The 144,179-nt window shown below is 40.2% G+C and overlaps 1 protein-coding gene and 1 long non-coding RNA gene across 3 annotated transcripts; one reads left to right on the forward strand and one right to left on the reverse strand.

Moving 5' to 3' along the window:
• Window positions 1-2,617: 2,617 nt before the first annotated feature.
• LOC103293999 (mitochondrial import receptor subunit TOM40 homolog) lies at window positions 2,618-3,744 on the forward strand. The gene is given in 2 exon segments (XM_054708755.1): window positions 2,618-3,482; window positions 3,485-3,744. Coding segments are annotated over 2 exon segments (1,125 nt in total).
• A 21,383-nt stretch (window positions 3,745-25,127) lies between these two features.
• Window positions 25,128-87,735, reverse strand: LOC114234711 (uncharacterized). Of its 2 annotated transcripts, none has more exons than XR_003620898.2 (3): window positions 87,501-87,735; window positions 32,593-32,660; window positions 25,128-25,193 (listed from the first exon to the last, which is right to left on the reverse strand). It is a non-coding gene; the product is annotated as an uncharacterized LOC114234711 (long non-coding RNA). The 2 variants fall into 2 exon arrangements; XR_008554563.1 differs by lacking the exon at window positions 25,128-25,193 and adding an exon at window positions 28,178-28,470.
• Window positions 87,736-144,179: the final 56,444 nt, after the last annotated feature.

Below are 144,179 nucleotides of genomic sequence, written 5' to 3' on the forward strand. Positions count from 1 at the left end.
AAAATGTACAGAAGCTCTTTTCGCATTTTGTTGAAACGTGGGGATGGGTAAAAGAATTCGTTATACTCTGCTCTCTAACTTTGATTAGAATAGGTTTGAAAACTCCCCCATGAAAATTACAACACTACAAAAATAAAACATATCTTTAAAAAAAACAACCAGTTAACACAAAGATTAACAAGAATTTCTCATCCATTTACCATGTTTATAATTTTACTTCTACTGTTTAGTTTTTCAGAAATATTCCTATTTCTACCAAAAAAAAATTACTAAGAGGTTTATATGGCTCAGCAATAATAAAATCCCTTTGTAAAGGAGAGTAAAACAAATTTTAATAAACATAGAATGAACAAGTTAAAAGTTTCCAGGAGTAGCTAACTAATCATGGACTACAGGAATTGCTGGGAGTAGCGTTTCATTTAGAGCTCCAAAATTGGTCATGGTTTCACAATTTGCACCCATGTGACAGACAATGATACTGGAATGTGCACTGAACCCAACTGCATGGAACAGAAAACTCTACCTTTTAAAGTCTGTCTATTCACTGCAAAATTTACCAGGTTTGTTCAGGCATGTAGACTCCAAAGTTGACAGTACCATAAACATCAGAGGTTTTGAACCTGCTCCAGTTTAATAGGTCAGAATTTCAAGTTTGACTAAATTTTGCTCTCCCCTGTTGCCTAATTCCTGTCCAGCCTAGACTAATTACTTTCAGGACTTTGCTAATTGGGGTGACTAGCGAAGACAATTTATCATGTGGCTCGTTTTTCTTAATATTTTCAATATTTAGTATTCGATGTTTATAAAGTTATAGTAAATTAGATTAGCATTCACAAAAATGTCAGCACGTAGTTCCCACAAGTTAGCATTTCAAGGTCATCATTGACCCTCCAATCTTCAATAAGCCATTTGTGATTATGTTACTAAATTCTGTATGTAATAACTTGGCCATAGAAAAGTTTTCTTCCATAGGGATCCCTGGTAAATTGCTCTTTCTTGGCATTCTCTTTGCCGACAAAATGAGGAAAGCTGAAGTAATTCTTCTTTTAAATTGAAGATGCCCCTTGAGGTGACAAAATCTTAATGTGAACATAGTGATCAGTGGAAAAAAAATTACCAATAAGAAACTTTAGTCTGATAGGTTAGGAAAACCTATTTCTATACAAGCCTACAACTAAACTCTAATCCCAACTTCCCATGTGGTGCTGGCTACATGCCCCTAAAATACAGGGGTTGCTGCCACCATCCGTCACTCTTAACTGAACATCAGTGTCCCAGGGCTCCTAAAACTGTGGGATATTTATGCCACCCTATCTGTGACAGTCCTCCTGGAAAAGCAGGTAACTGATAAGTGAATGAACCAGCCAGGCAATTCATAAATACTCACATCAAACACTTAGTAAGAGCATCTGACTTCTGCAGCTTCAGGACATGTTGGTCATGTACATGCAGGATCCCATTTACTCCTCACAGCACTGGAAAGCAGGTGTCCTCATCCCCATTTCACAAATGAGGACCCGGACACAGCGGTATTAACTAATTTATCCAAAAGCATAAGTGGCAGAGCCAGGATTCGCCCTTAAGTGTGGTAGATGCTGGTGGTGCCTTGCCAATATCCTCTCAACCCGATCCTTGACTTCCAGCTTCCAACCCACCACTGCATTTCTCCCCCTTGATGCTTTCCCTACCTCGGTTCCCTGCTTTTCCAGCTTGAGTGGCAGGAATGCCGGGGTGTGGGGAAGCATGAGGCTTGGTTGGAAAGTTTGTCAGGAGGACATTCTGATAAAGGGGAAGTGTGTGGAAGGCCACCTGCCCTGTTTATCGGAATTCCGACTTAGGGGAGACTTAGGGGAGTGTCGAAGGCGGTGCCCCTAATTATTCCCTGGCCTTTCCAAACTAGCCTGTGCATGTGCAGACCCCCTCACCCCAGGGTGTTTACTGGAATCCATATGCTTAATCCCTGGATGCCCCTGCCTAGAGGACAACGTAAACACATGTGTCCTCCCAAGACTACTCACCCTACTGATTGTATCTAAAGAAAAAAATTCCAATAAAGGCCTAAGGAGGCAGGCAATCAAGGTTGCCTGGCTGCTATCAGGCCGTCCCTTAGCCCTCTCCCCCACAGTGAAACTGTGTGGAGTAATCTGTCCATCCGTCATTCAGGGGCTGCCGGTCAGCCCCAGCACCTGGGCAATAACTTGCCTCTGGAGCAGCTCTCAACCAATGACCCATGGACACTGGTGTCCAACTACCCAGCTCTCTCACTCCTCAGGGGGAAATACTGGCTCCCAGATTCCCCTAATGGGATCAAGTTCCTTTCCCATATTAATAACATACCCTTCACTGTCCGCCTTTACTACCCACACTTACTCCCCCACCAGGGTTTCCTGAAATCCCCTTGCAAATAAACTACTTGTCTCTTGAGTCTGCTTTAGAGGTAATGTAAACTAAGACATAAGGTCTGTCTGATTCTAAATCCTTATGAGGCCTTCACTCTTCCACACTGGGAATAGGACAATTCAGGAGAGAGACAAATACCCAGGATCTGACATTATGTTAACAATGAAGAAACTTGGGTGTTTAATATGCATATTGGTCTTTTTCATTAAAAACCTTAATGGGGCGGCGGTGGCAGCAGTGGGTTCGATTGCGTGTGGCATACGGGGTGGGAGCAGAGCCCAGGCCCAGAACAGGTGCTGCCGCCAGCGACCGTGGGGAACGTGTTGGCCGGGCCGCTAGCTCGCTGCCCGCAGGGCCACCACCACCCGCGCCCGCCCTCGTGGGTCTGCCACCGCCTCCACCCTCTCCTCCGGGTTTCATGCTGCTGCCAATTGCCTGGACTGCAGGCGCCAGCACCTCAGGGACCATGGACGATGGGGCCTGCAGCTGCCTTCCCAACCCCAGCACGTTGGAGGAGTGCCACGGCAAGTGCAAGGAGCTGTTTCCTGTTCAGATGGCAGGTGTCAAGCTCACATTTAACAAAGGGGTGAGTAACCATTTCCAGGTGAACCACACAGTAGCCCTCAGCACAATCGGGGAGTCCAACTACCATTTCAGGGTCACGTACGTGGGGACAAAGCAGCTGAGTCCCACAGAGGCATTCCCCGTGTTGGTGGGCGACATGGACAATAGTGGCAGCCTCAGCGCTCAGGTCATTCACCAGCTGGGCCCCGGCCTCAGGTCCAAGATGGCCATCAGGACCAAGGAGTCAAAGTTGGTGAACTGGCAGGTGGATGGGGAGTACCGGGGTTCTGACTTCACAGCAGCCATCACCCTCTGGAACCCAGACGTCCTGGTGGGTTCAGGAATCCTCGTGGCCCACTTCCTCCAGAGCATCCCGCCGTGGCTGGCACTGGGTGGAGAGCTGGTCTACCACCGGCGGCCTGGGGAGGAGGGAACTGTCATGTCTCTAGCTGGGAAATACACACTGAACAACTGGTTGGCGACAGTAACGTTGGGCCAGGCGGGCATGCACGTGACATACTACACAAAGCCAGTGACCAGCTGCAGGTAGGCATGGCGTTTGAGGCCAGCACAAGAATGCAAGACACGAGTGTCTCCTTCAGGTGCCAGCTGGACTTGCCCAAGGCCAACCTCCTCTTCAAAGGCTCCGTGGACAGCAACAGGATCGTGGGTGCCACGCTGCAGAAGCTCCCGCCCCTGCCCTTGACGCTGGCCCTCGGGGCTTTCCTGAATCACCACAAGAACAAGTTCCAGTGTGGCTTTGGCCTCATCATTGGCTGAGCCCCTCCTGGCTCCTGCCTCCCGCTCTCTCCCTCCTGGAGATTCCCCCTGCTCCTCCCTCGACAGAGGGGAGACCTAAGCGCCCCTCTCTCTCCCTTCCCTCCCTCCTTGGTGGTCAGAGGGGCAGCAGAAAGGAGGTGGCCATCACTCCAGCAGCTGAGGGGGGAATTCTAGAACCATGGGCACTTCAGGATTTGGAGCACCGGGGGCTGTGTGCCCAGTGGACCTGGGGTCCAGAAGGGGTTCTAGAATCAAGGGGCACGCCAGAATCTGACCTCTAGAATAGGAACTCAATAAATCTGGGTCATAGTTTAAGATGAAGTAAAAGCAGAGGTTAATTAGAGATAGATGATCTAGAGGCAAGAGGAAGGGATTGGAGCTGAAGTAGCCTTACAGAGCAGAACTGAGAACCCTGTGCCCACTCTAGGAAGAGTCCAGTAGAGGCCAAATCTTTAGGCAGAGCTTTGTGAATTCAACGGAGCACTTAACTTTGTGCTCTTTATTGTGTTCGGCCTTGAAGACTCAGAGGTAAGCACCACACAGGCTCTGGCTTATGGAGCCCACATTCCATTGATGAGAAGTCCATGAAGAGTGAAGGGTTCAAAATGCTGTGTGATTGGCAGGGGGTGGGCAGCACTCCGTTTGGGGTTTTAGGGGCATTGGCTCACGGGGTAGTCAGTGCCCACTGAAGGCCTTGCAGGCACTACAGGTTCTAAATGAACTAAACCACCAAATAAATGCAACTTCATCCAGACAAAGATGCCAGGAGATTTACTTGCTTACTTTCCCTCGGCTTGACTCTTAACTTTTTTAAGTTGTGCAGGAAGGTGCTAGATGTTTAGGACACCCATTAGTTATGATAAGTGCTTTCATACAATCATTCATTCATTAGATATATATATTGGCAACCTACTATGTGTCCAGCACAGGGCAAGAGATCATGCAAAGAAAACCTCCCTCAGATGTTTTCTGAAGCTCTATTTGTTGCTCCGTGACCTTCAGTATATCATTTGCCCTTTCTATCAGATAAGAAGGTTGGGCTAGATCATATTATCTATATATATAAAAGCCTAAGTGACCAAACCACTGGTCGACTGGTCGCTATGAAGGAGCTGCCCCCTGGTGGTCAGTGTGCTCCCACAGCCAACCTCCTGTGGCTGGCCAACGTCCTGCGGTCCCTCCTCCTGGCCAGCAGGCCTTGATTGGCCCCAATCAGCCCCGATAGATAGCGGGCCAGGCCGAGGAACTCCACCCGTGCACAAATTCATGCACTGGGCCTCTAGTTGGAATTATAAAAGTCCTGTCCAATTCTATATGCTATTGATTCCTTGAGTCAGCCTGCATTTCCTGAGAGACCAAAGCTTGAGGCCCCTCTTCTTCACGGAGTGTTTGCCAACTCTCTTCTAAGTCTTCCTACAGCTCATTCTCAACCCCCCTCCGTGCTCCATAAATCTGCATACGAAAGGACCAGACAGCTGTAGCTCTCAACAGCTTTGGTTTTCATGCGCCTGTGTCATCCTGCCTGCTGAAGCTGCTTTTTAAAGGGGCCAAGCCTCCTTTAAACAATTCTAAATATTTTTGAAGTTACAAATCAGACCATAACAATTGTACAAATAGATAAAACAGTCAAGTTTTTCCATAGGTGGTTAAACTAACAAGAGGACTTCTCTGTAGGAGCCACTGTGTGATGTAGGCTGATCTTGGAGGGGACCAGAGCAACATTGGAGAAGCTAGGATAATATTAGGCAGTAAGAGAAGCTCCAGGGAGAATGACAGCATCATGAAAAGACAGAAAGAGAAAACAAACCCACCTGAAGAGAGGACATCCTGTGTGTCACACTCTCTGCTAGGTGTGCTATTTATGTCAATTTAAATTCCTCCACGCGACCAAAAGCGAAGACATAGCTGTCGTAAGGAATAATGATGGAACTTGAAAGGGCATCATCACTAGAACAGCAAAGACTTCTTCTGGTCTTGCTACACATAAGTCAAAGGCAGAGAATTAGACGTTCACAAACTCTCAGCCTGCCGCTTCCTGTTACAATTCTTTTTCTGCTGGCCTTACTCCCACATCCCATCTTAAGTTATGTAACTGATTTAGAGAAGCTGAATTGTTCTGTGACAGCTGAGGTAAACATACAGCATCAGACACTTAAAAATTACCAAGAGAATAGAAACTGATAGCAAAATATAGTAGTACTAGATGCCCAGTGCATAAATTTGTGCACAAGTGGGGTCTGGCCGGCCTGCCCCAGGGTCAATCAGGCCAGGCAGCCGGAGGGAGGGGCCGTGGGTGGTTGGCCGGCCAGCCCTGTCCCGTGGTTGAACTCCTGGTCGAACACCCGGTCAAGGGGACATAATTTGCATATTAGCCTTTTATTATATAGGATGGTAACGTAATATAAGATTTACATTTCAAAGTGTAAAATAAGCATTGTCTTTGACATGACCTTGAGAAACCACTGCAACTTTTATATCTATGCCCCCTCCAATTGCCCTGAATCAGTGGTATTTCTTTTTGAGATGATGAAATCAAATTTCCTCCAAACACTGGCACTTTACATTTCTCACCCAAATATATGTGATATCGGATATCTGGTTGATAGCTGATTTTCACTTTTAATCCTTTAGGTTTCATCTTATAATTCTCACTGATAATATTTCCTAAAAGAGCAGGGTCACGGCTGAAGAAACAGTGCCCCAGAAAAGAAAAGGGGAAAATATAGAACTTGATCACAAATGCAACTTTAAAATTTATTTATTTATTTATTTTTTTTGTTGTTGTTTTAATCCTCACCCAAGGACATGCTTTGAGAGAGGAAGGGAGAGAGAAACATCAATGTAAGAGAAATATAAATTAGTTGCCTTCCATATGTGCCCTGACCAGAGATCGAACCAGCAACCTTTCAGTGCACAGGATGACACTCAACCACTAAGCCACTCTGGCGGGGCACAAGAGTAACTTTTAAAAGTGATCAAATTCATACTCTGTTCACAGGAAAGTAAAAATGTAATCAATCACATATATGCTTCACTTGTATGATGATGGATACTTAAGTATGTCAATTCATGAATACAGGTTGCAGGTTTCTTGTCATCATTCATTGATGGACATCCTATGGAATAGGATCCATGGGACAGTAGAAAAAGTGTAATCTTTGGAACCTAGAAGGCTGGATGTTAGTCCCAGCTCATCCACTTAAAAGTTGCGTAGCCTCAGGCAAATGAATTGACCTACAGCAAGCATGTCAAACTCAAAGGCTAACACAGGCCAATTAAACAAGGTTTAAGTTTATGCAGGCCACAAAAAAACAAAAGCTTCAATTTTCATAGAAATGTGGATTTCAATAGACACATGCTGAATACAAAGGGCTGAAATAAATGACTAATCGTTAACACAAAATAATAGAACATTTTAATAAAAATTAATATTTTTTCTTGAACATGAGCTTACCAGACACTGAGTAACTGCACAAATTAACAAGCGTAACGCAAATAAACCTATTTTTCTTGCTCTCCGAAAGCAAAATATTTCCTGTTGCATACACCAAACAAGTCAGTCCAAGACTGACTGGGAAATCAGCTGCTAAAATATTCGCTGCTAGTATTAGTGGAGAGAAACGGTGCGCCTGCACGTACGGCGCGTAAGGGAAATGAATGCAACATGATTATAGTAATCCGTCATTAGCGAATGTTGTAGTTCGTTATTAATAATTATGTATAACAGGATATTGTAAAAATTAAGTTACAAAATTTTTATTAAAATGTTTCTCACAAGCCATTACTTTGGCTGGGCCGCAAAAATATTCGTTGTAGGCCGTGAGTTTATCATGCTTGACTTACGGGGACTTCAGCTTTCCTTATCTGTTATTAGCAAGGAGAAGTAAAGGAATAAAAGGGAGAAAGAGAAAAGAACAAGGCATGAAAGGAAAAGAATGAGAAAAATAAATAGGAACTAATAATACTGACCTCATAGAGTTATGTAATAATTTTGACAGCATCATATGCAATGCAAAAAGTTGTATGTGGTATCACTTGAAAAAAAATGATTCTTTAGATACTGTTAAAGTCCTCTGCATATTGAAAAACATAAATCCAAGAAACAAGGGAAGCTTGCTGGAATACTTAAGAGCATTGCCTTGAAATAAACTGCAGAATCTCTCCCCCAGGATGAGTGCAGTCGGCTCTTGTGGAGTGGCAGTGAAGATCCGGCTTTCTGGGACATTAAGCTCAAACATCCCCCCGCCCAAGACTGTGTCTTGTCTCATCGGCACCTTTCACAAATTGCAGACTTCTAGGTTTGACTTTCCACTGATGATGTTTTCCCCTGCAGCCTGAATTCCTCACAGGTTAGAAGCCTACCCATCAGACTGGACAAAAAGGATAGTCCCGTTGACAACAGCCCCTGCACTGCAATAGTGTGGGGTGAGTGAGCGGTGATTGTTTCGCTGCACATTGGAGCTGTTAGTTCTGGTTTGGTGTTCAGTAAAGAGTATACGAATCAGGACATGGAGTCTTGCAATAAAGAGGAACTAATGGAGGTAATTAGGAAAGAACACCTGTCAGTGAGAAATTGCCACCTCAACATTGGCCAAAGCCAGCCATCACTCCCAATTGTCATTCACAACAATGGAGAGCCCTGAACTGTGAATGCAAGCAGTGATGGACGGCAATAAAATTCGCAAATGAGTTTTCACATTGTCTAATAAAATTCTATGACTTTGTCAATCTGTGTTGACACAGACCTACACAGGACTAGAGGAGTAAATGTTGTAATGGGAAAGTAACTGTTTCCTTGGGTTTACACATTTCCTTTTATTTCTATGGTTCTAGGTGCAAATTCTGACTTTCTCATAAATGATCATGAGGATAGTAGTCAATGTTGAAATCAAATATCCTATTTCACGAAACATTTAAAGCCAAACAGGGCTATAAATGAGCAGCAAAATGCAACCCCAACATGTGGACTTGAATATAAGGGTATGTGGAATCAGCATGTTTGCCACAAACATGGCTCAGAACTGTACACTTTAAGTAAACTTATAAACAAAAGGTAGATACAGTCACAGAAGTTCTAGAGTAGTGATTGCTTTATATCTGTTCGAAATATGTCATCTTGAAAGAGAATAAAAAGAGTGTCTTATGGTCCTAAGTTAGCCTCAGAAAATACCATTTTAAAAGTCTACCCTGGCCAGTGTGGCTCAGTTGGTTAGAGCATTGTCCCATGCACCAAAGATTCCTGGTCAGGGCACATACCCAGGTTATGGGTTTGATCCCCTGCAGGGATCTCTCTATGGGAGAGAGCAGATCGATGTTTATCTCTCACATTGATCTTTTTCTCTCCCTCTCAAATCAATTTAAAAAAAAACACATTAAAAGTTTACTTTTATTTTTTATAACTGACAATTTATACTTAATAATCCCTTCACCTTTTTCACCCAGTCCCCAACCCTCAATTGGCAACCATCAATTTGTTTTCTGTATCTATAAGTTTGTTCCTGTTTTGTTTGTTTATTTACTTTGTGTGGTGGGTGTTTTTTTTATATTCCACCTATAAGTTAAATTATATAATATTTGTCTTCCTCTGAATTATTTCACTTATGGCAGTACCCTCTAGGTCTATAGTCATGAGGATGTAAAGTGCAGCATAGGGAATATAGTCAATATTTTTAATAACTATGTATGGTGTCAGATGGATACTAGACTTACCGGGGTAATCATTTTGTAAATTATATAAATATCTAATCATTATGTTGTACACCTGAAACTAATGTAATATTGTATGTCAACTGTAATTTAAAAAATTTTTAATTATAAGATAAATAAATAATAAAAGAATATACCTAAAGGAAGTCTACTTCAATTCACAAATGACTTTGGAAGATGCAACCTGGGAAATGGAAATAGGGAATGAGAATAAGAATTTACAAAAAGACTGAGGTTTGTTGTAGGTATACTTCATGTTTGTTTGATTTTACATGCTCAGCATGTAAAAATACAGAGTAACAAAAAAATTAATTTTGAAGGAAAGGGAGGGAGGGAGAGGAGAAGGAAATTAGTTTTGTATACACCTAAGAGTTATGTGGTCAAAAAAATTGTTTAGTTCACTACTCTACTCCCATTGGGTAGAACAGGGCAAGCATATAACAAATGTTTCTAACTATTTTTTGAATAAACAAAAATTCAACACATCAAATTCTGTCTTGCTGATTAGACAAGATGTTCATCTAAGTTCTTATTTTTAATGCGGTGTCAAAAGATATAGAATTTACAACTCTCTTAAATGCACATTGAAAATTCTACAAGCATGAACTCACAAATACTTATAGAGTATAGCAACCTAGTCATTTTCTATATTAAAGGTGAGAGGGGACATTATTAGAACAATCACATATATAATGTATATCTATGCTTGTTACATATATATATATATATATTATACTTTATATATATATATATATATATTATACTTTACTTGGAAAAGTCCTTTTTTGAGCTTTGCTTCATTTCTCTGAGATAGTAATTAAGGGTTATTTATTCTTGCTTCTTGCCTGTCTCATAAAGGATTATAGAATTAAAGCTAGTAGCATATTTTGAATTGTTGGAAATAGATTAGCATAATAATCACTTTAGAAATAAAAATTGAAAAATTGAGAGAAAAATCACACTCTAGAACGTGATGGCATCTGAGAATCAGATTTCATAGGGATTTAAATCTCATTAGCATTAGTTTTCAAAGCATTTAAGCCAATGGAACCATAGCTCACAAATAAATATAAATCAAGTGTGGAAGCTAAAATTACTTTCAATTTCATATTCTCCTTTGGTGCCAAAATATATTCAAAATCAAAGTATAAATTTATGGGATAGTTAAATCTTTCTTGCCTACACAGACCCCAAGTTCTTGAGTAAATTAAATATGTTGTAGAACAGCAGAATATTTTGTGTAGGATTTTTACAGACAATTTTAAAAAAACATTTGACAATTCAGATAACAAAAAACATATGACAAATGATCTTAAATAAAAATAAATATGATAGTACTATATCAAGACTGAATGCATATGATATATAGTGTATAATTTTCATTATGGTCGGAATTTATAAGTGAAAATTTGGGAAATTTACACACAGACTCTCATTAAGGGAGGTTAAGTGATGACAGATTCTTGGAAAGAAAGAACTGGCAGAGGTTCTCAGCCCAGCCCCCTTGCAGATTATTAAAAAAAATAATGTGTTGTCCCTTGAGTTAAAGAAGAAAAGTAAATCTCTTGACTTCACTCACAGCACTTAGGCAAATCCTTCAGCCTTCCTGAGACCTCTCGTTGTGGGTTTCTTTCCCGTTTCTCTGAACAAGCAAATGAGCACTACATTATGTAGAAAGTGAGAAATATGCATTCACTATTTTGGCCTAGAAGACAACTGCTGCGTGAGTGCTGACAGAAGACAGGTCAGGAATGTGAAAAGAATGTTCAACCTGGGCAGGGTGGGGTCTGAACCACACCAAAATGGCCCAGGGTGCAAATCCAACAGGATTTGCCTGCTCTCTACTCTTTGGCAGTCCTGCCTTTGAAATGCAACACTCAAAGAAGAGGTAACTCTTTGTTCCTATCCAGAGAGAAATTCCAAAATGGTGGCCATAGATATTCACACCAGCTGAAGGAGCACCGCCTTGAGGAGGACAGAGTCCGTCCTCGTCTGATCCAGCTAAGGAGGTACCGCATGCATGTTTCTCCTCTACACCCAGGATGTGATCAGTGCTTTCCGTGAAAGCTCTAAAACTTCCTGGCATCACACACAAGTGTTTGTCTTCACCGGCATCCCAAAAGCTCTTACTCAGGCACAAAGGTTATCTGTCTACAATAGAGCTCTGATCCTGTCACTCTCTATGTAAAAACCACAGGAGTAGTTGGCATTCTTCTAGTATCTATAATACCTCATACATATGGGCTTTTACACAGACTGTGTCTTCCACCTGAAACACCCTTCTCAGCCTTGTGACATTGAGGTGTGGAAGGCTTGACTATAGAGGTTTCAGCCTTGTTAAGACTGAGCTATCACTGGACATCTGGGTGGAAGTGTGCAGTGGGCAGTGGAATAGATGATCTAGAGCTCACGGGAGAGGAGGGTCTAGGAGCTGCCTCTTGAGTCCATAGTTTCCTCTTGAGAATCATCAGAATGTCAACAGAAAAAGCCATGAAATTAAATGAATTTGCCTGGGAAAAGAGTGAATGTAGAGAACCTATAAGAGCCAAAGAGAAATACTAGAACTTGACAAAAGGCAGATCTAAGAGAAAGCACCAGTAAAAGATGCAGAGAAAGTGGAGTTGAGAAGAAATAAAAGAGCAGGCAGCTGCAGTGTCCTAGGTCTGAGTAAGAATGTGCTCCAAGAAGAGAGAGGGAATATCCGCTGTTGGATGAATGAAAAAATATTGAAGACTGTCTTTGGCAAGGGGCAGTGTTGTTTTGTTGTGGTTGGTAAGTATAATGTTTGACAGATCTGAGTGCTTTGTTGATATTTAGGGTCATAAAGTTGAGGTGATTTCAGCTATCCTGGTGGTGTAATTTTTCTCCATCAACTTTCAGCTCTGTGGTCCTAGTGGGAAGGGTTGGACTGATGAGTTTAATCAGGATATGGACTTGCTTGGCAGAAAATTAGAATAGGTTATTTAAAATTTCTTGTGATCTCTAAAGATTCATAAAATGAAACTTTCATTATAAAATTTCAAACTTATTTTTAAACCAACTTCTTTTAATTCTCCAAATTAAGACTATTTCGGTTGCATGCAATAACTTGACAATGAAGCAATGGGGAGAGGGATCTTTAGTAATCTTGCATGGTTTTTAAATCACAAATATTGGACTAGAAGTATGTAGTAATCTAAATCCAATGTCATGGTTTATTCGTGCAATATGTTTAACTTATATTTTATTTCCCTTCCTTTTCTAATTTTGATCCTTGAGATGTTTAAAAGAGTGGACTGTGGTAAGCTTGATGTCCTGACAGATTTGGCCAAGAGATATCCAAGATTAAAGTTAGAGTTACCATAAAAACTATTTTAAAGTAAGATGAAAGCAAGGAATTTATGCATTATTAGATATTATTTACCTCAGTAAATAATTCAAAGATTAACTGTTTCCCAAAACTCTGACAACTTATAGATGGTGGCATGTGTCTCTTTTTGTTTCATTTTAGGAAAATCTAAAATTAAAACCTACTTTAAATTCTAAAAATAAGTGGTTTTAACGCCTGAAAATTTATTCAATCTCATTTTAAACGCCAATATACATATTTCTAGACTTGTAAACATATTTGCATTCTTTTTAAATTTAAGTAGAAATAGATTTGTTAAAATCCAGTTCTCTTCTGAACTGTTCAGGAGAGTATCATCTGGCTTGATTTTTATAAATAATATGTAATTTTTAAAATAAAATACTATGGAATGTATTCTACTTGGGAGCAGAGTTCATTATTTAACTCTACTTCTTATGGAACATTAATCTTTCCACGGTGTCCACTCAGTGGACAAAAATAAATGGTTGTCATTTGCAGTGTGAAGCAATGTTTAACTCTTGCTAAATTCATTTAGTCATAATAAAGAAAACCAACTTGATTCCAAACATTACAAGTGACAAAAGATTTTACAGAGCATTCATTTTGTATGTAGACTGCACCTGAAGTATCTGCTTTAATCTAAATGAAAAAGCCAGAGTGAAGTCAAAAGTTATTTACTGTTGCTTGTTCCTTGACATTTCTTAACAGGACATAACAAGCTGGTAAAAAGGGAAAGCTGGACAGACAGCCCACGTTATCCGAGCATCCAGGGACTCTCACTAGCATTCCTCTCACAGTGGCTGTAACAGCCGCACCTCAACAAGAAAAACAATGCCTTGCATTCATACAGTGATTTCTCGTCCACAAAGTGCTTTTTCATATTGGGTTTGTTTCTTTCTAATGAGAGGGAAAGTTATATGGGGGATTTTATTCCCTTAGAAGGCAGGAGACTTTTGGCAAGATTTTGAATCTTTCCTCTGTGGCCAATTAGTGACAATTCCACTTTTGCAAGACAGCCGTCTCCCTGTCCAATTTGACAAGGCAAAGTCAGAAGACTGGCACTGAATTCGATGCCAACAGTAGTTCAAAATCACACCACCATCAAAATAGGAATTCAGATGCAAAATCCCAGGGCTTGCTTAGTCTGCTCCGGCCGCCATCGAGGCTGAATCAGAGTCGGCTTCTGAAAGAAGCAGGTTGGTGGTGGAGTAATTGGTATAATGTTTCTGCAGAGGAAGTTTCTGATAAAGGCAGATTCACATAATTGTGTAATTATATGCATACTGATACATTTGTTTCAGCCTTGTCTATAGCAGGAAAAAATGAGAAGAGACAATATTAATAAGTAGGCAGTTGGTTAACTAAAATATGGTATAATTATTAACTGGAACACCATGTAAGTGATAATTAAAATACAATGGAATGCCACCTAGGGTAGGGTAGACCAGATAGTGTAGGACCTAGTAGGCTCCAACGATGGAGAATTTAGATTTTTGTTCCAAAAGTGTGAATTGGAAAGCCACTGAAGATTTTTGAACATAGGAGAGTAAGAATTTGACTTACATCTTCAAATCATCACTCTGATGCAGTGTTGAAAAGACACTATGGCCCTGGCTGGTGTGACTCAGTTGGTTGGGCATTGTCCTGTGCACCAAGAGGTCACTGGTTCAATTCCCAGTCAGGGTACATACCTGGGTTGAGAGCTTGATCCCCAGTAGGGAGCATGCAAGAGGCAGCATGTATCTCTCTCATTGGCGTTTCTCTCTCTCTCCCTCTCCTCTCTTCCTAAAAAATCAATTAAAAGAAATTTAAAAAAAGAAAACAAAAACAAAAGACAGTATGGCGGATTGTGAGAGAAAGGGATGAGTGTGCCAGGGGAAGGTTGATGGTGGCTCAGAGTGGATGTTACCAGTAGTAGGAAAAGAGGTGCTGAAAGTCTATGAAGAGTGAAGGTCAAGAAATCAGGAATCTCTTATATGTTGGATACTGGGTGTAAGAGAAAGTGCAGAGTCAAGGAGGACCCCAGGCTTTTACTAAATGGTTGTGAGCGTGCACAAGTAGACCAAAGCAGAAGAGAACGCACCGCTGAAATAACAGGATGGTTGCTGAGTAATTGGTTTACAGAAGATTTTATTTTTATCTTTATACTTTTGTTTGGGATTATGCAAGAAACATGTGTTACTTCGGTAATTTAAAAGCTACTTAAAAAATGAACTGATGCCAATGAGAATGAGAAACAATTTGCACCAGAACATTTTTATTTATTTTATTATTTTTTTTTTTTTGGTCAGCCACCTCCTGTTGCATGACAACCAAACCTCGCAGAACAGCAAGCAACCACTCTGGAATATGAAGCAATATCTGACTCCCCACCTGCCCAGTTTTAGGATTCAAAGCAAGTTGCATCTCTTTACTGGGTCCTTTCTAACTGAAGGGAAGACTTTACTGGGGCCTCCTACACAATGAACCTGAAGATTAACACCACCGAGTCAGCACACCTGCCAACCAAACCACATAAGTAAACCTCCATCTGTGTAGTGAAATGACTCACTCTTATTCTCATTAACCCTCAGAGTTAGCATATTTGAGTCTACCTCCTTTTTCAATTTTTTATTTGCTGTTCATATATTCATGAGCCTTATGTCCTATATACCTTTTTGGGGGGGCTAGGGGGGAGTAAGGCACCTCGAACCCTTTATTAAACATGTGGGGTAAAATAAGTATATACATAAACACTTGAATGTTTTCTCTCCACCTCCCCCCACCTCATTCCAGATATATCTGCTTTACTTATGTCGTACTCAAAAGCATGCTATCTACTCCCCTAACTTGCCTCCCTCCTTACTGCACAGTTGTCAAAGCCATGAGGAGAACCATGCAGCTGAGAAAAATATTCATGTAAAGGTCTGTTTGCGGTGCCTGAGCTGTTTGGAGAAAAGGTACAAACAAACCTAATACCCAAATAATACGCTGAGCCCGGGAGCCCTGTATGAACTTGGGCAGATACTTCCTCAGCAGACACACGCACGTGGGCACGGGTGTACCTCTACATGGGAATCCCTTCATTCAGCAACGGAGATGAGTAAAACGCAACTGTGACCTCAAAATTGTGACACGGTGCACAGCAGGATGAACAAAACTGCTTTCAGGGCCATGGGTCTTCTAGCCTTACATAGAAAGACTTCTGATGTCTTGCATAAAACCATATCCCTCCCCTTTCTTCAAACCTCCCTTCTCCAGTGCAGCTGCCCTGCCCACTCTTTGTTCTTCAACATGTGCATGCCTAGCGCCCAATGGATCAGTGCTGATTCTGAGCTGTGCCTCTTTCGGGCTACTTCTGAAGGGAACCTCTGCATTTCTAGCTCATCTCCTGGCAAATATTCCAACACTTGGGAGTTAGGCACGCAGCCTGTGCATGCGCTAAGCATGTGGCTTTCTGCATATGTCTGCACATCATTTTTCAGGAAACTCTATTTCACACTACACCAGCTTGATGAGTAGCTATTGTTCACACCTACTGAGAAATAACTCCATGTGAGAATAATACCTTTGCAACTTTGAAATGTCCTCAGACAGACTTCTCATCTCCAGGCCATCAACCTGCTGTGAACTCTCATCTTGACTTTTCACACTTACAGGCAACAGTCGTGCAACATACTGTCAAACAATATGAAGGTTTGAGGAAAACGGGAGGAGTGAAAAAATTAAATTGGAGTAAAATATCTTTCTAGTTTGGTGTAATCTTCAATAATTAAAAAATAACCCACCACTTATACAAGTATATTCATAGTTGGTATCAACTTAAAATTTCTGCGCTGTTTTTGAAGCGTGTTTTTATTTCCGACTTCATAAACAGTCTTTTTGTTGAAGATTGGTATATGAATTCAGCCTCTGAAGTTCCTGTCCTCAAGATGTTTTCTACTGACATAAAGTGTTTCTGGTCAAAAATGATCTTTAAGCCACAAATATTATAATACTGGGGCAATTGAAGGCTCAATATGGATGTGGTTTCAAAGAACTACATTTTCTCTTTGAGAATTACATAGAAATAATTTTACCAATCCTGTTTGTTGAAAATTCAGCAAAATGTAGGCATTAAATTAATTATGTGTTATAGAAATAAATAAAATAACCAACTCTTTTTGTTCCACAAATAATTGTTGAGCCCCTGAGATAAGCCCCTCAGACTGTGTTGGGCTCCAGATTCAAAGGTGAGTCTCATGTGGATCTGGACCTAATAGAAACTCTCTAATGCTTAGTAGAAGAGCTGGCCTGTTCATTAGACTTTCTCTAATTCAGCAGGTACATTTCTCAGCAAGGGTGGAAATACATACACCAAACTTCTCGTTAGTTTTTAGTTAACTAGAGAGTTCAATTAGGTGGAAACCAGTGCACTTTGGTGCTTAATTCTTTCCGTTAATATCAAACTAGTGAAACATCTGGAACTCAGTTCAACTGGACAGAAGTATTGATTGATCACCATGGACTCTGCACCATTTTAGGCATGATGCAAAGATGAGAAGACATGGCTGGGAGGAAGAAGGACAGGTTAATGACACTCCACCCAGGACAGAAAAATGGGCTAGTCCCAATTACTTGCAATTCAGAATAATAAGAGAAATAATAGAAGAATATACAAGATATGGGAATTGATCATGAAGTTAGAGAAAGGAATGGGGAAAAGGAGAATGCATACATAGATACAAATTTAGAAATCCTGAATGAGTACTAAGCCAAGACACCTTCTAGAAGTTGCTTTTGAAATTTCCAGGATCATCTTGTTTCCTCTTGATTTGTCCCTCTGCCAAAAGGTAGTAGAAGGAAAATCTGATAAATCAAGTTGAGTAATTTTATTCTGTTTAGTAAGAATTGCCATGACTACACAACTTTACTCCCTGATTTACAAGCTGCTTTTTATGTAAATCATAGTTTGGACCTGAAACTAAAAGAATTGTATATGTGTTTATATTAGGGATATATAAATATACATTATATGCTCTTACACAGATAATATGAATATACTTGACTTTGTTGTCAAATATTTAAATAATTATTAATATCAAATATTAATGTGACTAGTTTCACTTATAACTTAGAATGTGTACAGAAAGTTCAAGACACATGGAAACATATGAGCCCTGGGAAATTTGTGGTAAACCAATGAATGTGATATGTTCATAGCACAAACACCACACAACTTGCTTATAGAAGAGGCTTTTTTTGCTTGGTTGTTTGGGGGTTTTTTGTGTTCTTTTTTTCAAATTTCTGAAAAGGAGTGGCAGGTGTGTTTTTTTTCCAACTTAGCTTGGGAAAATGCTTTAAAGTACTTTACGATACACAAATAGACATCTGTCTTAGGAAAATGAAACTGAAGGTAAAGGGACCAAATTTCCCATGAAAAGCAAAACAAATTTCATAACAGTAAGAACTTTTAGAGATTGCATAAAATAGTCATAATCTGTTTTACAGTGTTTAAAATTCTTTAAAAAGCTCAGCATGTGAACTGTTTTATCTGTGAGAAATTTTCAAATGAATTCTGAACATCAGAATGGAAAGTGAGCAGAAACCATGATGTCATTTGCCTGTTGCTTCTCCGCTAGCATGGCTAGCCTCAAGTGCAGCCAGTCAGCCAAGAAGTGCCAGGCATCTAAGACATGCCTATTGATTGGCTAATAAACTCTTTGACCAAGTTCACCAGCAGTTACATCCTCTAATAAAACAACAAAATGAAAACGTTCCTATTAGAAATAGCAGGAGACATTGAGTATTTCAGAAAACAAATGATTCTAAAACGTCTATTCTGGCCCTTAAATCTATTGACCTCAAAGACATGAAGAAAATAATTATGAAACAAACCTCCTTAAAATTACCAATGCTCCCTATCAGTCCTTCAATTTTTCTCAAAGGAGACACAAAGAAAGATTTTCTTTTTTTTTAATTTTTTTTATTTTTTTTGATTTTTCACAGAGAGAAAGGGAGAGGGATAGAGAGCTAGAAACATCAATGAGAGAGATACATCGACCAGCTGCCTCCTGCACACCCCCCACCGGGGATGTGCCCGCAACCAATGTACATGCCCTTGACCGGAATTGAACCTGGGACCTTTCAGTCCGCAGACCGACGCTCTATCCACTGAGCCAAACCGGTTTCGGTGAAAGAAAGATTTTCAATGAAAAGATTTTGAGAACTCATAGTGGGTCAGGAAGAGTAGAGGGAGGTGTCGTCTGATTTGGGCTTCTGAATTGCTGATTGACAATTGATTGTTGTGATAAAGCTTGTCCATCAGAGCAGGAAGTAAGCATGGCCACATTTTACAATTTAAAACATGTGGCCACATCGTTTTGATTTAACAGATAGTTTCTTGGATTGGTATATGTTTTCTGATCTTTCTATCTCTTTAGAGAAGACACGCTAATCCATCTGTATCACTAAGCACCATACACACTCCAGGTTTCAAAGAAATAAAAGGAATTAACAGCTGGACAGAGGTCAAGAGATTAACCAGACCCCCTTTGACAAGCAAGGAAACCCTTTCTAAACACTCAGATGGCAAAGATCTAGTGGTGGTTATGAATGCCCAGCCGGCCCATGGGATGCTTGCTGAGAGCAGGGTCCTAGGCTGAACTGCTCAGTACCCTACCACCCCACCCACTACCCAGCAAGAACGGTTTCTCAGTAAACACCTATTAACTAAAAGTTTTCTGGATTATTTTATAAATTTGTTTAAAACAAACTTGATCAATTTTATAAAAGCTGAATATTAGAAAAGAGAGAATCAGTTATTTGGAAAACAAGAAATTCCTTTTCTCTCTCCAATCTGTCATTTCATCTCTCCTTGCATTTCTTTTTATTCTGGTTGATTATCAAACCTACTCCTATGTTACAGGGCACAAATTAACAGAATTACTGTGCTACACACTACTCCTGGTAATTTGATTCTTATATCTGTAGGGTTTTTCCCTTTATCCATTCCCATGAATGATAAAGGCAAATATCAATGATTCTGAAATTTTTTCACAATTAATTAATTAACTTGCTCATAAAGGACACACTTCCAGCTAACATTTAGTACCTCCTACAGTCCATCATTACCAGAGTTCAAATCAGTGCCAGGTGGCAATCTGACTTTTAAAGACATCTAGTTTATCTATCAGAACTGAGCTGAAGAAATAAGTTGACACTATCAAACGATGCTTTCAAATGATGGAGGCAAAACTTTGCAACCTCTATCTTTGGCATCCCTGACTCCTTAAAGATGTCAATTACTATAAAACTACATATCCAAAAGATAAACATATAGCATTGGGCAAATAGCAGGTCTCAAGCAGGGACCACCCAGAAACCTTAGGTCCACTCAGATGTATTGTATCTTTACCTCAGAGGAAAGCACTATTTGTTCCTCTGTTTTGCAGCCTCAAAGCCTGTTTTTGGGTATTGGAACAGAATGATTTGCATATTCAGGGAGCAATATACACCCGCCAACATGGATGGCATCTGTCTCATAGTGGTGCATGTGTCTTCCAGGTCTTTACTGAAATGCTGCCTTTTCATTTATCTGAAACAGTGGCTATAGGAAACATGAATTGGAGCACATACTATTCTTTGAATGATTACACTGCAGAACTATTGGAGATTTAAAAAGCTGTCTAAAATGTGGATTAAGTGCTTAACATCAACAGATAATCCTGTAAAGTTCTACAAACAAAACTCTTTCGTGTTCTTGAGAAATACCTTTGCTAGAAAGCAAGATTCCATTCTCCAAGTTCATTGAGCAACGCCTCCGACTAAATGGACTTCCTGAATATACAGAAAAACATGAAAATTCTAAAGAAATATTACTCATCCAAAGAATCAAACTTCTTAAATCCAGAAGGCACATGAAGTATTTTATGCCTTTTGGACTTATAAAGACCACACATTTATGTATCCATGTGGATTGCTTATAAGTATGCCTGCTTTAATATCTGTGAGATCCCATACCAACATTAGCAGATATCAATTTCCAAAGTGTGCCAGCTCTGTTGCTGGCCTATTTCCTCGTAATAACTCATGACTTCCATGTGCCATTACCCATCAGCCATCACCCTTCTTTAGATCATCTTACATTTCTCATCTCTATTGGAAACACAGTGATAATTTCATGTTCAAAAGAGCTAGGAGGGCTAACCATTATGCATGGTTTCAAAACCATTTTTCACAAGATGGAGATATAGCACATATGATATACCCAATGCACCATTTTTCTTGGTAAACACAATGTGTTCATGATTTTTAAAGCCCATGTAACAAACCAACAAACAAATAAGTAATCCCAAAGGAATAAAAAAAAGATTTCTTAAAAAAGTGAACTTACCATCTTATTCTAGTAGGGAACAAAAGATGGACATAAGTTGTCATCTTCCTCGATAAAACCCTGCCTTAGAAAAGTTAATTACAAGACCCCACTGAGTCTGATGTGTGGAGGGGTAATGAAAACATTTGGGTTCTGGAGAATTACAGTACAGTACACAGTGCTCACAAACAGAATGAATAATTGAAATCCAGTGCTTTTGTGCTTCACTGAAAAAAACACACAATATTACATGGCACATAAATTTACTCAGCTTATTTGCATTAAGGTTGAATGATCAAAGCACTGTCCATAAGAAAATGGTGATGGTACCTTGATTTAAATGTGATGAGCATTCATAAATATTCTTAGGCAGCAAGATGTACCTACATTTAATCAGCACTTATTAAAATTTTATTCCCTATAGTTATTCAACAGGATCTGTGGTATAAAAACATAATTACAAAAATCAGATTTGAGCTCATTTGACAACAGAAGGGTTTTATGGTGACCTATCTCCAAATGTTCCTATTTGTAATTAAATGCAGCGATCAGCAGTAAGGATTTTGAAGCTGTTTTAGTAGTTCCGCTATTCTGCTTAACATGTGGCACCCGTAATAATTAAAATGATACTAACACATGCACAATTTTATGGCCCTTATGGTGCAACCCATTATGCCAAATAAGGGCCTCTGTTTTCACAGCATACTGCACATGGTCTCATTACACCCACTTTTCTTTTCCTGTCTTCACACTAACAACTGTTAAAGTGAATCAACACACGAAACGTACTATAACAGCTTAGTGTTTATGATATGTGTGCTGTTAGTCAGTGAACAGGAAAATCTAAACATTTACTGTTTATGTAAAGAATAGCGTTAGTGTTAGCGAATTGCTCGGGTCTGCTTACTTTATTATCTAGATCACAAACGTAATGATGGGTTTCAATGGCATCTATATTTTTGCTTTGTTTTGTTTTTCAATGCAGATGTCTATAAAAACCGGAAGAATTTGGCATTTACATATCTTAGAATACATCTTCTCAACCATGAGATAATTTAGGAAATCACTTAAAAAGAGATAGATCAGTCAGTATATGTCATTCGTTTAAAAAAAAAAAAGGAAAGAAAAAGAAGAAGAGTGAAAGATTTAAAGGATTTGGAGATGATTTCCCCCAAAACGTACCAAGGCTGGATCTGGTTTATCTAAGGTGTGAAAAGCAATAAACCATTTTTATGTGGTACCACACTAAAATTTACAAGAAACTGGGAATTTGAGATTAGTGCCATTTTATCATGAATAATTTTGTAATTAAGAAGCTCCTCAAAGACTTCCTACACTCATTTTACAGTCATCAGTTCCGAATGGCGTTCAGTCTTTTTGTTCTGGGACACAGTCCAAAGCAGTTCCCATCGGTAGAACACCAACGGATCGGGCAAGATCTCACGCCTGCATCTTACATTGCCATTTTTTTTAACATTAGCGGAAACTTCAGATAAAGAATAACCATCTTTCTTCTTCTTCTTTTTCTTCTTCTTTTTTTTTTCCCCTTCTTCTTGAGTCAAATTCAATTCTGTCCATTTAGGAATTTTGCCATGTTGGCGCTAACCAAGAGTAAGCTGAGCTGAGTAGGCCTTGAATGTTAACGGTTTAATAGCTCCATTGATTGCAAAGATACAAAAGAAAAATGCTCACAGATTGCAGCCTTCACATGGTTTGGCTCCAAGATCTCATCAACAGTGTGACGTCGACCGGTAGAGAACCATGTGGATGCTGTACGAGGACCATGCGCTCGTTACAGAACTGTGAAAATTTGTGGGACCGCAAAATAAAAATCATCAGCCAGGGGAAAAAAAAAAAAAAACACAGAGAGATGAGAAGTGGTAGGGAGAAAGCAGCTTGAAAAAGACCTAACACATTCTTCTATACAAGCTCCTTTGTAGAAAGACTAGGAACATTTAATATTATGTAAATATCACCGCAGGTCCAACAAATCTGTCACAACCACAGCTACCCCAAGCTCAGCGTGTCACAGACACCAACCAGGAGAGATTTCACCGTAGTTAGGATGCTTACAAAAACAAAAACAAAACCCACCCTGTTCAACAAATAAAGAAGCCGTAAAGCTTTCCATCTGAACTTAAAGAAAGTTGCATTTGGCGATCCCCATTTTTTGATTAAAGTAAGTGTTTGTCATCAGCAGTAGTATTTACTACACTATGATCAAAAACAAATAACCCACTTTGTTTGTTTCTTACTGCAAATGAATTAAATTAGAAGCCATTAGGAGGACTCGCTGTTTCTATCCTTGTTTCAGCAGTGGTAGTATTTGAAGTTTCCTGCGGTAAGTTCATTACTCGTATTTTGTCCAGAATTAGTGAAGCGTGCTGAAAATTGCTAATGACAGATGTTTCTCCACTCTGTCACACTTCTTGTATCATTTGATTTGGAAAGCAACATACGGTGTTCTGCTCTATCAGTATGTCACAGACTGTCTGTAAACAGCTGGTCATAACTCAGTTCAGTGAAAACCATTACTTTCCAATGAAGGGCTGGACACCCTCCAAATTGCATTTTGGCATGGCCTCGGCTGCATAATGCACAAAGTTCCTCTGTTCTGAGGTTACCTCAGGAAGATTTCTCACTTTCCCCACTTGTTTTTGTGTTTCAGAAAATAAGAGTGTTTTCCCAGCAGTGATAGAAAAATCAAGAGAATATGAAATAAAAAACTATTCTAATGATTTTATCAAGCACCCAAAAAAAAAAAAATCTGTGAATGGTGTAATGCAAAAGAAAACAACACAAAACCCACCCAAAATTTGTATCTTACCATTTCTAGTTATGACTCCATTTGAAAGGAGTATGCATTATTAGGGTCAAGACCTCTAAGTGGGCATATTTAAATGTTTCCTATAAAACAGCTGTGGCGTGTGAGCATGACCATGTGGCTATTCCATGATGTCTGGGCACAGTGAAAAGTACTAACGTCATCCTCGTCATTTATATGATGGTGAAATTCAAAGAAATTTGTCCTGCTTTTTTTTAATCTGAAACTCATCAAGCCAAAAACCAAATATAAAAATAATAAAAGACCATACACACTATTTTTCACATGACATTTTAAAACATACTGATAGTTACATTAACAATGCCAAGTTATTTGAATAGTCATCATATATTGAATACCAAAGACTTGTTAGCATCACCTTTCAGAAGGATTGGAATTTTGTTTCCCCCTAGTAATAAAATCTCACACTGAAAACCTCTGGATAGAGAAGAGATAAGTAGAGACATTAAATATCTATAAAGCCACCAAGCATTTCCAGATCCATAGAGCTTTCTTATACATATGAAGGTTTTAACAAAAGGAAGTGATCCCATTTGGGGGACTGGATGATAAGTGCCCATCTCAGCTTAGCACTCCTTTCAATCAAGTATCAAGTACTTACATGTGCCAGATAATTGCTGGAGCTATTTTTTGTGAGACTCTTTTCTATACATAAGGGCAGAGACTTATAAACACTGAACTCTAAAATATTCTTTCTCCACCTGGCAAGCCACACCTCCTTCCAGATCCGGGTCCCACATCACCTCTCTGAAGCCTTTCCTGACTCCCCCAGGCACAGCTGGCCTATATCCAGGCCTTCCCCACACATTCCTAGAAACTCTACTAGAGTATTACAGATAGCGGGCCCCCTGAGCCCAGGAGTGAGAGTAATTCATTTCGTGAGAGGATCAGGGGAGAATTCAGAGGATGTGACACTTTGTCTTAAAGAGTAACCCACATGTTCAAAGTATACAACATTTTAGAACATCCTGATTAAGAGATGTGTCCTCATCTAGTAAAAAAAAAAAAAAAAAAAAATTGCAACACTCTTTGCAGGTCAAATGTCACAAGAGTAGAAGACAACTGCATAAGAAAATTCCAATAAATAAAAACTATATACATTGTGAAGAGTCTCTTTTAAACAAGATAGTTTACCTGGATCTAATTTTTTTCTCATCTTCTTTTAGGCCGGGGATTTAACAGGTACCCTCCTCACTCGTAAATAAAATCAATAGATCCTGTGTATGAAAGGATGAAGGATTAGACAATTGGCCAAAGATAATTTTTAAATGAAAACACAAATACTTTAAAAGTCATACAACTCATTACACTATTGACTATAACTGGTTTCCGAAAACATTGGTATTTTAAGGCCATACTTCAGTATGAGGTATTTCCATGTGATTCTTAATATGAGATTATTCCTGAAAATTACTTTATATTGGTCTTGCTTATATTAATAAAAAGAAAAAGAAAGCCCTAACCGGTTTGGCTCAGTGGATAGAGCATCGGCCTGCGGACTGAAGGGTCCCAGGTACAATTCCGGTCAAGGGCATGTGCCTTGGTTGCAGGCACATCCCCAGTAGCGAGTGTGCAAGAGGCAGCTGAATCGATGTTTCTCTCTCATCGATGTTTCTAACTCTCTATCCCTCTCCTTTCCTCTCTGTAAAAAATCAATAAAATATTTTTTTTAAAAAAAAAAGAAAAGAAAAAGAAAAGCTGCCTCCCTGTGGGATGTGTCCAGCTTTTTGAATAGGCTCCTTTCAGTTGCTATATTTTAAGTTCCTTGGCGTCCCTTTACCTGCCCAATTGAACTACGCTGAGCCACAGAAGAGTATTATCACCTGTAATGAGTAGCAGACGGGATTCAAAGGGGCATTCCTCTCTGCCAGCTGCAGAGGGTTTTACCTTTTTAAGGTAAGCCAAGAAAACATGTGATTGATTCCCTTAGCTGCTCAAAGCTGATGAAAGAAATTTAGAGAGAGAAATGTCTTCAGTACTGTTACCCTTTCCCCCCAGTCTCTCTCCTCTCCTTCCTTCTTGGATATTTACCTCTGTTTATGATGAATCCCCTTCCATGGCTCACCTCTCACTCCTTTGCCTCTGCTAACACACTTAGTGAAGGTCTATTGCTTTCCATTGCAGAGAAATACTCTCACATATCATTAAAAGGGCCTATTCATTCTTCCAAAAGGTAGTACTGGAATCTATGTAGAATGATTGTGCCAGGTGACGAAAATATAAAATCAGGGGTTTTGCATGAATATTACAAAGAGAATTGTCTTTGTTTTTACTGTTGTATTTGCTGTTATTTCGATGATGGCTTTTTATTCTTCTTTTTTACCTCCCGTTGATGGTCTTTTTTTCCCCCTCACTGTAAGTTGTGCTACTTCTAAATGTGAACTATGGCTCCTAGAGCAGATGGGTGAGAAGAGAAATAATTTCCACCCTATAACTTGCTAGAAGAGCTCAGTGCTTTGCCAGTTGGCTGGGAGTTTCTGTTCTCAAATACAAAATACACAGATTCTCAAAGCTTGGTCCTCTATGTGGTTCTTTGAGTCTCTTGAAATCTCAATAGGGCCAAAAAATCATTCATTGAATTTTTGACTAATGAAAATTGCAAGTTATGGCCAATATACTATTGATAGTCCCCTGTTGTACTTCTGATCAAAACCTTGGCCAGAAAAAAAAAATGATACCATTTCTGTTCAATATATTCCCAAAAAATTAAGGTGGACATTTTTCCTCAACAAACGTAATTCTTTTTAACCATTGCAGGGAAGAAATGCTTTGCAACAATACACAACTAGAGCTTTTAAGGAGACAGCAAAGCAGGGAGGCATAAAAAATTACTTTAGTATACTGAATATGTAAAATTATAGTGGTATACAGGCTCCTCCCAGTTTGTGGATAGGAAGACAAACCAATGCAAATTATCCATGATGAAGCAACTTAACAATGTTATCCCATTTGACTCAATTCCATTGAACAAATGTTTATTGAATGTCTACTAAGTGCAAAACTCTTTGCAAGGCATTAAGAGAAAATAAAGATAAGTATATTTCCAAGTGTGGAAGAGTGTTCTAAGGCCAATGGAAATAACTGTAGAAATAATTAGAATACAAGGCAGTATTATAAAGTGCTTTACATCTGTGTGTACATATATAAAATATCTTTCAAAGTGGTCATGCATTTTATAATTTTCAATTTAGGTAGCTAGATCCCCATTTTCCACCAAAACAAGACAAAAACCTGAACTCCCTGTGATTAGATTACAAATAGCTTTTGATTATCTGGGCCCTGATTAATAGTGTGCCTATATAATTTATCATCCAAACAAGGACACTTTGAGAGTGGAAGTGATGCTATTAATAATCATGCCAAGTCAATAGGAATAAACTGGGATTGTCTCAGGCAAATAGGACATATGGTCACCCTATTGATTACCTAATCTTAGTATTACTAAGACAATATCACTCTCATTTTTCTGCTTCTTCCTGCTACCTGCCTTCAGTAGACGATTTATAGCATTCCATGAGAGACACGCCAGGAACAAAATGAGACTGTGTCAGACCCATCAGTTTTACATGAAAAAAACAACTGAATGAAAATTACTTAAAAAACACCTAATGGATCAGGTGCTGGTGATACAAAGATATGAACAAATAAATTCCTGTCCATATTTTGCTTTAAAAATTGGAAGAGCTTATATATATTCATAACAATTTTAAATATTTAAAATTATTTTTAAATTTTTTATTTTATCATTAAAGTATATTTTAATTATTATAAAGTATTTTTAAAAATAGATGTTTTAAAAACACTGAAGTGCATATGGTAAAATACAAAGAAAAGGGAGCAGTGAAATTATTCTTCTATAAATGACTTTAATTCAATTTTCCCGTTCATGAGTCATGATAAATTCCTCCAGAATGTCCCTTACTCCTTCTTGCCTCCTTTCCACTTCCTCTTTTAATTTTCTTCTCCAAATCCAACATAAAGATTATGGACAGAGAAGTGAAATAAGCTATGCAGTCAAGATTATCAGGACATGGTAAAGGTTTGTGGGAAAGGAGGTCATCCATAAAAGCCACATTAAAATGGCAAAAAATATATGTGTGTGTGTGTGCAATGAGCAAAATCAAATTGAAAAGAAACACCAAATCCAGTTCCTTAGGGAATCCTTAAGGAGATGTTTTTAATTATATGCATAATGGGATGATATGTAAGGAAGGAAACTATTCCATCAAAAACAGAAGAAACAGGAAGGTAATGTTCTATGCAGGCAACAAGCCATGGGAGCAGGAAGGAGCACAGGTGACAAACTCAAATGCCTACAGGAATGGGCAGGCGATGTGAATGGGCAAAGTGTTCCAGGCACACGGTGGGCAGGAACCACTGCGGAATGGTGTGGACTCTGGCGAATTGCAGACTTGTGCTCTAGCTAAAGGTGACGGCAGCTACTCAGCAACAGCCAATTATCATGTGAAACTGTAAAACCAGTTGTGCCAAACACTAAAAAAAACAAAAAGGAAAAAAATGTTTAAGCTCCTTATTGTTTTATGTTGGCAATGAAATCAAATGAAAAGCTATGTGAACTAAACCTGATCCTCAAAGGCTGCCAGTCTGGGGCTTCCGCAAGAATATATTTTACTAGCACATGGCTGCAGAAAAACATAGGGGTTTTCCTCCCATTTCCAGGCATATTTGCTTTTGCCTTACAACTGATCCTTTCAAAAAGAAAACCTCTTAAGAGGACTATTTGTGGGTGATATGAAGGCTTTGAAATAATTTAAGCATATAAAATAAGTATTTATTATGTATTTTAAAATATGAATTCTATCATTTAAGTGTGAAAAATTGCCACATGAACAATTAAAGTCAAGTCAAATGGTACTTAAAAGTCAAGTTTACTTCAAGGATTCTACAATTCTATGATTTTTTTTTCTCTGCTCAGCTTTCCGTTAGCAAAGTCCATTTCCTTCATTCAAAAAACATTTATGAAGCACCCTATGTGCCAGGCTCTATTCTAGGTGTTGGGGGAACAACAAGGCAGATGAAACTCCTTGCCTTCATGGAACTTACATCCTAGTGGTGAAGATAGCCAATAATTAAACTTAAAAAGCAAATTATACCATACACATAGGATAGGAATATAAGAAACATTGGAATGTAGGTGGGATTCAGGTTCAGAAGTTTCAGTTCAAATGTGAAGAATGTCTAAAATATGATATGACTGGTGTCTTGAGACATCTTCAAGTGTCAAATGATAAAAAAGAAATAATATCACAACAAATCGCTAACCTTATTAAGGAAGTGACATAACATGTTTAGGTCACTGGAAGATAAATAAGGAAGTAAATTATGAAGTGTATGATACAGGAGTAAGAGTTCAAAGGCTTACTACAATCATATTATTATTGTTGTGATATTATAATACTCATCTGTTTCATAAAGTTGGTAAAAAATACTGATTTTTAAAAGTGAAACAATAAGGAAAAGTATAAAGAAAAAACTCATCCAGAAATAGCTATTGATTTAGATGAATTTCACCTCTGCACATGTAAAATAGAAAGATGGATAGATAGATAGATAGATAGATAGATAGATAGATAGATAGATAGATAGATGATAGGTGGATGGGTGAGTGGGTGGGTGGGTGGATGGATGGATGGGTGGATGGATGGATGGATGGAAAGATTGGCTTTAAATAATTGGGATCAAACTACATGTGCACAGTGTTATAGAACATGGATGGGGTTAAAATCTTGCCTCTCCTACTTTCTAGTGAGTAGACATAACTTAACCACACTTTGTCTCAGCTTTGCCATTTGATGATTAGATAATAAAAGTAGTACTTACACATAGTATTTTTGTAGGTATTAAAGGAAGTAATTCATATGCAGCACTTCGAACAGTGTACTAAATGCTCAGTAAATGGTAGCTGCTATTATCTGCCTCAATAGCCGTTAATGATATTGATTTAATCATGAAATTATTTTCTTAATTCTGCTTTCTACCTTTCCTTCTCATTCTATTGTTTCATCATCATCTTTGAGCTACTCGTTTTCTTATTATGTTGTTCTAAAGAGGGAAACATTTAGGGGAAATTATTTTTAGTTCCTTGACAGACTGAATTCAGTATTCATTTATTCTCCTCCCCACCCCTATTTCTTCCTTTTCCTTCTTTGAAGTACCCTTGCCTAGGCTGTCCCTTCTCACCTTGCTCATTCTTAGCTGTTAATCTCTGTGTTCTATTTACTCTGATATGACATGAATGACGTCCCTCTAATTGGCCTCCTGTGTTCTGTTCCTTCTCCTCACACAAGTATTTTAATGCTGAGTATTTAGTCTTCTGTGCATCCCTTCATAGTCCAAGTAGGGCCCCCAGGGCTGGACAGGTAAGAGGACAGCTGAACAGAGGCTCAGTGCAGCCCTAGCTGGGCCGCTTGCTCTCTGCTCACGATTCCTAGATTTCAAGAAATAATCTGCAGTGGCTGGTTCACTCTACTTAGTGGGGGGAAGGGAAGGATCTCATTCTTGCAGGAGTGCTCTTTTATTTCAGATTATCTCCTCACACAATGCAGCCTGGGGATCTTTGCCACCATCTGACTCTGTCCCTATTATCCACTCCCTCATTTTCCAGGCCCTCCTCATAGTTATTTCTCCAAACTCCTCCCCAGAGAATATCAACTCAGTTCACACTATTCCTGTAAGATTATAAATTACTAGAGGCCCAATGCACAAAATTCGAACATGGGGGCAGGGGAGGGTCCCTCAACCCGGCCTGCACCCTTTTGCAGTCTGGGACTCCTTGGGGGATGTCCACCTGCCGGCTTAGGCCCGATCCCCTTCTCGCAGTCTGGGGCTCTCACAGTCCGCAACCCATTACTCCTTAGCTCCCGCCACCACCGCTATGCTCGCCAGCCATGAGCCCGGCTTCTAGCTGAGCGGTGCTCCCCCTGTGGGAGCGCACTGACCACCAAGGGGCAGCTCCTGCATTGAGCACCTGCCCCCTGGTGGTCAGTGTGCATCATAGCAACTGGTTGTTCTGGTCGTTCTGCCGTAAAGGTCACTTAGGCTTTTATTATATAGATACTTTAACTGGTCCAGGGAGCATTCACTTGCTTTTAGTCACATAAGAAAAAGGATGATTTGACTTGTCTGTGAGAGGAAAGTAAACTAACAAATAATAGGAAATAGTTAACAATGAACAGAACATGCTCTCAGTAGGATATATGGAACTATTAAGAACTATATTAAGCCCTGGCCAGGTGGCTCAGTTAGTTGGAGCATCATTCCACACACCAAAGGTTGTGGGTTCAATTCCTGGTCAGGGCACATATCTAGGTTGTAGATTTGATCCCTGGTTGGGCCTGTACAGGAGACAACTGATGGATATTTCTCTCTCAAATCAATGTCTCTCTCTACCTCTCTTTGTCTCCCTCTCTAAAATCAATAAAAACGTATCCTTGGGTGAGGATTTAAAAAAAAAAAGAATTATATTAACAACAATATCTTTAATAATATGTCAACTATGTAAAAGTTATTTATACATTTATTTATTTATTCATAACATGAAAAATATATTAAAATATTAGTATCTTTAGATATTGGAATTATGGAAGATTTTTGTTTTCTAATTTTTTTATAATTTTCAGTATTTCTAGATTATATTACAAAGACAAACAGTAAACAGAATCCATAAAACATTATTTAAAGAAAAAGTAATTTTGTCCAGTGTAGCATTTTCAAGTGCAGAAACATAATTAGGAAAAATAACCCTCTCACACCAAAGCTGAATCTTACTTATTTTTCTTGAACAATTAGTCTCAGACATTTATTTTTTACTAGCATAGGCATCATAACCCACCAAATATGAATAAGAAAAGCCTTTAGTGTAACAGTTACTTCTCTGAAATTAGGTGATGATGACTTTGGTGAGAACCTACAGATCTGCCAACATAACCTCCTCTCCATTTGTCATTCAGCTAGCTACTCTTTCAGAGCACTGTTTTTACCCTAAGGGCCAATATCATTTTAATAAAGAAAATATGCAGATGAATTTTATGATTTTCCTGCTTTCTTCTACTTCCTGAAAATCAGGCCAAGCAATGCCAACGTTCTACTGTTTAGGGGTATATGCAGATTGCCCCCATCAAAATCAATATCTTAGACTCTGCCTGGTCATGGAGAAAACTGCTTGTCCAAAGGAAGGCATGAAATCAGGAGTTAACAGAGATTCTCATTCAGGAAAGAATTGTCACCATTTTTTCTGTGCTCCGGCCAGAACAACATATGGCAGCCCAGCTGACAAATATAATCTTTTCCTCTTTTTTCCCATTTCACATGCACATTTCATTTGTGGAATATTAAAACTTCACACAAAGTGCCTGTTAACCCCTTGGCACCACAGCCTCCCTCGTCTGGGATGTGCTATTTCCCAGAATCCTCCCGTCCAGCTGTGAAAAGGTTAAGGCCAATAGAGAACCGGTGGTCAGGGGCCTTCTGCCTCTTTCATGCAAAGTTGTCTTTATGTTAGAAAATGTATAGCTTCCTGGCTTCAATATAAACTGCCCTGTTACCCTACATCCCAGAGCCTGGACCAGAGGTATTTTCAGAAGCAGCTGTACTCACATCCTGCTGTCCGTGGAGGCCCCTGGCAGGCCCACTCTCCACTCCATCAGCACACTGCTGGCCCCATCCTAAAGGAAGGAAGCATGCACACGTGATTTAACTAGAAAAGACCACTTTGTTCAGTTCTCTGCCACCCTCCCCAGACCTAAGCATTGGTTCAAGTTCACATATCTTTGCTGATAGAGGCAGTATAGGAGGCCTGCTCACACTCACCTGCATTATACTGCAGAGCCCCCTGTAATCCCAGGCAGCCCAAACACACTTCCAACAAGGTGTGACAATGTATGATTTCTCTTTCCATTCACTCTTTTACATTTTGGTTTTTTATTTAGAAAAATTGCTTAGCATAAAATAAGGCACACAAAATATATTTGTTTATAAATGTCAAACATACAGAAAAGCAAAATTTTTTTTAAAAATACATAACATATACCCATGGATTCATCACTGAGATTAAGCAGATGGTACCATCTTGCCATTTTCACATCAAATGATTCTCTTTAAAAAATAAAAAATATATATATATATATATAATGTTTCAGGAGCATCTGACCCCACACCACATTCCTTCTCCCCCAGGTTAGCCATTACTCTGAAATGTGTGAGCATTATTCTTTTGCAATATTAGTGTCCTAATACACATTCATGTAACCATAAAATGTACATATACTAGTGGTTTCTCTCTTTCATATTTTCTATGAATAGTATCATGCACATACATTTACATACATTTTGCACTTAACATTATGCTTCTTTGTGCAAGATCTGCAGATCTAGGTTACAGTTTTAGTTACTGTATACTTTCCTATAATTTCAATAAATAAAAGTTGACACATTCCCCTAATAAGGGAGCAGTAAATTATCCCATGGTTTTGCTATTATAAACAATCCTGCTTGGAACATCCTCAGTCATGTCTCCTATATACATAGGCCATATATTCTCCAGGGTGGGCACCAGGAAGTAGAACTGCTCAGGCCTAGACTCCCAACATCATCAGCTTTACAAGTCTGACAAACTGTTTTCCAACGTGATTATATCAGTTCTTGTTTTCACCATCAATAATAAAAGTTCCTGTTTTCCCACTTTCTTGCCAACATTTGGTGCCATTACACATAATAACTGGCAAAAATTGTATGTAGGTGGTAGCTCTTTCTTGATTTAGTGCTCAGCTCCCTAATTATTAGTGAGGTAGAGCAGCTTCTTATGCTTATTAGACATTTGTTTTCTCTTCTTTAGAAATTGCCTTTGCCCATTTTTCTTTTAAATTAATTACTGTTTCTCATTGATTTATAGAATTTTTTTATAAATATAAACATTATCAGGATCTTCTCCAAGGCAGTCAACAGCTTATCTTTGTACTTTGTTTTTCATATCATTTTTGCTATTATGTAAAATTATTATTATTATTATTATTAGAGAATATAATCAAACGTATCCTTGTCTTATGATTTGTACTTCTCATATCTCAGAAAGTTTTTTCCCATATCACAATACCAAAAATATATACAATCCTATATTTTCTTACAGTCAGTTTGGCTACAATGTTTGTTTTGAAAATGCAAATTTAAAAATATATGAACATAGCACAAATTTCCAATTTACTTATGTGCAATTTCATCAGCAAGAAACACTAGATGAATGCAGAAAACAGCACGCGCTTAACCAAGCTGTGTAGGAATACACAAAACACACACATGGATGTACCTGAAACACCCAGCAGCTCTCTAAGGTCACAGGTATGTTATAGGGCACCCCCATTCGCATCTGGTGTTAACAACTTTCCATGAGATTTCAGATAACCTCTTCCACTACTTCAGAATTACTCACCAGTTGAAACTCCTGTGGTGACCACTCCACAAGCAACCTTGTTTTTCAAGATAAAGTGCCAGATTTATTGTTGTACTTATGTATTTTGTAACCATTTTTTCCGATATTTCCTTTTTGTGTGTCAATGATAAAGTTTTTGAGTGTTGTTGTCTTAATCTCATTTCTCTCCTAAGCCCTGTGCTTTTTACTGATTTTGTATGATAGGTGTTTTGGTATAACAGAACTGACTTATGAGGTGTATAGCATTGCACTTTCCATCCAGATCTTTAATCCACCTACAATTTAATTGTATTAATATTATACTATTGAGATAATTTTTATTTCTTTTTTTTTTTAGAGAGAGAGAGAGAGAGAGAGAGAGAGAGAGAAGAAGGGAGAGGGAGAGAGAAACATTAATATGAGAGAGAAACATCAATCAGTTGCCTCCCATATGCACCCCAACCAGGGATCTAACCCAAAACCTGGGTATGGACCCTGACCCAGAATCGAACAGCAGCCTTTCGGTGCATGAGACAATGCTCAACCAACTGAACCACACCAGCCAGTGCGAGATAATTGTTAAATTAAAAAAACCCATTTATCCTCCATTTTAATTATTATATGCTTCTATTTTGTTTAGGGGAGGGGAATTCTCAATTTCACTATCTAGGATCTCCAGGAAAAAGTGTGATGAAGACTGAGACCAATGGTATCTGTGAATGTGAATACTTCTCAAGTTTCATGACTTAGAATATTTGCTGTAGGTTTTTGGAAGACATATTTTCTCAGGAAAAGGAAATTCCCTTCTATTAATAGTTTACTAAACAAGAGTACCATGAATCACTTTTGAATTTTATCTGTATCTATTGAAATTATCCTGTGGTTTTCTTCTTTCATCTCTTAATATGATTATTTATAATAATGGCTTTGTTTAATGTTAAACTATCTTTGTTCGTATTTTGAAATAAATGCAAATTAACCATGAAATAGATATGTGTGGTATATATTTATGTGTGTATGTGTGTATTATATTTTTTCTATAGTTTTATTTCAGTACTAGAGGCCCGGTGCACGAAATTTGTGCACGGGTAGGGTCCCTAGGCCTGGCTAGCGATCAGGGCTGATCTGTGGGGCAACCAGAGGGGCAATCAGGAGCCCTGCTGGCACCCTGCCTTGGCCGGCCTGGCGCCGCCCACTCGCCGGCCCCACCCCACCCTGCCCCCCCCCGCCGGTGGCCTCCCTCTGTGGGGTGACCAGCGGGATGATCGGGGGGTGGGGGGATCGGGGGGGACCCGCTGGCACTTGCCTTGGCTGGCGTGGGGCCTGCAGGCTGGGGGCAGCTCCTGCATTGAGCGTCTGCTCCCTGGTGGTCAGTGCACATCATAGTGACCAATTGTTCCACAGGTCTTTCCACCGTTCGGTCGATTTGCATATTAGGCTTTTATTATATAGGATAGCTACAAAGAATAAATAAAACTGCCCAGCTGGGCATGGCTCAGTGGTTGAGCATCAACCTATGAACCAGGAGGTCAAGGTTCAATTCCCGATCAGGGCACATGCCTAGGTTGTGGGCTTGATCCCCAGTGTAGGGCATGCAGGAGGCAGCCAATCAATGATTCTCTCTCATCACTGATGTTTCTATCTCTCTCTCCCTCTCCATTCCTCTCTGAAATAAATTTTAAAAAAATATTTAAAAAATAAATAATTAAAACTTACTAATTTCAACTGTACAGTATGTAGAGTCTGGGAAGATGTATATAATTATGTGACCACAATCAAAACATTCCATAACCTGCCAAATTTTTGTCTTCCTGCAATCTCTATATATAAAAGCCAAGCAACCAGAACAACGGAACAACTAGTCACCATGATGCACACTGCACTCTCATGCACCGATCGGGGCCCCCATCAGCTCCTCCCAACCTACCTCAGCTCCTCCCCCCGGCTGGCCCAGCCCCTGATCAACCCCCCCCCCCAACCCAGATCAGGGGAGGGGCCAGCCGACCAACCTCCCGCATCCTCTCCCCCTGCCAGCCCTGCCCCGATCAGCCCCCATTGGGGTGGGTAGCTGGACCCCACCCATGCACAAATTCGTGCACCAGACCTCTAGTTTTATACAATTCTTCTTCTGAGATTCCAACAACACGTATGTTGGAACTATTAATATTGTCTCACAGATCTTGAGGCTTCATTTATACTTAAATTTTTTCTCTTTGTTTTTGGAGTAATTTTTATTAAACTATCTTCAGGGTCATTGATTTTTTTCTGTGATATTTTAAATATATTTTTTAATCCATCTGGTGAATTTATTTTCATCATTATAGCTTTCAGCTCTAAAATTTCCATTTGGTTTTTTTCACAGTTTCCATTTTGCTATTTTGATTCTCTGTTGGTTCTCTCATTTTTATCATATTTTCCTTTAATTCTTTGAACATATTTTAATTAATTTCTTTAAATATATTTTTAAGATTTACTTTGAAATTTTCATCTGCTAAATCTAAGCCCACTTAGAGTAAGTTTCTATTAATTGTATTTTTCCCCCTTGAGCAAGGGTCACAATTTCCTATTTCTTTGGATATCTAGGAAGTTTGATCAAAACTCAAAATTATAGATAACATATTGGAGAACTATGGATTCTGTTTTGATCTTTTGACAATTAGTAAATAACTTCCTGGACTCTAACTTAAGAACCTATCCCTTCTATAATAGACAGTCACTGATGTCCATATTTAGGTTTTCTTTTTCTAGTTTCTGATTTTCAGCCTGGCCCCCTAGACATCTCCCCTCCCCCTAAGTAATCTAGTGATCAGCCAAGGATTTGGGAAGATATACACTCAGCCTCACCTTTGTGCTGTGTAAGGAACTCAGTCTGTCAAAGTCTCTCAGAAAACTCACACTCTCGCTGAAAACTGTCTTGCCTTTTAAGGATAGACCTCTATTTTGCCTGCTTTTTCTCTGGGATCTTGGGGAATTTTTCATTTATGGGAATAATTTAGCAATTACGAGATAATAGAATAAATGCATTGGTCTCTGTCCCCAGGCCCTGGCACAGAGCTCCTGATATCCTCATAATTTCCTAAGTTATAAGAGCACTAGCATCTTTTGTTCTAAGATTTGGTTTTTGACCCTGTCCCTGGCACAGGTTCCTGAAACCCTTGTAAATTCCTAAGTGGTAAGAGCACTAGGGGCAGCTATTGTTTTATTGAGGCTCCTGAATGGCTTGTGGATGGCTCCTGGATGGGGGCTAGTCACTGGAAAGCCGTGATTAGAAGCTTGGAATTTTCAGCTCTGCCCTTCATTCTCTTGAGAAGGGAGAAGGGCTAAAAATGTACTTAATCATCAATGATGCCCTATATCAGTGGTCGGCAAACTGCGGCTCTTTGGCCCCTTGAGTGTGGCTCTTCCACAAAATACCACGTGTGGGCGTGCACGTACAGTGCGACTGAAACTTCGTGGCCCATGTGCAGAAGTCAGTTTTCGACTCTCAAAAGAAATTTCAGTCATTGTACTGTTGATATTTGGCTCTGTTGACTAATGAGTTTGCCGACCACTGGCCTATATGATTAAGCCTCAGCCAATCCCAAAGGTATAGGGTTTGAAGAGGTCCCAGGTAGGTGAACACAGGGTAGTGTTGGCGGAATAGTGTGCCTGGAAGCTGCACTCCCCTTTCAGCATACCTTGCCTAATATATCTCTTCCATCTGAGTGTTCATCTGCATCCTTTATCATATCCTTTTACAGTAAACTGGTAAATGTTAAGTGAGCTGTATTCCTGAGACATGTGTGTGAGCTGCTCTAGGAAATTAATTGAACCTAGGAGGGGATCATGGAAACCTCTGATTTACAGCCAATAGGTCAGAAGCACCTGGACTTGTGATTGGCATCCGAAGTGGAGGAGGCGTCAGTCAGGTTGGACTGAACCCTTAACCTTTGGGATCTGACACTATCTCCAAGTAGACAGTGTCAGAATTGAGTTAAATTGTAGGACACCCAGCTGGTATCACAGAGAACTGCTTGTTGTGAAGGGAGAGAAAAAATAACACACATTTGGTAGCCAAAACTGACAGAAGTGAAGTGTTCTGTGTAAAAGTAAAGGAGATACATGGGATAAATGACTCCAGGATTTGGGTTTGTTTTTTTTTTTATTTTATTTTATTTTAAAAGCAGTCAACTAGAGATTTCAGGCAGAGTTTTTTCTTAGGTTTTGGATCTTAGTCTTACTAAAAAAAATCTTTATTTTATCCCCAATCTTTGTTGTTGTTGTGTGTTTTTTTACCCCCAATCTTGATTTACATTTTAGGCATGCTTTAAATTCGAAGTTGACAGTGGTTTGTTGTTGTTTTTTACTGCATTTTGAAGATGATAATCCATTGTCTTCTGCATTATACTGTTCATAATTATAAATTTGCTGTCAGTTTAACTTTTCTATCTTTTTAGAAAATCTGTCTTTTCTCTCTAGCTACTTTCATAATCTTCTCTTTGTCTTTGGGGGTTAGTTCTGCAGATTCACTATGATATATTTATATGGATGTATTTTTATTTATCTTGCTTGAAATACATTGTATTTCTTGAATTGGTACCTTCATGTCTGTATATCAATTCTTGAAAATTCTTAGCCTTTGTCTTTTTTAATATTGCCTTTTCTAGGCTGCTTCTCTGGGACTCCTATTAAATTTCTATTGATCATTCTACTTTTAGCATCCATAGTTTTGAAACTTCCTTTCATATTTGTATCTACTTATATCACAAACCAAATTCTGGGTAACTGGATTATTTCATTTCTGGTTAAGATATATCTTTTAGTTTGCTAGTTCTTCCATTTTGTTTAGCTATTCTAATAATTTATCAATGGATTAACTGATACTTTTGTTTTTCTGGTGATTTGAATTATACTAATCTTCCCCCCACAAAACTAGAGTGAGGATAGGGTCTCACAATTATGTCTTCATTACACAGCCATAGAGCTACCCACCTGAAAATGCAAACCAGCATAGCATTGTTGCAAACCAACAATAAGCCAACAATTGAATCTTTAACAGGTTAATTTTCATATTTAAAAATTCTGTGCGATTTTCTTCATATCTGCTTATTTCTCTTAGTATTTTATTCTTTTCTTAAGTTTTGGATTCCTTCTTTTATATTTTTAATTATAATAAATATACAGTCTCCATCAGATTGCTCTATTCCTGTTTATGCATACGTGTATCTATGCATGCGTGTTGCTGACTCTTATTCTTAGGTGTTTTGTAATTTGGGGATATGAGCTCATCTACACTGAGACTTTATTCATTGAAATCTTGTATGATATGGGTTGAGGAACTATCCTTCCAGAGTTTAATGCTTGCTTCATTCAGGTACCAAATTTCATGTTGATTTCTTGGTGTAAGAGTTCCTAAATAATGTTAATAGTATAATTACAAACCCCAACCCCTCAAAACGTTTATTTTTGGGGGTTTTCATGCTTATGGATATTATTATTATTATTATTATTATTATTATTATTATTATTTCTGTTGTCATTATTATTATTTAACTGACGGTACAGTCTGAACTTTATGCAGATACCCTAATTCCAACTTCCCACTTCATGTAATCTTAAGGTCTCATATTTTGTTCCTGCATGGATATTAAAACCCAAGTTCCTAGATGATTAAGACAGACAACCTCTTCTAGGATCTAAGATAACCACAAAATCAGCTCAAGTCCTTATCGATTTATTTTAATTCTTATATAAATTTCCAGCACTTGGGAATTTCCATTTTGTTTGTTGAAAGTTCAGCCATTTGTGCAAATTAATGTTGCTGTAGTCCATCCAGCATATGTAAATGTTTCAAGAAAGAGAATTTTCTAATGATTTTGGTCTGTTGTCTCACCAGAATTCCCATTTACTCTTCAACTCACTCCAGCTGGCTTCCAACCATATCATGCTTTGAAACTATTCTTGTTGGGGTCACTAATGACATTCATGTTGCCAAATCCAATGGACAGTTTTTGTCCCCTTACTCAGTTTTCAGCATTACTTAACAAATTTGTCTACATCCTCCTTTTGAAAGTTACCTAGTCTTGGGTTGTTCTTTGCCTCCTGTGTCATCCTATTCTCCTCTCCCTGGTTCAGCCCTGGGTACTTTTATCTTTCTATATTTTCTCCCTAGGTGATCTCATCCATTCCCTTGGCTTTCACCAAGCATGCATATGCCAATAGTGCCCAAATATAAACCTCTAGCTCAAACCTTTCCTTTGAATCGTATACTCATATGTCTAAAGACTTCCTTAAGGAGTCAAGGTAAATGTTTCATAAACATCTCAAACATGTCCAAAATTGAACTCTTGACCCTCACACCAACACAATTAATTCCTCCTCTAGTCTTTCGTTTTAGTAAATGGTCCTTCCCTTCACATTAGTATCAAAGACTCACAGGGATTCACCCTTGATTCTGCAAGTCAAATACATCATCAACTCCTGTTAATTCTTAATCCCAAGTACTTCTCCTTTTCTCCAGGTTAATCACTAAGGTCCAAACAACCATATCTTCTCTGAATTCCTGCAAGAGACTTCTATCTTGTCTTCTGCTTCTGCTCTTTCCCCCTCTAATTCTTACTCTACACAACAACTAGAGTACTCATTAAGGAGAAGGGAGTTTAGATTGGGGACCTAGAATCAAAGCCAAGGCCTAATATTCGTAAGTGAGGCAGTAGTTGCCATTCAGTTGCATGCTGTACTTTGGGAATGACAGCAAAGCATGTAAATAATAAATTAATAACTTTAACCATGAAAACCTAGTAAAAGGCAGTGGATGAGGCCAAACTGGGAAGCATCAGCTTTCAGCATCCTAAAATGAAGAGCCATCTAGAACTGGATCTTACTGGTAGACTGATAAGAATTTCCAGTTCTCTCCTTAGAAGCACAAGTCATGTCTTGAGACAGAGTCAAGGCCTAGAATTCTTGGATAATTAAGAGCAAGAAAAACTACAAGAGACAGAAAATGGACTTCCTGCTAACATGAGCAGATTAAGGGGATTTAATGATTAATTGGGAAAATAAAAAGGATAGGATTGTATTTCAGCCCAGGAGGGGAAATAAGGTACCACTCCAAACCATAGCTTGTATATGAGATAGGGCATTTTCAAATGTTTAAAGACTAATCATAGTTGTGAGGAATGGAGGAAGCTTCTTATACATGGCATCTAGAGCAGACAGACCACTGCTCTAAAAAGCCTCCTTAATGCCCAGCTCTCTCTATTGAAGTCCATGGACAGTCAGACTTAGAAACAGCCATATGGAGAGGAAAAGGCAGTTATAGAGACATTTTCAACTGACAAGAAACCTGCTCTTGTAAGAAGATAAGCAAGCAAGGGCTAATTAGTAAGTGTAACACTGGCTCCTTAATTAAACTCTCTCTTTAGAGTCAACCTATTCCGTGGAATGACATTTAATAATATTGAGTTATAGTTATAAATGAGTTTGCCCAAATGTTTTCATCTTTGATTAAGATAAACATTGCCCATAGAGAAACAACCTTCTCAAGTCAAGTCATCTATGAATAGTTTTAGCAAACCTTTTTATTCTCCAGCTCAGATCTCCTGTGAGAACTGGCTACCAAAGTGAGTATTCACTTTTCAAAAGCTACCAAGCAAAATCAGGTGCCAATACTATTGTGACACACTTTAACAGTAAGAATATACATATATACATCCATATATATAAATGAATATATAGCAATGAAAGATATTCCCCCATTTAGAGATCAGTAAGAGGTTGAGAAGAAGTAAGTCTTATGTTGAAACCATTCCCCAGGACATCTTTGGAAAGCATGATGACCAAAATTCCCTTGCTTCCACTAAAGCCACTTTGTTGATGGTGGGTAAAGAGCAAAAGACGGAAAGAAGTAGTACAAAGGTTTAGATTAAAAGGATTTCTTTTTTTCTGGAGTCAGTTGGTGTGTTTTTTAAATTTGTATTTACAGCTCTTTTTAAATTTGTATTTACTTGACTTCCACTGTTGTTTATGGTGGACCGCTTTCTGAAAGAACCAGGATCCTTTAGGACAATAGAAAAAAATTGTATTTGCTATTATCCATATGGGTCTGATTTTCTGAAATGTTTAAGATTGGTCAGGCTTTTGTTCATTTGGGCTAAACTGGGGCATCAAGGATGATTTTTATTTTTTTGCTACCATTATAGTTAGTTGTGAATGTATCTAGTTCATGGGACTTTAGGATCAGGATCTATTTTTTCTTAATCATTGTATCCCAAAATAAACATCTGCAGAACTGCAACTAGACTATTACCATGGTCTTCTAACTAGTCTTCTGTATAAATGACAGAAAATCTAACCCAAATGGCTTGTGCAAAGAGGCAACTTATTGGTTCATAAAACTGCTAGTCTGGTAGTTGGATTAGTTTGAGCATGGCTGAATTCAGGAGCTCAAAGGGTATCATCAGAACTTGCTCTCTTGGTCAGTTCTCTTTTCCTCTGTGTGTTGGGCATGATGCTCAGGCCGTTCTAATGTTTTGAACACAAGATGGCTCCTGCACCTTTAGTTTCCTGCCCACCCAGATTAAAGTACAGAAAAAATAGAGGGAGCATAGTTATTTGATAGATGGACTTTTCACAAATGACTTTCTGTCAGGATGTTTGAAACCCCATTGAAAGAAATAAAAGTGCATTCCTAAAGATCAAGCGAGTCTCCCAACAGCATCACCTATGATGAGTAGGTGAGTCAAAAAACCTTGAAAAGTTCCTAGAAGACACAAACCTACGCAGTGCGCATCAACTACCCACAACTAATACAGTGTGGGGACTTTTAAAAAAATATTAGCCTACATGGTGACTTCAGCATGCTGAAACAATGTCTGCACAATGCCAAAAACATCCAGATGGAAGTGTAGAACTCAGCCGCCACCACATGCTTCATCTGCACCAGTGTCTTATGGAAGCAGCCAGCATGGATCTCTGGGGCCGGGAAGAGTTGCTGGGCAAAAAGCCAGAAAGGAGGAATATTGCCAATATATGTTTAAATTATATTAATTAACATTTCTATAACTCTCTACATGGTATAAAGAACTTCTATCAAATATAGTGTCTCATTTAATCAGAACAACCACCCTATAAATTGGTATTATTTGCTGCATTTTACAGATAAAAATATGTAAGACTCAGAAAAGTTTAGATTACATATAGCTGGTAAACAGTGGAGCCAGGCCTTGAACCCTGGTCTTCTCATGGAGTCTATAATGACTGAGTACTTACCATGTGCCAAGAACTTCTGATGATAATGAAAACATATCCTTGTACTGTAATGAATGTCCTCTATATAGATGTATTATTATAGAGATGGAGGGCAAACGTAAGTGATGCATATTGCATTATATCCCTAGATTTTCATATATTCAGATACTTATGTCTATATATATGCCTTCACTTTTCTATGTTCCTATAAAGTACTAGGAAGCAAAGAAGAAAAGTAATAGGAGTGGAAGAATACATGGGATCTATTTGAAATTCAGTGGATTTTGTTCCACGAGGCCCTAAAACTACAAACATGAGCCCAGACAGGTTTCACATACCTTCTTGGCTTATCCACACCTAACAAGGCATATGCTTCAGTGAAGACAGATAATAATAACCCAATATGTTTCTATGATTCACAAGTTGACAACATGGGGCAAGTTGCCAATTCTGCATTCCTGAAACTTATTCTAAGTAATGATCTTAGTTTAATGATATTATGCTCCAGAAAGAGAGTTCTGGGTTTATTCTTGTTTCTAGAATCATCTAAATCAAAACAATCCTGTTGGCACATTTTTTCACCGATATATTTTTATTCCTTCTAAGTCATAAATAGTTATCCATAAGAGCAGCTTAATTTTAGGGGCAAGAAAAAAAGATATGCACAACACTGAGTTTTGGAATCACCAGTTTCTACAGATTGAAAAGAGAATCAAAGTTTCCTTCAGGAAAAAAAAGAAAAATACTGTCAGATGAGAGACACCACAACCAGGTGCAGCGAGTGTCTGAAGTTTCATGGCAACTAGGAGACAAAAATGAGTGTTGCCTGGTCAGTGTGGCTCAGTTGGTTGAGCGTCAACCCATGAACCAGGAGGTCATGATTCAATTCCCGGTCAGGGCACATGCCCAGGTTTTGGGCTTGATTCCAGTGGGGGCATTCTCTCTCATCATTTATATTTCTCTCTCTCTCCCTTCTTCTCTCTGAAATCAATAAAAACATTTTTTAAATGAGTGTCTGTGTGAAGGATGCAGCCATGCATGTGTGTCCTGAGGCAAATGCAATGTCCTAAAGCATTATTATACCTCAAAGCCAAATCTCATATTCAGGGTGAACAGATTTTTCTAGAACATTGGTCACCTTTCCACAACAATTTATACTTCCACCTACTGCAAAATGATTTTTGATGTCAACAGATATTCACAGATGTCTATACCCAGATCCCTGCCTAGACTTCTAAATTCCTCCTGTTCAACAGTTTCAGGGAGGGCGGGTGGGAAATAAGATTGCAAGTTACATCCAAGCAGTCAAACTTGGGGATGATTACGTATTCCCTAAGCTTATAACCCAAAGATTATAACCCAATAAGAACATATGAGTCAGGCCCTAGATGCAGGAGCATTATATTTTGAGTATCTAATGTAACATGAATTACATGTTAGAATTTCATAATTTTATGTAATCATGCACATAAAATAGATACCCTATGCTCTTCATAGAATTCCTTTCTATCTACCAAAGGTTTCCATCCATGGTAAACACAATCATCATCTTTGCATAGTTTAAAAACATGATGCTTTACTTCAGGTTCAGCAATCTATAGCCAGGGGGCCAAATACAGCCAGCAGCTCGTTTTATATGGCCCATGAGCTAAGAATGGTTTTATAGTTTTAAATAATTGTGTGTGTTTAAAAAAAAAAAAAAAAAGACCGCAACAAAAACCATATGTGGCCTACAAAGCCTAAAATAATTACTATCTGGCTTTCTATAGAAAAAGTTTGGTGATCTATTTTAAATTATGAGTTGCCAACAAATATATCTAGCTCATTTACTTTAGTTTATTTACTTATTTATTTAATTTTCTTTAATAAGGTATATCAATACCACATACCTGAGCTCAGGGCTGGGGCTACCTGAAGTGCTATATACTGAACTCTGAGGCTGCACTCAAGGGTGGCAGAAAGGATGCTATGATCAATTAGTGAAGCCTCCAGAGATGTAGGAAATGCGGGTGCAATCCCGACACATTGCTCTCTTTGCCTTAGCTCCTAGGGAGAGGTTTTTAAAGTGTGGTTATATTTATATATGTAATTAAATATGCAAGGGTAAGAAACAAACTCATGAGCTAAAAGCCAGTCCTGGCCTGGAATATATCACCGCATGTTCACTGGGTGACTGAATTGGCTTCACAAAGTTGCATAAATGAGATACTTGCACCCAGAGGTTCGGATCTTCTTTTTCAACTGAGCATCTCCCCAAGTATGGGTTGCAGCTTAGGTGCTCTAGAACCCCAGAGAATCTCCACTTGAGCTTTACAATCAAGCATTTATAACATTTTAGCAAATATTCATAAATATTGAAGGATTGTGATAGCCAAGCATGGCCTGGCTCGCTGCTTCCTTTATAGCAGATTACATATTTTCATGTGCCAATTTTCTTCTTTCACCTATGAAGAAAGTGAACCCAGTCGCCAAAGGTAAAGGTCACTTCTTGGTCTGCAGTTACCGTTTGAGACCAGGACGTACATTCCTTCTAACTCTGACAAGGACATAAACCAGAAGCACAACCTTGCTGATGTACGCCAGTTCCAAAAGCACAGCATGTGGCATTGCTTCAAAATGTATTACCTCATCAATTCATTTCTGAAAAAAGTCAAAATAGTGGAGGCAGTCTATTTTGCCAACATTTTGAATCAAAGCTGTTTTGAGTTCTTCAGGCACCAGAAAGCATTACTTAATGAACCGCATCCACGCCCAGCACTGGTGCAGCTTTGGGGTCCAGAGCTGCACACAACGCATTCATTCACTTGTTCATTCATTCAGCAATACTCATCGAGGGAGGACTAGAGGCCCAGATACTCTACTCAGCTCTAGAGACGCAAAAGTAATCAAAACACAGTTTCTGGACTTACAATCTAAGAGGAGCTGTAAATGGGTAAGCAAACAATGAAGGGGCAAGTGTGGAATGTGCTGTGAGAAGAAAAGTTTAAGGTTCCATGAGAGCATGTGGGGGGCACTTAGCCCAGACCTGTGGCGACAGGAAGTCAGGAAAGGCTCTCGAGAGGAGCTGAAGATCTGACGAGCTCTGAAAGAGGAGAGACTGGACCATGTGACTGACTTGCACCAGCACCTGCACGCTCAGGGCATAAAAACGGATAGGACTCTTTGGATCCCCCAAGGGTAGCAGGGACTTCCAGGGGAGCATGATACACACAAGAGGGCTTAGGACTGGAGACAGCTGTGGAGCAGCAGGGACTGGGGCACACCCAAGTATAGGGGGCAGACCAACCTAAGGGCACACTTGTGTATGCTGTCATCAAGAGACCGATCTTTAGGGTTGGGAATTAAGACAATTGCATAGCATAAGAACATAGAACACCACTGTGAAGAGTTCTGGGGGAGTGTATGTTACAAGGACTCCCTCTATATTATTTTGCTAGGGTTGCCTAGCAAAGTACCACACACTTAGTGGCTTAAAATACAGAAATGTGGCCTGGTTGGTTAGCTCAGTTGGTGGAGGTATCGTCCCATGCACCAAAAGGTTGTGGGTTCAGTTCCTGGTCTGGGCACATGCCTAGATTGCAGGTTCGATCCCAAGTTGGGGCACATATGGGAGGCTGCAGATAGGTCTCTCTCTCTCTCTCTCTCTCTCTCTCTCTCTCGTAAAAAACAAACAAAAAAAGCATATCCTCAGGTAAGGATTTTAAAAAAATACAGAAATGTGTTGTCTCACAGTTCTGGAGGCTAGAAATAAAAATCAAGATGGTGGCAGGTTTGGTTCCTTGTGAGGGCTGTGAGAAAAAAAATCTGTTCTCTCCCCTGGTTTCTGGTGGTTTGCTAGCAATCTTTGACACTTCTTATAGGCAGTATTCTCCTGTGTCTCCACATCTCCACATCGTTTTCCATCTGCACATGTCTTTTTCTCTTCATATGACCTTCTTTTTGGATTAGGGCCACCAGTCATGTGGGATTAGGGCCTATCCTACTCCAACATGACCTCATCTTAACTAAACACATCTGAATGACCCTATTTTCAAATAAGGTCACAATCTGAGGTCCTGGCAGTGAGAACTCATGGCACGGGCGGGTGGAGGGGATGCACAATTCAATCCATAATACAAAGTAAGGAAACTTCCTTCCTGCTTCTCTCCACAAAGCAGCAACAATGACAATCTAATGACACCTAAAGTGGGGTCCTTGGAGCCAGGACCCCAGGGTGCCAGGGTGGCAGGGATAGAGAACAATGGGGAAAAGCCCAGCGTAAAGATAAAAATCTCCCATTTCAGCTCTAAGTCCTTAAGTCATCGGGTCTTCCACCTTGGCATTGTACCTGCCCTAGTCACTAGATCACAAAAAACAGAATGAGGCCGTCTGGAGGTAAGCAGGTTCCCATGTGCCCCTATCCCCAGCAATGAGGGCAGGCAGCCCCCCCTAACCATGAAAAACAGCCTCTTTGCTGTTGTCAGGCCAGGAAGCACAGAGCTGGATGCAGGAAGCAGAACCTCCAGTCTACTCGAGGAAGGGAAAGGAGGACAGGGGAGGAGGAAGAAAGTCGAAGGGTCACCAGGTTGTGTCCTGGTTAAGAGGCTGGAGCCCATGGCCAAATGTTATTTTAGAATTTGGTATGTCAAACCAGCACAGCATCACCTGCCTGCAGTCACTCTCCTACCAGTGGGGGAATTAGGCTAATTATGTCTCCAGGCAGGTATTCCCCTAGTTTTAGGGGAACATAGACCTAAAGTAGGCAAGTTGCTGTGGAAAGGAAACTGTGGGTACAAATAGGGTGGCGAGTGAGCAATGAATGAATGCCACAAAGTCCTGTCCTCCCCAGAGCCCTTACATTCACATTTCATAGTGAACTTCCAGAAGCAGCAGGACTCAAATGGGGTCCGTGAGGAGGCCTGCATGTCACAGATGTCAGCTCCTATAATCCCAACCTCCTTCTCTTATACTAGTTCATGGGGAAGCTGAGGACTTCAGACATGAGGAGACTTCCCTAAGGTCCCCCAGTGGGAGAATAGCAAAAAACACCCTACTGCTAAACGTTTCCTTCAGAGCTCTTTTCACACCATCATTCTGCCTCTAATTGCTTGCTCCTTGTGTTATTACTTCTCCAGGATTGCTGAAGCAAAGTGCCACAAACTGGGTGGCTTAAACAGCCAGAAATTTATTTTCTCAAATTTCTGGAGGCTAGAAGTCTGAGATTACTAGTAAGCTGTCAGCAGAGCTGGTTTCTTCTGAGGTCTCTCTCCTTGGCTTATAGATGACTGTCTTCTCCCTGTGTCTTCAGATGGTCTTTCCTCTGTGCATGCCTGTGTCCAAGTCTCTTCTTACAGAACCCATCATATTGGATAAGGGCCTAGCCTAATGATCTCAGTTTAACTTAAATGCCTATTTAAAGGTTCCATCTCCAGTTTGGCCAGCCTGGCTCAGTTGGTTGAGCATCACTCTGGGCACCAAAAGGTTACCAGTTCAATTCCTGGCCAGGGCACATACTAAAGGCAATTTATATCTCTCTCTCTCTCTCTCTCTCTCTCTCTCTCTCTCTCTCTCTCTCTCTGTCTGTCTCCCTATCTCTCTCTCTCTCTCCTTCCTTTCCTTCCCTATCTCCCTGCCTCTCTCTAAGTATGCCCTTGAGTAAGGATTTAAAAAGTAAAAATAAAAGAATAAAGTTACCATCCCCAAATACAGTCACGTTGTGAGGTACTGGGAGTTATATTCTCAATATATGAATTGGAGGGACACGATTCAACCCAGAGCCTTTTCCCAGTTCTCGCTTCACAACCAGCTTTGCTGGTGCCACACGACCCTGCCCTTTGATGGAAATTGGACAGGGCCCAGTGAGCTCCTGGAGTACCATCTCCTGGCAGCCCACAGCCAGAGAGCTGTTTGTTGTGACAGCTTTGCCCAGCAGGTACCAAGGGCTGGAGCCATTCAGGCTTTGGGGGCAGTCCACAAGGCACAGATTGAACACTGAGCAGGCTCGTGGTGAAGCAGAAGCAAAAGGAGCAGGCAAGGAGAAGCGGAGGCTGCAGAATGGTGATTCTAGAACAGAACACAGTGCCTGCTGCTTCTGCAGAGAGAAAAACACCTGGACTCTAGAGCCAGGTGGATTCTGAATGAACTTCCAATAACCATATTGCTCAGCTTTGGTAAGGTCCCCACGCTGTGCCTGGGTTTTGAAGCTGCCAGTCTATGATCTTTCTTATTTCCAGGAGTATCTTGATGTTAAAAACCAATCAACATAACCAATGCCTGAAGGAACCATGGTAAACCAGAAGAACCCTACTCTCGATGGCTCTTTTTCTTCCTCTCTGCCTAAGAAAGGCATGTTCCCTCTGGCAAAGAAAAGACTCGAGCATATGCTTGCTTTTTTTCTCTGAGCCTGTGACAGTCGTGAGGGGTTGAAGTGGAGCTGAAATGGCCCTGCTACTCCCTGAGACGGGAGTAAATGGAAAGCAGGAGCCTGGAAAAGCAAAGTCTGCAATGGCCACAGCGTCGCGGACTGTTTTCATTCTATTTGTATCTTGAGTTGAGATAAATCTGACTTCAAATGCAATAAAAAGAAAGAACGGGAGGAATGTGATCCATTCAGCAAACCTTCCATGAAGGTCCTCCCCCAAATTGTACTCCTCACCTCCCTTTAGAGTACATTTCAAAACAGAGAGGTTGCAAGAACCTCATGTCGTCTATCTCACTGCTCCTACTTCTTACCCCTTTACACGGCAGTGAATCACCTATCTGCCTGCTTCATGATATCACCTTTAGGGGTTTTTTTTAACAGTTAGATTCCATCTTTTGCCATTACATTCAAAGGAATATTTTTTAAATATATTTTTATTGATTTCAGAGAGGAAGGGAGAGGAAGAGAGATGATGACAGCAAATCACTGATCAGCTGTCCCCTATACGCCCCACACTGGAGATCAAGCCCACAACCCGGGCACGTGCCCTGACCGGGAATCGAACCCTGACCTCCTGGTTCATAGGTTGACACTCAACCACTGAGCCACATCAGCCGGGCCAAAAGAATATGTTCTAAATTTCTTTCTCTTTTTTCATTTTAGATAATGCCCTCTATTACTTTGCCCATTTCCATTATTCATTTTAGACTTACTTTGTTTTTATCTTTCTGATAGCCATGATCCCCAGATACTCTACAAGATTTCAAAGTCATTAGTTTGTTGCAGGTACCTAGGTTGTGTTCTATTTCCCTGCTGTGTCTGAGCCAGTGCCCCTCACCCAGGAGGCAGAAAACAGATGTTTCCTGACTCATTCCTTTATTCCTGCTATTTGTGGCAGGGGGACCATTCCTCCCTCAGGGCAATGGGAATGTTTACATATCTCACACAGAAATACTAAGACTCTAGCCTTCTCTTGCCTTCCAATTGATCGTTAGTTACATCACTATCTCTTCTAATATCTCCCCTTGTTGACCTGAAGCCACATTGAGGCTACAATTTATTTCTCATCCCTGAGTCTTTCTATCAGCTGTGGAAGAATCCAGATATGTAACATAAATTCTTCTCTGACCCTAAACTTGCCCAATTGCCAATGGAGGGATTGGAAGCTGGTAAAAAATAAATAATAAATTTAACCTTGGCACTACTTCTTGAAGCAACTTCGAGATCCTGAACCAAGCCTTCTTTCTTAGAATTAATAATTTCTTGCCAAGAGATGCCCCAAAAGGCTTTAGAGGCAAAGCCACCCTGACAATAGCTCATGAGGACCCTGCAGGGCTAGCTGAGCAAAAATAAGCAGCACCTCCAAGGGCTGGGGGAGGGAGAGAAGCCTGTGTGCATGAAAAAATAAAAAGGTGACTTATTTCTAATCATGCCTAAGTATCTTTTTTTTTTTGTAAAACAGTTGAGCTGTTAACTTCTATGCTAAGGCACGTATGCACTTTGGAAAGGTAATTTGAAAGCGAGTTGAGCCATGACAAATAGGGACAGCTGGCCTAATTGAATCATTTGATCTAAGACAGCTCAACTTGGTTATCCTCACGGCAGCCCACACTGATATTAGCGAGTGAATCATTAGCCATGAAATCATGTCGTCTTTCTCCACTGCAGCGTCTTGACATGACAGCGATCGCAGCCTGCCTTTCATTATAGCCCCAATACGTTCTTCAGTCTGTCAGGAGCACAACAGAGCAGCTTAGAAAACTTTCAGGCCCAGCCTCAAGAGAGGCTTGTGCTCCAACGTGCCACATAGTGCATTTCAAAGGAAGATGGCGTGAGTTAGCGACAGGAGCGAGCTAGGTGCACCCAGGCTGCATGCGTTCAGGACTCTCCAGCATCCACACCTGCCGTTAGAAGGCAAGAGCAGCCAGTTTGTGATCACCTGGGGGAAAGTGGGCTCTAATGGAGTAATGATAAATACTCTAACACTTGACCTACGGGCACCCCTAATGGGAGTCTTCATGTATGGAGGACATTCTTGTCATCTTTCACTTAGGTTTTGCAAAGGGAACGGAAGGGACGAGTTCCTCTTTTCAGTGGGTTTGTCAAAGGCGCCGAGGCAGAGAGTTCAAGTGAAGGCTGGTCTTTGAAATGTGAAATGAGTGCTGGGCCCACAAGGCACTAAAGCTTTAGGACAACAGGATACCTCACCTCCCTAACTTGTTCCTGCACAAATAGAGCCCTTCGTTAGGCCCCCTCTCAACACTGTGCCTAAGGGGCATGACCTCCATTCCCCAGGGGGCAGGGACTAGGACAAGGCTTGTGAAGACCAGGAGTGAGATGGGGAAGGAGAGAAAGCCAGTACAAGATGCACTGGCCTCTGCTCTCAGCAACTGCTTTGTCCTGCTGGAGCCTCTGAGAATCTATGAAAGGAGCCTGGGAACTGTCCACCACAGGGAGAAAGGAGGAAGCTGTCATTCACTCGCTCCTGGTCAGAGATGGCACCACACTGATTAACTCCTTGCACATTCTGCTTACACATGTGAATGAATAGCACTGTCCTTGGCTGCCCGACCAAGCATGAGAAGGCCCAGGGCCGTACGGCCTCAACAGGACACTATTGGATGCTGCTCCACAGCCTCACCAAAGAAGTGCCTAGAGCAGTCTCTCAGCCTAAGGGGTGGGCTAATCAGATCTGAAACAATCATATTGATCAGAGTTATCAGAAACAGAAGTGTAGCTTGAATGCAGTTCATGGCAGGTAACATGTAGAGGAGGTAATAGATCCAAAGATTTGATGGGGAAACGTCTGAGTCAATAACCACATTCACAGAAAATGTTTATGCTGAAAATGACATCAAATAAAGAATGGAATTTAGTCAAGACCAAAACAAAACCTGATGTGGATCACTTTCACAGCCATCTAAACAGTAGGTGAATCTGAAAAGCAATGACAATTTTCTTAAAATAAATGTTGAGTTGAACCCCCTTATCCCCAAACACTGCAGGTGTATGTGGGGGTGTATGGGAACAACAATCAATCTGAGTCACAAAATGTCAGAGCTGGAGGGCAGCTTGGAAGTCATTTCCTCCAAAGCCCTATAATTACAGAGAGAAAATCAAGCACTCCAGATTCCACTGCTGGTGGTGGCGGAGTGAATTCCTGAACCCAGACCTTGCTTCGCCTGTGAACTTGAACCACAGGACCAGCCTCACCATCTGATGGGAGCATGGCGCACCAATTGAGAGTGATTTGACATCTAGAACCTGACATTTTGTAATGCCCCACTGCTCTATATGACAAAAATATGTCATAGTAACCATGAAACAAATAAAATAAGAGCCAAACAAGAATTGCAGGCATAGAAAAAAATTTTTAATGTACTGCTTGATTTTAACTATGCCAGGAAAAACATTAAAAACTTTAAATTTAAATAAATATTATAGGACAAAAAGGGGAAAGGGCCCCATTAGTTATTCACTAGTTTTTAAATGTATCTAGTAGTTTGAATTTTGATGCATTGGTTACAATTCAATATAATAATATTTTATGTAAATCATTGTCCAGTAACTAATTTATAAATTTTAATAAAACCAAAATGTCTGCAAGAGGTACAACTTAGATATTATTAAACAGGGCAACTTACGTGACTTTGTATTGTCTTGATTTTCAATAGTTCTAAAGAAATTAACTATTTTTACATAATATATTTTCATTTTAAATACCTATTTAAATTCAGTAAAATATTTCATGAAAAGCTAAAATTTGTCTTTACCAGCAAAAATCTTGCATTTGCCTTTTGCACTCGGTTTTAATTTTTAAATACTAATAAAAACTCCAAGTAGTCACATCGAGTAATAGAATTAAAGAAACACAAGTTGTCTTTCTTCCTTCTAACACTAACTCCATTTTCACTGTTTATTTCTAAGGCGTCCATCATTTAAACTCAGGGACTTGTCACACCCCAAGGATCGGCACATGCACTACACCGAAGGCAAACTGGGCCAATTCTGAACCGAAGGAACTTTCTCCTGAAATGAACACGTTGCAGAGTCCATGTGTATTGGGGGTCAAACCATATAACCAGGAATTCTTTAAAATAACTTTGTGTGGAATACTATGTTTACTAAAGAATAAGTAATAACAACAGCCCAATTAAATGATTTAAACTCAACCGTAATCCCAACAATTGTTAGAACTTAGATCACAAAATATCTAAGTTTTTCCCAGAGAGTCCTTTGTCACTGACATTGTTTAGGATTGTTGGGAAATGGTGACGATAAGAAGCAGACCCGCGTTGGGTACGTTTTAGAGTTGTCTGTGGATTCTCTGCAGGTTCACCCCACACTGTTATGGACGTGCTCAACAACGGGGTGGCTCCGGTTTAAGAGGTCTGAAGGGCAGGCCCCACGCCTTGTGCTTGTTTTATAACATTTGCCCCAGTGCCTAGCATGTGGTGGGTATTCAAAAAGTATGACCTCATTAAATTAAACTTGGGAGGCTTATGTTCCATCTTTGCAGGCCTGGGCTCCCCCAAATCACAACATTCTAAAGGCAGCAACGCTCACAAACAGACATGCATTTTATGTCTGGCTTAGTCAGTCGCACAAGTATAGTACAGCATGCTGTTCGTTTCGAAAGCAGAGAGTGTGTTTATGGGGTAGCATAATTCTTCTAGGAGTGGGCCAAAACCGTGCTGGAAATCTGGTAGCCAGAGAGAAACAGCACAGCATTGTCTCTGCCGTGAGGAAATCAGGCTTAAGGAGGAATCCCACTTTAATGCCAATCTTAAGATGCTGCAGTAGGGACCCGGTTGTACGCAAAGTGAGATGCAAAGCTGTTGCTATTGAAATAAAAATGGGGAAAACCCTCCCCTCAGGCTGGTGCCCTGTTTCTTATCTAAAAGAGGACTACTATGCTCCCCTCCATTCTTTCTAGGCTCCCTGGCTGGCTTCCTTTTGCCTTGTAATAGGTCTGCGAGAAAAAAGCAAACTTTGGAATAAAGATGCTCTACGCTGAATATTTGTGTTCCCCCAAAATGCACCAAATCCTAACGCCCAGTGTAATGGTATTAGGAGGTGGAGCCTTTGGGAGGTGCTCAGGTCACCAGTGTGGAGCCCACGTGAATGGAACTAGGGCTTTATATAAAAGAGGCTTTAGAGAGATCCCTTGTCCCTTCCACCATGTAAGGGCACAGCCAGAAGATACTGTCTATGAACCAGAAACCACCAGACACTGAATTTGCCAGCAACTTGACCTTAAAACACCCAGCCTCCCAAACTGTGTAAACAAATTTCTACTGTTTATAAGCCACCCAGCCTGTGTATTTTGTGAGGGAAACCCAAATGAACTGAGACACAAGGAGAGCAGTAAGGCTTCCACACAAGCCTCTCTAAATTCCATATCACTAACCAAAGGTTAAGAATAACACAACCGAGAGGAACCAAGATGGCGGCAAAGGTAAACAACTAAACTGCCGCCTCGCACAACAATTTCAAAACTACAACTAAAAGACAAAACGTCTACCACCCAGAACCACGGGAAAGCTGGCTGAGTGGAAGATTTACAACTAAGAAGAGAAAGGAGCACAAAATCTGAAAAGCTGAGGTACGGAGGCACGTGAATCGGTCTGGTGGTGGGCGACTGGGCACTCGGCTTTTTTTCAACCAGAAGGGAGACAAGCTCCCGATCACTCTGAAATCCAGTTTCTGGGGACACTCGGGGGACCCAGACGCCTACGGGGAGAAGCTGGACTCTCGGCCATCAGGTCGGAAAGTGAGAGTGACTTTTTTGCAGAGGTGCGCCCAGCAATCATTGTTTACTGCGCTGGAGCGCAGGACGCAGGGACTTAGAAACGTGGAAAGGCAGAGACAGCTGATGGCAGCCATCACCGTTTGCCACACCCTAGCCTAGTGATGCCCTGAGACCCCGCCCCGCACATTCTACAAACCTGCCCAGGTTCCACACAGCGGCTTTTGCATATAAATGGCCTGTTCTGTGGCAGCTTAACCAAATAAACTGCAGCTCCAGTCAGATAGCTCCAAATCCTCCAAACTCCAAGCAAAGAGGAGAAAACTGTAGTTCTTGCTGTAGCTCCTGCTGGGTGGCCTCAGACAGTAGCTGACCTGCACCCCATTGGAGATCCAGACACTAGTGTATCTAGTGGTCAGTGTGAGACGACACCAGATTTCAACCACTCTCATAAGGGACACATTCAAGAGGCAGACTCAGTGAGCACCAAAGCCCTACTGGAAAAAGTCCTGCTCCATAAACGTGTCTCCTGCACAGCAATTCTTCCGTTATAGACACAGCGGGTCCTCACAGCCAATTGGCCTGGAGGTCAATTCCTCCCAGTGACACCAACAACAATCAAGACTTAACTACAACAAGGCTGTACACACAGTCCACAAAGGGGTACACCAAGAGTGTCCACCTCAGGTAACTGGGAGGCTGACCTGTTGAACCAATAGGACACCTAATACACAAAGCTACCCTACCAACTCAGGGGAGCAGCGAAAATGAGGAGGCAAGGAAACAGATCACAAACGAAAGAAATGGAGGAGAACAAATGAATAGACATAGAGTTCAAAACCACGGTTATAAGGTTTTTCAAGAATTTCATGGAAAAGGCTGATAAATTTAATGAGACACTCGAGGATATGAAAAAGGACCAACTAGAAATTAAACATACACTGACTGAAATAAAAAATATTATACAGAGACCCAACAGCAGACTAGAGGAACGCAAGAATCAAGTCAAAGATTTGGAATACAGAGGCAAAGGACACTCCTCCAGAGAAGCAAGAAGAGAAGAGAATTCAGAAAGTTGAAGATAGTATAAGAAGCCTCTGGGACAACTTCAAGTGTACCAACATCAGAATTATGGGGGTACCTGAAGAAGAGAGAGAGAGAGATGCTGAAAACCTATTTGAAGAAACAATGACCGAAAACTTCCCCCACCTGGTGGAAGAAATAGACTTACAAGTCTAGGAAGCACACAGAACCCCAAACAAAAGGAATCCAAAGAGGACCACACCAAGACACATCATAATTAAAATGCCAAGAGCAAAAGACAGAGAGAGAATCTTACAAGCAGCAAGAGAAAAACAGTTAGTTACCTACAAGGGAGCACCCATACGATTATCAGCTGATTTCTCAACAGAAACTATGCAGGCCAGATGGAAGTGGCAAGAAATATTCAAAGTGATGAATAGCAAGAACCTACAACCAAGACTACTCTACCCAGCAAAGTTATTCAGAATTGAAGGGCAGCTAAAGAGCTTCACAGATAAGAAAAAGCTAAAGGAGTTCATCACCACCAAACCAGTATTATATGAAATGCTGAAAGGTATTCTTTAAAAAGAGGAAAAAGAAGAAAAAAGTAAAGATAAAAATTATGAACAACAAATACATATCTATCAACAAGTGAATCTAAAAGTCCAGTGAATTAAAAATCTGAGGAACAGAATAAACTGGTGAACATAATAGAATCAGAGGCATAGAATGGGAGTGGATTGATAATTCTCAGGGGGAAAGGGGTGTCTGTGTAGGGGGTACGGGAAGAGACTGGACAAAAATCATACACCTATGGATAAGGACAGCGGGCGGGAAGTAAGGGCAGAGGGGGGGGTGGGAACCGGGTGGAGGGGAGATATGGGGGGGAAGGAGAAACAATTGTAATAATCTGAACAATAAAGATTTATTAAATTAAATTAAGAAAAAAGAATAACACAGCCCAGGTAGCATGGCTCCGTGGTTGAGCTTCAACCTATGAACGAGGAGGTCACAGTTAGATTCCTGGTCAGGGCACATGCCCGGCTTGCGGGCTCCATCCCCAGTGGGGGGCATGAAGGAGGCAGCCGATCAATGATTCTCTCTCAACATTGATATTTCTATCTCTCTCTCCCTCTTCCTTACTCTCTGAAATCAATAAAAATATATTTTTTAATAATAACAGAATCCTTGGCAATGGGCTCAGTTGCTTTCAAATTTGTGATTTCATTTCCATTTTTCACAATGCAAATACTCTGCTGATTGTTCAGGGTTAATTGAACAATTTGGAAGAGAATATGCCCACCTTTTCAAATATATCTAATGTTTTTCCCAAATATTTCTATTCTTCATTTTTCCTGATTTGCACATCATTTTCTCCTGAGCAGATAGCATGCTGTGTGCCAGCTGGACCTGGACTGAAGTAGGTTTGTTTCCAAAGTAGGTTCATGTCTAGAGCACTGATAAAAGACCAAAGAAAAGTGACCAGAAGAAGGTTTTCTAGGAATATGAAATAAAACAACCCATATCTGAATTGTCATTGTTATACATGTTTACAGGGTCAAATGCAGATTTGCTATGTCTACAATTTTTCAACCTAGTATTCCCATACCTCCATGCCCTTACTTACTAATTCCTGGAAGGAAGGAAGGAAGGAAGGAAGGAAGGAAGGAAGGAAGGAAGGAAGGAAGGAAGGAAAGGAGGGGAGGGGAGGGGAGGGGAGGGGAGAGGAGGGGAGGGGAGGGGAGGGGAGGGGAGGGGAGGGGAGGGGAGGGGAGGGGAGAGGAGGGGAGGGGAGGGGAGGGGAGGGGAGGGAGGAAAAGAAGGGGGAAAGCAAGTTAATTTGAAAAAATAAATGTTTTAAATAAGACCAAGTCATCCTAGTTGAATCCTCCAATCTTCACAGCATGTTATAAACATCATTAACTGCTTTGTGATTAATAATGTAAGAACTTTCCTTTAGTCGACAACACAAAATACTCCAAGTATTGTCAACGAGTCACTTTTAAGTTACTGGCTACCCAGCTCCTATAAAAAAATCCTGCTGTTAAAAGTTATATAAACAAGCAAACAACAAAAAAATCATCTGAAGTCCACACAGAGATCTCCTTCTCTTGATCTATCCTTCAACCTCTGAGAACTGTATTATGTAAGAGCTTCACAGACTTGCTCTCCCTGAGCTTCGGCTTCACAATAAGGAAAATCCACGCCCACAGCTGTTAGTAAAATCGTGTTGTGGGAAAGGGCATGGTCCCCTGTCATGGGTGGGCCCTCTGCCTGTACAGTAATCTCCTGAGTGGTTTGCTTTGACTCCAAGGGAAAGAAAAGCTAGTCTTCATCTGGGGGACGAATTCTGAGGAAGTGGGTTGATGAGGACAATGAGAAGTCTGATTCCACCTGATCTTTGATGGCTGACAGCTTGTAAGACAATCCTGTTCCTCTGGCCCTTGTGCCCACATCAGGACAAGCTGATAACAAAGCCCCTTCTCTGGTGCGTGAAGGAGATTCAAACCACACAAGTCCCCCAGGCCCGACGCCTAAGCACAATGAAAAACCCAGGCCAGGTTCCTCTCCTCGCTCTCTCTCAGGCCACTTCTGCCCAGCTCTCCCCCAAGGACCTCATTTATGGGAGTTGCAAACCTTTTCATATCCTCCATCAGTCTTGACATTCCAAACAAGTTTCAGGTCAGGGTCTCTCTGCTTTGGCAGGGTGAACCTAATGGCTGCATTCTTTCTTACGTGAGAACTAGATAATGTCTCCTTTTGATCTTGGCCAATGTAAACACCAAGTGGTTGTTACAGCAGGCCAGCGTGGTCTGTAAATTGTGGACAGCTCCAAGCCAGGTGAAGGGGCACCTCGTGGTTATTGAAATGAACTCCCAGGCCCAGCTGGAGGCCCCTTTCATGCCCTCCTAGCATGAATACTCCTTTGTCCCAAGGGCACTTGTCAGTGTGGCTCACTACTAGACTGTAAGCTCTCCAAGGGCAGATATCTAGCCATCACGTTCACCATAGCATTCCCAGTACCTAGCACTTAGCAAATGTTTGCTCAATGAATAATTGAGAGAATAAAATCTAGGTAGTGCTTCATATGAAAGCAGGGCAAAGATTAATGTGCCACACCCTCACACACACAAAAAAAGAGGTTTCCTCTGTAGCTCAGAAAAAGAGAAATACCCAGCAGAAACCCTACCTGTGGCATTCTAACATAGTTAAGCAGCCAGTGTGGCTTGCAATTGCTCAGGCCCTAAACCACCACAGCCACCTGCATTGACATACTGGCGCAAATCACAATTTACTTCCCAAAAGTTAAACTTCATTAAGTATTAGTTTAATTTAATGTTTTCCAGATTAATTTAAGATTAATTTATATCCAGCTATTTGCACAGCCCAAGCAGTATCTCTCCTTTCTGTCATTTCTATCAGCTCGCAGACAGCAGAAAAAAAGGGGAAATGTATAGTTAAGAAGCTCTGTGATAGAGTAAGTAGGGGGAGATTTAATTAAACTATTACATATCTTTTCCTCAAATGTGAAAAAAGACTCATAAATTTGCCAGTGAGTAGAGTGGTATGCATATCAGAAAGCTTGATAAACAAATCTTTGCAGATATGACAGTGGTGCTTACAAAATGACTAGAGCTGAAAATCTGATACTGTGCTTAACCCTACATTTTCTGCCTGTCTAATAATGTGCATTTATGCCAAAAGACTCTTTTATCTCTTGTTGCTAGAATTTGTTTTCAAAAGGAATGAGAAAAAAGGAAAGATTTGCTCATTAATATTCAGTGAGTCTCTTTTTGTGCATGACTGTCTTTCCCAGAATCAGAGGCTCTTAGAGCTCAAAAGAAACCTGAGGAAAATCTAGTCCCCTGGAATTCACACCTTTTAACAAGGTGCCCTCAGTCAAATGACATCTTATATGGAAATCAATATTTAAAACAGATCAAAGCCAACTGTTGTGAAATTGGGGCTGGGCATCTGAGTCTTACCCCAAACCGCTCCGAATTCTGAGGAGCTTCATCTTCAGTCCCAGAGTTCTGGAAATACAGAACTAATGGAATCCAACTCCCCCATTTTACAGATGCAAAAAACTGAGGCAGGCAGGGCAATGGGATTGGTCAAATTGTGCCGATAAACTATAACAAATCCAAGTTATTCCCCCCTCCTCCTCCCCTCCTGACTCACTGCTCTTCTGACCACCCCGCACAGCACCCAGAGTTCCTTGTCCACATGGACAGTGGCTGTCCAGGTCTGGGAGAGAGTCTAACCAGCGGGAAATGGTCACAAAATAGAAATCTGTGAGCAGAACGGCTGAGCCCCTATGTAATGAGATTGTCTGCTGGCGACTCGGTTTTAATTACTAATACCTGCAAATGGTTTTGTTAAAAAGAAGCAACAGGCCCAAAACAGCTAAGCCCGTGACACCAAAACGTAATACCTGACCTAAATGCAGTTTTGACCTTCCCAGGAAGGTAATCCAATCCGGCCAGTCTGGAATTTTCTGGTCAGCACCAATGAGGTAATCATCCTAATAGAGAGACCTTATTATCCCCCAAAAGAAAGTGAACTTGCCCAAAATAACATTTTTGTTTGTTTGTCTATGACTTCCTTGTCCCTTCCCGTCTCTAGAAGTTTTCCCTTTCTGCACCACTCAGGAGCTCCTTTTTACTTGGTAGAGGGGATGCTGGCAGATTCATGAATCATAAAGCAAATTAAACCTTGAAATTTTACTCGGTTAATTTTGTTTTTTAACAGATTTGGTGGCAGCAGAGAGGCCAAAGGAGACTTCCGATGGCTTTGGGGACAATGGGAAACACGGGCGTGGTACTAGTGAACCTCTTTTTAGTTCACCATCTCTCTCATTTCCTAAGGCCATGGGTCAGTTCCCTCTCGGTTCTGAGCTCTGCTTTCTTTCTATTGAGCTCCCAATCTAGTTGGCCTTCCCGTTCAGGGCTTAGCAGGTCAGCCTGAGCTGGCAGAGGTTCCATCTGGAACGAGTGTCTAGTCCTTGGTTTGTCTGTTATTCCCCAGTTGTTCGGAATCCCCTTCCCCAATTCTGGTCCCAGCCCTCACTTACTAGAGTCTGCTGATTTGCTTACAGCCTTTTCTTGGCCTTCTTGGTCCACAGTAACATCGTTTGGTTACTGCTGGTGTGTTAAAGTGCACGTGTCTGTCTGTCTTGCTCGATGTAAATAAAGACTATTGTTAGCAGAGATCTCAAAGGCTAAAAGCCTCACAATTTGGTAAACACAGGTGAAGCATTTTAAGGCTCAGAGCACTCTCCACCACAAGAAGACTCCTGGGATAGGATAAGTTGGTCACGGAATGAATTACATTGGCAGTAAGTCACCTGCCAAACTCAAAATTTCCAAGCAACAAACTACACTGTAAAACACCCAACAATTTCCAACCCTGCAGCACGTTTGTCTTAAGCATTAGTTTGGCTTTGAGAAACCCAAATGCCTAGTTACAAGAAATGGGATCCTTTAAATCCAAAGAATTGGGCATGCCACCTTCTGGCACACCTGTTTATTTTATGTCTAAATACGCTAGTCCCAGAACCTGCAGCTACCTAACAAAATGGAAAAATATGACTAAAAACAACCTAGAATTACAATGGCCATTAGGGGAATGTTCCAATTAGACAAGATCATTCCTTTAAGAAGTGTACTTGAAGGCAAAGGATTCCAAATTAAACAAATAGAATAGATACCTATTTTAACTGGTATGCAGAAACTTGCAAAAGGCTTCAATCATCAAAAACAGCTTCATTAAAAGACTTGATGCACAGGGCTAATGAAAAATTAAAGGCACAGAGATACCTAAAATGAAAGATGAGAGGACTGACATGACTCCTACTGATCGCCTCCATCCTTCTTTATTTCATACTCACATTTTAGCAATTCTCCGTCTGAACGGCCTTTCCACTCGGAAGAAACTATTAAACAATTACATTTTTTAATATAAAACTACCCATGTTTGCAGATAAACCTCCTCAGGCATCCTTTACCCCTGAATCAAGGACCAAACTAATAGCTATAGTTAAAGTATTTCGTAAACCTAAGGGATGAACCCCAAAGTTTTTTTAAATAGAGTCAGTACAGGGTCTATGACCCCAGGCTGACAGATCTTTGTTGCTAGGACCTGGTGAAGCTCAAAATAGATTCAGGAAGCAAGATGGCAAAACCCTTGATTTTTAACATCTCAGGGGCTAAATAAAAAGCTCACAAAATAGCAACTGAACTTGTACAAGCCATTCCTAGAGACTTCCTTGCCTGCACTGGTCGGTCTGTTATACAAACATAAAAACAAAAAGAAAGATGAACCTGTGGCTGACTTTAAAGGCCATTTGGAAGCCCTCTTTCTACAGCATTCAGGGTTCCATACCAAAAAATGAGGTCACTCAACCTTCTCTCGCTGCCCTATTTGTAAACAGATTATTTCCTGAGATTAGTGGATAGACAGAGACAGAAAATAGGATGAGAGACCACCAGCCTGACTGAACTTGTGACCATAGCTGAATATTTCTAAAGGACCATGGAGCAAGACCACCAACAAAAATCCACCAAGCTTTACAGCTACCACAGCTCCAAGGCCAGAGACATAAAATAACACATGGGCCTCCCATACCACACCCCTTACGAGGCCATCAACTAACAACTGGCCCTGAAGTCAATGTCTCAATTGTAATCAATTGGGCACTGGAGAAAAAGTTGTCTTCAAAGGTCCTATACAAATTCCTCAATATTCAATCAAATGTCCCCAAGGGATGACCCCCATATGGCCCCCTCCAAAACTGATGGGGTTTACAGGGATTCTCTGATAAACTGTTACAGCCAAGGGAAAACCAAAATTAAAACTAATGGGAAACCTTGTCAAATTTTAGTCGATAACAGAACTATCCACTAAACCCAACTCTCATAGGACAATGAATCCCTCACAGTGAAAAAGAGGTTTCCATAGTGAATGTGTCTAATAAAGTTCAGAGAGAATTTCCACCTCAATCAGTAAATATAACCGTGGAACCTTTTACTGAAAAGCATTCCTTCTTGCTTTGGGGTACTGTCCCACTCAATCTATTAAGTAGATATCTCCTTTCTAAATCAAAAGGGCTAATATGTTTTGCTTCTAATGGAGACCTCGCCTTAGAATTGCCTGACAAACCTGGACTTGATTTGTTATGTTCTGGCCTTGATATAGAAGAGGAAGAATTCCAACAAAAGTCTCCTAATTTACTAGTAATGGAGGTGCCCAAAAATCTGTGGGCTACTTCTAATACTGACATTGGGAGAATAAAAAGTGCAGAACCTATAAAAACTCAGATATACAGAAATAAACCTCTCCCTAAATTACCTCAATAGTCATTAAAGCCTGAAGCTATGCAAGGCATCACACCAATAATAGAAGGACCTAATCGCCCAGGAGTTAATCATTCCCTATATGAGCCCCTGTAACAGCCGGATTTGACAGTCTCAAACCTAATGGGAGAGGATGGCAATTTGTCCAGAATTTAAGAGCTATTACATTTCCCAGTTGTTCCAAACCAAAACCCCCTTTTGCCACAAGTCCCACCAGATTCAAAATGATTCACTGTTATGGATCTTTGTTCAGCCTTTTTCAGCATCCTCATAGATCCCAAGGGTCTGTATCTATTCCCTTCAGTTGGATCAATCAACAATATAACTAGACAGTCATGTCTCAGGGCTCACTGAGGCCCCTTCTTCTTTTTTCCAAGTACTCCACCAAGATTTAACTAGCCTCCAGTTCCCCGGGAAATTGACCCTTTTACAATACTGGTATGTAGATCACTTACTATGCTCAGTTATCAAAGAGATGTCCATAAAAGATTTCATTTACTTGCTGCAACAGTTAGCTGAAAAAGGGTATACCATTATCTCTAGATAGTGGTTATTAACTTGGTCATAATCTAAGTGCTGAAGGAATCCAGTTATCTCCAAAAAGAATAAATCTAATCCAAGAATGTCGTAGGCCCACAACTAAGTGACAGCTTCCTGTATTTCTAGGCCCAGCTGGCTATTTCAAATTAAGTCCTAATTTTTCTCTATTGGCCTCCCCACTTTAGAGACTTACTAAAACTTTAGTCCCTGAGCCCCTTCCTTGGGAGAATAAACCTGAGCAGGTCTTCATAAGACAAGTACTAGAAGAGCCACCTGCCCTGGGGCTACCAAACATTCAAAACCACTCACCTCATTTGTACATGAATAGGTAACTAAACTTTGAGATGCTCACACAAGAGCATAGCATAGAACTGGATTCAGTTGGGCATATATATCCAAACCAACTTAAGGCTATAGATGCAGCCCCAAAGTTAGTAGAAACCTCAGTAGATCTGACCCTAGGAAATGACATTTATTTACAAACTCCTCATGTTGTCCAAAGTCTCCTTAACTCTGAATTGACTCAGCATTTCTCTGCAAACCTAGGAACCTCCTATGAGATCCCCTGCTTTCACCACCTAATCTTAAACATTGAAATGTCCTTAATCCTGCTACAGTTACTACTTCTGCTTGAGAAAAGTGAGCCCCATGACTGTGAGGTAATGGCGTCCTATTTTGTGAGACCACATCCTGGTTTACAAGACATCCATTTAACTGATCCTGACTTAATGTTGGTGGGTCATACTGTAGAAAAAGGGAATTCCCAACGTAGTGATGCTATTACTACCCAAAAGAAATTACTTGAAAAAGAAAACCTGCCGAAACCGGTTTGGCTCAGTAGATAGAGTGTCGGCCTGCGGACTGAAAGGTCCCAGGTTCAATTCCGGTCAAGGGCATGTACCTTGGTTGCGGGCACATCCCCAGTAGGGGGTGTGCAGGAGGCAGCTGATCAATGTTTCTAACTCTCTATCCCTCTCCCTTCCTCTCTGTAAAAAAATCAATAAAATACATTTTTAAAAAAAGAAAGAAAGAAAGAAAAAGGAAACCTCTCACAAGACAAATCAGCCCAACACGCAGAGCTCCATTCTCCTCCCAGAGCATTCCCATCATCAGGACAAACTTTTATTATTTATCCTGAGAGCAGAGTGCCTTTCTGGCCGCCCGTAATTTGGAGATCTTATGGAAACAACATGGTTTTCTTAAACCCTCTGAGACCCCAATCAAACATGGGCAACAAATAAATGACCTTCTAACTTCTTACTACTATTCTCTTACCTTCTGAAATTGCTGTCATCAAAATTTAAGCTCACACTGAGTTTCAAGAGAATGCCCTCATAGCTGCTTTCATGCAAAGGCAGCAGTAACAGAATCTAAAGACTGTGGCACCTATGGATGAAGTGCATTCTGCTTCTGCAAAAACTGACCCCTGCCACCAGACCTCTGCCACTCTAATGTCTTTGCAGCATGGCGACAGTGTGCTCCTGAATCAGAGAAATTAAGCTGGGTGAACAATGGTTGGAAATGAAATGAACAATCAGGCTATGGGAAATCCAAGATGGTCACTTGGTTCTTCCAGGCTCCCAAGCAAACCAAATTTTTTGGTTTTTACATGCCTTCATCTGTCATGGTGCATTTAAGATGATTCAAATTATATAGCAACACTGGTGAGGGGACTTCTATAAAATTGTGAAACCAGTTTACCATCAATGTCTAACCTGTCAGACCCATAATCCTTGAAATACTGTTGTTGTTTCCAGAGACCTCAATCTCCTCCCTCTGTACCCTTTGAACACCTTCAGCGGACTTCATTCAATTGCCACCTAGAATGTGTTAGCAATACATTCTTGGTATTGTACATATGTTTTCCAATGGGTTGAAAAAATCCAATTAAAAAATGGACAAATGACCTGAATAGATATTTTTCCAAAGAAGATATACAAATGTTCAATAGGCACATGAAAAGATGCACAATATCGCTAATCATCAGGAAAATGCAAATCAAAAACACAGTGATATGGCACCTCACACCTGTCAGAATGACTATTATAAAGAAGAAGAAGAAGAAGAAGAAGAAGAAGAAGAAGAAGAAGAAGAAGAAGAAGAAGAAGAAGAAGAAGCCCTAGCCAGTTTTGCTCAGTGGATAGAGAGTTGTCCTGCAGACTGAAAGGTCCTGGGTTCAATTCTGGTCAAGGGAACATGCCCGGGTTACGGGCTCGATCCCCAGTAGGGGGTGTGCAGGAGGCAGCCAATCAATGATTCTCTTTCATCATTTATGTTTCTATCTCCCTCTCACTTACTCTCTGAAATCAATAAAAATATTTTTAAAAAGAAGAAAGAGAGGAAACAAAAGATGTTGGTGAGAAGGTGATGAAAAGGGAACCCTTGTATACTGTTGGTGGAAATGTAAATTGGTACAGTATCTATGGAGGGTTCTCAAAAAATTAAAAATAGAACTACCATTTAAAAGCCAGTGATTCCAGTTCTGGGTACTTATCTGAAGAAAATGAAAACACTAATTTAAAAAGATATGTGCACCCCTATGTTCATTGCAATATCATTTAGAATAGTCAAGATATGGAAGTAACCTAAGTGTTCATCAATAGATGAATGCATAAAAAAGATGTAGATGTGGGTGTGTGGGTGTTTGTATAAAGCATATATTACTCAGTCATAAAAATAAAATCTTGCCATTTGTGACAACATGGATAGACCTTGAAGATCTAATGCTAACAGAAATAAATCAGACAAATAGCAAATGATTTCACTTACAAGTAGAATCTAAAAAAAAAAAAAAAAGGAAACAAAGAAATGAACAAACAAAACAAAATTCATAGAGAACTAACTGATGGTTGCCAGAGAAAAGGGATGTTGGGGGTGGGGAGTGAATGAAACAGGTAAAGGGGATCAAGAGAAACCAACTTCCAGTTATAAAACAAACAAGACTTGGGGATAAAATGTACAGCATTTATAGACAATAATATTTTATCAACTTTGTATGACAGATGGTAACTAGCCTTATTATGGTGATTTATTTCATAATGTGTAGAAGTGTCAAATCACTATGTTGTATACATGGCACTAATATAATATTGAATGTCAATTATAGTTCAATAAAAAATAATAATACACAGAACATAATTCCATTTTTCCAAACCCAGGCAAAATTAAGCAATACATTGATTGCTTAAAGTAATATACACTCATATATGGTAGAGTAAACCTATAAAGTAGAGTAAGAGAATGATCCACACAAAATTCATTACAATGACTACTTTGGGAGGGAGGAAAGAGAAGAATATGATTTTAGAGGGACAGGTGGTGGAACTGGTAATTCTTTATTTCTTAAGTTGGGTAGGGGGCAAATGGGTTCTTAGTCCTTAAAATATATATACATTACACATACTCCTTTGTATATGAAATAAATTTCACATAGAAATGATTAAATTTAGTGTACACATAAGTTCTGTGCACTAAATTTAATCATTTTATAGGAAATTTGTTTTACATAGGGTGGTAAAGGTCTGGGGTGGGGTGGGATCTGGGTGGAGGGGGATAAAGGGGGAATAAAGACGGGGAGACATCTGTAATACTCTCAATAAATATTTTTAAAACAAAAATAAATAAATACTGGTAAGAATAAATTTAGTGTACATACGAAGTCCTGTTTAAAACATTTATTCACTGTTTCAAGTCTCAAGGAATTTGTTTTAGTAGATTTGGGGAACAAGAGAACACCTCAGGTTCAACTTTTTAAAATAAACATTCCCGGCACACTTCAGGTAATCCATACAGGGCCATGGACCACATTATGAGAAATAATAGACTACACTTCCTGAGTTATAAAGTTTTATACCAAAAATTGATATAGTAAAATCTTATTCGAGAAACTCCAGTTTGTAAAATGGATCTAAACAGAAGTGTTCTGGGTAGAGTTGGGAATGAGGCCCCAAGACTCGTTTATTGGGCCTTCCTCTCCCTCCCTACAACTGCAGTGTTAAAAGCAATCGATGTGTTACTCTCACTCACATCAATGTTTCTCTCTGTCCTTCCCTCTCTCTTCCACTCTCTCTAAAAGATCAATGGAAAAATATCCTCAGTGAGGATTTTTTTTAAAAGAAAGAAAAAGAAGTAATTATGTAGGTTTGACTATAAATCAAAGGGAAGCTGGAAAATAAACTTGAGGGTAATTTAACTAGAATTTGTAAAATGTACATGATAGTGTGCTTTGATTATGCACACACAATTTGCATAATTGAAAGTACAATGTCTGACACATAGTAGGTCTGCAATTCAGTTTCAGTGAATATGTACCTGATTCATTCAGAACGCTGGATAAAATAGGATTTAAGGAAAGATACTTGTTATCCTGTGATTCCAAATTTTGGGTGCAATTCACAACATAGTAATAGCCACAATATCTTCCACTGGACTACTTCCAGGCAACAAAAGCGATGAATTTGTTAAGTTACCCATGGCAAACCACAGCACCCTGAACACCTGCTGAAAGAAAGAATTTTCTAGTTGCAAGTGTACTTTGAACATGCTGTCTAGAGCAGATCTACTCTGCATGAAACATGAAGCCAAAGTGAGAAAAGAATGGAATGGAATATTCAAATAGGAAAAAATAGGTGGGCGGCTACAAATTGGTGTAAATGGAACATCATGTAGAGAAATATGTGCTTTCTTTTCTGGATTTACATTTTATACACAAATCGTATAATTAATACCCAACCACAAGCAAAACTTCATGAAATGGCTTTGGGAATAATTTGCTAAATTGTTGCTACATACAGAGCCCCTCCCCAACAACTACTGGTCAAGATGTATACTATCTGGAACGGTAAAAAGAACACAGAAGTTAGCATTCTCCATGAAAAGCCTTCTCCTCATAAGCCCATTGGTTTCTGTTGATTCTCCTGGCCTTTATTCAAGAGAAGCTGGCATGGGCTGTTGCTTAGCAACAGCATGCAGTGCACTTTTCTACCAGCCCAGGGAAATGCTGTCTCTGGACCTCATGTCATTCAACACCATGGTTTTGTAAATGATGAGTATCTTTCAGGAGCTTTTCTCCCCTCCCTCCAAATAAGTGCCTGAAGAGGCTATTTTAATACCCATCACTTCATCATAAACATTGCACTTTGCCTAACAAGGGAAATAAGAAGGAACATCAGTGGCAATCCTCAACTTCTCTGACCATTGACAGAGGAGTCAATAAGATCATACAACTTCTTGATAATTGCAATATATTTTCTTTGAATGAACTGTGACTGTTTGATATTTAATTAATGCCTATTTGCCAGACATAGTACTAAGTATAAACCATGGTGTATGTTTTATCTGTAACAACTTTTCATATGATTATAATTCAACTAGAGGCCCAGTGCACAAAATTCATGCAAGGGGCTCAGCCCTCACTGCCCCAGCCACCTCGGCCCTTGCAGCCCCAGCTTCGTCCGGGAAGTTGTCCAAACGGTCGTTCTGCTGTTCGGCCTTCTGGTCTAATTAGCATATTACGCTTTTATTATTATAGACAGTATCAATTCATATCAGTCACTTAAATTCTAGTGGGTAGCTCATGAAGTAAGGAGGAGACTACAAGGCCTGGTATCAATACCCCCACCTTATCATGGCAGCCAATATCTTACAACAGTTATTGGATCTCCACGTGACCATGACCAAAAGAAAAATCAATGTTGCTAGAGTCAACCATGAGGAAGGTGCTGAATGGAATAAGGACTGGAGGGTGACTTTAGCAAAACCAAGTGAAGTGTTTTAATGATGGATACATTTTTCAATGAGACCAGCTTTTCCCAAGCCCTACCGGGTGCTTTTTGAGCTATCTTGGTGAGTCACTGGTTTGACAAAGCCTTCCTCCACAACTCTCTGGCATTAGAAAGTTGTCAGGAAACTCACATTTGTGGTGGAGATCTGTTTTTGAAATTTTAGAGAATTACCAATTAATGAGTTCTCATGTTATTCTTTTATAGCTGGGTGCATCTGAGTGAGACTGAACCACAAAGAGACCCGGATTTATATATAATTAATTCTAATTTCCAGAGACATTTCTAGTCTCTACTCTTTTTGCCTTTGAATTCTGGAATCCCGATAACTCCAATTAGTAGTCTGATTAGCAAAATCTTTGATTCTTCTCAAGCAACTTTTTTATTATTATTACTGCAGATGCATCAAATCCAGTAAGCAGGACTATGAAGTATTTTAGCTCTCTGTCTATAATAAACTCTGCAAGGCAAGTGTCCATGTTCAAGCTGTGGGCAGACATGGAATTATAGAATAGATCACAAGTTCTGAAAGCTAATTTATTGGTGGTAAACATACTCTCAGAAAAGAAAGACAGTTAGGCAATGCAAATACTCAAAGGATCAGCTTGGTATCTGGCAGGTAACAGATGCTCTAAAAATATTTCTCAAAAAAAATGCTGTTAATAAATCCTCTACCATGACATCAATTGCGGTATTCTTCAACTTGCTCTCAAGTTTCCACATGACAAAAATTACAGAGAATATATTTTCTTTTATCCAGAATAATTTTTTAGATTTGCCTAAAAGTACAAAGTATAATATAACAAGTATTCATATTTCCAGTGCTCATCATCCATTAGTGTTAACAGTTTGTCAATTTAAGATTTTCAATAAGAAAAATATTGATAACTAACATTTATTGAGGGTTAACCATGTATAGGCAGTATTCCAAATGCCATACTAATTTGATTAAATCTTACAAAAACCCTGTGAAATAAGGTTTTGATTATCTCAACTTTACAGAAAAAAAAAAACAACCACCTGGTGTATAGAATTTTTTAAGATTATGCCAAGACACACGGATTTAAGAGGCTGTGTTAGTTTTCTAGGGCTGCCATAACTAAGTACCAAAGGCTGGGTGGCTTAAACTACAGAAATTTATTTTCTCATAATTCTGGAGGATAGAAATCTGAAATAAATCAAGGTGTCTACAAAACTGTTTTTAGCCAAGGCCTCTCTTCTTAGCTTGTAGATGGCTATTTTCTCCTTGTGTCTTCACATCGTCTGCCCTCTGTGCATGTGTGTCCTGATCTTTTCTTCTTCTAAGGACACCAATCATATTGATTAGGATTGGATTAGGACCCTAATAACCTTATTTTCACTTAATTGCATTTTAAAGGCCCTGTCTCCAAATACCGTCATGTTCTGAGGTACTGGGGGGTTAAGACTTCAACATATGGATTTCAGGGGGACACAATTCAGCCTGTAACAGAGGCAGAGATGGCATTCAATCCTAGGAAGCTGTGACCCAAAGCCCTGTCCTTGCTGTTTACAACATAGCTCCCCCTGATGACACTGAAGTCCCCACTGCACACTTCTCACCCTCCACATCCCATGCCCTCTACATTGCAAGGCTTATGGGTTTTTTAGAAGTTACCCTACAATAGCATGCATCTTAATCTTGTTTTTCTAACAAGCATTAAGTTAAAATAATACTCCCCAAACAAGACAAGAATCTTTTAAGTATTTTAACTTCTCTCCAAATAGCATCACATGCTCACAAATTTCATGTTGTTGGTGTCTAGTACCTTAACCATCATTTTAACCATCTCCCACCCAAATTAGTTAATAGTGCCATTATTTATCAGCCAATGTGCATTCAGGCTTACCAACAAGCTTGATTGGTGTCTTTGGTCACAACTTTTTCTTGCATTTAGGCTCATTGTCCTTGTTGCTGAAGTGTCTGCATGAGCATTTCTTTCAATGAAGGTCTGAAAGTAGGGATGTACTTCATCTGTGTATATCTGGAAATATCTTTATCACTCTTACTTGATACAATTTAGGTTCAAGTTCTTTTCCCTCAGTGCTTGGGATAGGATTCCATTATTTTCTAGGATCTATTGTTCCTGGTAATTAACTCCTGTAATCCTAATTGTTATTTTTTCCACTTTTGATAGTAACCTGTCTTTTCTCTCTGGTGTCTTTAAATATTTTTGCTCTTTTTCCTTAAAGTTCTGCAGTGTTCAGATGTAGATTTATTTCTATTTACCCTGCTTAGGACACATGTCATTTTTTCCATTCTAGGAAACGCTCAGTCATTACCTCTTCAAATATTCTCTCATCTATTATTTTTATTTTATCACTCTAAATCTCTAATAGAAAAAGTTTTAGGTTTTCATTATATCTTCTACATCTTCCATGTCATTAAACTTCTCTTCATCTCCTTATGTCTCCATAGTGAGTTCCAGGTGAGTTCCTCAACTTTCTTATCTACTTTACTTTACTAGTTTTCTCTCTTCCTGTATCTAAACTATTGTTTAACCTACAAAGCAAACATTTCCTTCCAAGGCACAAGTTCTTTCCAAACTCCTCACTTCCCAGCATCCTGTGATAGGCTAACATTCATTTCAAAGAGCTTTGTTCATAGAGCCCATACAGTGTAGTAAAATGTTTTCCCCAGATACAACAGTAAAAAAGTCTAAAACCTGATTCAAGCAGTCTTTTCTAAAGTAGTTCATGGATTATCTATTGCATGCATTGCATTCATAGATAATCTGTACTAAGAATGGTGGGACAGTAAAGCAAGCATTTCCCAGAAATGGTAATGAAGTGCAGCCAAAATAGAGATAATTATTTTAATTAATGGTAATGATTTTAACGGTTGAACATTTTAACTAATTAATTATGATTGATTGCTTGTTACTAATCAAGGAATATGATTCAAAGTTGTAATTGAAAAACTAGGAGCAATAGGTTCTGCCGAGAGCATTATCACAACCCCACTGAGATCAGGGGCATAACTTCTGCATTCTGGATAATTTAATCCTTTTTCTTTCATATATTCCTTATGATATGCTGCTAGGACACTGATTTTAGTTCCATGTTTAGGATTCTTCATCAGAAATGGGAAAAAATGTAAAATGTGAATACAGTGAAAAATATATACATATTACTTTTACAGCTACAGCTTTTAATACCATATTATTCATCTAAATTTTATTCTCGCTAGCCTTTAAACCTAAGCTTTCTCTTTTTTTAGATAAAGACCTTGGATACAAGAAACTACTCAATTAACCTATTCAGAAACTGTGAAACTTTTTTATTTTAATAAGCATATTGAGTGAAAGTTTGTTTCCCATATAATTTATATACAGTACTTCAGACATTGAATTGTAAGCTTTTTAAAATCTGACACACTAAAAATATCACATAACAAACCTCCAAGACCATTGATATAAGCTTCACTTCACTCTCAGCCTATTCCCCTAATGGTTCTAATTGAGGCAAGTCAGTGTCTCAAAATGACCTGGATTTATCTTGCGATTCACTAGTAATTCAATCTGCTTTGACAAGGGGGCTATTTTTATCCTAAACAATCCTTTCATCAGAAGGAAAAAGGCATGTTGTTCCATTTCTGTTTGGTAGAGAAAAAGAGGTAGGGAGAGGAACAGAAGAATAGTAGAGTGATAACCGAGCACAGCTGGTTTGGAAAAGGACAGAGGTTCAATGTAGATGTGGTGCAGAGTAAAAATAGGAGTGGCAAGAAATAAGGCCAGAAGGGTAGTTGGAGGCCAAATCCTAAAGTCTCTTGTTTGTTACACTAATTAAAGACTCCTGCAGACAAAGAGGAAATACTAGAGGTCACTAAGGAAGGCATGACATAATCAATCTTATTTTAAGGAAGATCAGACCAGTGCACCCGTTGGAAGACTGATGGGAATTAGGACAGAAATCAGGAAGGAGGCTGTTCCTAGAGTTCCGGTAACAATGACAACATGGACTAAGGCACTGACTGGGGCATTCCTAGAATAGGACCGCTGGATTTGGTTAACAATTAACTGTGTGTGTACTAGTATGTTAATTACCAATTAAGTGTACCATGACTACAGAGGAGATTCAAGTTTCAGGGAGAAGACTGAACTCAGTTTGGGACATGTGAAAATCAAGGTGCTCAGCATACTCTGGATACCTCATGTTGGCTCCTCTTCTTTTCCCCGAGCCCATCCAACAACTGCACCTCAACAACCTGTTATGCACAGCCATGGTCCCCGGGTCACAGGTCTACCTTTCAGAGTAGACTTCACCCAAAGACAGAGCCAGGTGCTACCACCAGGGGAAGCAAGTCTGAGAGCAGGGCCTGCGCCACTGATTGGCATTGAAAGTAAATGCACCAAGGTGCCAACAGTAGACTATTTTTTCTAAACCTCATAGTCCAATCACTGATTTTTCAATCACTTAACTTATATTTCCTCCTCTAACATTATTTTCATCATAGTCTTTAAGAACACTGGCTGTGAGTCACTTTTGTAGAATGTGTTCAGAAAGAGTGGCTGATCTTGCTTCTTTTCTCTTAGTAAGTGTCTGTAACTAATACCTACAATTGAATGTCTCCCACTGCCCTGCCCTGCCCAGCCCATCCTTAGAAGAGTCTAGCTCCAAATTACCAGACTCCCCCCCATGTTCTGCACCCTGCCCAGTCACGATAAATGCCATCACACTGAGGCCCAGAACACTAGACTCAAAGTCCCTGTAATTCTTCCTGCCCATAGTTGGGATTGCACCCAGGGCCTCTGAGATCATGGAGCCTGTGGGGTCAAATGACTCATTCAATGTGAAGAGATGGGAGCTGTAGAATGTGGGAACTGGGCAATTCCCCAACATGTATTGATATTAACATTTGCAAACATTCTCCTTTTCATCATATTGTGCTGAAACTCTGGAGACAAGAGAAAATAGCTTCCTTTCTCTCAGGGATTATCAAGGTTAAAGTGCACTGTTTATATTTCAGCCAAGAAATTATTTCGCAAAATCAAGGAGGAAGTTGACACAGAGTTGAAGGAATAATGATATTCAGATCATCAGCTCTTTTTTTTTTTATCTTGCTGCAGATTGTCCACTCAGTAATTTACCCTTGGACATTTTCGGTCTCAGGTCAGACTTCCTTCTGCCATTTGGCATTCTCCCAGGCACCATCCTTTTCCATCAGTCAGTGTAAACATTAGCCAAGCATAATTAGGAAGGTAAATCTGCTGTAGAAATAATCATGATTTCATTTAGATTTAGCCAATGTTAAACAATGGATAGTCAGTTAATTTTCTTTTCCTGGAAATTTAAAAACAAATAACAGACTAATCATCCAGACACGGCTAAAGTGTGTCTAAGTCATCCACTGCAGCTTATTTTTCTAATAATACTTTCAGTTGTGCTCTCATTTCAGTGCTAAGGAATGAGTTCTGGGGTAGGAAGATAGAAGGAGCACAGAGACTTGAAGGGAAACGTAAAAGAGGACAGCAATAGAGACCATTGTGTATCATATAATGTAGGTATTTCAGCTGCAAACAAAACTCACTACTTACATTGGTGTGCGGAACTGACAGTCTGTTTTGCCAGAATGATCAACATTAGCAAGCAGCATCCTACTGTTCAGCTGCGGATTTAGTCTGGAGTCATAGAAGAGGATAATATGCTTACGAATGGCACCTCTCAGAGTGTGAAGTGCACCTCCTGGGCTGGCAGTCTAACCCTGGTTCTGGCAGGGCCCCAAGCAAGGTGAAGGATATGAAGGGAGAAATGAATGAATAATATTTCCTCTTTTACTTAGGACTTGCCAAAACTAGAACCTGGCATCGAGTACTCAGAGCTGAAATACTCCACAGATAGTTCCTTTCACATGCTGGATCAAAATTAAAATGGCTTAGAAACGCACAAAAATGAGCACTGGCTCTTCCATCCACACGGTAAAAGTAGGAGCCTGACAACACCTCCTTTTCTTCCCCATCACCAGCTTTGGCATGTTCCTAATGTTCTGCCTTCAGAAAACATATAGACCTAATATCTTGATCACTAATTTTTTAAAAGCTCTTATATCAGTGTCTTCAAGATGACAGTGTAGGCTGAAGTTCCCCAGACAGAGCAAACAGCAGTATTCTCTTATGTCTGTTTACATAGCTAGCCATACCCACTAACCACAATGAGTTCAGCATCTCACACTAAATAATCCTACTGAAATAAAAGCCATAATTTTCTCAGCCCAAATGAATTATAAAGATAATCCATTTACCAATTATAAGTATGCCCAGTAGAAGCTATTATGATACAGTAAGGATGTATCTTCTATCCAAAGATGCTGTTATTGTTATATTCTGTGATAGGGTTTTCTCTTTCCAGCAGTGGTAATGAGTTCACACACAACTTACTGACATGCTTTTTTTTTGCTTGATACTGGTGACCAAAATCCCCATTTGTTAGTTGGTCAGAATTGGAGGCATCATAGCAAAATAGGTTAAAACTTGGATTATTATTGCTATTTATGTTAATTTTTTTTACTAACAAAATTTGCATAGCCTATAGAGTGAGGTTTTTTTTTTTAAGACTGTATGTTAACCTACAAAGCAATTAAAACACATTAGGTACATTATATCACATATGTACATTAATTTGACTAAGGTAAAATATCATTTTAGTAAATAAATTATTATTAAAAGAAGTATAATTCTAAAAGGGATGACAATTGAGTTATAAAGAGAACCAATAGACTTTTTTTTAAGAAGTTTATGAAATGAGTCCTAATTTTATTGCTTTAGACAAAAACTAGTATAAAACCTAGAAAACAAACCATAGTGATGCTTAATTAAGTTATTAAAACTAAATAAAATAAAGTTAGAGTAAACTCAGCCTTCATTTTTAAAAACAATGATGCAACTATATCACCATCTCTTTTGAATTCAAATAACTTTAGTTCAGGTTTTTTAAGAACTCAGTACAAATAATGTCTCCAAATTCTAAATATTGTGTCACTGTCAGATAGTAATGTCTCATCTTAATATTAATCAAAAGTATTAATTATAATTTTATTCAGTACTGTATCCTACAGTTTTAGACAAATAGATAAATGAAAGATGACAAAGAAGTTTCCCTATCTTACAAGTTCCAGATATAGGGTCTGGCTTAAGAGGTAACATATGACTAAAACAGTATAATATTATGAGGGCATGCACTAGATAATCTTCTGAGGAGGTTTCTTCTAGCTCTGTGACTCTACATTTAGATAATAACCATTAGAAGAAAGTATATTATCTTTTTAACTTGACATCTTTATTCCTCCCTTCCCTCATTGACAGGGCATGTGCTTTGAAGCAGTATGATATAGATGAAATCAAGGAATGCATAGCCTTTACCCTTTACAAATTCAGTTCATGTATAATAATAATGAAAATAACAATACCTTCCCTACATACCTCACATGGTGAGTTTCTAATGGCATAAGAATATGAGAGTAGTTTGTAAAATTTAATGTCCTATATAAAGGTTAAAGTTGTACGTTTATTTAGTTGTTTTTCCTTATTGTCATATTGATAAACACTAAATCAGATTTTATTGAGATTGGTGAAATGCATTTTCTCAATAAATGACCATAAGGTAGGAATGCAATCTGACATTGAACCAGTTTGGACTTATTTAAAACCAAGGGATAAAAATACAATATCTGTAATCAAAAACTCACCTAGTAGATATATCAGAAAACAAGGTTAATGTGCTTAAAGACAGATCAATAGAAACTATTACAATTTAAGCACAAATTTTAAAAAAGAGTAAAGGGGGAAATCATTATAAATAAGTGAGAAACATGTTCAAAAGTTTTAACATGTGTATAATTGGAGTCCTAAAACAAGAGAAGAAAATGGAGCAGAAGCAATATTTGAAGAAATAATTATTGAGAATATTCCAAAGACATCAAGAAGCTTGATGAACCTAAAGCAAGGTAAATACAAAAGAAACCACACATAGTCATATCCTACTCAAAATCTAAAAATAAAGACAAAGAGAAACATTTTTAAAGCAGTCAGAGAAAATGTATTCAAAGGAGCCTGCAAAGGAGCAACGTTAAGACTGATGACTAACTTTATGCCCAAAATTATGAAATGTAGAGGATCACTGAACATCTTTAAAACACAGAGAAAAATCCATCAAGCTAGAATTTTACAAAAAGCAAAAGATCTTTTTCATAAAATATGAAAATATACAATTTATCACCAGCATATATGTGTTACAAAAAAATATACTAAGAAGAGTTCTTTAAGGTAACAGGAAATAATTCCAGACAGAAATACAGAATGACAGGTAGAAATTCTTTACACCATGAGGATTTTGTTGCATGAATATAGGATGTCTGGAACCTCTTCAGCCATCTGGCAAGCATGAAAGATACATTCCTGATACACAGAGGACGGCCAAAAGACAAAAAAGTCTTAAGGCATCACTGAACTACTGAACCAACCTTGGAACTGCAATGCAGAGAGGAGTACAAATGCTTGTTAAGCAGCTACCCCAGGACAGCCTCTATTCTGAGCACAGGGGATGCTGCCATAGCAAATCAGACAGCCTCATCCAGCGTTCTCAGTTTAACCAGGTAGAAAAGCTTAGAGAACCAACAGCGGAGATTCATTACAACCAATGCAAAAATTACACCTATAATTTTTTCAGGACTACTGGTTTTTAAGGCTCACTGTCTGCTATTAAACCTCATCCTTCATAAATATGAATCAAAGTTACCTCCACACCTATACTAGTTTCTTTCACTAGGTCTTGACCCTTATGCATCTGAGAGCACTGTGCTTTTGTTAGGACTGTAATATCTTGTCTTAAATTCTGAAAATGGCTCCTTCCTCTGATAAAAGTTCATTCGGCATCTACTTGCTATACCCTAGCTATACCCAAATTGTAGGATCAGTGTTTGAGAAACACAGAATGCTTAGGGCCCTAGTCAGCATCTTCCAGGCAACCACAACCTTTGAAGGGTCCCCAAATTCATGTTTCTTAATGTAAGACATACCACTGATGAGCTAGATCAGAGGTAGGGAACCTTTTTTCGGCCATTTGGATAGTTACAACATTCGCTTAATATAATTCACTTAATATAAAGTTATGTTGCTAAGAAAAAAGCTCCTAGATTTATTGAATTTTGAGTCCTGCCTGCAGTTGCCTTTGCAGGCCAGACCAAATGAATTCTTGGGTCTTACATGGCCTGAGGGCCAGAGGTTCCCCACCCCTGAAGTCGAGATCTGCTTATCTTTTAAGACTTAAATACAATTCTTTCCCTCCCTCTTTGCGCCAATCTAGGCTGTTTTTAACTCAAAAGCCTCTACGGAAAAGCATATTTGCAAAAAAAAGAAGAACAAATGGGGTGGGGGCTGGTAAACTTTTTCTGAAGAATGTGCTCTTTCCCTGTTTAATGGATAAGAATGAATACCGCTGTTTAACTAGATCCAGTCTCTGAAATACCTAATTAAAACTGATGTGCTTATTTAGTTTCCAATTCATCACAGGTGGGTCCATATTAATGTGAAAATGAGAGTAAATTACCAGCATTTGGCAACCTCACTGAATGTCATTCACATTATTAGCTCAAACCTCCAAATGCATTTTAAAATGTGGTTCACAGGTAGGCTCCCGTCTCCCGTCTCTTCAGTGGTGGGCTGACGGAATTCCACTTTGTGGTAGGGAGTTCCCAATGGCAAAGTCCATCTATGCAAAACACCTCACCCGAGATCAAAAGAAGCTGCGATGCAGAGAAGATGGTAGGAAGGGCGGCTCTCTCTTCTCAGTCACGAACGTCTCCTGGGAATGACTGTTTAAGCTTGGCCCAACTCTCTTCCACCTTGTCAACCAGGCTTCCTATAAAAGTCAGTTCATTTAACTTCACAGGACGCTTCTCTGGGAGTCCTCGTGTAGACGAGAAAAGGAGAGCAGCTTCAACATCATCCCAGAACACGGCCCTATCCCTCCAGCAATGGGCCACGAGTCCTGCGTCCTTTCTCTTTTCACATCTACAAAATGTAAAGTCGGCTTCCATCTAGTTGATCTTTGAAAGGCTCTTTACAACAGTCTGCTGAAACGTATCCCGGACATGCGTAGATTAGAATCTTTGATGAGGATAGGACAACGCTCAACTTTGTTCCGTCTACACAACACAACCCGCAGTGACTCATCGACTCATCCGTACCTCAAAATCACTTTCACTCAATCCCATTCCCTCCCCCCGCCCTTTCGTGTATAAAACATCCTATTTAGAGTGATGATGGGTGAGGCTGGGAGAAGGTCTGGAAGGACAATCAATCTGGCTGCTACATAGGAAACCTGGGCAAGGAGTTAAGACAGTAAAAACAGTTGCATAATGGAAAGATATTCATGGCCTATTGTAAGTGAAAAGAACAATTTTTTCCTCTCAAAAATACCACTTTTGTTTCCTACTTTTCCTACAGCTTCCAAATCCACATGGAAGATAATTTATTTCACCATTAAAGCTCCCACTGTTACAGGCTAATATAGAAACAGAATAAATTATTCTAAGGGCATAGCAAGGAGGCCAAAAAAAACTCCCACCTTAAACATACAGTCACACATTCATAAGCTTTTTACCTGTTTTGAATGCCTAAATTCTTGTAATTTAAAGTTGTGAACCTTTAGAGTGAAATTGTTTCTACAATGTCTTTAGATAGCTACTAGAATCCAACCTTCACATTGACATTCTGCTGCAAGAAAGGAAGGCAGAGTGGTAACTTACCCACTTCGCCTGGGACTGTCCAGGCTTTAAGACTGAAAGTCCCATGTCTCTGGAACCCCCACAATATCGGGCAAACCAGGACAGTTGGTCACCCCAAAGAGAGAGCAAAAGCAAAAAAGAAACTGCCAGCTGGCTCTGTCCCACCATTTTAAAAATCTTTCCCAGGCCCTAACCGGTTTGGCTCAGTGGATAGAGCGCCGGCCTTCGGACTGAAGGGTCTCAGGTTCAATACCTGTCAAAGGCATGTACCTTGGTTGCGGGCACATCCCCAGTAGGGGGTGTGCAAGAGGCAGCTGACCAATGTTTCTCTCTCATTGATGTTTCTAACTCTCTATCCCTCTCCCTTCCTCTCTGTAAAAAAATCAATAAAATATTGTTTTTTAAATCTTTCCCAGAAATCCTATTCAAACAACTTCTGCTCAAATCCCATTGGCCAGAACTTTGCCACACGGTACCCATTTGCAAAGAGGGCTGGAAAATGCACATGGCCACCTGACTAAACTATGTGTCCTGGTAGGAAAAGAGGAGATGGATAGTAAACAGGTAGTATCTTTTATACTTAGTGAGCCTGGAATAGAATAGTCAATGGAACCTCATGTCATTCCTTAACCCTAAAACTCTATTCTGAGCCCAAGAGCATTCTTAGGGTTCTGTTGTAAGTACTGTCACAATAGAAGTGGTAATGACTCAAGAATTCAGCAAACCAGAGCACCATTGAGTTGAGAAGAACGGAGGTGGATTATTAGAACTGGGACTGCCTGGAGGCTCTGGACCTCAGGGTCCCGTGAAAAATGGCCCCAGTGAGAGGCCAGGGACTGGTTCCCAATGCCACCCCTGCAGAGTGTGCATCTGTCTTGTATCTAAGCTCCAGGAAGCAGAAGAAGCAAGAAAGATGCACGTTACTACCAGCACTGACAGGGCTCTGATTAGGGATTAAGCTTTCTCCAATCCCGTCTCCACCCAACCACAGAGTGCCGTTTTGAAGAATCATTTGCGGTAAATGAAGAGAGAGGAGCTAGCTATAAGGGCAAAAAATTGGTAGAAAATAATAGGAAAGAAGTGCCATCGTTTGATGAGGGTAATAACCTTTCTAAACTAGTGTCCTACTGCATTAGATTTTCCATGAAATTATTTAAAACAGCAGGGAATCAAACATCCCCACATTATTAACCTCTAGTGTGTGCTTACTGAAGAAGATCCAAAGGATATTTATGCGTCTCGTGCATTGGTTGAAACGTAATGTCACAGACTGAAGCAATGAAGCTATGGAATCCTGCCTGGATTGTCTTTTGTCGATCACAGAGACCACAGCTGTATTTCTTGCCCGGTGAACCTGAAAAATCATTCTTCAGCCTTCTGAGATAAGCAGAATGTCACTCATCACTTTCTAGCTTTTGGCAGCTTGCTGTATTATAAAAGAATAGGTTTTATTTGCAGCTGGTCCCCACTTTTCAGGGAGTCTTAGTTATGAGAAACACTAAAAAGTTTATACGCAAAGTAGTGTTTGTTTGGGTGTTTTTTTGTGTTGTGTGTTTTTTGTTTTTGTTTTGTTTTGTTTTTTTGGGGGGGGGTTCTTTTTAGATTCCTTTCCTAAGAAGAAACAATGGTATGAAAGCTTCGTCACCATAGTCCTGATATTGCTATAATGAACCATCACATCACATACACAAATGAGAACATCCAGCCACAGCTCATCACATTACCTGGAAGTAAATATGTCACAGCGAGAGCCACTGGAGAAGTGCTATGGTCAGACGTTGAATTATAGCTAGGTTTCAGCATTAATTATAATAATTATATTGTAACCACCATCATAAAAACCAGCTTCACTATGACATTTTGTTCTTTGTTTCTGGACTTGCAAAATTCCCAAATTGCAATGGGGGAGGGGGGGTGAAAAATAATGTTTGATCAAGGTTACAAAAAAATGTAAGTTTTTACAGATTTATGGTTTTTTAAGACAGCATTCAAATAAATGATAATTCATATACAGGAAAGCTTGCTAAAACTGATTGATTTCCATACTCCCTATAAGTTAGAAGGATTTAATTTTTGCATTTTTTGAAGAACTATGCATGTATAAATTATAGGTAGCTGTGAATTCCAAAGCTATAAATATACTGGAGGGCCCTGGTGGTATCAAACTGAACAGCTGTTTGCAGAGAATAAGCCTCTCCAGTACCCTGAGGAAGAGGCACAGAATACTGAAATGTTGGCTAACTGTTCAGATCATTCAAAGAACAAATACCTCTGAAAACAAAAGGGAAATACCAGCAAGGTACAGAGTGTCCTCACAGAGGGAAGGCAGGGCACGAGCCAGGGCAGGAGGGCATTCGTGAGCAAGGGCAGCGCAGAGCAAGGGTGTGGGGCCTGAGAGGCTTGACAAAGCCTCCACTTATGGAAGGAAAGGCAGCATGGCTCCCAGAGCCCAAGGCAGAGTAGGTAGGCCCTGCCCAGGATGCTTACCTGCCCCCGTCTTGAGCTCTGGCATCCATACCCAGATGTCTGAACCCAAGCTGGGTAAGGAGGATGTTTAGGTAGAAGGTCCCAGAACAGGGTGTCAGATCCTGAGCAGGATAAAAAGGGCGTCCAGACTTGGGGGGGGGAGAGATGGTGGTGAGCAGGCCAGCAGAGGTTGTGTCCACATGAAAGGGTGACTTAGTGCAGCATATCATAGCCCCCTAATGGGGGAAGGAGGGTATTTACAGAGGAGGTGGATATGAGGCAATGGTGGTGACCATCATGGAATGTCAGAACCCAACAAGGGTGAAGAGGATGTCCAATGTGGAGGTCTGCTCAGGAGGGGACTGGACGCTCAGAAGGACATCCTAGTGCAGCATATTAGAGTCTGAGTAGGGTGAAAGGATCAGGAGGACATTCATGGGGTGGGGGGAGGCAGTTGTACAGCATGGAATTTTAGAGTCCAAGTGGGATGAGGTGGGTGTACTAGGAAAAGGTGGCATCAGGCTGGTATTGGAGACTGAGCTGGGTAAGTATGATGCCCATGAGGGGAGGCAAGGGGCAACCCACAACAAGGAGTCCAAGCTGGAGCAGCGTGTCCATGTGGGATTGGAAGGACGGGAGTGTGGCAGCAGTGGTGATAGGAGGTTGGCTACAGACAGGGATTGATTGATTAAGTAAATATGATAAAGACAATAGGAGTCAGGTTTCTCACTGTCAGCGAATTCAAATACTAAGTGGGAGAAAACAAGAATGAGCTATATGATATTAGAATTTGAAACATTGTTATGAATTCATGGTTTTAAATATATTTAGATATTGAAACACATGTGGACTCAAATATTTGTACAGGTATGTATATACAAACATATAATACCTAGCCTAGTCTAATAAGAAGGCCTGGGATGAGTGACACCCCAACAGCAGTGAGCACACCTAAGCTCCAATCTTTATTTTCCAATTAAAATTACCAGTAGTCCTTGCAGAAATGGCTGATTCCAGAGCTGGGATAGAAATGTTACAGAATAAGCTGAAACACTGCTGTGTGTGTGAGAGAGAGAGGTCAAAAGGATACCAGTGTAAAGAGGTTTCTGTTGGACAAATCGGAGATAATTTGAGCATCAAAACAGGCAGCAATAGTAATAAATTTTTAACTCATTTAATAGTAACAGGAATCCATGAGTTCATACCTATGTATATAAGTAAACAAGTGTACAAGTAAAAAAATAAGTGTAATGGGAAGGGAATAAACATGCCTGACAGACACCACCTTAAACAAGTGATCAAAATGAATATCCACAACGGAATGTCAAAATCATGTGCCACCTGATAGAATACAACAAGAACAGCACAGCATTGCTTCTGTGACATTTCTGCCAAAGATGCATAGTCTGAACCCAATCAATATGAAGCATCAGACAATCACAAATTGAAAAGCATTTAACAAAACAACTGGACTGTAATCTGCAAAAGTAACATGGCCTTGGAACTTAAGGAAAGACTGAGGAACTGGTCCAAATTGGAAAAGTCTCAGGAAACATGAAAACTAAATGCAATGCATGGATTCGTCTGCCTATAAAGACCATTATTGGAACAACTCCCTAAATTACATGAAGTCTAAGAATTAGATGGCAGTAATACATTAATCTTATTGCCTGGATTCTGACTCTCCTGATATAGTCAGATAGGCATATATCCCAATTCATAGGAAATACACTCAAAAGCATTCAGGGTGATATACTATCATGCCAGCAATTTACTTTTCAATAATTCTGGAAAATTAAGTTGTACTGTATTTGCAGTTTTTCATTGAGATTGTTACAAATGCATCTTGAAGTAAAAAGTACTTAGCTCCTAATCTGATATTTTTTTCCTCACAAAAAAGAATGAAGGACCTGTTAACTAAAATGTGTAGAGTAAAAACAGAGAATTTAACCTTAAGAGAGAAAAAAACATATTGAGATTGGATATAACCACTTTAAGTGTTTTAAGACTTCAAACCTGGTTAGGTTAAATTCCATAGGAATTTTCCATATGCATCACAGAACCACAATTGGTAATTTTCAAAAAATTATAGAAAATGATAAAGAGGCTAAAGATTGCACAAGGGCAAATACCCCATTGTCACAAAAGATTAAAAAAACACTCTATTAAATGTATTAGTCACAAATGGTCCCACTACTAAATGAATTAGTGAATACATGAGTCTTTAGAAAAGACAAAGGTATTCACTTGGATTAAGCATGAGTCACTTATGAACAAATATACCAAATTAGTCTCACTATCCTATATAATAAAAGGCTAATATGCAAATTGACTGAACGGTGGAATGACTGGTCACTATGACGTGCACTAACCAGGGGGCAGACGCTCAATGCAGGAGCTTCCCCCTGGTGGTCAGTGCACTCCCACAGCGGGAGCACCATGCTAGAAGCCGGGCTCACAGCTGGCAAGCGCAAGGGTGGTGGCGGGAGCCTCTTCCACCTCCACTGCAGCGCTAAGGATGTCTGATGACTCCCTGACTGCAAGAGGGCACAGGCCGGGCTGAGCACCCCCCCCCACCCCCCCCCGAGTGCATGAATTCCATGCACCGGGCCTCTAGTTTTCTTAATAATTGTGTGACCTTAGGCAAGTTGGTTAACCTCTCTGTGCTTTAGTTTCAGCATTGAAAAAAAAAATAGAAATAAAAATAACACCTACTTCTAAGGGGTTTCTTGAGTTTTAAAGGGTTTATATCTAAAGTGATTAGAAGAGTGTCCGACACAGAGTGAGTTTTATACAGAAGTTTGCTGTTAGCAGAGAAATTAAAAACAAGTTTCTGTACAGATACAAATATTGCACGTTGCTTTTTTTTTTTCTAGGCATTATTTTCTTTGCCTCATACACCCCTTCAAATTTGTATCCAACTCCATTTTCTTTCAGAGTATTTTAATTTCCTGCTCTTTGACAAAGTGTTTCTTAATCTTAAGCAGTAATATATCAATATGGAGTGACAGTTTGACAATATGGTTCTCACTTTTCATAGTATAAATTCAAAGACAAATTGTGAATGAGTCAAGTGAAACTTGTAATTCACAGCTGTGAGGTCACACTAGTGAATTATAAGCTTTTCATTATGTCAGAACTGTGAATTACAAAGACTTTTTTCTATATTTCCTGTCAAATAATTTATTAACTACCCTCTATCTCGGGAGTTTGCAGCATGCCAGAACCAGAGAGCACAGGGACTATATTGAGGCATTTCCAGATAGAACAATAAGCATTCAGACATTAAGAAGAATATAAAAGGAAAACAGTTATGATTTTTAGACTGCACTCTTCTTCAGTTTAGAGGCAGTCCTAATAGGCAGTTCGTTTTCTCTAAATTGGGGCCATTGCCATCCAAACTTGAGAAAAGTTATCTTTTTATTGTCTCCTTATTAACACCATCAAATATCATTTCTCAAAAGCCATTAAGTGTGTAGTTCTATACAGTTTTAAAAATTAAAAGATATTAACATGAACATCACTATTATTACTGCTATCATGAAACTCTGGATAACTCTTCACAATTAGCAGAGCATGTTCATGTCTTATTTATTTGTTCACACTGACCCAATGAGGTAATATAATGTGGGGGTAGGGGGAGGTGCAGAGAGGGGGAAGAGGAATTATATCCCTATTTACTTATGAGGAAATTGAGGTGTGAGAAGGCTCTGAGAAATGACAGAGGCTTGTCCAAAATCATGCCACCACTAAATGTCAAAAGCAGAAATCATACACTCAAGTTTCAAATCCAGAGATTATTTCCCACACTGCACTCACCCTCCTGCTCTGTATGAGCAGGCATGTCTGTGTAGCGCAACCAAAATTGATCCCTGGTGCTTCATACAGCGCAGTCTCTTCAGTGTCACATTTGAAGTCTTCTAATGTGATTAGTTAAAGAATTCCAAAACCTGCACCTGCAGATCCTGAAGAAAATACATTCGGTTTCAGTTTATACCCTACAGCCACATCAACTCCTGTTTTCTCTTCTACTCTCTAAACCCTCCCTGCTAGGTCAATATGGCTTTTGTCATTTGTTCCTTTCCCCTTCCCTTTGGTCTCTCAAATCCTGTCCCTCTCTCAGTAGGTTCCTGAAGCTACATCATAGAAGCCCAGGAACTAAGCACACACAACCACATTCTCTTTGAAGTTCCAAGAGGTGAGGTGAACAGACAAAAGTAAAATTATATTCTATAAATGGTGTTGGGAGAGTGAAAGTTTGTAACACTCACCCATTAGTAAATCTTATCTCTATTCCTACAGTTTTTGATCTTGCTAGCTTGAAGATTATACTGATGACAATATTGTTGTTCACACATTTAAGTGTGATGGGTGAAACCGATACCTGACCAGAATCCCTTCCATGCTTCATAAGAGTTCAACATTTGTGCAATTCCCTAAGCGCATCATGCTCTTTCTAACTTCTACACCAGTGTTTCCCACCTTTTTCAGGGGTTACTTTGGGATAAGTTAGCAGAAGTCGATCAACAACCAGGAGGCATCAGAGATACCCTATTTGAGGCACTCCAGGGTATGGAGGGCTCATTGATTGGAGCACTCAGTTCTATGTCCTACATGTTGCTTTTCTTCCTAGAATAATCTTCCTCTCATTGCTTTGTCTAGCATCCTTCAAGGAACCACTTAGGTGTTACATCTCTCAGAATGTCCCCACACCGCTCTTCCAAGGCCAAGGAAGGTGATAGACCCATAGCATAAATGCTATCCACATCTTTTAAAAAAAAAAAAAAAAAGTATTTTATTGATTTTTTACCAAGAGGAAGGGAGAGGGATAGAGAGTTAGAAACATCGATCAGCTGCCTCCTACACACCCCCTACTGGGGATGTGCCCGCAACCAAGGTACATGCCCTTGACCGGAATCGAACCTGGGACCCTTCAGTCGCAGGCCAACGCTCTATCCACTGAGCCGGTTAGGGCGCTTATCCACATCTTAGCACCCCTCATTAACTTTGTGTTTAGTTTCATCTCCCACTAGACTGTAAGCATCCTGAGAGTAGAAACTTTATATATTTTGACATTTTTAGCATTTATATGGTGCCTAGCAAATAGTTGGCACTGGGTAACTACCCTTTAATGCAGGGGTCCTCAAACTTTTTAAACAGGGGGCCAGTTCACTGTCCCTCAGACCGTTGGAGGGCCGGACTATAGTTTAAAAAAAACTATGAACAAATTCCTATGCACACTGCACATATCTTATTTTGAAGTAAAAAATCAAAATGGCAAAAACACCCACATGTGGCCCGCGGGCCGTAGTTTGAGGACGCCTGCTTTAATGCATTAATGAATTAAGGAGCTCTTCCTAGGTTCTAGTCACCAGCAGGGCTCCCAAGACAGAACTCACCTCTGATAGTTCTGGCAGGAAATAGTCTGATAGTTTCTAGGTCCTGACCACCACTGAATGAGCCAAGCCTAGCTAGGCTGTCATGTACCATGTTGTTCTTTCTCACAGCACCTTGTTCTCTGCCTGGATTATAATTTGTAATAATTCATTTATTTACTTGTTTAATGTCTAGCTCTCCCACTAGACTATAATCTCAGGACAGGAACAATTTAGATTTGCTCCAACATTATACCCAGCTCTTGTAAGAGTGCCTAACTTAGTGGAAATGGATGAATGAAGGAATGATTTGAGTCACTCTTTCTTTAACAACTAAGATTATATATCACCTCTTTTGATGGGCAATTCTTAAACTCTAAGCTCTTACAGGACAGGGTCTATGTATATTCAAGGGCATCAAATGGATCTTTTCCTGTTTCTCAGAATTTCCCTTTAATGCATCTTAAAGAGAAAAAGCAAAGGAGAAAAAACTGGGAGGGGAAGAGAGTTACCGAGAGACTTAATGGGCTGGATGACAGCCAGTCAAACCACTAATTCTGAGTAGTATTCCCTATGTAGTCAATATTATTATAAGCAGGATAAAGAGCACAGGCACACGTCAGATGTAGACTGCCTCAACTAGGCCTCTCTCTTGATGGAGAAATAATATTGTAATCTTTTTAGACATGATTTATTAAAAAACACACAAAAAATACCAAGATAATTGAGCCACTTCTAAAGTGGTGCACATACCTGATTCATAGGAGATTTGAAATAGTTAAACATATGCTATGGTCTGATTTAGTATTTTTAAATTGGACAGTATTAACTTTAAAGCATAGTTCTCCTAGTTTTCAAAATAGTCAATGCTGAAATAGCACCCATCAAATGTTTCCCGTGACTGTTATAACAAGCTTGTCCTAGATACAAGAAAACTAATTGCAGAGTCTGTTTTTCTCTCTTTTCTATAAATACATTCTAAATAACAGGTTATGGGTTTAATTAAATACATATTAATATGTTCCTTGAAAAGATAAATGTATTTCATAAGATTTCATTCTCTTGGCACTATCTCCACAATAGCCAGAACAATAAGGGATTTAATCTTGTCCAAAATGTGAATTTTTAGTGACACTGGAATTTCTGGAAAGCACTCATTACACACCAGCATGTTGAAGGAATGTCTTTTAACCAAGAACTTGACTGAGTCTTCTCATGAAAAAGTTATACAGACTTATGTTTGTGCACGGAGTGGTAAACTGATCTTATGGCCTGCTAAATTACAGTCATTTATTTTTTAAATCCTGAGATCAACCAACCTTTAAGAAACCTATAAAAGTTTAATTAGAATCACAGAACCAACCCCATTACAAAGGCAAATAATTTTAAATTACCTAGAGGGATACTTGGAGTTCTAAATCTGAATACTTTATCACTAGATTTGCTTGTCACTTTCGAGCTGAAATTAGATAAAAGAAATAACTTTTCAGTCTCTTTCCTTAGGATCCTCACCATATTTTGACAACTAGTGGAAATTGTATAAGGCTATCGGTGGTCCAGCAGTTAAAAGCATGGATTTTGGAGTCATATTGACATGGGGGCAAGCCCTAGCTTTGCCACTCACTGGTTGTGTGACCTTTACAAAGTTACTTAATCTCTCCAAGACTCAGTTTCTTACCTATAAATGGTAATAATAACTGAGCTATATGATCATAATGAAGTGAAGATTAAACAAAGATGTGCATAGCACTTAATACCTGGCATACAATAAGTGTTCAGTAAATATTAGCTATCTATTCTATTATTATTTATTATAGGTATATTATATATCACTCTTTATTATTTCCTGTGTCATCTATTGTCCATGATCCAGGCTACCTTTCATTACCTACCTCCTCCCATTCTGTCAGTCACTCAAGCCAACAAAAGATCTATATAGATAAAGGCCAGGAAAGGTTGTAGTCGCAGGAAGCACAGAATAGATCAAGAGACAACCTCAGTAGAATCTTGTGGGAAAGTAAAAATATGTATTATGATGGCAACCCATTTATCCATCCACAAAACTGCAGTAATATGCATGTGGCCTTTAAAAGGATTTTGACCAATTTAATTAGAAAATTAAGTCATTCAATAAACATGTGTGAAGTGCCTACTGTGTACTCACCATGAATAAGACTCACTCAGTCTCTGCCCTAGTGGAGCTGATATTCTAGCTGGAAAACAAACTTTACACAAAGAATTATTTTCTTACAATTGTAGTTAACTGTTTCAAAGAAGAGAGGTATGCGACAACGAGCCCAGCCAGCGTGGCTCAGTGATTGAGTGTCGACCTATGAACCAGGAGGTCACAGTTCGATTCGCAGTCAGGACACATGCTCAGATTGTGGGCTCGATCTCCAGTTTGGAGCATGCAGGAAGCAGCCAATCAATGATTCTCTCTCATCATTAATGTTTCTCTCTCTTTCTGTCTGTCTCTCTCTCTCTTTCTCTTCCTCTCTGAAATCAATAAAAATATATATTATTTAAAAAACGAACAAAGAGCACTAAGGAAGAAACTGACCTTTCAAATCACAAACCATGGGGATCAAAGAAGACTTCTGTGGGGAAGTGGAAGAGCAAACAACATGTGTACAGATCCTGCAGCTAGAAGGAACGTGATGCACTTGAAAACTGAAAGAAGGCCTGTCCAGAGCAAAAGGCAGGCATGCTTACTGCCCATTAGAAAAGATTTGAGCTCCCAATCTTAGGGCTCCTCTCCTTTCACGTAAAGTACTGCATATGCACATGTTAGATTCCCTCTTCATGGTTCCTCAGGGTATTTGAGGCTTGAGATATATGTATGAGAGACAAAAAGAGAAATTAGAAGTCGACAGAGCATTGGAATTAAAAGCATAAACTTTAGAGCCAGCCTGCATAGCTTGAGTATCAGCTTTGCCCCTTATTAACGATTGCCATTTTCTGTCAGGAAACAGAATTTAAAAGTAAATTTAAAAAAAAAAAAAAAAAACCTTCTCACCTGGCCAGTGTGGCTCAGTGGTTAAGCATCAGCCCATGAACCAAGAGGTCACTGGTTCCAGTCAGAGTGCATGCCCAGTTGTGAGCTTGATCCCCAGTAAGGGGTGTGCAGGAGGCAGCCGATGGATGTTTATCGCTCATCAATGTTTCTATCTATCTATCTCTCTCCCTTCCTCTCTGAAATCAAAACTATTTTTTTAAAACACCAGTATTATATGAAATGCTGAAAGGTATTCTTTAAGAAGAGGAAGAAGAAGAAAAAAGTAAAGATAAAAATTATGAACAACAAATACATATCTATCAACAAGTGAATCTAAAAATCAAGTGAATAAAAAATCTGATGAACAGAATAAACTGGTGAATATAATAGAATCAGGGGCATAGAAAGGGAGTGGACTGACAATTCTTGGGGGGAAAGGAGTGTGGGGGGTGCAGGAAGAGACTGGACAAAAATCGTATACCTATGGATGAGGACAGTAGCGGGGGGGTATAAGGGCAGAGGGTGGAGTGGGAACCGGATGGAGGGGAGCTATGTGGGGGAAGGGGGAGGAACAATTGTAATAATCTGAACAATAAAGATTTATTAAAAATGAAAAAAAAAAAATTTCTCATGGACATAGATGAAAAATCCTGATGAAAATAAAAGCAAATTAAATCCAGATATGTAAAACAAGAAAATTCATAATGATAAAACTGGATTTTTACAGATCATGAGGAACTGAAACCTAAGTCCAACAACCCACAAGGAACTGAAGCTTATCAACAATCCCATGAGTGAGGCTACGAAGCAGATCCTTTCCAGTGAAGCCTTGAGCTGACTGCAGCCTGTGAGAGACCCAGAGCCAGAGGACCACAGCCAAACCATACCCAGACTCCCAACCTCCAGAAACAGTGAGTTAATAAGCGTTACCAACTGTGTTAAGTCACTAAATTTTGGTGTAATTGGGATGAATTTGATTTTAAAATTAACTCAAAGATCCAAGTTAAACCACAAGCAAGATGAATACAATTCTGACACCTCATCATGTCTGAATCGCACTGCTGAAAACTAAAGAGAAAGAGAAAAATGGCATATCACATGTGGGATGACAACAATATTAATGACAAACTTCTCAAAAACTCAGTGGAGGCCAGAGGCAATGGAAGGACATCTTTAAAATGTTCAAAGAGACCATGGCAAACTCTATGTCCAATTAAAATCCTTCAAAGTTAGAATAAAACAAAGACATTTTCAGACAAACAAAAACTAAGAAACGTTTTTAACAGCAGACCTGCACTACAGGAAATTCTAAAAAAGCAAGCAAACAAATACATAAATAAGTAAATTTCCAGGTTCAAAAGAATGATACCAGATGGAAACTTGGATCTATCTGAAGACATAAGATATACTGCATATGGTACATATATGGGTAAATATAAAGATCTACACTTTTTTCTTTTTTTAATTTCCTTAAAGGACAACATACTAAAACAAAATAATAACATGGGGGGCTTATAACATATGTAAAGCAAAATATACAGCAACAATAGTATAAAAGATGAGAGAGGTATAAGTGGATTTAGGCTACTGAAGTTTATCACATTTTACATGAAGTAATTCACTCTTCATTTTAAGCAGACTATAGTAAAGATATATATATACTGTAATTCCTAGAGCAGTCATCCATAAATAAAATTAAAAGACAATAGAAAATATAAAAAATAAATTAAATATAAAAAAATACATAATTAAACATAAAGAAGAGAGTAAAGGAGAAACCAAAAAAAGATGGGATAAATAGAAAACCAATAGCAAAATGGTAGACATAAACTAACTATATCAAAAAGTACATTCAATGTAAATAGATTAAGGTGAAGCGACTCAGAATTACTAAGAAACAAAACCTGACTACATGCTGTATACAGGCACACACTTTGAATATAAAGATATATATTGATCAGGAGTTTAAAAAAAAAAACAGAGTAAAAATGCAAACAATAAGCTAAAATGATTAGACTGATATCAAAGTGGACTTCAAAACTATAAGTATTTCCAGAGGCAAGTAAGGGTGTTTCATAATGAAGAAAAGGTCAATTCATTAGGAAGACACTACAGTAGTTCCCTTTTATCCACAGGGGATACGTTCCAAGACCCCCAGTGGATGCCTGCAACTAGATATAGTATCAAACCCTATATTTATAGTATGTTTTTTTCCTATACACACACATACCTATAACAAAGTTTAATTTATAAAGTAGGCACAGTAAGGGATTAACAACAATAACTAATAGCAAAATAGAACAATTATAACAATCCTACCTAATAATAGAGAAATATGCAAATTGACCGTACCTTCGCTATGCCCGCGATTGACCAGGAGGCACGGGGGGTGGGACTCGGGGTGGCCGGGGTGGCCGATTGGGCCGGCGGGACGCTGAGCTCGTGTCGCCAGCAGAGGCTCGAGCTCAGTGTCTGCGCCATGGCTGTGCTGTGGCACAGAAGGGGCCTCTAGGGCAGCGAGCTCACATCCTGCCGCGGACCATCAAAAGCGGGGGAACTGGGTGCCTGCCCACTCAGGCACCAGGCCTTTCAGAAGCCTCCGGCGGGGCGGAGGCTTCTGAAAGGCCTGGTACACCAGCGGACAGGCACCCAGCTCCCCCGCGATCGAAAGCAAAAGTGTGGAAGCTGGGTGCCTGTCCACTCAGGCACCAGGCCTTTCAGAAGCCTTCGCCGTGCCGGAGGCTTCTGAAAGGCCTGGTGCACCAGCGATCAAAAGCAAAAGCACAACTCAGAACAGCTTACAATTTGAAACTTATGAACTGTTTATTCCTGGAACTTTTTATTTAATATTTTCAGACCATGGTAGACCACAGTAACTGAAACCACAAAAAGCAAAACCATGAATAAGGGGAGCTACTGTATAATTCTAAATGTATAGGTACCTAGAAATATAGAGAGCAAATATTTACAAAACTAAAAGGAGAAAGAGATAAGTCTATAATCATGATTAAATATTTTATAATTCAGTAACTGATAAAACAATGAGAAAAAAATTAATAAGGCTACAGAGATTTGAAGAACAATGTCAACTTGACCTAATATCTAGTAATACTGAAATAAAGAATCCACATTCTTTTCAAATGCACATAGAATATTCATCAAATAGATTATATGCTGAGCCCCAAAATAAGTGTCAATACATTTCAAAAGGTTGAAATACTACAGAGGATGTTGGAATAAGAAAAATTAAATTAAAAAATAATAAAAATACAACATCTAAAAATATCCCCCCAAATTGGCAAACAATATACTCTAAACAATCCATGGTCAAAAAAAATATGTCAAGGAAAATTAGAAAATATTTCTATTTGAATGACAATGAAAATACAGCATATCAAAATTAGTAGGATGCAGCAAAAGCAGTGCTTAAAAGAAAATTCATCATCTTAAATGTCTTTATTAGAAAAAACGGTCACTAAGGAAAAAAAATATTAAAAACTAATTACATTGAAATATATAATCCTATATAATAAAGAGGTAATAGGCAAATTGACCATCACTCCAACACACAAGATGGCCACTTCCATGTGGTCAAAGATGGCTGCCCCCATGTGGACCCAAGATGGCCGCCACAAGATGGCCAGCAGGGGAGGGCAGTTAGGAGGGACCAGGACTGCAAGAGGGGGCAGTTAGGGGTGACCAGGCCTGCAGGGGAGGACAGTTGGGGGGACCCAGTCCTGCAGGGGAAGGCAGTTGTAGGAGACCAGGACTACAGGGGAAGGCAGTTGGGGGGAACCAGGCCTGCAGGGGAGGGCAGTTGGGGGTGACCAGGCCAGCAGGGGAGGGCAGTTAGGGGTGACCAGGCCAGCAGGGGAGGGCAGTTAGGGGTGACCAGGCTGGCAGGGAAAGATAGCTGGGGGGCAATCGGGCCGGCAGGGTAGGGCAGTTTTGGGCAATCGAGCTGGCAGGGTAGCAGTTCAGCGTTGATCAGGCTGGCAGGGGAGTGGTTAGGGGGTGATCAGGCTGGCAGGCAGGCGAGCGGTTGGGAGCCAGCTGTCCGGGATTGTGAGAGGGATGTCCGACTGCCATAGGGATTGGGCCTAAACCAGCAGTCGGACATCCCCAAGGGGTCCCAGATTGGAGAGGCTGCAGGCTGGGCTGAGGGACACATCCCCCTCCCCATGCACGAATTTCGTGCACTGGGCCTCTAGTAATACATAATTTGGAAGAGTTAAAATTATCATTATCATTCTTCCCCCAATTGATCAATGGAGTCCATGCAGTTCAAATAAAATCTGAGTAGTTTTTCTTTTTTTATTCTTTTTGAGTAGTTTTTATTTATTTTTTTAATATATTTTTATTGATTTCAGAGAGAAAGGGAGAGGAAGAAAGAGATAATAACATCAATGATAAGAGAGAATCACTGATTGGCTACCTTCTGCACACACCTCCAGAGCCCGTAACCCAGGCATGTGCCCTGACCAGGTATCAAACTGTGACCTGCTGGTTCATAGATCAATGCTCAACCACTAAACCACACCAGCCGGGCTTCAGTAGTTTTTAATTTTTAACTAGAGGCCTGGTGCACAAAAATTTGTGCACTGGGGTGGGGGTCCCTCAGCCCAGCCTGCACCCTCTAGCAGTCCAGGACCCCTCAGGGGATGTCCACCTGCCAGCTTAGGCCTACTCCCTAGGGAATCAGGCCTAAACTGGCACATCAGACATCCCTCTGGCAGCCTGGGAGCCCTCGGGGGATGTCCAACTATGGCTTGTGGCTGAGCGAAGCTCCCCCTGTGGAAGCACACTGACCACCAGGGGGTAGCTCCTGTGTAGAGTGTCTGCCCCCTGGTGGTCAGTGTGCATCATAGGGACTGGTGGTTCCCGGTTGTTTGGCCATTAGGGTCAATTTGCATATTACCCTTTTATTATATAGGAGGATTGGCAAGCTGATTTTATTTTATTTATTTATTTATTTATTTATTTATTTATTTATTTATTGGCAAGCCGATTTTTAAATTCATATAGAAATGTAAATTACCAAGAGTAGCCAAGCCCTAGCTGGTCTGGTTCAGTGGATAGAGCATCAGCCTGCAGACTGAAGGATCCCAGGTTTGATTCCAGTCAAGGGCACATGCCTGGGTTGCAGGCTCGATCCCCAGTAGGGGGCATGCAGGAGGCAGCTGACCAGTGGTTCTCTCATCATTGATGTTTCTATTTCTCTCCCTTCTCCTTTCCTCTCTGAAATAAATATATATATATTTATTTCAGAGAGAAAATAAATATATATACATATATATATATATATATATATATATATATATATAATTTTTTTTTTTTTTTTTTTTAAAGAATAGCCAAACAATTTTGGAAAATAAGAACAATGTTGAATAACATATTCCTGATTTCAATACCTACTGTAAAGTAAGTAAAGTACCATAATGATCAAGACAATGAGGTACTGGTATAAATACAGAAAATAGATAACAAAACAGGATACAGAGTTCACCAATAGACCCACACATACACAGCCAACTGATTTTAACAAAGACACAAATAGAGAAATGATCAGGGTTGGGGTTGGGAGGATAGGTGTTTTGTTTTCCAAAAAATGGAGTTGGAACTATATAGTTATGTGAGAAAAAAACATCTCAAATCCTATCTCACACCTATGCATTAATAAATTAAAAGTAAATTAGAGACCTAAACATAAAAAATTAATACTCTAACACTTCTAGAAGAAAACCGAAAAGAATGTCTTTTTTACCTAAAGGGAAACAAAGATTTCTTAGATAGGACCCAAAAAGCATTAACCATAAAAGAAAAAAATGGTTAATTAGATTTCATAAAAATTAAAACTTCTGCTCATCAAAAGACATGATAAAGAAAAGAAAAAAGCCTCCTAAGTCTCTTAGCATGTCCCAAAGAATTGAGCACCATCATCCACGCAATGACTATTACTTACCAGTAACTTTTTAAAAATATATATTTTTATTTATTTCAGAGAGGAAGGGAGAAGGAGAGAGAGATAGAAACATCAATGACGAGAGAGAATCATTGATCGCACACCCCACAATGGCGACCAAGCCCACAACTCAGACATGTGCCCTGACCAGGAATTAAATCGTGACCTCCTGGTTCAAAGGTCAACGCTCAACCACTGAGCCACGCTGGCCGGGCACCAGCAACTTCTTGTATTGGCTTTCCCTTTTTCTCAGTTCCTCAATCCTGCCCCCTGGGTCACATTCCAAAACGCCACACACAGCCCTTCACCTCAGGCTCTGCTTCCAATGGATCTCATGTTAAAATGATGTTCTGGTTCAGAAATTACAGCGGAGTCCAGCTGGCTAGAAAGAAAGGGAAACTACCACTTCCTGGACACAGTGTGTGCCAGGCTCTATGCCAGGCACTCAGCATCCACTCTTACACTTGACACTCACCAGAACCAGAACTGGCTCAACTGAGAAACTGGGGTCAAAGTTATTCAAAGTGACACGACTTTGCCAGAGATACAAATAGAGGTTTCTCTGACTTCAGTTTATATTCTTCCTTCTTCTCCATACTGCTTCCAATGATATCCACCTACCTTTGACTGTGGTCTTAGGTATATTTTTTGAAATGAATGGCCATGATAAATAATAATAGTAGCTATTATGCACTGAGTACCTATTTGTGCTAAGAACTTCCAATTGAGCATTACTATAACTCTACAAATGTTTACTATCTCCATTTTATTCAATTGCAGATGGAGGCTTGCTGAGGTTAACTTTCACAAGGTGCCCTGCTAGCAAAAGAACAGCTAATATTTGTGTTTACTATGTGCCCCTAATGTCTATCATTTCATGTAATCCTCACACCCACTCATGAAATAGTTTTCCTATGATCACACATTACAGAGCCAGTCATTCTAAAGCCCATGGGTACCTTTCCCCCTCCCATGCTGCCTCTCGTTACAGGAAAAAGGGAAAAACAGTAATACATGACCAGGGGAAAAAAAAAATAGTGTGCCATGATCACTTCCTACATCAGCTGTGTTGATAAAAGACTTGAACAAAGTGCATTGAACAGAGCAATAGCCTAACCAATAAGTGTGTATTAAAAATATGACGTGTGGCTGGTTTAAGGAAAGGTTTCTTAACTTCAGCACTATTGATATTTTAGAGCTGGATAATTCTCTGTAGTAGGAGATTGTCCTGTGTATCACTGGATGTTTAGCAGCATCCTAACCTTCCACTAGATGCCAACAGAACCCCCTCTCAGGACAACCAAAAGTATCTTCCTATTTTGCCAAAATTGTGTCCAATTGAGAACCACTGGTTTATGATATTTTAACCAAATCCTTTTAATTCTGGAGTTGAACAAACTACATCAGGACAATTCTCAGGAGAATTCTACATTTTTTGGAATTCAATTGAGGCCTTAATCCAGACTCGAATCTTCTCCCTCACCCTTACTTTCTCCCTTCTACTATTTTGTCCCTGACTCCCAGGGATGCCACCCACACAGTAACAATAGACGAAAGCACTGGAAGAGACCTTGTTCCTGGGCCATAAGGACCCTCTAATTTCTCATCAGATATTTCTCCTTTGATTCAAGATTTTAGTCCAGCCCTGATTAGCATACTGTCATCTCCAGACTAAGAAAAAAAACTATGTAATTGGTTCTGCTTCTAAGTGACAAGCATACCATGTTAAGAACGTGGTCTCTATATTTACAAATCCCAGAGCAGACATGATTGGAAGTGTCACGCTCTCAGTGTAGGAACAATATTCCCATAATCAAACATCCAAAGCAAATTGTGTGATTATTTGTATTACCCAAGATTTCAAGGCTCTGTTTCAGAGCAGAGAATCCAAGTAGAAATATGCCAACTTATTCATCAGCCCCTTTTCCTTCATATACAAATAGAACTGTTGTTTTATTATTTTGTCTAAAATTTTTATATGAATTCCCCTAAACATTTTTTATTTCTTGATCATTAACAAATGTTCTGAGTCAAACTATAAGATATATGACTTGCCTAAAATGGACCCCATAAAGTTTTTAAATATTTTCCTAAACTATCAGATCTTTTTTTATATATATCATGAAATAGTATAGTGTGTGTGTGTGTGTGCACGTGTGTGCCCATGTGTGTGTTATATAAGGCTACAAATAAATGAGTGTATACGCTCTTAGAAATGTAGCCAAATAAAATATCCTTCTATAAAGCTAATCTATAAATAATTTCTATACAGTTCTATGATATTCCTATCATGTCTTTTAAATAAATCTATTCAGACATAGTTAAAGTGGTAAACTTAAAGATGGCGTAGAAATTAGTCCAATAATAAAAAGTATCCATCTAAGAGGCATTTTACATTTATATTTAGAGGTATTGGATTCAAAGATTAGAGGCTTACCTACAAGCAAAAGTGCTTTCACTATGAAAAACACTCATATAACAAGATCAGAGCAGTTTACAGATAACATGAGTAATAATAACAATTTCTCTGTACCAGCCATATGCTAAGTGCTCCACATGTATAATGCATTTGATCCCCACAACAACTCAGTGTAGCAGAGTACAAAGCACCGGAAGAAAGTAGGCGAGTAGAAGAGCCACAGGTGGAAAGCAGGCCGTCTAGATTGGAAGCCCTTGCTCTTTTTTATTTTTTATTTAATTAATTATTTTTTTTTTTTTGGATTTTTTTTTTTTGGGGGGGGGCGGGGGGGAGCCCTTGCTCTTAACCCCATGCACTATGCTGCCAACAACAGGGCCTGACAGTGAGCGTGTGGAGGGCAGCAGCTCAGGAAAAGAGAAGTGGGTTTTCCGAAGAGTTCTTTGTCTTCTTAAGAAATAGTGATTCTTGGAGCACCAGCTTATCAAACCCAGCAGAAGTAGTTGGGAAAAGAGGCAAGGAAAAAGGGTGTGGGAAAGCTATTGCCTCCTCCAAGGAAGCTTAAATTTCTCCCACCCTGGAAGAACAATGTGTTTCACTGATAGCCTTCCCAGCACCCTCAAGGAATCCCCCATTACAAGCAAGATGAGCTATAAAAGGGAAAATATTATTTCTTCCCCAAATGGGAGCAAAGTAGAACATATGAATAGAATTATACCTATAATGCACATGTGTACCAAATGAAAGCCATAAGACAAGAACTAGGGTTTAGGCAATTACCTTATAATACACAAGTTCTGAGGAGAAAAATACAGAAAGCCAAGACCGGTTTGGCTCAGTGGATAGAGCGTCAGCCTGTGGACTGAGGGGTCCCAGGTTCGATTCCTGTCAAGGGCATGTACCTTGTTTGCGGGCACATCCCCGGTGGGGGGTGTGCAGGAGGCAGCTGATCGATGTTTCTCTCTCATCGATGTTTCTAACTCTCTATCTCTCTCCCTTCCTCTCTGTAAAAACTCAATAAAATATATTTTAAAAAAGAAAAGAAAAGAAAAGAAAAATACAGAAAGGTGTTAGGCAAATCCAGAGGGTTTTTTTTACTTTCCCTCAAATTACTGAATTATTAAACCTCATTACAGAAGTCCAATATATTGTTTCCCTCTGCATTATACTGAATAGGAAATGCTATTGAAAATTCCAACAACGTAAAATTTTCTAAGTTTGATAGTCTCTTTTCTTGGTCTCCTAAACATTTTCAACTAGCTCCATTCGTATCAAAATTTCCTCAACCAAAAGCAACAGTAAGCCACAGAGGAGGAAATAAACTCTCCATTAAAACACAGAATGCTCAATGGTGATGGGGGGGAAAATACAGAAGGCTCAGGCACGAAGGCCTATCTGAAATAACTGTGCATTGCAAACAAAGCGGAGTTTCCAAAGGGGTTCCATATTAGAGTGTCTCAAATGATAAGTGTACACTTACATTTCCAAGAGTACAGTTTTGCTGATCTACAGGTGTATGGGCGGAGGAGGGGAGTGGGCTGGGAGAGGTTTATGGGGGAGAGGGGATGGAGGACCTATGTAATACTTTCAACAATAAATATTTTTTAGAAGGATGTATAGGCTTGTTGAACAAAGTACTTTACATACAAGTAAGCCCATATCTGTGACATTTTAATGTCTGGGATAATAAGTTAGGCAACACAAAACAGGTGTAATGCTGAGCCTCTTGGTAAACATCGCTAGTAATCTAAACCATTTTAGAAAATTGCCTAAGCCTGGCTTGCTGGTGTAGCTCCACAGTTGAGCATCAAGCCAGGAACCAAGAGGCCACCAGTTGGATTCTTGGTCAGGGGCAAACGCCCGAGTTGTGGGTGGGAAGCAGGTGATCAATGATCTCATTGATGTTTCTATCTCTCTATCCCTCTCCCTTCTTCTCTATCTAAAAAAAAAATCAATAAAATATATATTTTTTTAAAAATTACCTATGTTTTTGGCATTTCATCCTCTTTTCCCCATTAATGCACATCCTTTAATGTCTTCAAAATCTAACTAAAAACTCATGTTCTCCAAAAAATTCTTCCCAAAATAGCCATAACTGTGTCAGTTCATTTCTTTCCAAAACCCCTCAACTTCATATGTTTGATCTGTGCTCTAGTCATGTGTAATTCCAATCTGGTGCTAAGCATGTATGTGTCCCTCGGTCTGCAAATACTCTTTGTAAGCTAACAAAAGGAAGAGACTTCATAGGTCACTTACTGTGGACCTTTATTGAGCACTTACTTTACACTTTGTGCCATGTAACATGCTAATGCTGTGTGGGTTCATTCATTTTTTTCTCACACCAATAAGTGAGGCACTGTACTAGCTGCGATTTAAAACCTGAGTAAGTAGAAGAAACATCAAAAAATGTCTCTCAAACCCATTGTTTACTTTATGTTCTCTCTGCCACCATAATAGTGCCTAATTGTGGACAGTGCCTAGTGGTAAGACAAGAAAGTATTATTTCAATTTAATTCGACCAACATTTATTAAGAACCTGAATAAAAAGAATTGTGATAGACAACGAAGAGCAATGAGTCTCAACCAGAATGACTTTTCCCCAGGGGACATCTGGCAACATCTAGAGACAATTTTGGGTGTCACAATTGCAGAGAAGTTGCTATTGGAATCTAGTGAGTAGAGGCCAGTGATACTACTAAGTGCTCTACAATGTACAAGCTAGGCCTCCATACAACAAGGAATTATCTGACCCAAAATGTCAGTAGTGACCACCCCTCTAGAGGATGGCTTCAGAAATTAACTTTACATCTAGAATGTTTACTTTCGTGAGGGCAGGAGCTCTGTCTTATTAATAGTGGAATCCCCAGGCCAAGGGCACCCAGGGCACCCAGCATAAACTCAGGGCACCCAGCAATCCCCAGGGCACCCAGCATAAACTCAGCAAATATCTCTTACATTATGCATATGATAGCGAAATAGAAAAGGTAAGTATACACACAACTTAAAGAGAACATGGAAAAAGGAAGTCCAATGAAAAGAGTACAGATAACGGGCTTCCATGTGCCAGAAATTATATCTAATTGTACAAATAAAGGGCTTTGGGGCTTCAAAGTTCAAGAAATCATAGCCAATTAAATAGAAAATGAAGGACCGTGCAGAAGGCGGCATCTGAGGTGGAAGGACATGTAGGGTTTCAGCAGAGAGAAGTGGGTGAGAAAACCATGTGAAGCTAGAGGAGCAACCTGAGGAAAACACTGAGGTCTGGTTGAGGAACAGGCCAGGGTGGTTCGCCAGGTACAGAGTGATAGAAATAAGCTTGGAAAGACAGAGTAGGGCTTATAGTTGCTACATACCGTGAACTCCCAGGTAAGGAATTTATACTGAATTTAAGATCTATTGAGGAGGTAGCTCCAGCTAAACTGATTAATCAGAAAGCAGAAGAGAGTGGAGGGGGAAGGAATAAGAGACAGGCAGGTTTGTTGGATGTCTTTTACAATCATGCAATTGATATAAAATGAGGTAGCACCAGGAGTTGGGTTTACAAAATATTTGGAATATAAAATCCACATTTCTTGCCAAGTAACTACATGGAATCAATATATGGCATGAATAAGCCAAAAATGATTACCTAGTTTCAATTCTACTTAGAAAGAAGAAACTCAGCTTGAAAAGTTTGCCTGTAAGAGGATTAATAATTGAGGCGGGGGGCGGGGGGGGGGCAGTGAACAGGGTGCAAATGAGAGATGTTACACAGTTGTTGCTCATTTTGGAGCACACAATTCTGGATCACAGAATTAAAATGAAGGCTAAAGAGGGAGATTGGCAAGAAAGTAGATAATGATGGCACCTGTGGACATAAAACATCACTGACATCTAGTGAGAGGTCCACAGTCCTCCATTTAAGGTTGACAAGAGACAGAAGGGAAACAAAGAAGGTGGAAAGGAATTGGGAAGAGAATCAAAACAGTGCTACCTTAGACAGGACAAGAGGTAAAGGTTTAAAGAAAACAGAACGTGGCCAGGCCTCTGCAATGCTACAGAGAAACTGGGAAAGGTGAGGTGTGAAGACAAGTCCTTGACCTTGCCAATTAAGAGATGGCTCTGAGTGGGCAGTTTGTGTAATGTGGTCAGGACACAAGACAGCCGAAACCGGTTTGGCTCAGTGGATAGAGCGTCAGCCTGCGGACTCAAAGGTCCCAGGTTTGATTCCGGTCAAGGGCATGTACCTTGGTTGCGGGCACATCCCCAGTAGGGGGTGTGCAGGAGGCAGCTGGTCGATGTTTCTCTCTCATCGATGTTTCTAGCTCTCTATCCCTCTCCCTTCCTCTCTGTAAAAAATCAATAAAATATATTTAATAAAAAAAAAAAAAGGACACAAGACAAAATTACAGGAGCAAAGGAGTTGATGAAAAAGTGGTACAGCTTGTTATGATGAGATGGTACTTAACTAAATTATAGTTAACATACAATATTATATTAGTCTCCCGTGTACAACATAGTGATTCAGTATTTTTTATAGATTACAAAATGATTACCACGTGTCATCATACAATGTTATTACAAAATCATTGACTGTACTTCCTTGCTGTACATTATATCCCCATGGCTTATTTATTTATAACTGAAAGTTTGTACCTCATGACTCCCTTCACCTATCTCACCTAACTCCCCACCCCCACCCCACCCAACGGAACCCCTGCATCCACCTCCCCTCTGGCAGCCACCCATTTTCTTCTCTGTATCTTCTCTGTTTTTGTTTTTTCTTTGTTCGTTTGTTTTTTTCTTAGATTCCACATATAGAAGTGAAATCATGTGGTATTTGTCTTTCTCTAATTTATTTTACTTAGCATGACACCCTCCAGATAATGGAGATATTAATATAACTTTAAAATGAACAGATTCTTGACCTTTGTCCTCTTTGCAGTTGCTAGTCCATTGCATATGCATGGACATCTTGTGTATAGGTTTGATATTATTTCAAACTACTTGTTATGACTTAAATGAAGTTGTTTTAATCCACTTGTTTATGACAAAGACCCAAAAAATGTTGCTTTGATATAAGTATGGTGTCACTCTACATCTGTTGTTGATAAGCAGTCAGCAACTCAGTGAGTGAAGGTAGAATGATCAACTGGGCACATCTCCTTTCTCAAAAGGGATAGATGTCAAAGACAACTACCCTATCTATCTTGACTTTGATTAAGAAGTATGTTTCTGATTTTCATCTGAGCACAGTTCTGGTACTTGAAATACTGTCATACAATATCTATCAAAAGTTGGGCAAGTTTTGGATTATATAAACAGTATGTAGTCCCAAAACTACTCTACATACTTTAAAATTCACCCCTGCATTAAGCCAGAGGAGCAGAGTTGAGTCCCTGAATGGAGAAATTTATTCCCTTTTTAAAAAAAATATTTTCATTGATTTTTTTTTTTCATTATTAGAGAGGAAAGGAGAGGAAGAGAGTGAAGCATTGATAGGCAAACTCAGAATCAGGGATCGAACCCACAACCCGAGCATGTGCCCTGACCCGGAATCAAACTGGCAACCTTTCCATGCATGGGATGATGCCCAACCAACTGAGCCACACTGACCAGGGTGAGATTTTTTTCCTTATCAAATTCCATTGTAGATGAATGAGATGACTTCCACCTCAGGAATGCATTGGCCTTGGTGCTATTTCAGCACCCTTGTTTGTTTCTTCCTCCTGCCACTCGTTTCTATTACTTTGCTGTATTTCATAGATTCTTGCAAACTACCTAAAGTCTTCATTGGAATGAGACAAGGTATAAACAAACATACAAGCTCCCTTTCCACAGCCCCCACACACAGAAGGTCTGATGCACCGTATGCCTCAATTACTGTAAAAAACCTTCTGGCTGGTTTCCCTGCCTCTATTTTCTCTCCTCACAAATGTTGGATTCCTCTTCTTCAATATTGTTTTCATCACTTCACCCAGCTGCTCAAAATCCACAGTTGCTTGGTAATATCACTGTTGTAGATACAGTCTTCAGGCTTACATTCAGAACCCCTCCATCAATTGCCCACACACTTCCAATTTTATCTTTCATGCTCACTAACAAGGTGCTTCTGCTCCAGATAATTCAAAACGATTGCCATTCTTGACTTAAGCACTTCAATTGTGCAAAGCCCAACTCCAGCAACTACTACTGTATTGCCTTTGTAAAACTGTGTAAGCTGAAGCTTTCAAGGCTTCAGTTTCTTCAACTGAAAAATGGGAATACTACTTTGTATGGTTTTTGGGAGCATATTAAAGTGCCTAGATTAAATAGATAGATGATAGATAATAGATAGATAGATAGATAGATAGATAGATAGATAGATAGATAGATAGTCTATTTAGTCTATTTTCTAAAGTGCCCAGCACCTCATAATAAGAACTATTTGAGCCCTAGCAAGTGTTTAGTGGTTAGAGCATCAGCCCAAGGACTGAAGGGTCTCAGGTTCAATTCTGGTTAAGGGCACATACCTCGGATCCCTGGCCCCAGTAAGATGAGATCATACTGAAGTAGGGTGGGCCCTTAATCCAATATGACAGTGTCCTTATAAGAAAAGGAGAGTGAAACAAAAGGGGTACAGCCATGTGAAGACACAGAGACAAGGAAGGCCATGAAGACAGAGGCAAAGATTAGGGTGATGTGGCCACAAGCCAAGGAATACCTGTGACTCCCAGAAGCTGGAAGAGGCAAGGAAAGACCTTCCCTTGGAGGCATAGGAGAGAGCATGACTCTGGTAACACCATGATTTTGGACTTCCAGCCTCAAGAACCATGACACAATACATTTCTGTTGTTTTAAGCTATCCAGTTTTGGGGATTTTGTTATGTCCGCCGTGGGGAATTAATACACTGTGAGTCTGTATTTATTTTCCCAGACTCACTTAGAAAATGAACTCCTCTCTCCTAAAACAGTACTAGGCAAAATGTATGTCAATCTTTCTTGAGCCAATTTGCTTTGTCTTGAGTTCCTTCTTCCTGAAACTCAAAAAAGCTCATGGGTACCAATGGACTGATGGCTCTAAAGTCTTTGCATTTTCTTTCCCAGCAGAAAAGAAGAGACAGGCAGTGCAATGACATCTAAAGAGCAGGACCCTCCAATTCAACAGCGTAAAGCCCACACAATGTGCACCTAAGCTTCCATAAATACTATTCCCACTGTTCCTGGACATCACATCTTTTGAGCTGCTCAGGATGATACTCTCAAAACTGTCAGAAAAACTATCCCAGACTCCACTCCACTCCAAACTTAACACCAGCAGTGTTAAATTTAAAAAGAAAGGCATCATTAGTAACCGCACCATCTGTAAAAATGAGTTTACTATTTCCAATACAACCCAGGACCTCTTTGACCTCAGGTGGGGTGAGAGGTCAAAGGAGTGAAAACACTGTCTAGGCAATTCCTCCCATTTTCTGTTGTTTATGCTTATAATTATATCCCAATTAAATGAAAAAGTCTGAGTATAGGGCACAGATTTGACTTTTTAAAACCAGATGTCTGCTGTAGTGGGTCCTCCTTTGAAATTAACATAGGCAAACAACGTTATCTCAGTGTTAACAAAGGAAACCATCTCCTCCCTCCTTTGTGTTCCTTTTGGAGACTTTGGGTAAATGAAGGCCACACATGGTCTGGTAGGCACATTTGCCCAGGACAGAACCAGTGCCAATTCAGCCAGTTCCTTTATGGGAAATGACATTCGGCAGCCAGGACCGGATCTCCCATAAGCTCCACATATTGTTGAGGCAGCTCAGAGGATGTGCTCGGATCAGTCAGATGGTGCCCGCAGCTGCTAACAGCCGCCTAGAACGGCTCTGACCTCCTGTCTGCCGATTTCATTTGACTTTCCCTTAAACTTCCCTCCTGCCACTCTCTGTACGGCCATTGCCCACAGTAACAAGACGCACATGGAGAAGCCACAAGTCCTTGTCAGAATAAAAATAAGCTTCCCGGAGCAGACTAGTGGAAAGGGAAATGAAGTACACTATGCATTTTATCTTGAAAGGTAGGGTTTTCCCTCCTTTAAAATGTGTGTGTTCTGTTGTCCTGAAAGCATGGGCTCCAGTTCCACAATTAACACCAGGAACTGGAGAGGCTCCATCAGACAGAATCTTTGATTTCAAAGCAGCTTTGTCTTTTTTGTTTTCTCTAACCTGGTAAGCAGGTACTTGAGAAGGTTCAGTCTTAGCTTGGAAAAGCAATTCAGTTGGTGGTGCCGAGACTTCAAGGAAAGCCAGCCAGCACACAGTTTGCATTTTTTCAATGTAAGAAGTGTGGCTAGCAACATAGGTGGGCAGGGGGATGTGGGTGGGGTTAACTTATACATAGTCATTTTGTACTGTGCCATCTTGCAGCAGATTTTCTGAGGATTTTGTGTGGGTTTGTCAGGGAAGGAAAAATTGGGTCAGAATAGTTTCACACTCTACTACAAAGCTCTTCGCGTTGTTGTCTTTTATAGCCTCAATTTAGGCAAATCATATTCATGTATCATAGCTAATTTTCAAAACAATGACACAAGAAGACTTTGGCTAAAAAGAATAACATATTTTAATCTATTCTTGCTTTTCCCTAATTTATCAGTTCAACATTATAACAAGGGTCTCAAAAATGATCTGTAAATATCATTCCTGTTTTGCCAGGAAGATGATTACAGTGTTTGTGTTGAAAGGGTTTATTAAACCTTAATAAATTTTTCTTCAAAAAAGAAAAAGACTTTTTAAATGGACACGGGATTTTCCATATTTATTTAGATGGCATGATTATCAAGTTTCTCGTTGAAAGGAAATTGAGAGTATCATAAATGTACTGAATGGCAGAATCAGGATTTAAAATTAGTTCAACATAGTAAAATTATGAGAAAGTCTAACATGATTATATAGCATGATTGGAACATCTTTTTTAAAGGTAAAGTCTGGCTCTTAGGGTTCAAAATAACAATTACGTAAGGAATGATGAGGTAGCTATAACTAAATGGCAACATTTGAGGGAATGACCAAATAAATTTTGTTGAGCACAAACTCAGTGTGAAGTGGCTTGCCCAAAAAGCTCACACACTGTAACTGGCCTTCTAACACCAAAACAAAGACAAGATTCCCGCTCTCCAAATCACAGTCCAGGCCTCACCTGGAGCCTGGAACTTTGTTTGCTTCTAGGCAGTGCTCATTACCCACACAATCCAGACTGGCTGTTTTGAAAATTTGAAGAGTCATAAACCCTTTAATAAGCTGATAAAATTTATGGACCGTCTGTCCAGAAAAATGCATATGCATGCAATTTGTATTCCCTTTTCAGGTGTCCACAGATTCCTTCGAGGGTCTCTGAGCAACAGGCCTGGGCTCCACTTAGTCATGAGTACCAGATTAGGTACTCCTGGCCTAGAATATACCCAGAGCAACCAGAATCAGAAGTGTTCTGGAACTGAGATTTATCTCGCATCTCAGACTAAAATGTCTACTTTGCTCATTCCTGCTTATTGCCAAGACTGAGTTCCCAGAGCCACAGACTATGCTGATTTTCTCCTATCAAAAACCATAGGGGGCAGTCCATTCAATCATTTCCGTTCAGAATCAGTCACATAGCTGAAAGTCTTCTTTACATGAATAGATATTCACTATTTTTTTTTCTGTTTTAGTTTCCTGTACATAAGTCATAATAATATTAGCTACGATTTATTGAGCAATTACCAAATGCCAGACACTATAATAAGCCTTGTATGAACATTCTCAGTATAGCCTCACAGCAGTTCTGTGAAGTCAATACTGTTGTTTCCCCCAATTCAGAAGAGGGACCTGAGGCAGAGAGAAGTTGGTAACTTATCCAAAGTCGCACCCGTACGAAGTGGTGCCCCCATCTGTCTGCTCCTCCCCTCACTGCTCTCCCGCGTTGCCTCCTGATATGATAAAAGAACCAACCTTCCTTCAGACATACTGTTGAGCATCCCTTACGTCAGATTTACCTCCAAGGACAAGGCAAGGTGCCCTCTTACTTACACATTTACAGGATTTGTTGAGTTGCTACCCTTTTAAAATTTTAATTATCATTTCACATTTTTCTTAAGGTTTGTGAAAGAAGGGCTCTCACCTTCTCTCCTCTTGCGTCTATAGGCCACACTACCCACTGGTTAAGTTTTAAAACTTCAATCTCAAACTTATCTTTTAAATCCATTACTCTTCAGAGTGACCAAATTTCTTTTTGCTATTCAGTATCATGGCCTGATTCAAGCATCTCTCCTGAATAGACAGGTATGAACAAATCTGGGAGTGCTTCTCAGCTTTTGCTCAAATACTGAATTAATAAAACTCACCCTGTTGAATACGAGCTTTCAAAGGGTTGTGTAATCTCTTTGTCTTATAGGGATTCAGTGATAGAAGCCAAGATGTAAACAAGACACACACCCTGTCCGGTCCCTCTCTGCTATCTCCCTCCAACTACTTTCCAATGAGCAAGCTCACGCTTGAAAATATTTCCCCCTCTTCTGCCACCTCCCTTTTCTCTTATGACCTTAGGCCCTCTTCTTCCTCTCTGAATTTTGGGGCCAGAGAATGCTGGATATCTATAAGAGAGTTCCACTTTGTGCTCATTGGACCACTACATAAATTATTGCCAGAATCATTATAAGTTAACAGAATGTAAAATATTCAGGTCACACACTATAGTCTCTTTTGATAGGAGTCTTGTGCCATCGACCTCTGCTTTTGTTTTAAAGAATATGAGAACTCCCATCATAAACAGGAACAGTAAGGAAGGGAGGGGTGTCCTCCCTGACCCCAGAAGGAGCACATCTCTTATGCAATGACCCACAGTTCAGGCTCCTGAGTTAATGTGCCTCACAAATAATCTCACTGAACATCAAGCTGGGAAATGAACACTGGCAGATCCTGGTAAATTCTCTTAAACTGGCCCCTGGCGGGAGCAAAACAACCCAAAATGAATTTGATAGACATATATCCGGATAGTACTTCTAAAGGTTGTCCATAGTATGTGTAAAAAAAATATCCTGATAAACATATCGGACAAATCATGATGATAGCCTCCATATTTCTTTGTTTAATTCTCAGTTTTCTTCTAAGACCTTCTTGAAGTTTGGTTGTAATGGATCATTACATCCATAATGTGCTCAATGTTGGAGTGAATTTTGAACAGTTTTTAGGCTGCATACTGTTTTCTTCCAGATAATTTACTGGATTAAAATTAGCAGTGTGAAAAGCTGTAGAGAAATCTAAATGCCTGCCAAATCAAAGAAATAATCACATTTTTATGAATATTTAATATCATAGTCATGGCAAATAAGGCAAGTAATTAGTACTTACCATAAATTTGCAAAGTATTATTTTATGTAAATGTTACATTCTACTAGTTTGATATGAATTATTCATTGTATAACCAGACACTGACACAAACCAGTAAACACTGAAATCTATGTGCTATTAGTTTACTTACCTTCAACGATTTTGTGCAGAATTTATACATATTTTTTTTCTGTGAATCCATGTTTTCCCTCCTGCCCTAAAAAGGGACAAAAGACAATGAGAAGAATGTTACTTAAAGCCATCTACTACATTTTCAATAGTGAAAAAACTTAAGTTGCAAATGTAAGCTGTGTGGTTCCCTCATGTGTACAGACGAAGAGCCCCAGTCTGCTTCTGCCTCCTCACCTGCCATGTGGGTTTCTAATGAAGAGCAGTTATGAGTGATATCATGAAGACAAATGTGTTGGAGAAAAGTCGTTGCATGTTATCAACTGTGCAGTGAAGAAGTAAAGTTAACCCAAAAAAGAGGTCAGGCCCGCCCTAACCAGTTTCGCTCAGTGGATAGAGCGTCCGACTGTGGACTCAAGGGTCCCGGGATCGATTCTGGTCAAGGGCATGTACCTTGGTTGCAGGCACATCCCCAGTAGGGGGGTGTGCAGGAGGCAGCTGATCCATGTTTCTCTCTCATTGATGTTTCTAACTCTCTATCCCTCTCCCTTCTTCCCCGTAAAAAATCAGTAAAATATATTTTTTTTAAAAAGAGGTCGGGCCCTAGCCAGTCTGGCTCAGTGGATAGAGCATCAGCGGACTGGAGGGTCTCGGATTCAATTCCTGTCAAGGGCACACGCCCAGATTGTGGGCTCCATCCCCAGCAGGGGGCACGCAGGAGGCAGCCAAACAATGATTTTCTCTCATCATTGATGTTTCTATCTCTCTCTACCTCTCCCTTCCTCAATAAAAATATATATTTTAAAAAAGGAGGTCAGGCCTTTGCCCTCAGTTGGGAGAGGTGATCTCTCAGCTCCTGGAATGTCACACCTACTAAGAGTGTCTTCTTTGCCTTGGGGGATTTGAGCACCAGACAGGTAACAATGTAATTTCTGGTAGGCCATGTGGCATTCACTGCTCTCTGGAGGAAACGGAAACTAAAGGTATCAACCTGGTCTCCCAAGGGTTTGAGAATAAAGAACAACCATATGGGCAACATGTGATGAGTCTTGATAAGAACTCCCAGGCTCAGGAGAGCTTCCCTAGTGGGCAATACTGCACATTGTCACACATCGATGCCAGGGGGAGTTAACACTGTCCACGTCTCCAAACGAAGAGGACAACTAGAAGCCCAGCACGTGGACCCATCATGCACTCTGCCCTGGGCATCTCTTCCCATGGCTGATTTTCGTCTGCAGCCTCTCCCTGTTATAAACCGTAACCATGAATGTAACAGATTTCAGCAAGTTCTGTGTGTCCTTTCAGTGAGTTACTGAAACTGAGAACTAGAACTTGGCATCAGAAGTGAGAGCAGTGCTGTGTGAACCATGCCCGGTCTAACCTTGCAGTTGGCTAAATTTTGCATAGACAATTCATGTAGATGCAGGATTCTGTACCTGAGAACTGAAACAGAGTGGCACCTCCTTGGGGAAGAAAGGGTGAGACTCTAAGAGCATCGCCAGCTTTTCCTCCTCATCATTTTCTTTCCTGAAAGTCCCACTGCATTTGCCCTGGCTTGCAGAGGTCACCTGAGCCCAGAACTGAGCCCAGATATACCATACCAGCCAGGACCAAAGCTGATCTCCCGAGCAGCAGCTCTCCTGAAAGGCATGCTGTTTCCAGCACCATCCCCAATTCCACAGCTCACTTCCTGCCCTCCTTCAAGTCTGCCCAAACGTTACCATCCAGGCAAGGCCTTCTTAATGCTCTTACTTGAAACTAAACCACCTCCCCGTACCCTAGCATTTCTATTCCCCCTTCCTGCTTTATTTTTCTTCATAGCTATGTATCTCTAACACACTATATATGTTACTAATTTATTTTGTTTACTTTCTGTCTCCACCCATGAGACTGTAAGCTCCATTAGGGCAAGGATTTTGTTTTGTTTTGTTCCCTGTACTCCAGTGCCTAGAACAGTAACTGGGACAGAGTAGATGCTCAATAAGTATTTATTAAACAAATGAAGAGATAGCCTTCTACATAGAAAATTCTTAATGGAGGCAGTGTGGTGTACAGGATAAGACTTGGGAGGCTTATCCTGAATCTGACACATTTTTACTTGGATTACATTTAACGCAACAATAAAATGGCATGGTTTTCTAGAGATTTTTTTTCCATTCACACTGGTCATAGGATTCTCAGGCCAATTGTCTTTTAAAAAAAAAATTTACACAATGCCTGACTGGTGTGGCTCAGTGATTGAGCGTCAACCTCTGAACCAGGAGGTCACAGTTGATTCTTGGTCAGGGCATATGCCAGGGTTGCAAGCTCAATTCCCAATAGGCAGCCGATCAATGACTCTCTCTCATCATTGATGTTTCTCTCTCTCCCTCTTCCTTCCTCTATGAAATAAAAAATATATATTATAAAAACTCCATCACCTGGAATCTATATAACCTTGGGTAAGTTGCTAAAACTTCATCAAATGAGAATAATAACATCACCTCCTATGTGGCCATTGTAAAGGTACAATGGCCAGTCTCCATAAAGCACTGAACATAACATCTGGGACAGTGTGAGTGCTCTATAACTGTTTAATTATTGTTTTGTGATTAATATTATTTCTCCCATTTTGAATACTGTTTTACTTTGCTGCTGAAGAAGATGATGCTATTGGAGAAAGGGGTCAAAACGGCTCAATAGTTCTTCTGTCTATATCTTGAAGCTGTGTTAAGGGTTTCCTCACAAAATTGTCTAGTTTGAAACAAGCAATAGAACTTCTCTGTTTTGGGAGGATTTTGTTTCCCATGTGAGCTCTTCATTCAAATGCACATGTAATTAAAGAAGAAACAGAAGAGAAACTAAATTTTAAGTTGTTCAACGGAGGATGCATAGATATGCACATGTCCGTATGAGCATAAAGCCTACAGTTTTAAACTCAAAATTGGATTTAATAGAACCAGATGCTAAATAAACCACTTTGACTTTAATTTCAGCAGAGGTCCCAAGACAATAAATACCACATTTCAAATTAAGATGCAAGGCCACCAATCAGAACATGCATGAGACTGGCTTCAGAACTGGTATTTAACACTTTGCTGACATCCTCAGCCTGAAGAGAACAGTTGAGATTATAACAGGACTTTTTGGATAGCTGCTGTGTACTGTGTGCCAGCCCTTCCCAAGATTAAGGGACTTGCGGGTATAAGTCAGTGCAACCCTCCCTTCAAGTATAAGGAAAGAATCCCTCTGAGAACCTGACATGCATTTTCTTTCCTTTTTTTAATCTTTATTGTTTAAAGTATTACAGCTGTCCCCTGTTTCCCCACCATTACCTCCCTCCACCTGGTTCCCACCCCACCCCAGGCCTTCACCACCCTATTGTTTGTGTCCATGCATATGTTCTTTGGTTAATCTCTTCTCACCCCTCTTCCCTCTGAGATTCGTCAGTCTGTTCCATGATTCCATGCCTCTAGTTCTATTTCATTTATCAGTTTATTTTGTTCATTAGATTACTTGTTCATTTATTTTTAGATTTAATTATTGATAGATATGTATTTATTACCATTTTATTGTTCATATTTCCTCTTCCTCCCTCTTCCTCTTCCTCTTCTTCTTCTTCTTCTTCTTCTTCTTCTTCTTCTTCTTCTTCTTCTTCTTCTTCAAGAATACCCTTCAACATTTCATGTAATACAGGTTTGGTGGTGATGAACTTCTTTAGCTTTTTCTTGTCTGTGAAACTCTTTATCTGACCTTCAATTCTAAATGATAGCTTTGCTGGGTAGAGTAATCTTGGTTGTAGGTCCTTGCTATTCACCACTTTGAATATTTCTTGCCACTTCCTTCTGGCCTGCAACATTTCTGTTGAGAAATCGGCTAACAGTCATCCAGGTGGTCCCTTGTAGGTAACTAACTGCTTTTATCTTGCTGCTTTTAAGATTCTTTCTTTGTCTTTAATCCTTGGCATTTTAATTATGATGTGTCTTGGTGTGGGCCTCTTTGGGTTCCTCTTATTTGGGACTCTCTGCATTTCCTAGACTTGTAAATCTATTTCTTTCACCAAGTAGGGGAAGTTTTCTGTCATTATGTCTTCAGATTGGTTTCCAATATCTTGCTCTTTCTCTTCTCTTTCTGGCGCCCCCATTATGTGAATGTTGGAACTCTTTGACATGCATTTTCTACAGCTTGGGAAAACCACACTGGATGACTTTGGGAGTTTCAGAGAGATGAAGATAATGGCCAGCTACTCTGACAGTGAGGTAAAGATGGCTTTCAGACTATGCTCCCAGGACTCCTTGGAACACAAAATTCCCGAGTGTCCCCAGATGTGGCCTCTGATCTGAGAAACCCAGCATTAGAGTAACTTAAGATCTACCTAGGGAGGTGAGGTAATCCCAACAGGGTGTGAACTGCTGAATTCCCAGGGCTGAGGACCATATATGTGACCAGCCAATGGAGATATATTAACAGATAAGAAAACCTCAGCAATTCGTGTGTGTGTGTGTGTGTGTGTGTGTGTGTGTGTGTGTGTGTGTGTGTGTCCTACAAGAGGAAAGTCATTTTACAGATCTCTCAAATCCAGGGAGCAACCATGCCAATAGTGAGATCTTCCTGCCATACTCCTCTTCCACACCATCTCCCACTCTGGCCCTGGAAAACCAGAGCACTATATGGGCAAGTGGGAAAGCCCAGCACCACTACCCCAACAGCACCCACAAGCCTGCAAGGGGACTCTCTCTCTTCAGCAGGCCCAAACTGAAGGGAAAGTTTACCATTAAGTGAAAACAGGTGTTGTATTTATTAGCCTAGCTGGACACATTAATTACTAAACTGAAATTGATTAATTACTAAAGAAAGTCAGAGGATCTTTTGTTATCGGGAGGTAACCAGAAAATCAAGAGGCGGGCCCTTAGGGCAGGAGAAAAGCAAGCAGTGGGGGAGATGAATGAATGTATTTCCAGAGCACATGCCATGAACCCCCCTTCATCAGAACAATGGCTTATTAAACAGCATTCTTACCAAGTTTACTAAGCTGGTTCTGCCACATGCTTCCCATACATGGTAAGGCAGGAGCATCTGCCCACAGTGACCCTAGGAGTGGCATCTTCTGAGTGGAACACAGGGACTGTTGAGAGCCCCCTAGTTCTACAGCCTCACCCCTTAAGACTTCTCGACCATCCAATGGGAAGAAATAGGGGCCACAGTGATGTCTCAGAGCCCACATTTCCTACCAAATATCCTTCCCAGTCCACAACCAAGTGTGTTGCTAGGAGCTGAACAGAATTGGTAACAGGAATGACTGTTGCCCGTTTCAAACTGAGTGGCCTACCAATATCTAAAAATGCTCCCAAAGTAATTTCATCAAACCATTTCCCCTCCCATTGCCAATATTTTTTATAATTAACAAAAGGCCCCCTCACAGAGTTCCCCATATGGTTGTAATGGCCAGAGAAATGGTCATTTCAGGTAACATTCGGGGTCTCCCCAGGCCTAGTCAAACCCCACCTAGGCTTGTTTATAGCAATGAGAAAGTGGGTGTTGTCAAATTTAGAACTGACTCATACAGGTGTTATTTCTAAACCTAGAATGAAACGTGAAAGATTTGGAACTTGAATTTCACTTGGCTCTGAAAAAGGTAAGTTTGAAGCTGCTGCAGATTCTGTGGTCTTCTTCTCTGGGGAGACTTAGAGGCTGGGTAGGTAAACTTTAGTGTCCTACTGGTAGAGTCTGGAGGTCATGATGTTTTGAAATACATGGACTATAAAGGCTGTGTTTCTCAGCACAGACTCAGTTTGTGGTCTCCATTTCATGCTCTCTCATGTCAGCTGAGAAACTGTTAGGTGAGTTGGTTTGTAGCCCTGGGAACAACTGCCCTCCATTGCCAGTAATTCTTCCTTGCGATGCTGGAACCAAAAGTTCCTCTTTTTTTTTGTTGTTGTTGTTGTTGTTGTTGTTGTTGGGTTAACATATGAAATAGTTCTGATGCTTTTATCTACAATAAAATGGCACAACCAGACACCCAGACACACCAACAAAGTCCATGTCTGAGAGAAGGTGTCTGACAAGCACAAGGAGCAGAAGAGAGAGCTGGAGAGTGGAGCCATGTGCTCCATAGGACTCTTCTTGGCTTGAAGGGTTTGGTCTGTGCTTGCAAGCCACCTGCTGTAAATGAGGAAGTCCACTGCAGAGTTGACAGGTAAGATACAGTAAGTGCCTATCAAAAGTCAGCTCACAAAACCACGCTTTTGACAACACACTGTGACACTCAGTGGGAAGCATAAAATTTGCCAGTTGGCCCAGCAACAAGCAGAAGCACATCCAGGAAGCTCAGCTTCCTACCTCCTACAGCAAGGGGACAGCCCCTTTTGATTTCAGGTTGGCATGCCGAAAGAGCGAGAAAGGGAGACCATAATTGCTTATGATCAAAAGATTGTGAAGAAGATAATAAAACAGTGGAAGGCACTCAGTTCCTCGTGCTCCCTCTGGAACCTCATCAATGCACAGTGGATATAAAAGACAGAGTCCAGGACCAGAGAATATTAGAGCAGGAAACAGGAGTCTACCCACACAGACAAAGAGATGGGGCTCGTGTAAATGTTTGCCTTTCATTTATTTTAAGCAAACATTTCCTTCCACGTAGCAGACTCATCCTGATCAGCGACTTCCACCTGGTGTTCTTCAAACCAGATGGAAGTGTAAATTATTTAAATACATGATCCCCCATTAGCTGTTGAGCTTAAGGGCCTCAAAAAAATTTTTAAGTGCTTTCCAGGATTTTAGAAAGCATTTGCACTAAGATAAACATATTTTCAAGACACGACTCCAGTGACAGCAATTTTTAGATTTTTAAAATACTGTCAGCATCAGCATCGATAAGTAATCGTGACTTTTGCAAAAGACTGTTTACACTGTAAAAGTAAAATCAGAGCTAATGAGCTAATTAAGGGTTTTTCCCCTCCACATGACACTATTCTATAAAATTCAAACATGTTCATCATGACACACTGAGGAGCTGTAATGACCCAACTTAAACTGCTTCTCCCATTCAAGGTTTAGATGTGCTTTTTTTCTAAAACATCTTTTTAAGTAAAAAAAATCTGAAGGTAGATTTTGAGTTTAGTCAGTTTCCTGAAGAGAACTGATATTAGCACTCATGATAATACAGTAACCACTGTGCTCATGTGTGCAGGCAGTGTGGAATGGATAGATCTATACAAGTGATGACATCATAGTTAACTTTCAAAACTGTGATTACTCACTTGATTATATACTTAAACATTCAAAATTCATAAAATTTCAGAGATTAAAAGGAACGCAGAGATCACCTGGTACTTATCCTGATCGTGTTAAAATAACAGATCTTGTTGAAATTCTGATTCTGGTGTTCTGGGATAGATTCTGAGATTCTCCATTTTCAACAAGCTCTCAGATGATATTAATTGGAGCTGGTCTGTGGATCATCCTTTAAATCATAACACCCTAATTGCTGGATATGCCCTCATCAGCTCTTCTGGAGATGCCACATCTTGGGAGGGAAAATTTGGAAAAAACAAGATTTTTAAAAATGTGTCTTTATTATTGGGAGTATTACAGATGTCCCTCCCTTTTCCCCATTGCCTCCCTCCACTTGGTTCCTGCCCTCCTCAGGCCTTCATTGCCCTATTGTCTGTGTCCATGGGCAATGCATAAAAGTTCTTTGGTTAATCTCTCCCTGCACCCCTGCCCCCTTGTCTCTGAGATTCATCAGTCTGTTCCATGTTTCCATGCCTCTTGATCTATTTTATTCATCAGTTTATTTTGTTCATTAGGTTCCACATATAAGTGAGGTCATATATTTGTCTCATTTTGCCTTGCATAATAATCTCTAGGTTCCTCCATGCTGTCTCAAAAGGTAAGAGATCCCTTTTTAACAGCTGCATAGTATTCCATTCTGCAAATGTACCACAGCCTTTTTATCCACTCATCTACTGATGGGCACTTGGGCTGTTTCCAGATCTTAGCTATTGTAAATTGTGCTGCTATGAACATAGGGGTGCATACATTCTCTCTGATTGGTATTTTGGGTTTCTTAAGATATATTCCAAGAAGTGGAATCACTGGATCAAACAGCAGTTCCATTTTTTATTTTCTGAGGAAACTCCATACTGTTTTCCATAATGGCTGCACCAGTCTGCATTCCCATCAGCAGGGTACTAGGGTTCCCTTTTCTCCACATCCTCACCAGCACTTGTTGTTTGTTGATTTATTAATGGCAACCATTCTGGCAGGTGTGAGATGATACCTCATTGTCCTTTTAATTTGCAACTCTCTGATGATTAGTGACATTGAGCATTTTTTCGTACGTCTCTTGGCCATTTGTTTGTCCTCTTTGGAGAAGTGTCTATTTACGTCCATTTTTTAATTGGATTGATTGTCTTCCTTTTGTTGAGTTGTATGAGTTCTTAATATAGTTGGGAAATAAACCCCTTATCAGATGTATCATAGGCAAATATGTTCTCCCATATAGTGGGTTCCCTTTTCATTTTGATGGTGGTTTCTTTTGCTGTGCAGAAGCTTTTTAGTTTGATGTAGTCCCATTTGTTTATTTTTTTCCTTTGTTTCTCTTGTCCTCAGTGATGCAGACTTCACAAGTTAAGCAAAATTCACTTCTTTGCCCTTCATGTAGTGTTAGTGAGTTTTATGTCTAGTAGTCAACCAGATATCAGAGTGTTTCAGCATTGTGTGGTGTTGATGCTTGCCAATTGATGCTTCTCTCTCACATTGATGTTTCTATCTTTCCCTCTCCCTTCCTCTCACTCTAAAATTCAATTAAAATATCTTTATAAAAAAACACACAAGAGCCAAGAGGAAAAGATACATTATCTTCAGAGGAGTTAAAATAAGCCTAACAATTGATTTCTTAATAGAAACAATGGATGATAAGAATGCATTCTTATAAGAATTATTAAACAAGGGATTATGTAGTAAGCAACAAAATATATATATATATATATATATATATATATATATATACACATATATATATGTATACATATATATACACATATATATATATATATATATATATATATATATATATATATATATACATACACACACACACACACACACTAGGCTTCAAATTTTAAATAATTATTCCTTCCCTATTATTTTTATACCATCAGAAGTGGGATTGGAACAGGAGAGATGAACAGGAGAAAAAGTTGTTATAGTTTAGTAATAAGAGTTGGACTTGTATCAGAATTGGCATCATTTAGAAGACAGCAGCCCCAACTATTCATGACAAAGGTGAACAGAAATGTTAAATAGTGGCTTCTATCTACCCCAATATCTTCTGAATCCAAAGATTCCATCCACAAACATTCATTGAATGGCTTCTATTGTCCAATTCTCTGATAAGTCCAATCACATGCTTTTATCTTACATTATCTTCACAACAACCAGCTGGCATCATTGTCATTCTGTAAATAAAGCTGAGCTTTAGAGATTCTACATGACTTGCATATACCCAGTGTATTGTAGCAGTTCATTGAACCTAAGTCAACTTCAATCGTAAGATTCACCATTATTTGATATTCCAATAAGAAATTTCTGGAAGTTAAAATATGACAACATGCTAAGATGTCATTGAATTTAAAATGCTTCTCAAAAAAAAATGCTTCTCAACTTTAGACAAGTTGAAAATGTGTTTTCAAATCAATAAAATAAGAAAAGCAGTAGAGCTTGGACTTGAACACTGGTCTTCTCTCACCTCACCAAGGTCAGATACACAGTGTTTTCATCCAACAGGTTAATGTTAGGTACAACTGACTCGTAAGACTGAGTGGCTTTGAAGGAAAAGTGACATTTCTGACAATCTAGTCAGGTGAGAAAAATCAAGGTTTGCCTCCTTGGGAGATAATGAGCATTTTGTGACTAACAATTGAAAAACAAGATAGAGAAAGGCACACAGGAGAGATATCATTTTCTCAATACATTCCCAACATGACCCAGAGCTGCAGGCCATGCATCTCACACCTGAAGGCCTAGGCATAGAAAGGTTCAAAACTTACCCAGCAATACATTGCATCAGGGGTAGAATCCTATATAATAAAAGACTAATATGCAAATTGACCAAACGGTGGAACTACCGGTTGCTATGACACACAATGATCACCAGGGGGCAGACACTCAATGCAGGAGCTGCCCCCTGGTGGTCAGTGCACTCCCACAGGGGGAGCACCGCTCAGCCAGAAGCTGGGCTCACGCTGGTGAGAGCAGCGGCGGTGGCAGGAGCCTCTCCTGCCTTCGCAGCAGTGCTAAGGATGTCCAACTGCTGGCTTAGGCCCGCTCCCCCATGCAGGCCGGGCTGAGGGGACCGCCCCCCAAGGGCACAAATTTCGTGCACCAGGCCTCTAGTCTAAAATAAAATGCAGTTTCTGGTTCTGGGGTCTGTCTGTGCAGGATCCACTCTGACATGCTGCTTTACCTATGCAACTGTGAGTCTTGCTGAATAATTGAAGCCCATGCTTTGTCCAGATCAGGGATATTACTGTTTGATTTTGTGGTCCCAAAGGGACAGCTGCAAACAGCTGATGCCTCTGCTAGTACTGAAACGGCTACAGAATGTGGGAATTTTTCTAGTATCCTATTGAAAAAATCTCCAGGCACTTCACTGGAAGTAGGGGCTTCTAAGAGATTTAAAAAAAAAAAAAAATGGGTGGGAAGGGCAAGAGGTTAGCGAGATGCTTCTCTGCAAGTAAAATTTCACCTGCGTAATAAATTGAAAAAAAAAAAAAAAAAATTAATTATAAATGGAATAACCCAGCCCCTAAGGAATTGAGATAATGTAGAATAAGTTCCTGCTAATGGAAAGATGTGAATTTTAATATGTACATCATACCAGGGTGATACTGCTCAGATACATGGGCTACAAAAACATGCTCCATTTCCCCTCCGCACCCCAAGCAAAAGAAAAGAACACAGCACAAAGGTTGAGTTGCAAAAGATCCTTTCTTCCAGTAGAAACCCCAGATGTGAGTTCCCAAATGAAGAAGATTGGCTGTAGTATCATCATATGAATAAGACCTGAGATAGCCTAGTAATTCCCCTCGTGAGTCACAGAGCACACAGCAGCGTCCTGTCCAACTACAGAGCTTGTGTTCTCTGCCACATGCATCTGCAAACTCCCTTCCAAAATGTTCAGTAGTTATTTCTCAGCGAAATACCATTGATAAAAAGTTTTTTGGGTTTTTTTTTTTAGTTTGAAACAGAGGCAGAGACTGATTCAATGACTTGCCTTACCAAAAACCATATGCAACTGAGGCCATCGAAATTCCCAGGTTGAAGCAAAGGAAAATAAACAAAACATCTCTCCTTGCTTAGTGGTAAAGAACTTGAGAGGAAAATAGAATCCTGAAAAGGATTTTCCATCCCAAACTTATAAAAAGCAACAAATAGCCAGTCAAAGCAAAGCCAATCACTCATACTCACCTTTTTCCCCTCTGTTATCCCATAGATGAAGTACATGATTACATACAAGCATTGCCTATCTAACAAAAAAAGAAGCTTTAATTTGTTTTTAAAAAGATGGTAGCTACAGGGAGTTAGTAAATGTGACAATTAGTGAAGAATTCATTTGATGTATACAGCAAATGAAAAAAATAAAGGTAATAAGATTCTGGAATTTTGTCTAAAGCTCTGCATTTGGTGAGGGAGGAGGCCTGGGTTCGAATCCCATCTCCATCATTTCCAGCTGTGTGAACCCAGGCAAGTCATTTGCCTACTCTGTGCCTCAGCACCCTCACTGTATGGTGGAGTAAAAAATATCCACAGTACATTCTTGCTGAGACAGGAAAATGCAATAGTGGAAGCTCTTAGCACAGTGCCTGGACTCAGTAAAGGTGAGTTGGATATTAATCTGGGAGCCAAAAAGAAATTCATTTTGCTGACAACTAAAAGCAGTCAGAGGCAGCGTGGGATAAGAGTTATCTCTCTCAAAATAATGTCACCAAGAAAAAAGTCTTCCTCAAAAATATCTACCTGTTTCCAAATGACAACCAGGACAATCAGTGAGATGATCACAATCACCAATAGCACCAGGACTGCGGCTGCCACCGTGAGCTCAGAACGCAGAGCTAGAGGAGAAAGGGAGAGGCATGATGGGAAATGTGCACGAACACACAGGACGGCAGAAAGGCGGTGCAGTTGTGACTGGGACAGAATCCCTGACTCTGGTGAAGCATGAGGGCTGCCAGCTCCTTTTCAGGATGGGCAATAGGACACTACTCCAACTCTTCCCTTAGGAAAAAAAAGGGGGCAAAATTCCATCAGGGGAATGCAATACTTCCTCTAAAGGTGCTTCAACATTAGCCTTCTGGACAGAATGTGAACTGCAATCTAAACACTGGTAAATGAGCTTGAGAGCTACTATAAGCTCAGAAACTTAGGTTCAGGCCCTAACCGGTTTGGCTCAATGGATAGAGCGTCAGCCTGTGGACTGAAGGGTCCCAGATTCGATTCAAGGACATGCACCTTGACACCAGTTGGGGGTGTGCAGGAGGCAGCTGATCAATGTCTCTCTCTCATCGGTGTTTCTAACTCTCTATCCCTCTCCCTTCCTCTCTGTAAAAAATCAATAAAATACATTAAAAACAAAAAAAAGGAAAAAAAAGAAAGAAAAAAGTCTTCCTCATTTGCTGGAGGACAAAGATGAGTAACTTGAAGACAAAGATTATTTTGTTTTGTTTTGTTTTCTCTGCCTGTCTTTGGTTTGGGTATTATTCCCTGTTGTTTTTTGGTTGGTGGTTGATTTGTTTTTCCGGTGTGTAATATCTATCATATGTTAGCTACTCAGTAAGTACTTGTTGAATGGAATTAAGAGAGGGAGGAATTTGGTCGGGGGCCCTGTCTTCCCTGCACTATACTGTACACCATGTGTCTACAGGGGTGGGCAAAAGTAGGCTTACAGTTGCTCCTATGGAACATAATACAATAATCAAAAATAATAATACAAAAATAAACTCTGTGTTTCATGTACTCACAACTGTCAGCCTACTTTTTGACCCAAGTCCACAACATAACTTTATCTGTTTTCTCACCTAGCACCCACCTGCACATTTAAATAACATAAATACCATATAGCAAAGAGGAGAAAGAAACCCCCATCTTTAATTATGCCTTAATCACAGGAGAGGCTGTCGGAAGTCTCCCAAGTCCAAAGGAAATGTGAAATGCCCCTGATGCGTTTTTCCTCCCATGGGGAAACGGAGGATATCAGAGAAAAGCAATCAGGAGTCTCTTACTAGTTGTGACCCCAGACAAGTTCTGAACTGCTCCCGGTCTCAAGTTCCTCATCTTAAAATCGAGATGACGATAGCACGTGCATCCTAGAGTTTTATGAGGCTAAAATGAGGTTTATATATTAAAACATCAAGAACAAGGCCTTCAATAAACTCTACTGAGTACTTTTTTTATTTTTAATGTTCGAGAACATAGACACGGAGAACAGACTGATGGTTGCCAAAGGGGAAGGGGGCTGGGTGAAAAAGGTGAAGGGATTAAGAAGTACAAACTGGCAGTTACAAAATAGCCACCAGCCCTAGCCAGTTTGGCTCAGTGGATAAAGCACTGGCCTGAAAATTGAAGGGTCCTGGGTTTGATTCTATTAAAGGGCACATACCTCATTGCAGGCTCCCCGCTGGCCCCAGCCCTGGTTAGGGAGCATGCAGGAGGCAACCAATTAACATGTTTCTCTCACATTAATGTGTCTCTCTGTCTTTCCCTCTCTCTTCCACTCTCTCTGAAAATCAATGGGAAAATATCCTCAGCTGAGGATTAAAAAAAAAAAATAGTCAATAGGGAATGTAAAGTACAGCAAAAGGAATATAGTCAACAATATTATAATAACTAGAGGCCTGGTGCACAAATTCGTGCATGGGTGGGGTCTGGCCACCCGCCCCGATGGAGGCCGATTGGGGCCAAGCCAGTGGGGGAGAGGGGACACAGGAAGTTGGCCCAACAGCCCCACACCTGATCAGAGTGGGAGGATGATTAGGGGCCAGGCCAGCCACGGGGGAGGGGCCAAGGAAGGTTGGGAGGGGCCAATTGGGGTCCCAATCGGGCTAGTTGGCCGCCACAGTGCGCATCATAGCAACTGGTCATTATGGTCGATCTGTCGTTCCAGTCGCTTGGCTTTTATATAAATATAGATGTATATGGTGCACTGAAAATAAGAGGAGGAACACTCTGTAAAGTGTATAATTGTCTAACCACTATACTGTACACCTGAAACTAATACAAAACAATATTCAATGAAAACTGTAATTGAAAAATGAAGTTTTAAAAAGTATTGAAGACTTCTAATTGATGAGAAAGTAATTTTTTTTAAAAAAGGCCTTGCAGTTGCCTCCTAAGCCACAAAGTTTGCAACCACATATAAATAATGCTCACAAAAATAAACAAACATCAGACAAAATCACTCTGTAGATGCAGTGGAACAAGGTAGAGACAAGGTCTGTTCGAGCCATGTATGAAATGAGAGAGAGATACTAAAGGCCCCTCGCCTACAACTAAATGAGTGACTTTTTGCTGCTTTACTAATGACAGCTCTATCCCACTTTAATCTTCCCCCCTCCTGGATAAAACAATACCAAGCTATCCAATCATTAAACTGACCCTACCTCCTGGTAACACCCCATCCAAAACCAGCCCTTACTTCTTTAAACCCTCCTTAGAATTACCTGCCACTAGGCTAAATCCTGCAATAAGCTCCTCTGAGTCCCTCTTAGCCAGTCACCTTGGCGTTCCCTGTTATGCAGTCCCCTCCCCCCCTCCCCACCCCCATCGGTTGCAGCAGCTAAATACACCTGACTTTTGGGTGACTCCAGGAGTGTTCCTGGCCCTCTTTCTGTAGTGGGCTGAAGAATCATGCCTCTAACAACAACAAAACCAACAGCTCTCACTTATTGTGTGTGCACTCTGTGCCAGAGGCCTTCTAAAGTGCTTTGCGTGTATTAACTTAATCTCCACAAGAACCTCTGTCCTGGATTTAGAGAAGTAACTTTAGTGAGCAGAGAAGTGTGAATTCAAACCTGGTGTGCCTGACACGGCGCTGGTGCCCTCAATCCCCGCCTTCCACTGCTTCCCTGCATAGAGGCAGTTGTCCCTCAGGCTTACTGTCCTGTCTTTTACTTTGGAATTGAGCACAGCTCATCCCAAGTCTGCTTGATTATTTCCCAGCTCATGTTTATTGTCAAAGGGGTGAGAAAGAGAAAGGAGGGGGTGCATCCTCTCCCCACATGGAGTACAGTTTCATTTTGTGTTCATAGCCACATAAACTTGAAACCAGATCTCTTGGTTCTGAGTATGGAGTTTAGAACAGCTTCTCAGGTGAGGAGACACGACGGTACTGAGGGAGGAGACGGTGTGAGCGGTGAAATCCGGGAGACCAGGGTTCAGTCCTGGCTGCAACCCTTCTGACAAGGTGGACTTTAGCAACTTAACCTCTCTGAAGCGTGGCTTCCTATCCTGTGAAACGGGCACAATAATGCCGACCGCAGTGGGAGGTGATGGAGAGCCGATACAGAAAAGCACTGGATCTAGGAGAGCGATAACTGGCCCCATCATGGACAGCAGTGAATCTCAGTGCCCGCAAAGAGGGCTGGCGATGGCTCCCACAGTCTCAGAAATCATGAAAAGCCCAGGTGGGTCCTTTCCGAGGTCACTGAGGGTCACAGAGGCCATCGGCATCGGGAATGAGGCCAGGAGAGAGAAGTTATTTAACATTAGGAAAGGTCTTGTTTCAGATCCAGTGCCTACTCATCCTGGAAGCCAACAACATAGAGAAGCAAATTGATCATGTTCTAGTTTCAGGATATTCTAATTTTTAGAAACCATCAGACTTCAGACCCACAGGAAATTCAATGTATACCCATTGTACAACAAATTTTCATCTTCGTGGTAATCTTGGAGGCTTCATCGACGGGCTTCTGAAGGAGAATGGAAATATATAGATATGTATAATTATATATACACTAGAGGCCCAATGCACGAAATTCGTGCAAGGGGCTCGGCCCTCACAGCCACGGTGGCTGCCTCAGCCCTCGCAGCCTCGGCTTCATCCGGAAGGTTGTCCGGGAGGACATCCAGAAGGATGCCCAGAGGTCGTTAGGCTGTCCAGTCTAATTAGCATATTATGCTTTTATTATTATAGATATCTATGTATGTATATGTATATCAGAAAAGAAAGCTATAATTACTACCAGTAAATGAACAATTCCCTGTATTTGCCACAAATCTCTCTTTAATGAACTGCAACCTATTCATTAAATGGGAGGAAAAAATATGAGGACAGGAAATGGGAAGGGGCGGAGTATGGGGGCAGGAGAGAGGGGAGAAGAAATCACTTTATTTCCAGCATGATGCAGTAAGATACAAATATAATCAAAGGGGTTAATCTAATCCCTTTGTGAAGCATTGAGTCAGAGAACGAGACAAAAACAAACCTGTGATCTGGAACTTCCCGAGCCCCCACTCGGGGGGGATTAATGAGGAGTACACGGCTGTGAAATTACGTGCCCTCTGAGTCAGGAAAATGGTCCTACTGGTGCATGACCTTGAAATGAGGGGACGCAAACCTCACCTGATCCACAATTACGAAGCCCCGAAAGGAGGGGCTCAGGGAGCAGAGACGGGACGCTTAAAAGAGGCTGTGCAAGTGCTCAGAATATGAAAACCCACAAATCTCAACCAACCTGAGGCCCGAGGTTGTGTTTATGTCTAAACACAACATAAAATATTCAGAGGACGTTAAAAGGACACTGACATTTGTGCGGAAGCACTAAGAGGCAAGCCTGTCCGTCCTCTTTATTTACATGAAGTAAGATATTTTGTGGCTGTTGTTATGGACTCGGTGATGTTTGTCTCTGTTCGATTTTCCCTTTGCAGTGAAAAATGGTGGCGAGATGATTTCTAGTCTTAGCTGCTTTACATGACAGTATTATCAAGGATTCATCAAGAGGCCATCTGTCGAATTTATGAAAAAAATATGCAAAAACAAAACAGATGAAAAGGAAAGAGCAAGACAGACTGGTCCAGGGGAAGATAGATGTGGCAGCATGTGCCTCCGTGTGAAAATTACAACATTTAAATACTGCGGAATAAATTACTGCGCCGAAAAATTAGTGATGCTCTCCCACTTTAGGCGCTACCCTTACCATAAGAACATAATGAAATACATCACATATCAAATCACCCTTTCCTCAGGCTATTATTATATTCCAATGAAAAATTAGGAGAGGAGACATCCAATGGGAGGGATGAAAATGAGCCAGAGTGGATTTGCTCTAGTACTGAGCCATGAGAAGCGTCTCCAAAATGCACAGTCCATATGGAAATAAGAGATTTTCTCCCCCCTATTTATTAGGAAGTCAATAAAATAAATTACAGATTGTGTGAGAAACTGAAATAATATATAGTAAAATGACAACGAGGCTAGCCAAGCTTACACCCAAATTAGATGGGCTGTAAAAACAATGTATCTCAGAGAGAGAATGGGAAAGAAAAAAGCATGAGGATACAAACAAATGACCAGAGTGGCGGTGTTGCCCCCTGTAGGCGAGACACAGAACTACATGCACAGACTGTCCACTTGCTCTTGGATAAGGAAAGACCCAAAGAAAAACTAGGTTGGACACTATCATCTCAGACTATTGCAAACCACAATCCTAAACGGCCCTGGTGCTCTCTCCTCGTTTGCTCTCTTTCTGCTAGGTGAAGGATACATATTTAGAAAGAAATATGAAACAAAAGAAAATGGGGTTATATGGTAATGCAGACATGGACCATTATGGCAACACAAAGTGGAAGGTGAGCACTGAAACCCAAAGGTCTGGTGTAAGGGAACTACTTGACACTAGATTAGACCCTCCCAGAATGCTCTCCACTTTTACTTTCCTTTCTGCAAAATCCTGAAACGTGGTCGATCTATGATATATAAGAGTTTGCAGAAATTTAATCAAGCAACCAAAAAGTCTTCTGACCTACATTGAACATCTGATTAAAGATTTCACACTTGAACCAAGTGCTGTGTGTATTTACTAAACCAAAGGTTTACAAAGAGAATAACATTATTTTGGAAATGAAAAATAATTTCAGTATTTAAAATACGCAGGTAACCTTATAGACCCTACATAAGGCTATATTATCTGTGCTGCTCCTTGCAAGACATTTAAGTTGAAATTTCTTCTACTTATACTTTCAATATAAACAGAAAGTTGACCAACTTTAATTCAGTACCTTATTGTATTCCTTGTTTTATTCTCAACTTTCACGTTTTATGGAATTATGATTACCTGTAAGTAAACCTGGAGAGTATATCAATTCAGGAAGCTTGCTAGTCTCAACTCACCTGGTATTGATGATAATGACAAAAAACTACTTCTGAAAATTACCCAATGGATAATATAATGGGTCCCCCCATGGAAGCATCTCAGCTATAGCAAGACTGGGGTGACACTGTCGGCGTGTTACCTGTTCCTCTCTTTTTTTATTATCTCTTACATGTAGGCACAATCAACATTGACAAACTTCCTAAACATATAAAAATAAAATGTTATGTATTATTTTTTCAAATTATAAACACAGTGGGATTGTACTCATTGGACATTTAATGTAAAGTGCATATTCATCTAATTTCCACCTAAAGTGACCCCAAAACTGAAAACAAGATTCCAGATCAACCCTGTCACACTTGCTGCTAACAAGTCCTCTGGCTTAATAACTCAATATAGCTATACTGATATGAGTAGTTTAGACTGAGCCACATGTCCTCAGCGTGTGAATTAGCCCAGGACATAGCAAAACTACTTCCAGTTACCACAGTGACCTCAGACAAATTTTAAAATGGATAGGCACAAAATACTTTATTTATGAGCAGTGTTGATTCAAACACTTTTACTCTCAATTCTCCTGTCCCTCCTATGCTACTCGACAAGGTGGCACCCAATGGCCAGACACAGACCATGCATAGACATCTTCATACACAGGGGTGGAGAGTTGGACTTTAGCTATCCAAGATCCCAGTGCCCGGGATTGCTATCCATCCAGGAATCCTTTGGTCACTGAACTTCATCAGTTTGTATACGAGTGTAAGAGTGAGTTAGCTCACTGAATTGCAGCATGACTTAACTTTCCCATCCTTGACCCACAGTCCCAGATAGACCTTGAAAAAGTATCTCGTGCACATGAATTCGTGAAGGCATCATATGATACCTATTTCACTCCACACAGCTAGTTCCTTTTGTTCTTCCGTTATCTCAACTTCCCTTTACTTCTGTCTCTACTTACCATTTATTTACACTTTTATTAAATATGAAATTCATACTAGAGTAGGCCTTCACTCAGACATACATTTGAAGCTAGCACTAATGATTGTCCCTCTGGAATGCCCTTATATTCCCCATGTACCTTGGTCTCCTTCCAATTTGATCTCCTCCAGGAAGCATTCTTTGATTAACCTAATCCACAATGATCACTACTCTCTTCTGTTGTATATTATATTTTTCTCACCTGTAAGCCCAATGAGCTATTTATATATTCTTTATACACAGGGTCTTATACATTTAAGTGTTCATTATGTTTGTTGAATTTAAGCAAATTCTTTTTTACATTTTTAAATTTATTTTTATTTTTTGTTGTTAATCCTCACCTGAGGATATTTCTCCATTGATTTTTAGAGAGGGTGGAAGGGAGGGGGAGAGACACAGAGAGAGAAACATCAATGTGAGAAAGACACATGGATTGGTTGCCTCCCGCAAGCACCCTGACCAGGGCTGGGAATTGGGGGCAGGGATCAAGCCTGCAACCAAGGTTCATTCCCTTGACCGGAATCAAACCTGGGACTCTTAAGTTCACGGGCTGATGCTCTATCTACTGAACCAAACCAGCTAGGGCTTAAGCAAATTCTTGATTCATTGCTTGTAATTTATTCATTTAACTAAAATTCATTTATAACATCTCTAAGTTAGTTAATATATAATATTTCTATGTGAATATAAAAGTAAGCCATTCAAGGACACTATCCTTAAACTTATAGCAGAGAAAAATGTAGCATAATCAGCATTTCAAACTTAGTATGTCCTAAACAGAACTCTAAATTTTTATACCCAGAAACTTTCCTTCTCCCAGCATTCATTACCTCTAAAAATGTCACCATAATTCACCAAGTTTCTTAAGTTAAAAATCTTAGATCATCTTTTCCTCACTCACTGCTAACTCACAATTGGCATTTATGAATACCCTTGTTACACAACCAACTATAAAATGAGAACAGTGAGATTCACTAGCTTCAGTGCTGGAGAAGGCTGCACTGCCTCTTCTGCATGTACAGCTCTCACCAAAACAAATTGGTAAAGTGAGAAATAGGTGATTATTATAACAGTGAGAACTAAACAGAGACTGGAGATAACTGTTTCTAAACTGTTTAAAAATGCCATATATCATGGGGGTATTTTTATAAAACATACCTCAAATATTGAAGAATCTGAGTGTAGGCTCCACGGATAATTTATACATATAAAAGCCTAAGTGACCAGCTGACTGGCCAGTAGGTATGACGCGCACTGACCCCCAGGGGGCAGATACTAACGCAGGAGCTGCTGAGTGACAGCAACTTTGCAGAGCGCCCTCTTGGCACTCCAGGACCCCTTAGAGCAGGGTCCTCAAACTTTTTAAACAGGGGGCCAGTTCACTGTCCCTCAGACCGTTAGAGGGCCGGACTATAGTTTAAAAAAACTATAAACAAATTCCTATGAACACTGCACATATCTTATTTTGAAGTAAAAAAACAAAATTGCAAAAACACCCGCATGTGGCCCGTGGGCCGTAGTTTGAGGACGCCTGCTTTAGGGGATGTTGGAGACTGGTTTTGGCCCAATCCCTGCAAGCCAGGCCAAGGGACTCCACCTGCCAGACGGCCCCGCTCACTACGCAGATGCCCCAGGTGCGTGTCCGGCCCGTGTAGCCCAGTCTTCCCCAGACCTGCCCCGCTGGCCACCTTCCAATTAATTTCCTTTCAATGTGCATGAATCTGTGCACTGGGGCTCTAGTATCCAATAAATGTAGATATAATAAGCCCTTACATTTGCATGGGCTAAAACATTTGTCAGTCCTAGTCTTATTATTAATGACAATATTTTATGTTCATATTATCTATAATAATAAAAGCGTAATATGCTAATTAGACCGGACAGCCGAACGACCTTCCGGATGTCATTCCAGACATCCTTCGGGACAAAGCAATTGTGGTGAGGGTGAGGCAGAGGCAGTTAGGGGCGATCAGGCTGGCAGGCGAGCGGTTAGGAGCCAGCGGTCCCAGATTGTGAGAGGGTGCAGGCCAGGCTGAGGGACAACCCCCTCCACACACCTCCCCCCGCCCCCCCCCCCCCCGTGCACGAATTTCTTGCACTGGGCCTCTAGTAGTTTATAATGGCTCTTATGCCCATTAGATCATTGCTCCCTTGCCACAGAACCATGACAACTACTATTGCCATTTTACAGATGGGGATACTGGTTAACTTGCCCAAGGTCACTTTGTATGTCACTGCTGAAATTCTTCCTAGAACCTCAGTTTCCTAATGCCTGGTACAGTGCACATTACACTAGAACTTTCTCTGGGCAATTCTTAACCTACAAAACCAGTAGCAGATTTCCAAATGTGTGTGTATTTACATTCAGACTTTTACTACACAGGCATGCCCCTATGCACACATGTGTGTGCATGCATACATACACACACACACACACACACAACGCTGAGTTTCTTTATGTTCACCAAAAAAATCAGGCTGTTTGAGGGATCCACAACCACCCTCGAACTCAGTGATCTTTATTCCCTGCCTTATTCCCTCAGAGGAGGGTATTTCATGAGAAGCCTGAAAGGAGTCACCTGAGACCCTATTAATACACATTAAATTAGTCATTCAGCACATGACACGGCCCCACAATGGAGTCGCTGACACCAGTAATAGAGGCCACCCCTCCCTGCCCCCTTGGCTGGGCTCATGGAGGGCAGAGCTCTGGGCCCAGGTGCAGCAGGGCGTGAAGCCAGAGTGACCAGGCAAATACCCTGAGTGGCAGTCCCGCTCGCGGGTTGTGCATGGGTCCATTTTGTTCACTGTAAAGCCACTGCCTTTCATAGAACAAATCTCTTTTGATCGCTGCCTGCTCAGCATGTGGAGAGGAGGCCGAGAGAGTTTGTGTTATCTTAGTTAAATAACTGTTACGCCAAATAAACACGACGCACACCTCTCAGCCTCTTAGAAAAGGAAAATAAATCATCACCCAAACCTTATTTTACAAAGCCACAAATCATCAGAAATATAAATGCTTTTCTTTCCATTTCCATGTTTTAATAAAGACCCTCGGGTTTTTTTGTGGGGCTTTTTTTTCCGGACTCACTCAATTACAATATCACTATCAGTTCACATTACAGGTCAGAGATATGGCGCTTAATGTATGTAGAGCCAGTTCTGCTCTCCTAATAACCTGTCATTCCGGGGATTTGAATGTCAGAATACAGCCTGCCGCGGTAATGCTTGTCGGCAGCCCGGTGATGAAAACTTTGGACAAATCATGAAGAACACTCCATATCCACATCCTCGGAAGGTTACCGGGGAGAGCCTTTCATTCTGCTTTGACCCCTTGATCTGACAAGTGACACCTACAAAATGAACAGCTCTCCAACTTAAATTGTTTAACTGTAGCCTGATCAGTTTTATTATCTTGCTAATCCGGATATCAGCCATTTCATCAGAATGGAAGATATGCATATCATGAATTATTTTGACACGGGGACCTTTTAATTTTTGCCAGCAATATTTCACTGCCCCAATCAGGGCTTGCAGTCACGGATGCCGTTCGCCTCCTGGGATGTCAGAGGACAGCGCACTCCTGACAGCCCCAAATCATCCGGGAGCTGTAACGAGCCATTGCTGCAATTATTATTATCTCCTGTAGTCATGCATTTCATTACAGCGCAGGCAGCCAGGGCTTCGCGGTTCAGGCAGTCTTCCTCGGGAATCTCTGCCATTTTATGGGCTCCCGGAGCTCTGAGGTATAATTTCCCTTTTCTTTCCCCTCAGTAGACGAGGTGAGATGAATTTCTAATAAAAACAAAACACTAGGTAGGCGCTGCAGGAACAGCCAGCTCAGTGCAGGACATTAAGCAGCAGTAAGGCAGCTTGAATGGCCCACTTGAAGTTTAGGAAGGCAGTGCTTAATCTGGAATGTGGTTTGCCACAGAGAGAAATAAAGAACAGTTTATCCTGGGAGAGGATGGGGGAGTGGAAATGGTCCTAAATGGCAAAGTGCTTAGAATGCTTTCTTATAGGAAACTCCCTTTCTCCCTGGCATGTGTGTCTCCATTCCTCTCTCCCCAGCTAACCATGTTCTTCTTTTGAATTTCCATCCGAAGGGAATCCAGCCCCACTCCGAGACTGGACATCGTGGTCTGCAGTCGCCGGCCTGAACTTTGGGTGGTGCCATCAGCCCCGGGAAACGCGCTGTTGTCTTTACTCAAAGGCTGCTGTCGCTCAAGAGAACCTTCTCTATAAATACCGCCGGGAGGAAGTTTTTTAGTCTCACAAACAGCTGATCTGTGTTTACCTTGGGGGCACTGGGAATCATATGACTTACCATGTTTCCTTTTTTGAGATGGCTTCCAGAAACCTCAAAACTAAATTTGCTATTTCTCAAACTATTAAACATAGAACTACCGGATGATCCAGCAATTCCACTTCTGGGTGTGTGTCCAAAAGAACTGAAAGCAGGGACTCAAACATAATATTTGTTCATCCGTGTTCATAACAGTATTACTCATAACAGCCAAGAGGTGGAAGCAACAACCCACGTTTCCGTGGATGGAGAAATGGGTCAACAAAATGTGGCATATACATACAATGGAATATTATTCAGCCTTAAAAAGGAAAAATTCTGACCCATCCTGCACCACAGATGAACCCTGAAGACACTATGCTCAGTGAAATGAGCCCGTCACAAAAAAAACCAATGCTGCATGATTCCACTGCTCTTAGGTATTTAAAGTATTCAAATTCATAGAGACAAGTAAAATGGTGGTTACTGGGGCTGGAGGGGAGGGAGAAATGAGGATTTATTGTTAATGGGTACAGAATTTCACTTTAAGATGATGAAAAAGTTCTGAATGTGGATGGTGGTAATCTATAATAATCTATAATAATAAAAGCATAATATGCTAATTAGACTGAACAGCCCAATGACCTTCCAGACGTCCTTCCAGATGACCTTCTGGATGAAGCTGGGGCTGTGAGGGCCAAGGCAAGCTGCAGCAGCTGCAAGGGGCCAAGCCCCTTGCATGAAATTTGTGCTTCGGGTCCTATATAATAAAAGCCTATTATGCTAAGTGTCTGATAGTCTGGTTGGCTGTTCAACCAATCAAAGCGTAATATGCTAATGATATGCTAAGGCTACTCAACCGCTCACTATGACGTGCACTGACCACCAAGGGACAGACGCTCCGACCAGTAGGTTAGCTTGCTGCTGGGGTCCAGCTGATGGGGACTGAGCGAGATGGGCTGGACATGCCCTGGAGCCCTCCCATAGTCCCTCTCTGGCTGGCCAACCTCCTGCGTCCCTCCCTGGCCCTGATCATGCACCAGTGGGATCCCTCGGCCTGGCCTGTACCCTCTCACAATCTGGGCTGAGGGACTCCCCCCAACCCCAAGTGCATGAATTTTGTGCTCTAGGCCTCTAGTGGTTCTATAACAATGTGAATATTCTTAGTGCCACTGACTGTACCCTTATAAAAGGTAAAAATGGTAAATTTTGTACGATATATATTGTACCACAATAAAAAAAAAACTAAATTTGCAGCAGATCTCTAGAAAATATAAAGGATCTCATAGCATTTATACTTATCTTATTACTGCCTTCATGTATTCTTTCTACCCTGACATTATCTTTGCTTTATTTTCCTCACTGACTCTTTTAAAATGTTATTTTATTTTTTTATTGATTTTTTTGAGAGAGAGACAGACAGACAGACAGACAAACAGACATCGATTTGTTGTTCCACTTATTTATGCATTCATTGGTTGCTTCTTGTATATGCCCTGATGGGACCAGGGATCAAACCCACAATCTTGCCATATTAGGACCATGTTCTAACCACCTGACTACCTGGCCAGGGCTTAAAACATTATTTTATTCTTGTGTGCTTTTGTCATAAAATGAGTTAACTTTTTTTTTTTTTTTTTTTGGCAGAACAAGGAAGGATTTGGATATTAAAATATACTCAGTCTGGCAAGACAAAGCTGTTGGTTATTGTGTCCCAGGGAGAGTAAGTGAGAAATATGTATTTTTGAAGTCTTTAGTGACACTGCAATGAGACGGAAAGTCTCTGAGAGGGAAGGCTGCCTTCTCACTCCTCCCTGAGTTGGGGAAACACGCTCTCCTCTGTGCCGCCAGGGGCTCGGGACAGAGCTCTCCTGGGCCCTTTCCCCAGCCTTGCATTGATTTACACACATCGTCTCTCCCCACTCTCTCCAGCCTCATGGGCATTCGACCTGTGCAGTCTCAGAGCCCCACACTCAAAAGGACACTTGGGTTAGTGCACTACGCTCAAATATTAAATATCTCAGTAACTTTTAAACAGGAGCCCCAAATTTTCATTTTGCACCTCCCAAATGGGGCAAACTCACAGATTATGCAGTTAGTCTTACCCCCACCGGACAGTAAGCCTCTTAGGGGGAAAGAATCCGTCTCACTTTCCTTTGCATCGCCAATCCCAAACCCAGAGCCGGATAAGCAATTCCACAGGAGAGAGTCAACCAATATCCGTTGCACAATGGATGACGGAAACTATAGGGAGCCCTTTATTTCACAGCACTAAATATTCCTTCCTCATTATTACCGTGTCAAACCCACTCCAAAAAAAAACCTGCAAAAGCAGGAAGGGCCAGCTTCATGGGAGGAAAGAAGTCTCACGAACGTGACCAAGAATGAAGAAGAGACTGTGTCCCTTGGTCTTTCCCAGGCTGGAATCCACAGGTGGGATCCACCTCAGAGGTACGGAATGTGACGTGTGCTGCATCCACAGCCAGAGTGGCCACCCCCGAGCCTCCGCCACCTCCGAGAAAACCACACAGGCACTCCTCCCAGGCAAATCATATTGACACTAGTTTTAAAAACGCTCCTGAGATGTGATTTTTCACAACTTCCCTAGGTTACACAGCCTAGCTGTCTCATTATGGTCTGCCATTTCCCTGGGAGTTAAGGCTTTCATAGCTCTCTATTCAACTAGACAGAAACACAGAGAAAGACAAAAGAGCTGGGAGAACATTAGGAGGAGGGAGAAAAGCAAGCTAAGGAGGGAAGACAGAAATGCGGACAGTCAGAAAGAAAAAATGACCATCACAGCTCACTTCAGATCTAAGGCCTTTATCCTTCCAGAGGAGGTTGTCCAGAAGTCGCAGGGATTTCAGATCTCTCTCTCTCTCTCTCTCTCTCTCTCTCTCTCTCTCTCATTTCCTAAAACCTAACAAAATTTAAAGAAATTTCAACCAAAGAATGGCCTTTGGATTTTTGACATTTGTCATTTAATTTCTGTTTACGTGACGATCAGGGGCCAGGGTAAATCAGAGACATTAATTTGAGGCAAAAAAAAGGGGAAACATTTTTTTTTAATTGGGCGTGGAGGGTGAGTAGGGGATTCAAGAGGAAATGGTGCCCAGGACAGCATTTTCTAATTTGCAGATTTCGCTAAGCCATCCCCCATCCACATGCTCACTCCGTTCCTACCAGCATCTTCGTCAATTAAGATTCTATGAGACTGGCAGGCTCCAAGATCAGCAGTACCATCCACATATTCACTGCTCCACTGGCAAGACGAACAATTCCGAATATTAAAAGTAAAGCGACACATTCTGCCGTGTCTTTTGTATACAGACAGCTGAAGCTGCGTGAAAGTTTGGCACCAAAAGGCCAAGTACCATATTTTCAGCCACCCACACGCCAAACCCTATAATAACTACAGACTCTAGATGTGAAATTTTCAGACATTTGCAGCAAAGGAAAACTAATAGTCATGCCTCTTCATGAGCTCCCTTTCCTAACAGGGCAGTTTTCTCCACTTCAAAACCTCATCGATGTAAGCGGCAGAGAACAAAGGGTGCTGCGGAGATATTTTCACCAGATGTCAAATGGTGCTTATTTATTTAAACAGAAAACCCTACTTTGTACATTTGGTTCACTGAGTGGTATGTGTTCTACAACAAGTATTTCTTATGAGTACAAAGCTGCCACCAGTGCGCCTAAGTTACAATAGGGCTTCGGGAAAGTCTGTTAGCTGAGACTAAATATTGCTCTTTTTGCTTTTGGTTGAGATGTAAATTCTACTTCCATTCTCCTTCTATGATGGGAGAAACATTGTTGCTAAGGTCATACCAGGACTCATAAGGAGTCCTTCCGTGGTCAAATCCAGAAGCAAAGATGTTCCGTTCACTGTGCTTTCTAAGGTAGGTCTATACCTAGAGAGCAATGAGCTTCTCAAAGATAACAGAAGACGTTCATTTTCTCCTCCATAAATATCTGAGCTCCTGTGGCCTGAATGGGCCACGTGAACCTAAAGGTTGAGAACTTAAGTTTCCCATTCAGTGAGGAGAATAAACAGTTAACTTGACACTCCTCTGTGCCTGTGTAAATAAGAGAATGTTAAGTTGTTCTGTACAAGAAGGGCCTGGAATTCCCCCATTCTGCCCAATGGAAATGTAATTTTAGATCAGCTCTCTGTCAAGGAGCATTTCCAGCTCTCAAAGACGAGGCGTTTGAGATACCACACACGTGTAGCGGGCACAACCAGGACCAGAAAGAACCCAGGCAGTCAGGCCAGAGGCATTTGGCCATTCTAATTGGCGTGGTGATATTTCATTCTTGGGTTAATTTGCATTCTCCTGAGGACATCTGATGTGGAACATCTTATCATATGCTGATCTGTCATCTGTATATCTTCTTTGATAAAGTGTATACTATGGCGTTTGGCCAATTCTTTAATTGGATTGTTTGTTTTCTTGTTGTTGAGTTTTAAGAGTTCTTTGCATATTTTGATAACAGTCCTTATCAGATGTGTCTTTTGCAAATATTTTTCTCCCATCTGTGGTTTCTCTTTTATTCTCTTAACATTGTCTTTTATAAAGCAGAAATTTTTAATTTCAATGAAGTCCAGGTTATAATTCTTTCTTTCATGGATTGTGCCTCTGGTATTGTATCTAAAAAACCATCACCATACCCAAGGCCACCTAGGTTTTCTCTCATGTTATCTTCTTATAGTCATAGCTTTGTATTTTACATTTAGGCCTATGATCCATTTTGAGTTAATTTTTGTGAAGGGTTAAGGTTTGTGTCTAAATTCATTGTTTTTGCATGTTGATGTCAAGTTGCTCCAGTAGCATTTTTGAAAAGACTATTTTCTCCATGATAGTGCCTTGACTTCCTTAATTGCCTAAATTGATATATAGATTCAATACAAGTCCAATCAAAATCTTAGCATATTTTTGTATGCATGTGTGTAACTAAAATTTTATAAGGCAATTATAAATTTATGTGAAAGAATAAGGAGACAAAGAACTCAGGAGAAAAACAATAAGGGAGGATGATTTGCCTTATCAAATATCAAAACTTAAATATTAAGACCAGGTGGTATTAATAAAGACATAGAAACGAAATAAAATTCATCAGTAGAATAGAATAGAACAGAAAGACTAGAAGGAAATCTGCACATATATGATTTAGAGTTGGCTTTTCAAATCAGTGGGTAATGCATTTTCAATAAATAGTGCTAAGATAACTACCCCATCAAAACAAAGAGAAATGACAATCACCAATTTACCTGCCACTAGTTGTGAAATAAAGCATTATTAATCCATTAGCTTCATTCTTTATATTTAAAATGTTTTATGATTGTTATCAGAATATATCTTTATGTGAATTTCTCAAAACTCAGTTTGCCAAAACACTGTGAATCTTCTGGCTTCTCAGTTTTAGATCATTTAAAAAATTGGAAGGAAACAGGGAATAGTAGCAGACTCATCCATAATGAGCTACTGCAAACTGTGCTCATGATGATATTCCTTCTTTATATCCTTTGCCTCAAACATTTTATAGCTAAAAACATCTTACAGTTACATTTTCCAGCTTCCAAAAGAAGGTTAATGGCACTTATAGACATATTAGACCTACAGAGAACATAACAGTAAGTTTGCATGTGAAGAAGGAACTGTCGAAAATTCCTTGGTAATCTGTCAAGAGGAATATTGGAAAGGGGTTATGCATGATGAATCACATCAAACCATCTCCTGCTCTAAGTCAGAGTCCCATTCATATGCTACAGTCTAATGATGGTTCTGGTGTTAGAGGTCAGACAAAATTCTTCTATAGACTATATACTCTTCCCAACTTTTCCATGATGAAATAATCTTCTTGCCCACTGGTATCTCAAGTACTCATGGCACATGGCCAACTTGCTCTGAGCTTTCTGGTGACTAACATCAAGACGGGTAGCCCACCTGGTATGGCTCAGTGGATGAGCATCTTCCTATGAACCAGGAGGTCACAATTCGATGCCCAGTCACGGCACATGCCCGGGTTGTCGGCTCAATCCCCAGCAGGAGGTGTGCAAGAGGCAGCCGATCAATGATTCTCTCTCATCATTAATGTTTCTAATTCTCTCTCCCTCTCCCTCTCTGAAATCAATAAAAATATTAAAAAAAAAAAAAAGACAGGGAGCCTGGTGTAGTGGCAGCACATGGGCTTGGTGGCAGCCTGGTGTTGAAGCATAGCAATCCCTCCTTTGGAAAACTGCTGTTTGAACTACTCTGTTATTCTTAGTCTCTTATTCTGTAGGTCAACTCTGTTATTTTTAGAGTGTAAAATAACTTTGTCTTTAGCTTGAATAATAGAAAAGATAAGCTTAATTGACTGACCTTGCAAGCTAGCCATCTAACTGATACGCTGATATTGATGCCAGGTGTCTATATAGATATGATATGTACTCAAAGTTACAAGTTGCCTGTATAGATATGACGGGTGTTTGTTAGATACGATATGTATTCAAGGTTACAAGCTGTCCTACACAAAGAACTAGAAGGATATAAAAAGGAAATACTCCCTCCTGTGTTTGTTCAGAATTTGACAGAGGTAATCTGCTCTGAACCTACACGCAATAAAGATGACTCCTAACTAATTGGCTCATTAGGCGTCTTGTCCAGCTCGCTGATTTGCGATACAACCGTGTTAGCCCCACTACTCCACTTACCATCTCTGTGTCCTTGGAAAACTGTGCAGTCCACATCCTTGCTTCCTTCAGCTTTCTAATTCCAAAATCATAGAGTTGTTCTGAGGGTTAAATGGGTCAATATACAAAGCACCTGGTTTTGGTAGGTGCTCCAGAAAGGTTAGCTGCCTTTCCCTAGCCACTCTTTTTGCAATAGGTGCTATATCCCAATGTTCTGAACATCTGTTTAGAACTGGCCAAAAGCTACAATATAAGATTATTAGGGATATCCAAATTCCTATTCTTACCGCCTGTGATTATATTGCCTCAAAAATGCTTTATGAGCATTTAGAACAGTTTTCTGTTGAATGAGCTTTATACTACAAGCAACATAACATATATTTTTAAATTCTTATGAGAAGCTATAAATCAAGTCTGAGCATAATTGAGAGCATAAATAAACTAAAGATAAAACAAAACCACTAAAAACAAATATGAAATCTAAAATAAATATAAAATATAAGATTAAGGTACTTCCTTTGATTTTGATTTTTTTTAAGATTGCTTAATCTCTTTTAATATATATATTTTATTGATTTCAGAGAGGAAGGGAGGAGAGAGAGATAAAAACATTAATGATGAGAGAGAATCATTGGTCAACTGCCTCCTGCACGCTCCACACTGGGGATCGAGCCCACAGCCTGGGAATGTGCCTTGACCAGGAATTGAACTGTGACCTCCTGGTTCAGAGGTAGATACTCAACCACTGAGCCATGCCAGCCAGGCCTTCCTTTGATTTTTATATACACATTTAAAAAAAAACATTTAAAAGACATTCAGGTTTCTTAAATTTTGTGATGTTAAATATAGGTAATATATTTTTCAGCAATCTGGAAAATAAAGAACTATATACTTTTTAAAAATTTTTGTTACTAAATATACATAATATTTATACAAACCTGAAAACAAAGGCTATTCTAAGCCTAGTTTCAAGGGGCTTTATCATAATCAGATGATGTTTACTAGTGTCTCCTGAGTGCATGGCTTGGCATTTTCCTTTGTGGAATACCTTATCTAATAAAGATGGAATATGCAAATTGACCATCACTCCACAACAAAGATGGCAGCGCCCACAGCCAATAAGGAGGGAATATGCAAATTGATGTGACAAAGATGGCAGCAGCCGGACCGGGACACAGGCATTCTGCCCCACCCCAGCTGCTCTGGGCCTCTGGGCAGCACAGGCACGCAGGTGCAGAGCGGCCAGTGTGGAGCAGGACACCTGCTATGGGGGGTGGGTGGGGAGTGGAGGGAGCTACAGGAGGGCAGCAGGGCCAGAGCAAAGGCAGAAGGCAGCTCCGGCCAGAGCGAAGGTGGAAGATGGTGGCCAGAGCAAAGGCCCTGGTCCCGGGTGCCAGAGGAAAGCCAGTGTCAGCAGCCAGGTGAAGGAAGGCCTATTCTTGCACGAATCTTCATGCATCGGGCCTCTAGTTAAATAATATGAAAATACCGATTCTTGCCCTCTAAGGGTTTAAATTCTAAGATATCTCATTCATTTGGGAGAAAATAATTCTTTCATTTTGAAAATAGTAGGCATATGGTTTAATCCATTGGGTTTAGTTTCAAACACACAAACAAAAACTTTTTTGAGGTATAGAAAAACAAAATAAAACAGATAAAAACATGTCAAGAGTTTTACATATAATTTGGTTCTAATGGAAACATTCAATATTAAGTGTTAAATATGCATAATATTAACACGTTTATTCTAAGTTAATGATTTAACATTCTTCTCCTGTTTCCAAGAGGTTCCAATGAAATCAACAATAATTTTTCCAATACCTACAATGGGCCAGTTGCTACCCAGAAATTCTACCACCATTGGCTTACTTAATATTTGTTGAACACCTTATGTTCCAGACACAATTCTAAGTCCTGGAGAGAAGAGGCTTGAACAATACAAACTTTATGCCTGTCCATTCAACATTAATGGTATTGAACTGTTTCCTAAATCTCCAAACACCAATAAAGATGCAAGGAACTTTGAAATGTGTTT

The sequence above is a fragment of the Eptesicus fuscus genome, chromosome 19 (assembly GCF_027574615.1).
Source record: "Eptesicus fuscus isolate TK198812 chromosome 19, DD_ASM_mEF_20220401, whole genome shotgun sequence".
NCBI classification, from domain to species: Eukaryota; Metazoa; Chordata; class Mammalia; order Chiroptera; family Vespertilionidae; genus Eptesicus; species Eptesicus fuscus.